The sequence below is a fragment of the Sciurus vulgaris genome (assembly GCF_902686455.1).
Source record: "Sciurus vulgaris genome assembly, chromosome: X".
NCBI lineage: Eukaryota > Metazoa > Chordata > Mammalia > Rodentia > Sciuridae > Sciurus > Sciurus vulgaris.
In genome coordinates, this window is record NC_136471.1 from 14,121,600 (window position 1) to 14,245,771 (window position 124,172).

General features: G+C 36.5%; 1 protein-coding gene across 14 annotated transcripts; it reads left to right on the top strand.

Moving 5' to 3' along the window:
- The first annotated feature begins 12,149 nt into the window (after window positions 1-12,149).
- On the top strand, window positions 12,150-113,162 carry MCF2 (MCF.2 cell line derived transforming sequence). 14 transcript variants are annotated; one of them, XM_079124803.1, is made up of 29 exons: window positions 12,150-12,942; window positions 38,566-38,634; window positions 45,093-45,207; window positions 46,304-46,394; window positions 63,932-64,051; window positions 64,832-64,948; window positions 66,637-66,786; window positions 68,879-69,012; window positions 69,347-69,461; window positions 72,614-72,733; window positions 78,676-78,867; window positions 79,997-80,188; window positions 81,337-81,508; window positions 82,939-82,986; window positions 85,701-85,738; window positions 88,483-88,571; window positions 90,818-90,884; window positions 91,578-91,693; window positions 91,788-91,857; window positions 94,160-94,252; window positions 98,188-98,280; window positions 99,107-99,232; window positions 99,912-100,133; window positions 104,110-104,202; window positions 106,062-106,140; window positions 106,670-106,736; window positions 108,222-108,331; window positions 109,855-109,967; window positions 112,086-113,160. In XM_079124803.1, exons 1-29 carry the CDS (start codon window positions 12,696-12,698, stop codon window positions 112,116-112,118), a joined length of 3,291 nt encoding a protein of 1,096 aa, XP_078980929.1. In that variant the 5' UTR covers window positions 12,150-12,695; the 3' UTR covers window positions 112,119-113,160. The 14 variants fall into 14 exon arrangements, with proteins under 14 accessions (XP_078980929.1, XP_078980935.1, XP_078980937.1 ...); XM_079124806.1 differs by lacking the exon at window positions 12,150-12,942 and adding an exon at window positions 13,194-13,268; XM_079124809.1 differs by lacking the exon at window positions 109,855-109,967 and having other exon boundaries at window positions 112,086-113,161.
- The last annotated feature ends 11,010 nt before the right edge of the window (window positions 113,163-124,172 follow it).

Genomic DNA, 124,172 nt, shown 5'->3' on the forward strand with positions numbered 1-124,172 from the left:
CTCTCTCTCTCTCTCTTTTTTTTTGTTTGATATGCCCATCCCCATTTCTCTATTCTTCCTTTCTTGGGCTTCTGTGGGATACTGAACCTCCTGAATTGATTCTTTTTTAAACATATTTTTAGTTGTAGATGGACACAATACTTTTATTTATTTATTTATTTATTTATTTATTTATTTATTTATTTATTTTTATGTGGTGCTGAGGATGGAACTCACTGCCCCTCATGTGCTAGGCAAGCACTCCACCACTGAGCCACAACCCCAGATTATGTTTGATATTTTTTCTCTTAATACCATCAGACAATCCCACTATACTTCCTGGAAACTCAATTTCCAAGTGTAAAATGACAATTTAATTCCTCCCTTCTTCCCTCAAATATCCTACACTCCTTCCTCCTCCTCCTTCTCCTCTTCCCTATCATCCAATGACTTCAATTCACAACTTTGACCAGAAAATAAAGCAGGTTTATTAAGAGCTGTTACTGACATTAACCCATGCAGAAGATTAGGGAAGAGAAGGAAGACAGACTGCGTGGAGGAAGATGTCAACGGTAAAGCGACCTTAACAGAAGCCTTGTGTAACCCTGAAAGAAGTCCTGGAGATGGGATAATTTGTCAGAGTGGCCCCTATTGAGGGCCACTCAATACCCATTGATACCCATTGTTCTTATGTCACTGGATATGGGCTGCCCTTAGAATGGGCTGTGACCTTGAACTAGGCAGCTCGTTCTAGCCAAGGCAAACCGTGAAGGGAACTGAGAGCAGAAGACTTATCTGACCCCATTCTCAAAAGATAGGAGAGTATCAGGCGTGGGGACGCACACCTGTAATTTCAGCGACTATGGAGGCCGAGGCAGGAGATGGCAAGTTCAAAGCCAGCCTCAGCAATTTAGCGAGACCCTCAGCAACTGAGTAAGACCCTGTCTCTCTCAAGAAATAAAAAGGTCTGGGGATGTGGCTCATAGTACAGCACCCCTGGGTTCAGTCCCCAGTATTGAGAGAAAAAAAGATGGGAGGTCTGAATGACACATCACAGCTTCTACCATATCAGCCTCACGGTGTGCCTTTCAGTGTTGCTCAGCAGCTGGCTCAAGCCAACTAGGGAGAGACAATTCTGCACCTCCCTTTCCAACTTGGCTTTTGGTGACATTGAGTTAGTAACTTTGAATCAATACTGCTGTGGAATTTAAACAGTTTTGTCAGTCATTTTCAGCCTTCAGAACTCTTTCTTGTTCTCCAATTATTCCTATTATCTCGTTATTGTGCAAGAGTTATAATGACTTGAATCTTTCAATGTATAGCCAATGAGCATTGTTTTCCAAATTTAATGTTTCCTGAATTGTGTCTATTTCCTCCAGGGAATTTTCCCACCTACCCAGCTGCCCATACATCAACTCTTCAACTCTTAAAGGCCCAGGCATTATTTTAGGTGATGGTGATACCACACTGAACAAGACACAAAAGGTCCCCGGGGAGAAGCTTCCTAGCTAGTGGAGGCACTCAGACAATAAGCTAGTAAATGTAGAAATAAATAAGATAATCTAAGGAAGTCGTCATTGCCATGAATGAGTGACATTCAGTGTGATGGGATGGACCATGTGGGAGCAGAGGGGTGTGTCTTTCTAGAGTGGTCTGGGAAGGTGTCTCTGTGGAGATTACATTTGAGCAGAGACCTGAATATAATGCGAGAGAAGGCCAAGCCAACCACTGTGGTGAGAGACAGCACCAGGGATTATGGGTTCTGAGAAGACAGCCAGTGTGCTAGGTCTCAGGAATACCAAGGAGGCTAGTGTGGCTGTAGCAAAGCCCACAGGGAAGCCAAAGGTAGGAGATGAGTATAGCAAGACAAGCAGGGGCCAGGAAATTTTCACTGGGTGTCTCAGTCTCCCTTTCCATTTGGTGATTTACATCAGTCACAGTTCTACCAGAGAAATAGAACCAGCAGGATATACCTATATGTAACTATCTATCCATATATATGAAATCTATTGACAGAGAGGAGACAGACACAGAGAGAGAGAGACTGAAAGCACACTGTTAGAAGCAGAGTAGGCAGGGGTCAGGGGACAGGAGGGGTTATTTCAAGAACTTACTTTACACAGAGATGGGAGCTGGCTAGGCAAGTGTATAATGGAGAGCCAGCCAGTAAGCTGGAAACTCTGAGGCAGGAGAAGATGCAGAAGTTCTTCCTCAGGAAAACTTCGGCTCTGCTATTAAGTCCTTTCAACTGATTGAATGAGGTCACCCAGGTTTTCACAGATAATCTCCTTTGCTTAAAGTCAACTGATTGTGTATGTTAAGCACAGTTTCACAAACCCCACAGCATTGTTCAGATTAGTGTTTGCCTGAATAACTTCATCCTAGCCTAGTGGACACAGAAAATTAACCAGCACAGTGACTTACCTCAACATTTACCTGGCTGTTCATATTTAAGTTAAGGCCCAGAAGGCCTAATAGGGGAGCTCATGGGAGGGACTTGCCAACCAGAAGACTTTGCTTTAGGATAAAAAAGGGGAGGAACAGAAACATAAGATGGGAGTCCCCTAAAAATGGCAGCCTTTGGAAGTCTTTTCCCATGGAGGCTCTTCAGTTTCCCTAGAGAAGTCTCTGCCATTTCTGTTCTCTTGCAACAGGTGCGGGGATGCTGTGTGTGGAAGTTGTCCTTCTTTAAGGATTTCACCCACATTAAGGTCTTTCAACCAGTGTCACTGTCTTCAAGTCCAAGTCTTCCTCCTGCCCTTCACACTACCTGGTATCTACAAATCCACAGCTTCCAGGATTCTGCAGGGCACTGTGGCTCCTTTTGGGCCATAGCCCTTTCTGTGAACCTCCTTCCCACACCTCTTGAGCTGCGGCTTTTCAACATCTCATCATGCCTTTATCCACATTTGATCTTCCAAAAATTATCCTTATGGATTTATTTATACACTTAAAAAAAGCTAGAAATAATGTGTGTTCCACCTGCCATCTCAAACCATTCAGGCTAGTTTTTGTTTGTTTGTTTGTTTTTGCATGAAATAGCCTTATTTAAATGTTGGGGAGAAGGTGGGGAAGGGTGTCTTTCTTTGCATCTGAGAGAACCATGCCACCTGGGAGGGGTCTGCTACAGTGACAGCATGTGGCTGAGAGTCAGTCGATGCCTCAGAAGGTCCAGGTTTGAGCTTACACAAGGCTTCTGGTTCTATGGCTTTTTCTGAGTACTGGTAGCAGTGGTGAAATTCTCCTTCAACTGCAAGGATATTTCAAGTCACACCAAAATATCAATATTGTATTAAATCTGAGATATGGTTATCATCTGCCCAATACTGTACTATGCTGTTCCTCCTGGGGGAGGCTCAGATGAGGCTGTACTGTCCTTCTGGCCTGAGCGTCTCTAGATAAGATGAAAAATTAGGTCCTGGATAGAATGAATTATTATGGAGGAGAAGTGATAGGACCCTAAGAAAAGAAATCTGACCTGGATGAAGAAGAGAAAAGAAGCACAAGAAATTTAAATCAGAGGAAAGGAAGTGGTCACCTTTGAGTGGGGAGGACTGGGAACTGGGCATGGGAATCTCAAGCACCCATCCTTCGCTTCTGGTTATTCCCCTGTCACAAATCCATTTTCACTACCTTTTAATTTAACACACACTCCATTCTATGTTTACTCTATCAGAGACTTCTGGAAGCAGACCAAGGGCACAAATAGACTCTGAGAGAACAGATGACTAAGAAACAGAAAAAAGATACTCAGCCCCACCAGAACCCATAATTGGCCATTTCAACTATACCAGGAGAACTTGGAAGCATTGTCCTCAAACATTTTTAAAAATTGTATGTATCTCTGGTTTAAAAATTTAATGTAGGATGTTCTCTGTGCACATCTCAGGATTAGATTTCAGATAAAAAATGACAGTGTTGGGCCTGGGGCTGGGGCTCAGAGGCAGAGTGCTTGCATAGCAGGTGTGAGGCACTGGATTTGAATCTCAGCACCACATATAAAAAAATAAAAGTCCATTGACAACTAAAAAAATTAAACAAAACAAAAATGACAATGTTCAAGCAGTGTGTAGGTTTCTTTTGGTTGTAGACTTGTTCAAAAATTTGACTGTGATGGTTGTACATCTCTGTGAATATATTAAAACCACTTAGACACTTTTAATAGAGGAATTATATGGTATATGAATTATATCTCAAAAAAGATGTTACTTCAAAAAAATGTGGTATTCTGGAATACCAGAATTCTTAAAATTTATGTTATAATTGCTAAGAGGTGAGTTTCTTTTTTAAAAATATTTTTTGCTGTAAATGGACATGATACCTTTTATTTATTTTTGTGTGGTGCTGAGGATAGAACTCAGTGCCTCACACATGCCAGGCAAGCACTCTGCCACTGAGCTACAGCCCCAGCCCAAGAGGCATATTCCTTTATGGCTTGAGAGCCTAGACTTTATGAGCACTAAGGTTCCTTTAAGACAGTGGAAATTTGAGAATTATAGAATTTTGGTTTGGCATAATATTCCTCCAGCACAATATGTTGGTGTGGTTATTTTCACTTCAAAAATGCTAGGTGGGGGCTGGGGTTGTATAGCTCAGTGGTGAAGCATTTGCCCGGCACGTGTGAGATGCTGGATTCCATCCCCAGCACCACATAAAAATAAATAAATAGAATCAAGGTATTGTACCCATCTACAATTAAAAAATATATATATTTAAAAATGCTAGGGGACTAGGGGTGTATCTCAGTGTCAGTACATGTGCTTAGCATGTGTGAGGTGTTGAGTTCAATACCCAGCACCAAACAAACAAAAAACAACCGATTACAGTTAGTCAATTTACAGTCAAGTTCTAGTTATGCTACAAACTAACAGCATGAACTTGAACAACTCTCTCAATCTCTCAAAACCTGTTTCCTCGCTTGGAAAATGTTAATAAATAAACTCAGCCTCCCTTGTAGTTTTTTTGGAAGGATCAAATGAAAGAACAGATGAAAAAGTGCTTATATGTTTTATGCACATGAAGATGGTACACTTGTTCATTTTGCTATTATTAGTATTAGTAACTATCAAATTAAGATGGTAACCTGCTAATCTTGTAAAAAAACTTTATTCTTTTAATTTGGCTTTACATGAACTAAAAAATGTCTTACAAGCCAAGTACATTTTTTATTGGTCATTATTTCCAATGAATATTTATTTTTTGAGAAATAAGCAGGGTCTCAATGAGGGACCTTAGCTTGTGTCTATTATCTATACTTCTTTTATCCTCATCTGACCTCTAACCAGTCTGGTAAAATTGTTTTTCTTAGATTAAATTGTTTTTAGGTGCCAGTCTTGAATTCCAGTTTAGCTTAGTAAATATTTTACTGGGTAGTATAGAAAAATTTAGCTGCCAATGCCCTACTTCCATTTCATTGTTTAGTCCTAAACTTTTCATGGCTAATGTGGAAAGACGCAATCCTAGCCAAATTTTAAAGAAAGAATTGGGCTGGGGTTGTGGCTCAGTGGTAGAGTGCTTGCCTAACATGTGTGAGGCACTGGGTTTGATCCTCTGCACCACATGTAAATTAAAAAAATAATAATAAATAAAGATCCATAAACAACTAAAAAAAAATTCAAGAAGGAGTTGCAAGGTTGTGATTTTAAATTCAAATCCAGACTCAATTTTACCTCAACCAGTTAACATTTACATTTCCAACATATTCTTATGGTTTGAGCAAGTGCTCAAAGCATTTCATAGAAGCAGTGTCAACATTTATGGAAGAAGCGGTTGTTTGCTTTACAAGTGTAATTGCATTGGGAATATTCTTTATTTTTGTTTTCATTTCTGGGGATGGAACCAAGGGACACTTTATCTCTGAGCTACATCTCCAGCTTTCTTTTTTCTTTTTTGAGACAGGGTCTCCCTAAATTTCCAAGGATTGCCTTGAATTTGTGATCCTCCTACCTCGGCCTCCTGAGTCACTGGGATTACAGGAATATACCCACCACACCCAACTTGCATTGGGAATAAAGTATTTTGGCATCAGAACAGAGCAAGTTTTGAAGGAGGTTTTTTTTTTTTTTAATAAACAATAGAAATCAAAACATTCATCTCTGAAACAATGTTTTTCTCAGTAAGCAAATTTTGGCCTTTAAAATAGCAACAAATAGAAAATGTTTCAAAATGTAAACAAAGGAGAATAAGGTTTCTGAGGAATTTCCTGAGAAGGGAATATCAGGGATTGATATGACCAGTTAGTTTATCAATCTCTCTGGGTATACTTAGCCTGGCATGTCAACATGGCCAAGTATGATTTTCAGGATTCATACATATATCTGGAAGGTTCCATGATGCCAAGCTGGAATTGAATGAGATTATATGCTTTGTTATTCATAATGTATTAGTTGGGACTCTTTTGGTTGCAAATGATAGACACCCCCAAGCACAAAAGAAAATGTATTGATCTATGTAACTGAAAAATCTAGGTGGTGGATATTTCTTCAGGCATGGCTGGATCCAGATGTACAAATAATGTCATTAGGAATCTTTCTCTTTCTATGTCAACTCTTCTTTCATCATATTGGTTTTAAGAATGAGGCCATCTTTGCAGCCCCAGGCTTAACACTCTCTTACCACTAACAATCCATTGAAGAGAATTTTTACCTTTTCTTGGTTTCAGAAAGCCATGGGATTATATCTCATTGATTTAAGCCTATCACAATAGCCAAGGAGACAGAATATCCTGATTTACTAGGCCTGGGCCACCCTCCCACCCTGTAGCAGGGGTTTGCTGGCAGTGTGTCCTGTGTCACATGGATTTAGAGTGGCACAGATGTTATCTAGGTGGATAAAAGTGACAGATGCCCCCTACACACATGGCAGGGAAGCTAGTATAATGTGAAACTTGCTCTTACTCTTTCATTTTATTTTTTGTTTTTATTGTTTTGCAGCACAGGGAATTGAATCTAGGGCCTCACATATGCCAGGCAAGTGCTCTACTGCTGAGCTACATTCCCAGCACCTCAGCACATTTTTTTTTTAATACTGGGGATTGAACCTAGGGGCACTCTACCACTGAGTTACGTCCCCAGCCCTTTTTATTTTTATTTTTATTTTATTTTATGGTCTGGCTAAGTTGCTGAGACTGACTTTGAACTTGTGATTCTCTTGCCTCAACCTCCTTAGTTTCTGGAAATACAGGTGTGTGCCACCATGCTTGGCTGGGATTTTTAAATATTTATAATTATCAAAGGTAAACAGTTATATATAAAATTAGATTTTTGCATGTTTTCTCCTGAGAGTTATCTGTTCTGATATTTTGACCATTTCCATTGCACTTTCTTACTCATTTATACTCTTTACATATTAAGGATCTTAATATTTTAACACTTGTTTTTCATGCTGGGAATTGAACCCAAAGCCTTGTAGATGCTATGTATGATTTCTACCACTGAGCTATTGTCCAGACCATTTTTAAACAGCCTTATTGAGATAAAATTAGAATATAATACATCTCACCCATTTAAACTATATAGTTAAATAGTTTTTGTATGTTTACAGAGTTTAGCATCCATCAGCACAATCAATTTCAGAACATTTCATTACCTTAGAAAGGAATTCTTCTCCATGTACTGTTCTCCTCAATCCCTCTGCCTCTCCATTCCCTGATAACCACTACTTTGATTTCTGTGTCTCCGTATTTGCCCCTTCTAGAAATTTCATATAAATGGAATTACATAATATGTGGTGTTTTGTATCTGTTTAATTTAGCATATTATTTTCAAGGTTCAACCATATTGTAGCATGCATAAGAATTTTTTCTTTTATAAGGCTGAATAGTAGTTCATTGTACCAATATACCACCTTTTGTTTTTTCCATTCGTTGAAGGATATTTGAGTTGTTCCTACCTTTTGGCTATTATTAATCATATTTCTTTTTTTTTTTTTTTTTGGCAGTGCTGGGAATTGAACCCAGGGCCTTGTGCTTTTGAGGCAAGCAGTCTACCAACTGAGCTATATCCCCAGCCCAATCAGATTTCTTTTTTTTTTTAATAATTTTTTTTTAGTTGTAGGTGGACACAATATCACTTGTTTTTAATGTGGTGCTGAGGATTGAACCCTGGGCCTCACATGTGCTAGGTGAGTGCTCTGTCACTGAGCCACAACCCCAGCCCTAAATCATATTTCTATGAAGACTTTTGAAGACTTTTGTACAAGTCTGTGTGGAGACATGTTTTCATTCCACTTGGTAACTTTTTGAGAAAATGCCGGGCTATTTTTCCACAGTGTTTCTATCTTTAAAACTCACATCAACTCTGAATGAGGGTTTCACTTTCTTCACATTCTTACCAATGCTTTTTATTGTTCACATGTATTTTTTCAGTACTAGGGATTGAACCTAGGGATGCTTTACCACTAAGCTACACCCCAGCCCCTTCTTTAACATTTTGAGACAGGGCCTTTTTTTTTTTCTTACTTGTTCTTTTTAGATATACATTACAGTAGAGTGTATTTTGGCATATTATACATACATGGAGTATAAATTATTCTTATTAGGATCTCATTCTTGTGGTTGAACATGATGTTGAGTTAAACCGGTCATATATTCATATATGAACACAGGAAAGTTATGTCTGATTCATTCTACTGAGACAGGGTCTTCATAAATTGCTGAGGCTGGCCTCAAACTTGTGATCCTCATGTCTCAGCCTCCTGAATAGATAGGATTACAGGCTTGTGTGTTGTTATTGTCTTTTTTAAAATTTTTTGGTACTGGGGATTGAACGCGGGGACACTTAACCACTGAGCAACACCCCTAGTCCTTTTCAAATTATTTTAAGACACGATCTCACTAAGTTCCTGAGCTGGCTTTGAACTTGCCATCCTGCCTCAGCCTACCGAGTCACTGGGATTACAGGCATGTACCACTGTGCCTGGCTTTATTATCCATGTTTTTTTGTTTTTTTGTTTTTTTGTGGTGGTGGTGCTGGGGATTGAACCCAGGGCCTTATGTATGCTAGGCAAGCACTCTACCAACTGAGCTACATCCCCAGCCCCCTATTATCCATGTTTTGATAGCAGCCATCTAGTGTGTATGAAGTGTATCTCATGATGGTACTAATGATGCTGGGTATCTTTTCATGTGCTCATTGGCAATTTGTATGTCTTGTTGCCTATCCAGATCTTTTATCCATTTAAAAATTTAAAAAACCTAGAGGTATTTTGGGGAGAGGGTACAGAGGTGCTTAACCACTGAACCACATCCTCAGTCCTGTTATTTTACATTTTGTTTTGGGATAGGATCTTGAACTTGTGATCCTCCTACCTCAGCCTCCTGAGTCACTGGGATTATACTTGTGTGCCATGGTGGCATATTTTAGAGTTTTTTATATATTTACTCTGGATATAAGATTCTTATCAGTTATATGATTTCAAAATATTTTCTCCCTTTCAGTTGATTGTATTTTCATTTTCCTGATAGTGTCCTTTGAAGTACATTTTTAAAACATGATGCTATCAGTTTATCTATTTTTTTCTTTTTTTGCCTGTACTTTTGGTGTGATATCTAAGAAACCACTGCCTATTCCAACGCCATGAAGATTCATGCCCATGTTTTCTTCTACATGTAGATATCCATTTGTGCCAGCATTGTTTTTTTAAAAGATTATCCTTTTTCCATTTAATTGTCTTGGCACTGTGGTCAGAAATAATTTATCTTAGATGGAAGGGTTTGTTTCTGGGCTTTCAATTTGATCCCATTGATCTGTATCTTCTTATGTCAGTACCACACAGATTTGATTATTGCAACTTTGTAGTAAGCTTGAAATTGGGAAGTGATTCCTGTGACTTTGTTTTTTTCCAAGATTGTTTTGATTATTCTGGATTCTTGGAATGATATTATCCTTTTGATCACCAACTATCTTTGCAAACAAAATTTCTATTTGTAATTTGACTTTATAATTTTTTCTTATACAGAAGTTTTACTTCTTCCAGTTCTTGTAAAAATGTAATTTTAGTAAACGTGAATCACATACAAGCATACATTGCACATTTGTACCCAAAAGACTTATATAACTCAGTAGGGAAGGATGGTAAAGCTAGTTCAGAGTATTCAAAAACATATTTATTGAAGACTTTTAGAAACAGATATTTAGTCTGCTGGGAAATGAATGTTGCAATTAAACTGCTAAGTGACATATAAAAGTAGGTGAATATCATACAGGGCAACAACTGTAATAGTACTATCTTTTCTACTGGAGAAAAATGATTTCCATTTCTGTTGAACAAAATTATTTCCAGCTTATCAATCCTTCTCAAGCGAAGGTATGAGTTTGCACTATTTGGGTCCTAATTAATAACAAATATTAGTTACCTAAACAAAGTTGCATTTTTCTAGAAAATTAGGTAATCCTTGGGAATATTTGTTGGACAATGCTCCAATATGTCACCAGAGGATGTGTAATATTCTTTGTCTTTTTCCAACTTTTCAAAACAGAATTTAACTTTTATTTATTTATTTATTTATTTATTTATATTTTTATTTTTAATGTGGTGCTGAGGTTCAACCCCAGTGCCTTACCCGTGCTAGGCAAGCACTCTGCCAGTGAGCTACAACCTCAGGCCACCTTTTTCCAACTTTTGAGTAATTTTTCTTAATGTTTTTCTCATGTAAAAATAGTGATGCTTTACGATATTCTGCTGACTGTAGAGGAGATGTATATTGAACCACACAGTACGCCTTTATTTCTTGGTCAACTAAACTGATGTTTTACCAATCTATTGTCATTCATTAATTCCTTTTATGTTATCAATTGTATCATGGGGCAGGGAGGTGTCCCTCTTCCAACCTTCAAAATTGGTGAAGACACCAACCTAGAAGTTTTAAATTTTATGTCAATTTAATTGATCTTTTCCTTTTTGAATTTTATATTATTTTTATATTTTGAAAAATTTTTTCATATTGTTAACTTTCTAATAACTTTCTACATTTAAATTTTTCTACTTGTTTTATTCTTCTTAAAAAAAGGTACAAAACAAAAATCGCTCACTGCAAAGATACACACAGTTAGAAGCGTGTGTCTTTCCCAGACATTTTCTATGCAATACACATGAATAGAAGATAAAAAGTGAGATTGAAATTATAAATATTGTTTAGAACCTACTTTCTTTCACTTGGCAATACAGCAGGGCATCTTTCCACATGTAGATCAATCTCATAGTTTTTTTTTTTTATTACACTAAGAAAAGGCTATCCTATCCCAAGATTACAAAAATATTCTCCTGTACTCATTTGTATCTTATTTATTTTTAACTTATTTTAGAGCAGTAGCATTAGTAAAAAGAAATTAACATCATTCTATCCACAGTAGTGGGAAAATTTAAGTGCTTCCTCTACCCTCCACACATTCAAGAGAGGGACCTGCAAACATTCTGCCTGTTGACTTAACACATTTAGACAATTTAAACTGGCTAGAGGAAGAGGTGTGTGTGTGTGTGTTTTCTCCTCCACTCAAGGTACCTTTTTTATTTGTCTGCACTCAGTTGCCCCAGGTATAAAAATCAGTGTTTCCCCGTAGACTGTTTAAAAGATCCACTAGGAATGATTGGCCTATATCAGTCCACTCTCCTGGCAGAACATTGTGGGAAGAATGAGGATTGAAGAGGAGAGTTGCATTTGTAATTCCCACAAAGGCTTCTAGCATTAGGATAAAACTGGGGTGAATCCTAGGGCTTCACCATATTGCTGCCTTAGTGTTTATGCTGACACCCCCGCCTCTCGGTCAGCTACTGCATCTTGGGTTTCCCTAGGTCCTCCGCCGTCCCTCCCTTGCAGGCACCAAGGAATTCCAGGTTCAGGGCGAGGGGAGGGCTCTGGCGCCTATCTTTTCCCACTTGGCTTCTTTAAGGGGTCGTCTCCTCTTTCCGCTTTCTGTGCCCTCTCTAAAGCGCGTCAAGAGTTCCAAGCCCACAAGGATTGGCAGTCCAGGTGTGTGTTAACACGGCGCTTCCTAGGACCCCAGCGCTAGAGAGAATCAGGGATGTGGAGGGCGCGGGGCTCCGTAACCCCCGAGCCCGAGAGCCGAGTGCGCGCGCGCGCGGTGGGGGCGGGGTTAGGGAGGGCACATCCCGGCTTTGGCTCCGGCCCTTTCAGGCTGTCCCGGGCTCCTCTCCTCTTGGCGCCAGCAAAGACAGCAGCCCTGACAGGGCCACCTGCCTGCGCCCATACTGTGCGAACCCCCGGCGCAGCGAAGCTCTGCCTTGGCCAGCGCCGGCTGGGATGCTGAGGGACCGCCAAGACTTGCACGAGTTGCCATGGGAGTGCGAGGCCGGGCCGTCTCCTCCCACCACGTGCGCTAGCTTAGCCCGGCCTTCCCTCCCCTGACAATGGGCGTCTCCGCGGGGGTTCTCCCTTTCGGCTCCTCGTGTCCCTCCTCCGCACCTCCCGCCTCAGCTCGTCCTCGGCGAAGCTAAGCGGGGGCGTGGGTGCGCTCCCACAAACAGTTGCCCTCACGGCGGCTGCGGCCCAAGCGCTGCGCGGGAGCCCCAAACTCCGAGGAAGTTCCCGGGCTCCCGGCGCGCGGCACTCTCAGGCCTCTGGCCCCTCTGCCCCTACCAGGGGGCTCCGGCAGGCCGCTGGCGGCTGAGCGGCCCGGGGGCGCAAAGGCGGCGCTCCAGGCGGAGCTGGGCAACTGCGGGCCGGGACGGCGGCGCCCGCCGGGGACTCCAGCGTGAGGATGGCGGCTGCAGGGTCCCGGCCCCACCTGATTTTGCCAGCGCAGGCGGTCAGGCACTTGCCCCAAGCTGCCGCTTCGGCGCTGTGGACTCCAGGCCTCCGGCGGAACCCGGACGGCTACACTTTCATGCAGATAGCGCAGACCGTCCCGCTGCAGGTGGACATGGCCATGGCCCTGCAGCGCGTGAGGATTGAGGAGAAGTATGGCAAGAGCTATCTCTGCCTCCTGCAAGCGGTCTTCGTCGCAGGTAAGCCTTGTGCTTCCTCGCACTCTCCGCCCGGCGGCGGCCTCGGGCTCCTCGCTCTCCCCTCCCCATCCTGCCCGCGGAGCACGCACTTTGTCTTCCCTCCACGCCCGGCACGCGCACAAGTCCCCACTGCAGTGCTTCTCCCATCTGCGAGCTCGCTGGGCCATCGTTCTCTGTCCCTCTGGCCAGCTGCCGCGCTGCAGGCGTGCAGGTCTGGTCGGGGCTGGGACACCGCCGGCGAGCCGTGAGAAAGGCCGGAGGCGATGTGGAACTGTCTTTGCGGTTGGTTCAGGTCTCGGTGCCCACTTCGCACTGGCGTGGCAGAGGTAGGAATAGACCGCGTCTTCCACCTCCGCATCCCGCACTCCAGAACCCAGCACCCCGACAGTGCCCTTCCCTTGTAATAGTCCCTGCATCTGGAAAAGCGATTAAAAAAAATAACACGTGGATGGGAAATCAAGTTAAAAAGGGGTTCAGAAACCAGTGGTACTGTAGTTGGCTGAGGAGTTGTAGGGAAACAGCTGCTGCCAAGGATTTGGGCGTTTCATCCCGACAAGTGCGTCTTTCCAGCTTGTTCAGGAGCCTGCCGGGTCCTCACTACCAAAGCACAAGCTCTTGTACGACTCACAAAACCTTTACTGCCAATGCTGCGGTTTGGTTAAGGGACATGAGTGGTGTAAGAATGAACTTGTTGCTCATGCCGTTGACCAAACTAGAATTGCCCAACTTTGAGATTGGTGTGGCAGGGAAGGGCTGGGGCTGTGAGAAGTTCATATGAAACCATTCTGATTGATGCGCGTGGACGTTTGCAAGGTGCTGCAATTGATGGGCATGCCTTCCTGCGCTCCCTTGGTAGTCTTGGCTTACCATGTGCAACGACTTGCAGTGCAACTTTGGGTATTCCAAAATTAGACTTGGTGGCAGTTTTCCCAAATCAGGTAGCCACAACTTATGTCCCAAGTGTCCCTCCTTATTCGAGGCTGTCCGTGCAAATCTTTTTAGTTAAACCATGGAAACAATTCAAGGCTTTGTCCACACATTATCTTACCTGTTTTGTTTTCAGGTAATTAATGCCATTTTCTATATGTAATAATAAATCATTAATGGGAGCTTGGTGACAGGCACGAACTCCTTCAGAGCAATTTAAATGCATTTTGCAGGCTACAAAAGAACTTCATTAACACTTTCTGTGCTGTGCAGTGGAAGGTACTTTATATCTTCTCATTTATTGCCTGCATCATTCCAAAAGCTAAAAATGATCTTCATGGGAGAAATGTATGTTTAATCACAAAAAAATGAAAAATAAGTTGGCATTTCCTTTTTTTTTTTTTTTTTAAGAGTACTGGGGATTGATCCCAAAGGCACTTTACCACTGAGCTACATCCCTAGTCCTTTTTATTTATTTATTTGAGACAAGGTCTCACTCAGTTGCTGAGGCTTACCTCGAATTTGCATTCTCCCTGCCTCAGTTTCCTGACTTGCTGGGATTACGGGCATGTGCCACTGCACCTGCCTCAAATTGACATTTCTACTGCCATTGATTTGCTGATTTTTCCCATTTCTAGAGTTGTGTGATGTTTCCTCTTCATGAACCTTTGATAGTTACTGCATGTTGGCAGGATCCTTCCTGTCACTGTCATTTCAGTGTATCACAGCACCTAAATGACTCTAGTTGCTGTGTTGTGCTTCTTCATGGGCTGGCAATACTTTCGTCTTTCAGTATTTTCAGCTGTCACCTCTACCTCCCAACAGTGTGCCCTGGCAAAGGTATTGTACCCACATGGCTAGTACTTTAGTACATAACATTACTTTTGTTTATTTTTGAGCTGTCATCTCCTTATGTTGTCCAGGCTGGTGTTGAATTCCTAGGCTTAAATGATCCTCCCTCAACCTCCTGAGTAGCTGGGAGTACAGGCATGTGCCACGTGCTTGGCTTGTACTATAGCTTTAAATGCAAAACTATAATATTGCTATAACCTTAAATTTAAATATATTTATATATAAAATATGTTTACAAAGCTTTTTATTGTAGTAAAGAATGTTCTGAAAGATCACTTCAGTTATAAGGGAATGATTGACTTTGGTAAGGGAGAGGGGAAGACTTCATGGAGAGAGGGATGCCTAGCCTGAGTCTAGTCTTGAGGGATGCATACAAATTTCCAGGTGGGCAAGGGATGGGGATGGAGTGCAGTAGGGATAGATGGGGAGAAGGATATTCCAGGCAAAGGAAATAAGATGTGCAAAGACAAACAGAAAGGGAAGAGTATAAATAGGTTTGGGGAATTGTAGGTACATTTATTTATTTTTCTTTATCCCCCACCCCCTGACCTGTAGGTGCTTTTAAAATGGTTGAAGCCAGGCATTGTGCCACTCACCTGTAGTCCCAGCTATTTGGAAGTTTGTGGCAGAAGTATCATTTGAGCCCATGAGTTTGAGACCAGCCTGGGTAACAGCAAGACTGAATCTCAAAGAAAATAAATAAATAAATAAATAAATAAATAAATACATACATACATACATACATAAATACTAACTAGCTAGCCGGATGTGGTGGTGCATGCCTGTAATCCCAGTGACTCTGGAAGGCTGAGGCAGGAGGATGGCAAGTTTGAAACCAGCCTGAGCAACTTAACAAGACACTGTCTTGAAATAATAAAGGACTGGGAGTGTTGGCCGGTGGTGAGCACCCCTGGGTAAAATCTCCAGCACCACAAAACAAAACAATAAAAACTGTATAAAATGATTGAAGTGTGAAGTATGGAAGATAGAGGAGAGAAATAAATTTGGAGAGGTAGCAGGAGCCACATCAGGCAGGGCTTGTGAGACATGTTAAAGAGTTTTCCTATATTTCCTGGGCAGGGGGAGCCAGGAGTGTGTAAGCAGGAGGATAGAGCAGGCTGCTGTAGATGGTTCTGTGGATTGTGTGCTGCAGAATTCTTTGGGGCTCCATGTATTTATTTATTTTTGGTAAACTTTTTAAAATAAGTGCATTATAATTATACATAATAGTGGGTTTATTAGATATTTATACATGCATACAATATAATAGTATAATTTGGTCATTTACATTCTCTAGTATTGCCCTTTTCCCTCCTCTTCTCCATCCCCCTTGTTCCCTTCCTCTATTCCACTGGTTTTCCTTTTCTTTTCATGAGAACCCCACCCACACACCTTTTTTTCCTTTTTTCTTTCTAGCTTCCACAGATGAGAGAAAACATGTGACCTTTGACTTACTGAGTTTGACTTACTTCGCTTAACATAATGCTCCAAGGTTCCATCTCTTTTCCTGCAAATGACATAATTCTTTATGGCTGAATAAAACTCTATTGTGTATATATACCACATTTTCTTTATTCATTCATCCACTGAAGAACACCTAGGCTGGTTCCATAATTTGTCTGCTGTGAATTGCACTGTTAGAAACATGGATATGCATGTGTCACTATAACAGGAATTTTATTCTTAGAACAAATACCAAGGAGTGGGATAGGTGGGTCATATGGTGGTTCCATTCCTAGTCCTTTGAGGAATCTCCATGCTGATTTCCATAGTGGTTGTACTAATTGACAGTTCCACCAACAGTGTAAAAGTGTTTCTTCCCATGTCTTCTCCAGCATTTATTATTATACTTACTCTTTGTATACATTTATTATTTGTACTTTTGTTGTCAAAATAAATGTATTCTGTGTATATATTTATTATTTGCATTCTTGACTGTCATTCTAACTGGAATGAGACAAAATTTTGGTGTAGTTATTTTTTGGGGGGGGTACTAGGGATTGAACTCAGGGGCACTCGACCACTGAGTCACATCCCTAGCCCTATTTTGTATTTTACTTAGAGACAGGATCTCACTTAGTTGCTTAGCACCTGACTTTTGCTGAGGCTGGCTTTGAACTCATGATCTTCCTGCCTCACCTTCCAAAGCTGCTGGGATTACAGGCATGCACCACTACCTGGCTTGGTGTAGTTTTTTTAAAAAATTTAATTTTTTTAGTTGTACATGGACACAATATCTTTGTTTTATTAATTAATTAATTAATTAATTAATTAATATGTGGTGCTGAGGATTGAACCCAGTGCTTCATATGTGCTAGGCAGGTGCTTTACACTGAACCACAACCCCAGCCCCTCAATGTAGTTTTGACTTACATTTTTAGAGGCTTCATTTATTCACAGCCGTGGATGATACCCAGGGTAGGGCTGTACAGTGTGCACAGTGGTCAGTGGACTGTGCATGATGGGACTTCATGCTTTTACAAAAATTCCTTTGGCAGTTGTGTGGAGGCTGCAGTAGAGAAGATGACCAGAGGTAGGGTGACTAGTTGGGAAGCATCGAAGTCAGCCTGGTATGAGCTGACAAAGGCATGGACTGTCAGTTCTAGGGATGGGGAGATGGAGAGAGGCCTGAGAATGGAGTTGATTTGACTTGGTGACTGGTTATGGCTTTTGAGAGACAGGGAGGAGACTAGGCTAATTCCAGGTTTCTGGTCTGGATGACTAGGTGGGGAGATACCATTACAACAAGGAATAGAAGGGGGTAAAGCAAGTTTGGGATTCAATTTATTTTATTCTTTTTTTATTTTTATTTTTTGTGGTGCTAAAGGTAGAACCCAGGGCTTTGCATGTGCTAAGCATGCACTTTGCCATTAATCTGCACCCCAGCCCTGGGGTCCAATTTTGAGTATGTGATTTCCTGTGGAACATTCACTAGTGTGGAGCTGGGAAGGTGTAAGAAGCGAATCTTATTTCTTCCTGTTGTCTATGGGGTCTGTTAAGTAACTTGTAGCACTGGAGTTCTTTCCATAAACCTACTTATGCGTGGTTATGTAGTGTATTTATCTAACTTAAACTCAGACAACTCAGAAGTCATTGTGAAAACCTGGTTGTACAAATTTGTTTCATCAGATTTTAGCTCATTTAGACATGTTTAGATCTCTAAATCACAATAGTATTTAACTATTTGGCGCATATCCAGTGTGGTATAAAAATGTATTCCAGTGATGATGGGTCATTTATCAGGCCACATTATACTGAATGCTCTATGTAACTGATTTTTCTGGGTAATTGAAGTTCAGTACTTTTAATGCCTGGTTTTCTTTCTCCTCAAAATCTCTGTTTTGGACAGAAAGCTTTCCAAAAACACTCTTTACCTTCCTGACTCCCAGACCTTTTACTAACCGTGTCCTTTTTTGATGACTCAGATTGTCCTTACAATAGTATTAGTTGTTTTAATGCACACTATACAGTACTACCCCACAGACTTCAGGGGAGGGCTCTTTGTCCCTATAGTAAATGGACAGATTGTTCTGCCTTTTCCCTAATTTTTCCACTTATCCCTTCTCATTTCTTGCTACTTTCATTTTACCTGTTCATACCAGCCAGCTGTTATTGCCTCGTGCTCCATGCTCCCTTCTCCATTGCTCCTTTTGATATGTTAGAAGCTAGGGAACAAGAGAACCAAACTTGTTGAAACTGTCTGAAAATTTTGAGTAAATGATTTGTGAGTAGCCAGGCACAATGGCTCAGACCCAGCAGCTCAGGAGGCTGAGACAGGAGGATCACGAGTTCAAAGCCAGCTGCAGCAACTTAGCAAGGCCCTAAGCAACTCTGTGAGACCCTGTCTTGAAATAAAATACAAAATAGGACTGGGGGTGTGACTCAGTGGTTGAGTGCCTCTGAGTTCAATAACTGGTTGGTAACCCCCCAAAAATAAAAACCCAAAAAACTGAGATGAGAGTGCTGACAAGTGTAAGGAACAAGAAGTGAATCAGTATGACAGGAGCAGAATGTTTGCATTTGTGTGAGTGTGTTTATGCACGAGCATGCAATAAAGCCAGTACAACAGGGTCTGCATAACATAGAGCTTGGTAAGAACTTCGACTTTTACCCTGGGTTGGATAAAGGAGCCATGGGAAAGTTTTGAGCAAAGGAGTGACTTCTGTTTCAAAGGATCCCCTGGATGCTGTGTAGAAAATAGGCTAATGGTGATATAAAGATGGAAGCAGAGAGACAATGAGGAGGCTCTTAGGATCCATGATGGCAGCTGGAGCCAGAGAGGTGGTATGGAGGTTGTGCAAAGTGATCAGATGCTGCATATATTTTGAAGATAGAGCCACAAGTATTTGCTAATGGTTTGGTAGGAGAGAGAGAGAGAGAGGAACCAAAAACAATGCTAAAGTTTTTGGATGGAGCAAACTGATGGCAGAAATTCATTAGTGGAGTTGGGGATGCCTGCAGGAGGAGCATGTTCATAAGGAAAATCATGAGGACCTGAAGTGTGATTTAGGACCTTTTAACTTGTGGTCTCTATTAGATAGATATTCATGGGGAGATGGCAAGTAGGCGATTCCATATAGGAGTCTAGCATTCAAGGAAGAGCTTTGAGCTGGAGAAATGAGCTTGGGAGTCATCAGCCTTATAGATTCATTTGGAACCTGTATCGATGAATACAGTATAGACAGAGAAGCGATCAGTCAGAAGACATAGTTGTTTGGGCCCTAGCAGTAAAGACTTATGGTTGACCAATGACTCTTCCCCAGGGCAACATTTTTTTCCCCTGGAGGGACAAGAGCACAAAGTAGAAGGTAGTGCACCAAAACAAATCATTTTTTTCTGGAACCAACTTAATCTATGCTTGGGGATGAAGATAGGGTCTATGTTTAAAACTCTCCAAACAGGGAAGCTCTGCAACTTCAATGTTAGCTAATCCTTCCTATAGAAATGAAAAATCTGTACTTTAGTCACTTGTGGTTTAAGTTCATGCTGCAGGTGAATCCCTATCTAATACTTTTCTCAGTAGAAATATTAAGCCGCCTCTACTGCTTCCCAATTGACACCTTTATTTAGTCAGATCTGTAATTTTCAATATGTGATACAATTTTCTAAAAGAACCCCACATTTTAATGAACAAACAAACAAAGGCTGATGGCAAATTGGAAAGGAGCATTTTACATTCACAGTGAAGTTTGGAGCATGTAAAATAGTTAAATTTTAGCCTTCTAAGTTACCCCATATAGCAAATATAGTAACATTTTAATATAGTGAAATTTACTTAGGGCTTTGTGCATGTGTGGCAAGCACTCTACCAACTGAGCTATATCCCAAGCCTGTGAAATTGACTTTTAGAGGCAGATTATCGTCTTTGATATTCTTTCAAATATTAATTAATGATATTGTAACCTCTGCCATGAAGAAGTTAGCTGTAGTGCTGGGGGTGTAAGTGGTAGAGCATGTGCTTAGCTTGTATGACGCCCTGGGGTGATCCCCACCACCACATACATAACAGTTAACATAACAGTAACCTGTTACCAGATAGATGCTGTGAAAGGAGCATTTTTAGCAACAATTGAAATTTATATATATTCATTCTCTCTCTGGAAAATTATGAGTCAGCAACCCTGTTGAGGGATGCATGCTCGGTTTACAGATAATTTTTTGGTATCTATCGGAAAAGCAAATGAGAGCTATTCCTACTAAGGGAGAGCAGAAAAGAGTTTTGTTAGCAAAGGGGCAAATGGGAGAAATGGAATCCCAATCTAGTTGTACCAGAGCCCTATTTTTTTTTTTTTTTTTGGTGCGTAGAATTGAATGCAAGTCTTCTTGCATGCTCAGCAATTGCTCTACCACTGAGTTACATCCCCAGTCCATGAGCCTATTTTGTAAAAATGTTTTTATTGAGATAATTCATATACTAATACAATTAACCTCTTTAAAGTTAGAACTCAATGGTTTTTAGTATTATCACAGAGTTGTGCAATCATCACCACAATCTAGGTTTCGGATATGCTCATCACCCCAAAAAGAAACCTCATACCCATTAGTAATCACTCCCCTTGTTTTTCCCACAGCCCCTTCCCCCCACTCCTGGAAGCCATTGAAATAATGTCTATATCTATAGAAGTTCCTATTCTGGACATTTCATATAAACAGAATCATGCAGTCTGTGATCTCTGACTTCTTTCACTGAGCATAGCAATTTCAAGGTTCAACTATGTAGTAGCAGGTATCAGCGCATTATTCTTTTTTATAACTGAATATTATTGCCTTATATACATACATCACATTTTATTTATTCATTCATAAATTAATGGAAATTTGGATGGTTTCTACCTTCTGACTATCACGAATAACGTTGTTGCAAATGTTCTTATAGAAGTTCTTTATTTTTGTGGTTGTAGATGGACAGAACGCCTTTATTTTATTTGTTTATTTTTATGTGGTGCTAAGGATTGAACCCAGTGCCTCATACATGCTAGGCAAGTGCTCTACCTCTGAGCTACAACCCCAGCCCCTTATACAAATTCTTGTATGGTCATGTTTTCATTTCTCTTTGGTATATATCTAGGAGTGAAAATGCTGGGTCATATTTATTTTTTGAGGAACTCCTACACCCTTCTCCAAAGCAGCTGCATCAGTTTACATTTCCATTCTCAATGTATGAGGGTTCCACTTTTTCTGCATCCTTCCCTGTGCTTGTTAATCTCTGTCTTTTTGATTCCAACCCAGGAATCCTAATGGGTGTGAAATGTTTTCTCTTTGTGGTTTTGACTTGCATTTCCCGAATGACTACTGACAGTGAGCATCTTTTCATGTGCTTATTGAGCATTTGTATATCTTATTGGGATAAATGTCTATGCAGATTCCTCCCCAAACTTAAAGTTGGGCTATTCCTCCTTTTACTGTTGTGTTGTAAGTTCCTTATTTTTTTCTTGATTTGAGAGAGATCCTTATAAAATATTTGCTTTGAAAAACATTTGCTTCTGTTTTCTGGGTTATATTTTCACTTACTTGATAGTCTCTTTAAAGTACAAATATTTTTAAATTCGATGAAATAAAATTTAACTGTTTTTTTTTTCTTTTTTTACTTTGTGTTTCTGGTGTCAAATATAAGAAAACATGACCTAATCCAAGGTCACGAAAAATTATAATTGTGTGTTTCTCTAAGAGTTTTATAGTTTTAGTTCTTACATTTAAGTCTTTATTCCATTTTGAGTTTACTATTATGTATGGTGTGAGTTGGGGTTCCAACTTCATTCTTCTGCATGGACATATCCAGGGGTCACGATATCATTTGTTGAAGAGAATATTCTTTCCCCATTAAAATATCTTGGCATCCTGACTGAAAATCAGTTGCCCCTAGATATAAAGGTTTATTTCTTGACTCTAAATTCTACTCCATTCATCCGCCATTAAGTTAGTCATTATACCTATCTTGATTACTATGGCTTTATACAAAATTTTGTACTCAAAAAGTACGAGTTTTTCGAGTTTGGTTTTTATCAAGATTGCTTTAACTAGGAAATGGGAATAGGAAAGTCAGTAGAATGAATGGGACATCACTTTCCTATGTTCATACATGAATACACGACCACATCATACACAACCACAAAAATGGGAAGTTACACTCCATGTATGTATAATATGTCAATACATACTCTACTGTCATGTATAACTAAAGAGAACAAATACAAAATTAATAAAAAAGAAATAGGTAACTAAATTGAGAACTCGGGGTGGGGGGGAAGATTGCTTTAGCTATTCCAGGTCCCTTGTATATCCTTATGGATTTTAGGATTAGCTTGTGGATTTCTGTGTGAAAATCCAGCTAGGATTTTGCTAGGAATTGCACTAATCTGTATTATCAGTTTAGGAAGTATTTGAACATGTTTTATAGTCATACAAATTAGGGTTCCTCAACTTTGGGGCATTAAATATAAGGTATTTGGAGTGCTTTAGTGGATATTTGCATTCTGTCCATCCGTGCTTATATTGGATACTTATTTATCGTTCCTTTGTCATGAATTTAGAAGGATTACAATATGTTAATTCACTCCTATTGTGAGAATTATTCTAGAGACCCTGCTTAGGGCTTAGAGGCAAGAAGGTATCAACCAGAGTTCTTCTAAGGGAAAACAAAAAACACAAACGAAAACAAAAACGGTGAAATGTGATCACTGATTTAATTGTCATTGTGTTTATGATTCAACATTTGGCAGGCGAGTCTGTAGGATGGGGGTAAGTTAACAGAGAAAATCGGAGGTGCATGTTTTGATATCACATTGATCAGGAATCTGCAAAGACTTTTCCAGGCTGGACAAGACCATTTGTCAATCAAATGTGTAATCCCCCTCCCTGTGGCAGGAAACCTCTTTTAGGAAAATAGGTTGCAGTGGCTAAACAGATGGTCTTGGATGTGCTCTGCCATGGATTTGCTGATACTTCAAGCAGGAAAACCATTTACTTATCCCTATGTTTTAACATATAGTAAAATTTCCCATATGTAGTTCTTTATAGAATGATTCAGTCCCTCTCAGAATTTGCATTACATGTTTTGGGTTTGAGTAGTGAATTCATTAGACTGTGATTGTTAGGCAGATTCCCAAGACAGTAGCAGCTCCTCCTGCTCCAGGGGGAAAACTTCTTATCTCCACTGGTGCTTTTGAATCTGGCAAGGTTGGGGGGTTGGCCCTGCATGTTCTTAATTAAACACCTGCAAGAGCTAGGGTCAAAGGATAGCAACCTGGACTACCAAGCCGATGGGCGTAGGTTTTCTGACTTGCCCCTAGTTGTGCCTCATTTTTTCTTGTGCATTTATTTTTGTGGTGCTAGGGATTGAACCCAGGGCCTTGTGCATGCAAGGAAAGCACTCTACCAACTAAGCTGTATCCCCAGCCCCTGCATTCCCCTCCTTTCCCTTGTCTCTCACTCTTTATAGTTATTCTTTTATTTATTTATTTATTTATTTATTTATTTTTGAGATGGGGTCTCCCTACATTGCTCAGGCTGGCCTTGAATTTGTGATCCTCCTGCTTAAGCCTCCCAAGTAGCTTGGATTACAGGCTTGAGCCACCATGCCTGGCAATTGGAATATTTTAGTGAACAAATGAAATCTCTGCCTTCAGGGAACTTTTTCTACTTGGTGAGAATTATAATAAAGAATATACATATATCCAGATACTTTCTATAGTAGGATCATATTCTAAATGTTTATCTAAGACTTACATTTAAGACTTTAAAAAAAAAAAACATTTTAGGGTTGGAGTTGTAGCTCAGTGGTGGAATACTTGCATAGCACATGTGAGGCACTGGGTTCAGTCCTCAACACATAAAATAAATAGGGTTGGGAATGTGACTCAGTGGTAGAGTGCTGGTCTGGCATGCATAAGGCCCTGGGTTTAATTCCCAGCACTACAAAAAATATAAATAAATAAAGGTATTAAAAAAACCCATTTCAGGGCCAGGGCTGTAGCTTAGTGGCAGAGCGCTTGCCTAGCATGTGTGAGGCACTGGGTTTGATCTTTAGCACCACATGAAAATGAACAAATGAAATAAAGGCATTCTGTTCATCAACAGCAACAACAAAAAATTAAAAAGAAAATAAAAAAAACTATTTCATTGTGAAATTTTTGGTATGTGTAAAAGATTATAGGAGGGGCTAGGGAGATAGCTCAGTCAGTAGAGTGCTTGCCTTGTAAGCATAAGGCCCTGGGTTCGATCCCCAGCACCCAAAAAAAAAAAAAAAAGATTATAGGAAAATGACATATGTAGTATAAAATCCCTTATTATTATCTTTTTCAGTATTTTTTTAAGTTGTATATGGATACAGTGCCGTTATTTATTTTTATGTGGTGCTGAGAATCAAACTCAATGCCTCACATGTTTTAGGCAAGTACTCTACCACTGAGCTATAACCCCAGCCCCCTTGATATTTTTAAGTGTTTCTTTCATAGATCATAAAAAGGAATCTTTTAGCACAGAGAAAGTATTTGCCCAATTTTGTCTTAGTGGGCTTATAGTTTCAATAAACCTACAGAGAACCTAGGGCATTTTGAAAATGATGTGTTCTATAAGCAGTTGTCCACACTGCTCCTGTCTGAATCAGCAGATGAAATTTAAACGCTACTTTTTGTCTGTCTTTGCTGTAGGCTGCATGAATTTCCTATTTAGACTACTTCCGGCCATCATGAAATTAGGTAAAATGAAATTCTCACAAGTATATTATTTAATAAATGAGTCAGTGCTTGTGTAAAATTTATTTATGGGCCTGGGGTTATGGCTCAGTGGTAGAGTGCTTGCCTAGCATGCGTGAGGCCCTGGGTTCCATCCTCAGCACCACATTAAAAAGAAAAAAAGATATTGTGTCCACCTACAACTAAAAAAAAATTTTTTAAATATTTATGGTCATAAGGAACCAATAGCTTTAAAATAATGCCAGTGTTACCGTTATTACTTTAGTTCCTTAATATTCAAATGATCTTTTACTTAATTTTAGTAAAAACTAGAAGTTTAGACTTCAAAAAAAAAAATCTAGATATCTACTTCCCACCTCCCCAAACAATTACACAAAACAAGAAGAAGATTATGTCTATAATTTTCTTCAATGGAAATAGAGTTTTTTTTGTTGTTTTTGGGGTGCTGGGGATTGAACCCACAACCAAGGGCTTCATACATGCTGACATGTGCTTAATCACTGAACTACATTTTCAGTCCTGAAAATCGAGGTTTAAAATCAAGTTTATACACACACACACACACACACACACACACACACACACACAATCACACACAATCTACATATTTGATGTGCCTATAAAATATATCATATGTAACTAACTTCATTTTTTTATTTGTACGGGGAACTGAACCCAGGGATACTTTTTCACTGAGTACATCCCCAGTTCCTTTTATTTTTTATTTTGAAACAGTGTCTCACTAAGTTCCAAGGCTGGCCTTGAACTTTTGATCTTCCTGCCTCAGCCTCCTGAGTCACTGGGGTTACAGGTATGCAACTCTGCACCTAGTTTAGTATATAACTGGAATGTATACAGTGTATAGGCTCTTCAGGATATATGTATCAGCAATATTGTAATGGTTCATTTTTAAATCACTGATGGTGTTTTGTAAAGGTCCTATGAGAAGGAGAAAACTTATAGATGCCACTAGGATTCTTTTTTCTGGTGATACTGGGGATTTAACCCAGGGGTGCTCTACCAGTGAGCTACATCCTCAGACCTTCTTAAAAATGTTTATTTTGGAACAGGGTGTTGCTAAGTTGCTGAGACTGGCCTTGAATTTGGGATCCTCCTGCCTCAGCTTCCTGAGTTGCTGGAATTATAGTCATGTGCCACTTCACCTGTCTAGAACAGAGATTTTGAAAAAATTTATAGTTGAAAGGTTGAATTGTACTTTCAAATATAACCTGGCTGGATCAGTGTCAGCTGCTGCTATCAGCCAGGACTGTTGTTTACATTCAAGGATATGGAGAGTTCTCTGGTCATCAGTCCTTTTTTTTTGTTTTATTTAGAGACAGTCTTGCTGAGTTGCTTAGGGCCTCACTAAATTGCTGAGGCTGGCTTTGAACTTGTGATCCTCCTGCCTCAGCCTCTGGAGTCACTGGAATTATAGGTATGTGCCACCATGCCCTGTTGGTCATGAATTCTTCATTTGTGCACTTGTGCTGCTTAGTTAGGTGGAAGCATTAGCTACTGAATACCCAGTCATCTGACAAGGAAAACCTTACAGAGTTGTTTTAAATAATTTTTCCTCTATTAAAAGTGAAATTGTAGCCAGGAGGATGGCAAGTTGGAGGCTAGTGTCAGCACAGTCAGTGAATCCTGTCTCAAAATAAAAAATACAGAGGTCTGGGGATGTGGCTCAGTGGTAGAGCTCCCCAGTGTTCAATCCCCAGTACCCCCCAAAAAGTGAAATTGTATAATTAGGTATCTGTACCCCGACTTTTTGATGACACTTAGGAATATTTGGGAACTGTTTTGAGTTCACAGTTGCAAGTCCCATCATGGGATTAGTCACAGCAAAGAGCAGCAGCCCTGTTTTTATTTGTCATTTTGCACTTGTCAGTTTACAAAAGAGGGTTAGTTTGCTTCCTTTGTTAACATGTTGGAAGGACCATTAATAGGAGTTGCGTGGTCTTCTGCATTCATTATAAGCTAAAGTAAGTCATTTTAATTGGATTTACCATTGCAGATGCTGTATACTTAAAAACTAGATTTTCTGATCCCCAGAAGAGATGAATAGCCACAGAGTGAGAGTTCTGGCATTTAGTCATATGTCTACATGGATATTGTGAATTCTGACATTAGTGGGTCATCTTGTCTACTTTTATAGCTTGTGCTTTAAATAGCTGCTCTCCACAGGTCTGATGTTATAATAAAAAATTTAAAAGAGACTGATGTAAATGTCTATTACTAAATAGTATATTAAGAATTATTTAGTTGGTGGTTGTGGCTATAGTGGTTTGGGACCATCATTATATCTTTAAGCTCATGCTCAGCCATGTACCTATTTATTTGCACTATGGGTTCTGAATGATGATTTGCATAAATAATGCCCCCCTCAGATGCCTTTTTCTCCATCTGTTGTTAAGGAATAATCTGGAACATTCAAAATTGTGTGATGAAGTTTTTTCTTTTTAAAATTGTGCTTTCAGAATTACCCAAGGAGATTCTCATTGACAGTCCTTTTCATGTCTATGTATAGTTTTGAATATGATGCCAATATGTTGTTTAATAAGTCCCTTTTCCACAGATCTGGCATTTAGCAAAGATTTTGTCATTTTTTAGTGAAGTATATATTTACAAAAAATGATCAAGTCACAAAAGAGCTTTAGCACCGGAGAAGAGTAAGAAAAGACTACAATGTAGGTTTTTTATTTTCATATCTGTGAGCTTTTTCACATTGCATACTGACTTTACAAGTGATTTTAAAGGTGGAGAATGAGCTTTCAGAATCTTCTATTTTACAGTACTTCATATTTCCATGTCTTTGGTCTATGTATGCACTTACATACATATAGATACCAGTGTTTACAAAGGCTATTCCTTCACTTGCAAAGCAAGCAAACAATGTGTGATCCACATAAAGGTGAGGAAGCTTGCTGTGCTACTACTCTCTTCCTAGGGAGCAGGTCAGAAAACCTTTGAATAGTATGGAATCATAAAGAAAATCATGTGCCAAGAGTATGTCCAGAAGACATATGATAAGTTAAGCTATAAAACTGTCCTTGTTTTTCATTTTTTCTATGTGATCTATTTTATCAGTTTAGTGCTACATGTCTTTTCACTATGTGCTCACAGCATCCTGGACTCAATACTATTGTAACATTTATTGCTCTGGCCTGAAACTGCCTCCAGCTTCTAGGTGAGGAGTCCAGTGAGTTCTGTTCAAGTGTTCTAACTCGTTTCCGTACCCCAGCTCTGCACAAGGCCTGGCATAAGATAGGAGCCTAACAGAGATTTGCTGAAAGAACAAATACGTGAATGATGAGAGTAGCTGATAGATACATGAAAGAAATACTTAAAGTTGTGTTGAAATGTGGATTCCTATATGTATTCCTGGACTTTCCTTCCATTTCTCATCTTCTCTACAGTTATGTTTCATGCTACTGGGGGTAAAATCATCCCTTAGTTCCTTCCTTCAAATCACAATCAAAAGGCTGAGCATCTAAGGACAGCCAACTCTTTGGATGTTCTACCCTGATTTTGAACCTATTATCATATGTTGTGTAAGCAAGTGATAAAATGAGGTTGAATGCACATTAGGTCCTAGGCAACACTTCTGTACACGTTTTGACATTACCTGTGTCTCAAATGCTATCTCAGAGCTCCTTTGATCATAGTTGCCACCTCTAACATTTTCTTTTTCATTTTAGACTGTGTTGTCACCCATGTTTAATCTTCAGCTCTTGTCAATGTAAAACTCTATTTGATATGTTTTTTTATAGTTATTACTTAAATAATTTTTAAGATGTCTTTCAAAAAGGATGGTTTGTGAAAAATGAAAAGTAAACCTGTGGGAAGTACCAAATCCAAATCCAAAAACCCATCTGTAATGATTATATTACTATACATATAGGCACTTACTAATGTCAGATTAAAAAAAAAATGCTGCTTAAGTCCTGGAGGTAGGAGATTATTAAACTGCCTTTGAAATGTGCATTCTATAGATTACAAATGTAGTGGAGCATCTTTTCAAATGTTTCTTGGCCATTCCTATTTTTTCTTCTATGAAATGACTGTTTTTGTTATTTTTTTTCACTTATCTATCAGGTCATTTGTCTGTTTCTTGTTTACTTATAATACTTAATAAATCCTTGATTTTAGTCACTATTTTTTATCAGTTACATGTGTTACAGATATCTTCATGGCTTGTTTCATCTCCTTTTTTTCAGTGCTAGAGATTGAATAGAGTCCTGTGCTCTGTCACTGAGCTGTACCTCCAACTCCTTATCACTTTTTTAAATCATGTCTTCTGGTGAAAGAAATTTCTCTTATGCTTTGTGCTTCTTATATCCTGTTTAAAAAAAATTGTGTCCTACTTGCAGTTTATACAGATAATACCATTTTCTCTGATCTGGCTCCCAAAGCTATAGGATCTGAATCCTTACCAGTGCATGACCATTACAATTGAGGCTGGGGAGTGAAGGTGTGTAGCTCAGTGGCACTTACTTAGCATGCAGGAGGCCTTGCTTACCATCTCCAACACTGTAAACAAAGAAAGAAAAATAAGCTCAGTCACCTGGAATTGACAGATACCCTAGAGGCAACTGTCATTCTGCTATTCTTAGTTGGTGTCTCCCTCATGATATTAGCCCAAGTAACAGTTTTGGCCTCTGAGGATTTCCTTGTGTTTCCTGCCAGCTCAGCTATGCATTAAAAGTGATCTAATTTTATTTTTCTCACCTTATTTTTATGTTTTCTAGCAGGAAGGTTTTCCAGGATTTTTAGTCCCCTAATTTTCATACTTTGAAGTTCAGTTTTTTAAATACTCAAATATGATAACTAATGTTAGAGTTTTTCCTTATATACAAAACCTAAGATATGGATAAGAAAGGGAAAAAATAACAGAATGAATCAAACAACATTACTCTATGTAAATTTATGATTACACAAATGGTATGCCTTTACACCATATACAGAGAAACAACATGTATCCCATTTGTTTACAATAAAAAAATAAAGATATGGATAAGAAAACCTGATTCATTACTGTATTTGCAGGTGACCTAAGGGGAAAAGATGGGAGTGGTGTTCTGAGTCTGGAGCAGTTTGTGATTGGGGAAGGTGATGCAGAATTAAAATCTTTGCCCAGTTATAAAGCTATGATCATCATTGTCAGTCACTGCATGAATCCTCATGTTGCACTAAACCTTTTACATTATACTGCTCTTTTTCTTTATTCTATAACAATTGCTAACATTTATTGAGCACTTAACCGTAACTAGGCACTGGTGCTAAATTTTATATATTACAAAGATCACTCATAATAGCCCTGTGAATTAGGTACTATCATTTTCCAAATTAAATAAATAGTTTAAACTATGTGCCCAGGTCACATAACTAGCAAGAGGTAGAGCTGGAATTCGAATTCAGGCAGTCTGTTTTTGAAGTACGCACTCATGAGCACTATGTTATTTTAGTTACTTGTTCAGAAAAACCAGAATTTAATGTGTATATATCACCCAAGAGAACAACTTGCAAATATAGCCACTGTGTTAACATATTGGTACTGTGATGTTGTGGTTGTTTTTTTTTTTTTTTTAAATGTACCACCTTTGCCATTTTCCCCTTAGTGTACATTTCTAAAACATTGAACCTAAACCTTCTATTCCTTTTTCTTTTTTTGAACTGGGAATTGAACCCTGGGGTGCTTCATCACTGAGCCCTTTATCCCCAGCCCGTTTTATTTTTAATTTTGGACAGGGTCTTGCTAAGTTGCTCAGGTTCTCACTAAATTGCTGAGGCTGGCCTAGAACTTGCAGTCTTCCTGTTTCCCAAGTTGTTGGGATTATAGGTGTGTACCACAGTGTCTGGCTTTATTTTTATTTTAAGACAGGGTCTCACTAAGTTGCTTAGGGCCTTGATAGTTGCTGAGGCTGACCTTGAATTTGTAATCCTTCTGCCTCAGCCTTGCGAACCACTGAGATTATAGGTGTATGCCATCCTGCCCAGTTCTTCGATTCATTTGTAGTTATTTTTTTTAATCTGTGATAGATGTGGCTATCCACTTAATTAACTTGTCCTTGTCAAAAATCAATTGACTCTTAAGGTACAGGCTAATTTTTGGACTCTTCAACTCTGTTTTTTTGATCTTTATGTCTACTTTTATGTTAGTACCACACCGACTTGTTAATTGTAGCTTTCCACTATTCTGAAATCAAGATTTTCTTATACTAAGTTTTGTTTTAACATGATTTTGGCTAATTTGGCTACTTCATTTCCATATGAGTTTTAGGATCCACTGTCAATTTTGGCAAGAGAAAGAGCTGACTTTGATTTTGAACCTTAGTGATGTTTTCTAATCTGTGAATGTGGAATATTTTTTTAGATCTTTTCTTTTCATAATGTTTTGTAGTTTTTTAAATATTTTTTTAATATTCATTAATATTTGTTTTTTAGATGTTGATAGGCCTTTATTTTATTCATTTATTTGTATGCGGTGCTAAAGATTGAGCCCAGTGCCTCACACATGCTAGGCAAGTGCTCTACCACTGAGCCACAGACCCAGCCCCTGTTTTGTAGTTTTTGAGTATAAGTTTTACATTTGTACTTGCACAGTGAAAACACAATTGACTTTTTTTACATTGATCTTTTCAGTATCCTTGCTGAACTTGTTAATTCATTCTTATGAGGGTGTGTGTGTGTGTGTGTGTGTGTGTGTTTGTGTATGTATGTATGTATGTATGTATGTATCAGGTCAATTACAAAGAGGTTGGAATTTATTTTCGTAATTTCCTATTTTTCCTTTTTATTATTGTATTTGGTTCTATGGCACTTAATACAGAGTTTGAATGGAAAAAAAGGAAAAACTTAATCAAATATGATGATGACATCCAGAGCTAAAATACATTCAGATTTCGGAAATGTTGATATTTGAACAAAATGGACACCTAAGAATAGTACTTATGCCAAGTTTTATTTAGAGTTTTATAACTCCTAAAAGAGCTTTCCTCTTCCCATTCCTACCCATGTTGTTTTATGCATGCTTCTGTACAACTTGAATTATAGGGAGACTTCAGTGAATTGCCCAGGTTTATACCACAAGTCAGTAGCTAACTGAGTGTGAATCCATCAGTTTCTACATCCCTGTCATTTTGTTGGCAGGGTTGCATACCTGGATGACACCTTTGTGCCAAGTCAGTTGTTTCTGGATCGGAGGTCATCCAGAAACCTGTTTTCCTGCTCTGGAGTCCCAGCTCACGAGTCACATCATCTGTGAAACCTTTTTCTTTTTCTCCCTCTCTTAGTTTAGATGTAATAATCTCACTTCTCCCATGCTCTGTATTGTACATTTCTGTTATAGCATGTACTTTAAATTGTGGTCAGTAGTTTATTTGTCATATCTTCAGTTAATATTTAAGCTTTGTGAGATGAGGAACTCTGTTCATATTTTCATGGGCCGTAGCACCTAGCAGAGAGGAGCCAAATAGGAATTCAGTAGATGTTTCCTGAATTGAATTATAGTGGATTAGAAAGAGACTCCAGTAGGTGTTAGCAAGAGAATTTAGCATGACTCCTGCTTTTATATTCCTTGTACAGAATTATGCTAGTCTTTCATAATGTATCTTTATTGCAGAACAAAGTACCACATAGTTTGTTCTACTGTAGTCTAATGGGAATTCATTTTGTGATGGTTTCAGAATTACACTTTTATTTGTTCCACCTTTTAAAGCATAACATTTGTCAAGACAGCACTTCAAATTGTTGCATGTGCTAAGTCATTACTGTTTACAGATGGTGTAGAGTATCTGTTGTTCAGAATCAAAGGGAGAAATTACTCTCTTAGAATCCCATCTGCCTTGCAGCAGGATGTAGTACTCACAAGCAAACCTAATTTTATCTGTCTTACACATCAGCAATAGGGAACTTTCAAAGAGATGATTGCTAAAAGTATCACTGTAAAGAATTTCAGGCTGTAAAAATAATGATGTTTCTCATAAAATATTATTTATAATTATTGTTGATATGGTTTGGGGTGAAACCCATCCTTGGAAGACAATGGGAGATTAGTTATAAGGTCATATTTAGTTGATAATTTGCATTAAAGCTAATTGAGTATATTCATTTGAGTACAGATTTTAGATGGCCTGTCTGAAGAGTAGGGAACCACACAGATGACATCATAAAAGCTTTTCTAAAATTCCTACTATTTTCTACTTTATGTCCAAACTGTGCCTGGCACCTGGCAGTTGTTCAGTATGAGTTTCTTAAATTAATAAGTGCATGATTGACAGCCTCTCTGAGCCCGTTCCCTGTTCTGTAGATGGGGGTTTTAATATCCACCTTGGAGGATAGATTCTAAGACCAGGGAAACTGCATTTAAAGTGCCTGTGAAGTCCTGGCAAATGCTAGGGGCTCTGCAAGTGCTATCTATCATTAATCATTTACTACATCCCCCCACCCCCAGTTCTCTTATTGGTGGTGGCAATGGGTTGATTGCCATGATCTTTCTGGTTGACATTTCCTTCATTTTTCTTTCTATTTTATTTTTTTATCCTCCATTTTTGCCTCTCATTTATTTTTAGGAAATTATGTAAGAATAGAGGCATTTGCTTGTTTAAGCAGTTCATTTGCGCTGGCTCTGTAGTTCTTGGACAAAGTGGATGCATATGCAGCATGGTTCACAACTTGGATTCTTTTATCATATATGAACAGGAACCCGAGAGAGGGGATAAATGGACATGAGAGAGTCACTGTGAAAGAAAAGTTGAATGGATGAATTATTGCTATTATACATCAGGATCTGAAGTAAAAAATGCTTTCTATAAAATGGGAAGGCTTGTACTTAATTTTTTAAATGATAATTTTCTCCACAGGAGTCATTAATAAGCTCAGTGGAATTTAAATTCCCTGAAATGGCAATCTGTACTCCAATCACACAGGCATAGACTCTTGTAGAAATTAGACCAGAAAGATCGATTCCAACCCAACTGGATTCTTAATTGTCCTCTGTAGCAACTTAACCACAGAGCCGCTTGGTCTTTGCTTGAACACTGCTAGTGATGGGGACAGGCTTCTCTATCATGACAGTCATTTCATCTGCACAGTTCTGACATTTAGAACAAAGCTCTTCTTCATACAGGGTCTTTATAGCTTTCTCTATTGCTTTCTGTTGTCTTTCTTTGAGGGGATAAACCAACCAGTCAGCCAGCAAGCCAGTCAACTAACCAATCAACCAAAGGAATACTTGGTCAAATAGGTTTGGAAAACACTGCATTACAGAACCTGTACCTAAAGTCATAATGTGTCATATTGAAGTATGTTTAATCTTCAAATATTTCAAAAACTTATTTGATTGTAAATCTTTACTTTTTCCCAGAACATCAATCCAGGAATAGCTTAGAACAATATTTGGTACATATTAGATGCTCAGTAAATATTTGTTTAAAAAAAAAAAGTGAATGAGGGCTGGGGTTGTGGCTCAGTGGTAGAGCCCTTGCCTAGCATTTGTGAAGCACTGGATTTGATCCTCAGCACCACATATAAATAAATAAATAAAATAAAGGCATCGTCCATCTACAACTAAAAAATATTTTTAAAAAGTGAATGAATACAAAATAAATTATGCATTTTGCAGTACACTGTATTATTGTGACACATATTCTGCATATCTGCAAGGGACACGATCAAAACGGTGCAACTGATTGGATGGGTATACCTTCTTTTTCTCTGTGAGCCATCCCAAATATATTAATTTCCATACATTGTATGACTTAAAAATTCTTGAGTTCTGAGCTTTTATATCCTCATTTGCACAACTACCTTTTGTATTAGAAAAGAAACATGTAGCGATTTATGGTGAACACAAAATGAGCCTGACTCTTGCTTTCTTATCATATATATAGAACAAATGAATCGACAAGTGCTTTTCTTATCTTTTGTTCTCAGTTTGTGCCTGATTGTGTTTTATTGTACAAGTACAAGGTTCTTCTGTAGATCTTTTTTTAAAAAACTTTATAACATAAAGAGTTTTATTAAGCTCATAGTTCTAGAGATTCAAGGTTATGCCTTCGCTCTGGATGAGGACCTGATGATAGCTGCTATCACAACGGGAGTGTGGCTGTGGGAGGAAGAGATCATATTGCCAAACAGGAAGCCAGAGCTTCAGGAGTCCCACAAGAATTACCTTAATCCCTTTGGTGGGAAGCTTCCTTACTGACTTAAGGAGCTCCCTCTAGGTCTCACCCCTTATTCTGCAGGGCTCTTAAATGATGATCTGCTCCACTAAAGTGTTTTAATTACAAGATTATTTATTGAGTTTTATTTGGCTTCTCAACCAGAAATATTTCAGGTTAGAAACTGGTGCAAATTAAGGAGAATACATGCCTTTTTTTTGTAATTGAACTTTCCACCGGGGCTGCTTGACAAACTTCTTATGAAACGTGCATCTGGTCAGCAAGGAACATGCTGTAAAGCGTCTTGATCCAGCTTTGGTGATCTAGACCTTTTATTTCTCATGCTCTGGAGTAAAAGAGTTTAAAGGGTCAGCAAGAGAAATGTTATAAATCATATTTGTTCTCAGTTTTGTATTTCAGGAGGAAATTCACATGGAAATACAAGAGGACCAAGTACAAAACAGGGTAGAATTCAGGGTCACAACTTTCTCAGAATCCAGTACTCTTTGCTTCTCTTTATTCTCAGCAAAACTATCACCTTGACTTCTGTGGCTGCTCAGTGATGATCCCATGTCTCCTGTGTTATTTTGTCTCCCTTCAGTTTTTCATATACATACATATGTATATATATATTCTTCCTATATATATATTTATTTTCCTTTATTTATGATGGACCTTTATTTTATTTATTTATATGTGGTGCTGAGAATAGAACCCAGTGCCTTACACGTGCTAGCTAGCTGAATGCTCTACCACTGAGCCACAACCTCAGCCCAGTAACATCTCTTTTAATCATGATTTCGTCCTTTTTCATTGGTAAGGAAATGTGTTTTATGTATTTATTTATTTTTGGTATCAGGGATTGAACCCAGGGGCATTTAACCACTGAGCCACATCCTTAGCCCTTTTTAAAAAATATTTTATTTAGTGACAGGGTTTCACTGAGTTGCCTAGGGCTTCACTAAGTTGCTGAGGCTGGCTTTGAACTCACTATCCTCCTGTCTCTGCCTCCTGAGCAGCTGGGATTATAGGCATGCACCATCACGCTGTGCTGGAAATGTTATTTTGTTGGCACAATTCTGGGAGACATTTTAAGGATAGAAAACACCATTACATTTTTATGTATCTGTGAATTTTACATGTTGTTGGACCTCATACAACGTAAGGGACCTTAGAAAGCATTTGTTCCATTGTCCTTGCTTCTGAAATGGGGATAATAAGGGGAGTGACAGGGAGTGACTTACTCAAGATTACAGAGCAACAAAGTTGCTAAACTAACACAAGGTCGTGGTCCTCCTACTCCCAGACCACAGCCTTTTATTTTATGCCCTGAGACCTCTCTCATTGCATGAATATCTGAATTGTAGAGTAAATGGATTTATTTTCCATAGCTGTGCAAGAGTCTAATGGTATGGGAGGGATTGACTTGCACATATTAGTACTTCCACATCTTCCATCTGACATAAAATTCATAAATTTGTTTTGGTACTAGGAATTGAACCTAGGGGCACTTTAACACTGAGCTATATCCCCAGCCCTTTATTTATTTTTTATTTTTTTAAAATTTCGAGGCAGGGCCTCAGTTGCTGAGGCTTGTCTCGATCTTGTGATCCTCCTGCCTCAGTCTCCCAAGCTGCTGCAATTACAGGCATGTGCCACTGTGCCTGGCATCAGTTGCTCTTTATAGGTATTTCTACTGATAAATCAGGGGAGAAATTTGGATCTCTTATAATGTAGGCATATTTTTATATCTAATGATCTTTCATTTAAACCATAGACTGTTGCCACTTTTATAGGCTTGTGAGGGCAGGGAGAATTCAAGCCCTTTTTCCATTATCTTTCCTCCATGTCTTCATGCCTATAAACATCAATGTGTGACATATTTGTGGCTGTTAAAAACATATTCTTTTATCTGAGGAAGCATGTAGCATTGATAGAATAATTGCAAATGTCAAAGTGTATGCTTTGGCGTGGGATGTGATAAGAATCTAAATATCACAAGACATTTTTAAGAATGGATTATATGCTCTGACCAATTACAGGTTTGTAATAACTTATAGCTTCTTGTCAATTAATTACTTTATGTTTCAAATTGGGGGGTAGTCCCTCTGTAACAGAGACCCTATTCCACTGCCTCATGTGACTCATTGAGAGCTCGTTTCCCTTGGGAAGGATTGACCTTGATAAACCACATCCAAATGGTATGATTTGAGGAGTACTGGGAAGGGTAATGTGTCATCAGTATGACACCACCAGAGTCTAGGACTTTGAAGACACTTTTTTATCAGAAAGCAGGTGGAAAATTTGGCTTCAGTATGAAATGTGGAACCACAGGCATTAAACTCAGAAATCCAAAATAGCCTAGTTCCATGACCTGTTTTCTTTTAAAACGTTATCCTTATTCATGAACCAGAAGCAGATAATGGACTTTGATTTTTGGCCCCTGTAGAGTTCAGTAGATTTGAACATATGGGTTAGCACATAAGATCCGGTACACTAAACTAACACTGGATAATGCATGGGCATTGTTTCATTTATAATGATAAAAAATGAGTTAACCTGTTATTGTATGTTCAACACCTGCGCGCGTGCTCTCTCTCTCTCTTTGGTTCTGGGTATTCAACTCAGGGTTACTCAACCACTGAGCCACATCCCCAGCCCATTTTGTATTTTATTTAGAGATAGGGTCTCACTGAGTTGCTTAGTGCCTTGCTTTTGCTGAGGCTGGCTTTGAACTTGAGATCCTTCTGCCTCAGCCTCTTGAACCCCTGGGATTACAGGCGTGCACCACTGCACCCAGCCTAAACACCTGCTCTTATGCGTGCTATTTCACATGTTGTTGGCATAGTACCTTGTGAGGTAGTTATTATTATTCCTGGTTTATGGATGAGGAAATTGAGACTTAGAGAGGCTTTAACTTGCCCAAGGTTGTACAGCCAGTAAGAGGAACAAGCTGAATTTGAATCGAGACCTCTTTGACTCAGAAGCCCACAAGGTAAACTGCCTCACTGTACTCTCTCAAACTCTTTCCTGACTTATAAGATGCGTAACAATATCTACACAGGGTTATTGTGAGGATCCTAAAAATGCTTTGTTGTTGCTAATCAAGCTTTGTGAAATGAAAGGTATTATCAGAAGTAGAAGACAATGTGCTACAGTGTCTCAACATGATTATCAATCCTTGAAATAAATCCGGATGTCCTGGAGTTTGCATTTTTGCCCTTGGCTTTTTGGTGAGTGAGAGCAGTTTATGTCCCGGACGTAGATTGAGATATAGGTCACTCATCCTACGCGCCCTGTGATATTTTCAAGAGCATAATTTCCTCACCTTGTAGCTAAGAGGAGGAAAGAGGAGAAGGTCGGCAGTGTGTCCGTGGATGGAGATCTGCTGGAGCCCCAGGGTTGTTTTGACCACAGTGAGAGATCATGTATATGTTTCTAGCTGTACTTTAACATGGATGTCATTTCCTCTCATTTCTTATTTATCCTAGAAACCGAACTGCTCCTCCGTGTAAAGGACATCAGTCATTTCTTAATGCAAGACATCGCCTTCCTGTCTGGTAAGCAAACTTTCATGTATTTAGTGCAGACAAATGTATGAATTGATCAGCAGAGTTAGTTTGGCACTTATAATTCTCTTCTTTCTCTCTCTCTCTCTCTCTCTCTGTTTGAAATGCATTATTTTAACAAATATTAATATATTGTACACCAGGTTACTAACCAAATGGACATTTAGAGACTAATTAGAGGTTTTAAAGATGTTTAAATGTGTGATTAGCACCAACCTTAACTACTCTTGTACATTTGACTTTCAGACAAGTCTTCAGACACTCATGAGGGGGAATGTATCTTGTAGGTGGGCACAGGCTGGGTGAGAGGGTGGAGGTTGAGGTAGCTTCTTTGAGGTGTTCCTCCAGTTACTCGAAGGTTTATTATATATGTTGGCAGGTCACCCTAATTAAGCAGCATGCACTAAACTTATTTTTAGGCTTTCATTTACATATGATGAAAATTTACTTTTCTCAAATATGAATATGCATTTTCTATAATTTTTAAAAATTGTGGTAAAGTACATGTAACATAAAATTTGCCACCTTACTTTTTTTTTTTTTTTTTTTGGTACCAGGGATTGAACTCAGGGGCACTTGACCACTGAGCCACATCCCCAGCCCTTTTTATATTTTATTTAGAGACAGGGTCTTGCTAAGTTGCTTAGGGCCTCTCTAAGTTGCTGAGGCTGGCTTTGAACTCACGATCCTCCTGTCTCAGCCTTCTGAGGTGCTGGGATTACAGGTGTGTTCCACTGTACCCAGCTCATCTTAATCATTTTTAAGAGTATAATTTAATGACATTAAATATATTCATGTTTTTGTGCAGCCATCACCACCATCCGTATCTCAAGACTCTTCATCTTGCAAAATTGAAGCTCTGTACCTGTGATAACTCCCCATTCCAGTTCTTCCTCCCCTTACCTCTTGCAACCACCATTTTCCTTTGTCTTTCTGTGAATTTGCCTGTTCTAGATACCTTGATAAGTGGAACCATGCTGTATTTATCATTTTGTGACAGGCTTATTTCACTTAGCATAATGTCTTTAAGTCTCATTCATATTGTACCGTTTATCAGAAATTCTTTCCTTTGTGTTTTTTGTTGTTGTTGTTGTTGTTTTTTTTTTTTTTTTTTGAGACAGGGTCTCTTTAAGTTGCTTAAGGTCTTGGTAAGTTGCCAAGACTGGCCTCAAACTTGTGATTCTCCACTGCAGTCTCCCAAGTCATTGGGATTTCAGGCGTGTGCCACCATTCCTGGCAGAATTTCTTTCCTTTTAAAGGCTGAATTACATTCCATTGAATGTATGTGCCATATTTTGTTTATTCATTCATCCATTGATGGATTCTTGGGTTGCTTCTGCCTTCAGCTGTTTCTAATGCTTCTAAGTAGCATTCTATATTTTTAGAGATATAATTATGGTTAACCACCCTGCCCCTTTTGCTTCTGGTCATATTCTAGGGAAAATTTTGCTTAAAAATAAACAAATTATTTTTATATATTATAGTAATTTGAATGATACCATTATACATTTAATTAATTTATTTAGCTATTAGGGATTGAACCCAGGGACGCTCTACCTCTGAGCCACATCCCCTGCCCATTTTTCTTTTTCTTTTGAGACAGAGTTGCACCAAGTTGCCGAGTCTAATCTTGAACTTGTGGAGGCTAGCCTTGAACTTGCAATTTCCTTCCTCACCCTCCCTCCCAAGTCACTGGGATTATAGGTGTGCCCCACCACACCTGGCTACATTATATTTATTATATTAAATGGATAAAAAGTTATCAGCATATGCATTGCTTTTGTGTAAATGGTACTTCCTAGGTGTTGATAGTATAAGAAGCTATCTTATTTCTCCTAAAATGATATCTACATGCTCATTTTACTAAACAAGCATTTATTTTGTAGGTGATACTAATAAGACACTTCAGTCTGGCGTCTGCTTTTTAATGATTATAATTAGTTGCAATTGTGAATTTGGGGTGATATAATTAACCTGGTTTTATACTTTATTTTACAAAGGACATAAATGGGTGATTTATAGCAGTGCATTCTTATCTGCATTTTCACTTTTTATAGTTTCAGTTACCTGTGCTCAACTATGGTCCAAAAGTATTAAATGAACATTTCTAGAAATAAGCAATTCCTAAGTTTTAAATGGTACACCATTCTGAAATCTGGTACTTGTCCCACTCTGTCCCACCTGGGGATGTGAATCATCCCTTTGTCCAGTATCTCCACATTGTATAAGTGACTAGCTTGTTAATCAGTCGGTAACCATCTTTGTTAGAAGATCAGCCATCGTAGTTTTATAGGGCTCATGTTCAAGTAACCCCTATTTTTCTTAAGAATGGTCCCAAAGTACAAGAATACTGATACTGGGGCTGGGTTGTAGTTCAGTGATAGAGTTCTTGCCTGGCATGTGGAGGCCTTAGGTTCCATCCCCAGCACTGCAAACCACCCCCAAAACAAAAAAATAATGATGATGCTAAAGGTGATTCTAGGGCATAAAACATGGGCGAACAGGTTAACTTGGGTACTGTGAGCAACCCTGCAGGGCATGTATGAAAAAACATTTTTAGTAGGTTTGGTACTTTCTGTAGTTTCAGACTCCCTGGGTCTGAGAATGCATTCCTCATGGATAAAGGCGGATTACTGTTCTTAGTAAATTTAGTGATATGTTAGGTTTACTTTTAAGATTTAGAGATTTTTACTTAAGATTGTCACAGTTTCCCAGCCTGGGGTTGTAACTCAGTGTTAGAATAATCAGCTAGCATGTGAGGCCTTGGGTTTGACCCCCAGCACTGCAAAAAATAAACAAAAGATCATCAGTGTTTTTTATTTATTTATGTATTTTTTCTTTTTGGAACTGGGGATGGAACCCAGAGCTACAACTCCCCCGCAGGGTTTTCTAAACTATCCTGAATTACAGTCACCCTCAGGGGTTGCTGCCCCCTACCCCTCTCCACACTTTTCCTTCCTTATCTGCTTTTTGTACTTGTTTTAAAAATGTTTATGGTTTGCCTCTACTTCATGTACAAACAGAGAAACAAGTTGTACCCCATTTGTTTACAATTAAAAAAATGTTTATGGTTTCTTTTGAGGAAGATGTTCCCATGGAGAAAAATAATCAAACTTCCCACTTAGAGTATAAGTATCTTTTGTTCTTTTCTCACAAATTTACCATGTAGTACAGTACTGTTAGGTGCTCAGTGGTAGTAATAATTTATAGAGTAATCAGTGATATTTTACCCATATAGGAGCCATATATTCTTTCCTTTGATGGGTGTAGTTTGAGTAAGTATTAAATGGTTCTGTCCTAAGCTAGAGTGCTCATCAGGCAAGTTTATAGTTGTATTTTATATATAGGATATATATTCAATTATATATTATTTATATAATTTTTTCTATATTATACCTTACCTGTAGAGGCCCTTTGTTAATTATTTGCTAAATCTCATGATTTAGAGTTGTACACTTTCTCCTTTGAGTTCCTTGAAAACTCTTGCGTGGATGCCATTATTCTCAATGATTATTTTAACCCTGCTCTTAAATTCTAGAATACCATATAGTAAAGATTAATATTTAATGATTTAATTTTTAAATTTATTTTTAGTTGTCAATGGACCTTTATTTTATTTATTTATATGTGGTGCTGAGAATTGAACCCAGTGCTTCACACATGCTAGCCAAGTGCTCTGCCACTGAACCACAACTCCAGTCCCATGATTTAATAATTTTGATTTGTTCAATTCAAAAGATAATTTGAGAACTATCCCTCAAGTTTCCCTTAGTAAAGATTAATAGAAATAATTTGATTTTTTTTCCCCATGTGCACTAGAGAAAAATGTGTATCTTGTTTTCATTGGGTAGAGGGTTCTATAGAACCCCTCATGTTGGTTGAGAGTTTGTTCAGGTATACAGCATCATTGCAAATGTTTTGCTGCATGTTCTATTAGTTATTGAGAGATGGGTGGTTAACCACCAAGCAACATCCCCAGCCCTTATTTATTTTTCGGGGTTATGGGGGATTGAACCCAGTTATGCTTAATCAGTGAGCCACATCCCTGGCCCTTAAAAAAAAAAAAATATATATATATATATATATATAGTTGATGGACCTTTATTTATTTATATGTGGTGCTGAGAATCGAACCCAGTGCCTCACACATACTAGGCAAGTCCTCCACCACTGAGCCACAACCCCAGCCCTTTTTTATATTTTATTTAGAAACAGTTTCACCGAGTTGCTTAGGGCCTCGCTAAATTGCTGAGGCTGGCTTTGAACTTGTGATCCTCCTGCCTCAACCTCCCAAGGCATTGGGATCACAGGTATTTGTCACCATGCCCAACTTCAGCCCTTTTTTCTATTTTTTATTTTGAGACATGGTCTTGCTAATTTGCTGATGTTGGCTTTGAACGTACAATTCTCCTGTTTTAGCCTCCTGACCCACTGGGATTAGAGGCATGTGCCACTGTGCCCAACTGAAATTTCCAACTAAAATTGTGGATTTGTCTATTTCTTCTTGCTACTCTATCAGTTTTTGCTTCATATATTTTGAAGTTCTGTTATTAGGAGTATGTTCCCTTAGTGAATTGGTCACTTTATAATTACCAAATGAAGTGCTTATTATCTAGTAATATTCTTGACTCTGAAATCTACTTTGTCTAATATTAAACAGACTCCTTTTGACTAGTATTAGCAGGGTACATCTTTTTCTATTTTTTGCTTTTAGTACATTCATTCTTTTATATTTAAAGTTTATTTCTTATAGGCAGCATATGATTGGATCTTACTTTTTTATCCAGTTTGATGATCTTTCACTTTTAATTTAATGTCTAGATCATTTGCATATAATGTGATTATTCTTATGGTTGGGTTTAAATCTACCATATTACTATTTGTTTTCTTTTTCTCCCACTAATTCTTTTTCCTCCATTTCTTTCTTTTTTTTGGATTATTTTTATCACTCCATTTTATCTCCTTTGCCATTATCATATTTTATTACACATTGAATTTTTTTTAATTTTTGAATTTTCTTTAGTTATTTATTTATATGTGGTGCTGAGAATCGAACCCAGTGCTTCACACATGCTAGGTAAGCACACTACCACTGAGCCACCACCTCAGCCCTACACATTGAATTTTTAAAAATACTTTTACATATTCACTTAGATTCAACCAAATAAAAATTACAATTATATCTATAATTTTTTTTCTATTAGCAAGCTAAATTACAAGATCACCCTGCAACTTTCTTCTTAAAATAAGTGTTCGAATTCCATTTAGCACTTAATATTTATTGATCACTCACTCTCTGTGCAGGTGTTTAAGCCAGCTGCAGTTTGGGACCTTAAACGTGTGTAAAGCTCATCTTTGTACTACATGACATTCATGCTCAGTGTACTTCATCGTCCAGGCTGAGCGGGGGTTTACAGGGCTGGGCAGAGGGACAGATGGAGAGATGGCAGTTTACCTCAAAATGAAAGCCCACTGCCAGTCCAGTTATTCTCCACAAGGAATCTCAATGACAGTTATCCCTGCTCCAGGTTCCTGTGGAAATGAACCCAGGGTAGCCCCACCTACAACTCCTGGGCCAGGGCCACTCACCTAGTCATGGTACTGCTGGAGGAGGTACTGCTGGATAGAAATGCTCCAGGTTCAGTGTAGTGGAGGGCCTGGGAGGTGGAGCCTCAGGGGATTACCTTAACCCCTTTCCCTGCTTGAACCTTGATTCTCCATGCAGGCTACGCGTTGAAGTTCTAAAAATTTTTAGTTGTAGATGGACACAATGCCTTTATTTTATGTGTTTATTTTTATGTGCTGCCAAGGATGGAACCCAGTGCCTTGCACGCACTAGGCAAGTGCTCTTCCACTGAGCTACAACCCCAGCCCTCCACATTGAATTTTAACAGAATTTGTGTTTTTTCTTTGTGTTAATAAAATCTCTATACCACTGCTGCTATTATTTCTTTTGTTGTTGTTTTCACAAATACATTGCACCATCACTTACTTCCTCTAGTTTTTTCCCCTGTATCTTTTTATGCTTACTGTGACTCTATGTAGTCAGTTTTATCAAGTACTCCAGTTGCTGTCAATCCCTCATTTGGATTTTAGGCTCTTAACAGTGGTATAGAAACAGTTATTTCACAAGCTCCCTTGATTGTCCAACTTGGTATCAGCTATTTCTTCAACCATATTTATTACACATATTTCATGAAGTTTTCTTTTGGCTATATTCATTCCTCTTTTTTTATATTTGAGTTTTCATTTAGAAGACATTGCCACTTTTTCAACTTGAAAATATGAGGAGCTTGGTGCCATTTTTGTTTATGTGGATATCAGCACCCTTAACAAATTGTGCTGACCTCAGTCTTTTAATCCCTTCCTTCCTTTAAATCTAGAATCTTCTTCTTCACACTATTGTCACATAAATTGCTAATTTGGTTGGTTTTGTTTTACTATTTTAGGTGGCCGGGGAAAGGACAATGCTTGGATCATTACATTTCCAGAAAACTGTAATTTTAGATGTATACCAGAGGAAGTAATAGCGAAAGTCCTCACTTACCTGACATCTATTGCAAGGTGGAGCATTTTATTATATTTTTTGAATTTGTTTTATATCAAATTTGAATTTTATAACAGGAAATGGCCCATTAATATAACTATTATTATTATTGTGAATAATAAGCAGACTTACCTTCCTAGTAGAAAAGAAATATCACCAAAGGGAAAACTGACAGCTACCTAAATGCTATAAAAATTATACTGAGGGTCTATGAAAATAAAACTAGGAGTCTAGAAGTATTGTCTTCACGAAGAACATAGACTGGGCTAAGAATGATGATCTTACATAAAGACTTTAATTTACTTCAAGAGTAAGGTCAGCCATTCTTCATTTCTTCCAAGAATCACAAGACTGCATCTCAAATAGACTCTGTGGTGGCATTGGGAGATACTAGGAGAAATGAATTGACAATAGAATCATTTGGAACTAGAATGCTTTACAATGAAACGTTTAAAAGTCTCCTCAGAGATCTTTTTTAAATGTTGAAGATAGCTTTTTAAAGGAGACATATTCCAGGTACTAATCCTGAAGAATAAGACAGCATAAATCTAGAAGATAACATTTGAAGAGTCTTAATGAACAGAAATCAAGTCCTAGAAGATCAAATTTGTAGTTTAACTGTTGAAGCTTAAAAGTGGTCTTTTTAGGGCAAATAAATGTTATATTATCCACTAAACTGCCTTTTCTCAAGGAAGGCTAGCAGTGGCAACATATATTTAATACTATTTTTCTGAATGAATGGATCATTCGTTCTTGATGGGCTGCCATGAAAAGTTAAGTGTAAAAGTGATGAAGAACAGCTGTCTTTGGGTTTTCCCTCCCCAAGATTTCTGTATTCCAAATCCATTTTAGTGACCTATCTTTATTACACTGTCACTTTCTGATTTAAAAGGTTGGCACAGTATTGAAAAAGAAATTTTAAATCATGAGTAGGGGAACATAGAACATAGAATTAAACTGCTTTTCTAAGATAGCACTTTGTAATAGATTTCACAATCTAAATCTGTCTTTAGTCAGACATCAAATGTAAATGAAATCATCAGAAATAAAGGTATATAGAGAAAAATTTGGGTTATTACTAAGACAAAATTATAATTTCTCCTTACCTTGTAGGCAAAATGGGTCCGATTCCCGGTTTACCATTATTTTGGATCGAAGATTGGATACATGGTCCTCTCTTAAGATATCTCTCCAAAAAATCTCTGTAAGTACCTATGCATTCTATAGTAATTTATTTTTTGTTTTACATTATACTGTCTGTTTTGGGGGGTATAGATTATTTTGATGTTGATGGAAACAATAAACAGATGAGATAATGAGGAAAAGTAGGAAGAAGATTTGCAGTGGAGACTGAGGTAAACAACTAGCTCCCTCCAATGTAAAACCTAATGGGAAAGAATGAGTAGTTAGTCATTCAGGTTATGAGTGAGCAAAGACACATGGTTCTATATGCCTTTTAGAGCAAGGCAAGTTTTTATGGAACTTCAATAGCTGTGATATATACTCATTGTATGTAGAAAAGTATAATGAAGAAAGTTTAAAACAGTAGTCAATAATCCAGCCACCCAGAAATAAGCCCTTTATAACATTTTGGTATGCATCTTTCTAGACTTGCTGTTTCCTTTCATAAGGAAGGAGGTGAGTCACCTACAACATGACGAATCTCCCATACTGGAATCTAGTCCCCAGTTCTCTAAGACCCATAGAATGAACAATTTTCCTAAAAGAAACAATATGAGGAATACAATCCTGCCCATAGTCAGAATGATCTTTTACATTATTAGACTCACTAGATATAGTGACATTGTTTGACACTGTTCTTTCATATAAGAGGAGGAGGATGAGGAACTCACAGACTCCTCCTGAGCTGACAAGATTGGGGCTGTTTTTGGAAGTTTCATGTGGTCCACTTCTATCAGACCAGAGTTGCTGGGAATCGGTTATGACCAGCCATCTGAAATTCTTTAATAGGTTTTGAGTTTCCATTACTTTTTTTTACAAAAACGACCCTCAGCAATATATGATAAAGTGGGGAGTTAAATTTATTTTTTGCTGATATATAAAAACATAAAAATTGTTACAGTGTGGTGGTGCATGCCTGTAATCCCAGCAGTGACTGGGGGAGGTGGGGCATGGAACAGGGACTGCTGAGGCAGAAGGATCACAAATTCCAAGCCAGCCCCAGCAACTAAGAGAAACCCTAAGCAACTTAGTGAGACCCTGTCTCAAACTAAAAAAGGATGGGGATGTAGCTTAGTGGTAGGATACCCCTGGATTCAATCCCCAGTGCTATAAGAAATTGTACATATTTATAGGGTACCCTATGATGTTTTGATACATGTATGCATTATATAATGTAAAAATAAGCACTTTGTAGTAGACTAGCTCCTTAAATATCTATCACTTCTTTATGGTAAAAACATTAAAAATCCTTTCTTCTAGTTTTTTGAAATACATATTATCATTATCTATAGTTACCCTACTATGCCATAGAAAGCAAAGACTTCTTAGTTCTGTCATCTGAAATTCTAATTTTGTCTCCTTGATGACTTAGGGGGCCATTTCCACTAGAGGAAGTTGATTTAGTTGCAAAGACAAGATCAAAGTATAGGTTGTTAGAGTTCTGAGTGAATATTCTTTTTTGCTGTACTATTTTATCAATTAGTATAAAAATATATTAGCACTCAATGCAAGATATAGTGGCATGTACCTATAATCCTAGCCACTTGGGAGGCTGAGACAGGATCTTGCTTGAGCCCTGGATTTCCAGACCAGCTTGGACAACATAGTGAGACCTACTCTCAAAGGGAAAATAAAATACTAGCATTTACATAGCAAAATGAATGAGATCATTATTGTTTTCATATCCAGCATGAATTATTCCTCATCTTGGGCTAATTCACAAAGTTTTTTTAAAATAAGTGTTTGCTCATAAGCAATGGGGAGAATACCAGATTCAAATAAGTTACTAAAATAAAATAGCAGAACCTTCATGTGTATATTTTTGCTTTTTAAAAGCATTCACACTTTAAGTAATGTTGATTCTTCTTTTTTTCCTGGCTAAGTATTATAGGCAGGTATCACCATAATTATCTTATAGATGATAAAATTAAATTGCTGTATGCATTTTGGAATGGTTGAATCCAAGGTCAGATAGCTAAGTAACCAAAACGACTAGAGCAAGAAATGAAATTTCATGAATTTCAGTTGATTCTGTTTCTACCTGCTGCTTTGTATCATTTTCCAAATGGCATATGGATACACAACTAAATTCAGTGACTTTTTCTCCTATGGAGAAAGTAAATATGTCCTCCATATATTATTGAGCCCTATCAATGGGGGTAAATGAAGTGAAAGTCATTTTTCTTGCTGTGTCCTTTTAGGATTGGTCCTTGAACTTGTGGAACAGTCTTTAGTTTATGCCAGTGATCAGTTCTTTTATCCTAAGTATAGCACTTGTTGCAATAAAATATTTTTTTACTGCCTATTTTTTTTCTTTTGGCCAACACTATAATTGTTTGATTTAAATTTTTATTGTCTGTTTGGCCCATGACATCAGCTTTTTGGTAAAGTTTTACTTATATTAAACAAATAGGTTGGTTGGAACAGATGTTTCATTTTGCATAAAAGAAACAAGATTATGTCAATTCTATCCATTTGAGGCCAATAGAGGGGTACCACTTATTCTTAGAGAGTGATACTCTCCTTTTTGTTTTCTTGGGGCTGCCCTCTCAGTGGGGAAGGATGAACCATTCTCAGTAAAGAACTCAGTGCTCAGGGTCTTTTTGTTCTCATAATTGCCAAATTGATGGCACAGGGGTAAGGTAGGGGTACAGGTGCTTGTGACATATAACTGAATATAGGTTATTTTGTATTGTCTTCAATCATTTTAAATGTTTCTCATACTCAAGAGCACATTAATTATACCTCAACCATCAGTACTGTTAGGCAGTGTTTGAAATAAAGGTAAGTATTGATTATGAGCTCATTTCAAGAGTGTAAGTTGGATAAGCCAATCTCAAAAAACTAAAGGACGAATGATCTCGCTGATAAGCGGATGAGGACATACGGGGGTGGGGGGGTAGGAGGGGTTAGTGTTAGGTTTAGGGTTAGGGATAAGGAGGGTGGTAAGAATGGAGGAAGGAAGTACTGTATAGAGGGAAAAGAGGGGTGGGAGGGGAGGGGGGAAGGGGAAAAAATAACAAAATGAATCAAACAACATTGCCCTATGTAAATTTATGATTTTTAATTAAAATTAAAAATTTAAAAAAAAAAAAAAAAGAGTGTAAGTTGGCCTTTGTGAAGGATTTTTGGTGAAAGTTACCATCACGTAGGCAGGTGTAACTATGGCATGTTACTTTAACTGAGTGTCTTTGAAATAATACAATTCAATTTGAAGACCTAAATTTACAGATTCCAAAATAAATTAAAAGGTAGGTTATACTTTGTAATTAATGAGAAGAGATTTTTAAACGTTATTGTTGATCGATATAATAATTGTACTTATTAATGGGGCACAATGTGATGTTTTAATTTATATAATGATCAAATCAGGGTAACTAGCATATCTAGCACCTTAAATATGATTTCTTTGTGGTGAGAAATTGAAAATATTGTCATCTAACTATTTGGGTGAAAGGTTAATATGGGAGAGAATCCTATCCATCATAGAAAGTTTACATGTTCTGTTCTTTTTAGATAATTATCAGGAGAGAATTTCACAAACTGTAACCTTTCCCAGTATTGAATCCCAGGATAGAATTTAATAAAAAGTAAAACAATGTAGCATTCTTATTTAAATCATAGACCAGTGTAGGACAAGAGTAAAAGCTATCAGTTAATACTACCTTCACAAAGATTCTTAGCATTCCACCTTAAAAATCCAACTGCGTAGAGGAGAAAGCCAGTCCCATCAGACTGCTCCTAGGAGGAGAGATAGATTTTTTTCTTCCTCCACTCTTAGGACATGCCTGATCTTCTTGAGCAGTCCAGCACAAGCTAATCCACAAGGTTCAATCAGGCTAAGTAATTGGGGGAATGTGTCAACTCTGAATTACAATGAGCAGCAGGGAAGGATCTGTCAGCTGACTAATCAGGGATAGTGGATTTTTTTGCAGCGCTGCCACGGTGGTAATGGAAGCAGCTACGGTAGCTTTGTTTGATAGAGATTTTTGGCTGCCGTTTTTAAATACTACCCAAGAAGCAGCTCATATTTCATCAGTGTTGCATTGACAATTGGAAAAGAAGAGTGTAATTGTGTATAGGCGAGATGGCAGAAGCAAATCCCCCGAGAGGCAAGATGAGGTTCAGAAGGAATGCGGTAAGGACTCTGCCTGCAGTCCTGGAAAGCCTATTCCCAAGTTCAAGTGCAGGGATGCTGCAGCATGGTGCTATAGCACAAACTGCTGAGTGGGGCTTTTAAGGACAGATGGAGAGAGAATGGTGTCTTGTATTTGCATGGATTGCATTGATGTGATCACTGTGATACTGGCATAGGGTAATTTAAGGAAGCGGAGGAGGTAGAATACGATTCCAAAATGTCATCAAGTTTATAAGGGAGCATGTTAGTCATGTTATTTGTTTGAATGTATTAGCAATGTTGATTCATTTGGCAGCATAGCTTTAAATCACGGGTTAAAATAATAGCTAACAAAAGGATTCCTCCTGTCTTTGCCCATCGTCTAGTAGAGTATGATATCATAGATAGGGTTGGAGGTGATTTCATCAGCACTTAAAAAGGCAGACCTTGGGTGTTATTGTACAAGTGAAAAAATGTAAAATTCTATAATTATTTGAAATCTTCATGGTTTCAATTCTTCTCCATACTTAACCTTTAAAGATACAAAATTCTAGCCTATTGACAACTTTTTCTTTTAAGGAAAAAGTGACTCTTTTTTCAGGATAGGCTAAAATTTGGAAATCTCTCAGATGATGTTTCAAATACTCTTCTACCTAATTTTTTCCCTCACTAATTCATTCATATACTAAATTACCTGGAAAATTTCTAACATGATCTTGAGACATATATTTTGGAGAAATGTTGCAATAACACTAGTCAATTTAATAGCAAACTGTTCATCAACAAGGCTTTAAATGCCACTCTTTTTCTTTCAAAACTTGAGATAATGTGATTGATGTTATGGTTTAAAATATAAACCTGATTACTGAAAAAAATCAAGACAGCACACACAAAAAGAAGATAAAAACTGGCCCCAGGAAAAAAAAGTGACATTTTGAATCAAAAGTAAGATAGGGACAGCAAGAATTTCATTGTTGTTATATGATAGTGAGCATCAATGGGTGAGTAAATGATTTTTCTCATACAGTTCTTAGTACGGAATGCTGTTTTTAAAATTAGGATATGACTCTTCATTTTGATAAAATTATGTATTCAGCTGTACACACGATTTTGTCTTAAGAGAATAATGGTGTTAGACATTTAACAAACAATTTGCAGTGCATACGAAATGCCTGTGTATGTGTTTTTCAGTATTGTATGGAACTGATATTAGTACTTTTGCTATCAAAGGTAACTGACTTAAGCTTTCAGAAAGTTCCTAATTCCTTTATGTACATAGATGTTTATGTACTCAGTGCCAAACTTAGTTTCAAATATACACAAACATGTTAATATACATACATATAAATACAGCACACAGGTACTCATGGAATAGATATGTCTAGCACTGTGCCATACCTACCATGGGTTTCAATGGTTAATATGGAATGGCTACTGGACTGAAGGAACTCCCAGTCTAGTAGAGAATGGGGAGGGGAGGGATATGTTCATAAATAGTTATTTCAGAAGAACTTCTCGTTGGTGGGGAAGACCTTAAGCAAGAGGTGATATTTGTTTGGATCTTAAGTAAGATCATATGTTTCTGTTACCTTTCCTTGATTCTTATCTATGTTTTTTCCTCAAAAATGAATTGAGTGGCCCCTAGGAACAGGTATCCTGAAATGAAACTGATTGAATAATTCCAAAGTCTGGAACTCTAGTGGCAGGCAAATTTATTTTGCCTACGTGAATAGAACTTGACCAGGGTGAAAAATTTGAACCCCAATTTGTGACAGAATGGTTTGACCTTGAAGGATCTTTGGAGTTGGGCTGATCCAGGGTACCATGATAGGCCTAGAAGGATGGTGCAGTGAAATTAAAAATCCAGAGGAAGGATTGAACTGGTTGCTTGGTTGAAATTGCAGTTACAGTGGCTGAGTGAGAGGGAGGGGATAAAAAGATATAGATATGTGATGACAAGAACAAACCACAAGGAAGGAATATTGCTTGGGGCTGGCCTGCTCCCGAGATCACTTGGCAAATTGCTTGGCAACATGAGGGTAACTCATTATTTCTGTAGTCTCTGATGGTGAGGGTGTTGGAGAATAGTGTAGAAGTGGTTCAAGCCATTGAAAACTATTCTCTATGGTTTGAGGTCATGAGATGTGCCCCAGCATGTTCTGCAGAGATGGTTTAGACCTTATCAAGGTCAATCACATGTCAGCAGCTCAGCAATCTATTCTGTCATGATATTAGATTATAATAGTTTCCATGCAGTGGGTTCCATGACACTAAATTGTTGCCCATATCTTGTTTTGAATGTTATTATTGGTCTTATTTTGTAGAGTCAAGCTCAAGTGATTCCTAAATGAAAAACGTTCAGTCTGAGTGTGCAGTGTATGAAGTGTTGAGTGACTGGGAAGAGCTTGACTTCAGATCCATATAGGCCTTAGTGCCACTGCTTACCAATTGTGCTTTAGTTTGCTTATCTGTAAAAGGGGTATAATACCTACTTCACTGTAGTGTTATGAAGGCTAAATAGAATAGTGTGTATAACAAGCCCTGCAGGTATGTAATGGTTTTCAGTCAAGGGACCCTCTTAGTATTACTGCCTGTCTTTGCCATGAAGGTTAAAAAGACCAAGATATGGGAATATAAACTGCACTGTAAGTAAACAAAATTTTATGTTGTATGGAGCATTTTAAATATTTTAAAAGAAATAACTAGAATAATTGTAAATGTATAGGGTGGGTGAATTGCCTCACTTGGATATCACACAAAAGAATATTAAACAAGGTTAGTTTCTGGACTTCAATAGTGAAATGATGTATAGAGTTTATGCCTATTGTGCTTGTTATTGCTGTTATTATTGCTGAAAGACCATGTAGCTGGGCAGTCAGGGTAGGTGTAAGTAAAAGGAGAGAAATCTGTTCTCTAGGAGGGAAAGGTGGTAGGAAGCTTGTTTTGTGCCTGTTACCTTGAAGAACCAGTGAGAGCTGCTGCAGAGGCCTGGGGTGGGGCCTTGCACAATGATTGGACACATGGCTCTGAGCCTTATGACGATGAGCAACATTTTCCTCTTTAGTGATGTGCCTTCAGTCACATGTTGGAACTCTGAAAAATGCATACGAGAAGCTAAAACCAATGCCGTTTCCTCTCTCATGCAGTCTTTTTTTTTTTTTTTTTTTTTTTAATAAAAGGCAACAAAATAAAACAAAGCTGACCCTTGACCACATCCCTCTGTTTTTTTGACAAGTTCTCAAAAAATGATTTATGGTCTTAGAATCTGGAGTTTGATTTTGGAGAAAATAGAAAGTGTGCCTTTTCATGTTTATATAACCATACAGATTAGAAATTCTTGAAGCAGCATACCAAAACATTTAGAAATGGGAAAGCTCAATTGTCTTGATCTCCATTTGCTGTGATAATGTGCATCTGATACCATATGCTGTTTGATTGTTTATGTAAATACTAGCTTTAAAATGAATTATCTTGAAATTTTTAGTTATATGAATATCTGTATATAAAGAAAATGCTTTAGACATACAGGAAATAATCTTTTGTTTTTTATGTTACTAGAGATTGAACCCAGAGGTGTTCTACCATTGAACTATATCCCCAGCCTCTTTTTTAAATTTTTTGATACAAGGTCTTGCTGACTTTTCCAGGCTGGCCTAAAACATATGATCCTTTTGCTTCAACCTTCTGAGTAGGCATACTAATTCTAAATCCATGTATCCTGTCAGGTTTAAATTTTTCAAAAATGCTCTATCCCATCCAAATCTCATAGAGGGGCATGAGTGTATTATTCATATATTTGCCAGTGTTCATATGTGTGAAGTGTTTTTGTTGAGGGGTTGCGAATGTGCAGCACATACTATACAACTTTTTTCTATATATTTTAATTTTGAGACAAGGACTTGCTAAGTTACTCAGGGCCTTGCTAAGTTTTAAGCAAACTTTCGACTTGTTTCCCATCTTTAAAAATAGAGGTTTAACATAGAGATAGGGATTTCTGGATTTTCTTGAGAAAGCAAAGATTGGGCCATGCTGGACATGCTTTCCCACATGACATTTAGCTGGAGCTGACTATTGAGCTTCCCAACTTATGGATGTTCTCAAGTACATCACAGTCCTGAACATTTCCTGTTGTTTCTCACCGTATAGGAAGAGTGCCAGTTGCTATTTACCATCTCCTTTAGGTCGTGCTTTAATTAAATCCTGTCTACATCACATTTACATTATCTCAATAACACATGGTAGGCATTTGAGTTTGTCTTTGTTTTAGTTTCAGGTTTAGAGTCTCAGCTTTGAATCTGATTGTTGTATTATCCCCTTATGGTTCTCCAAATTCCTGTTAATCAAGAGTCTGGTTCTATAGTCAGGTAAACCTGAGTTTAATGCTGCCTCTTATAAGCTAGAGGGTCTTAAAAATTTTTTCTTTTTGTAAATTTTTTTTGGTACAGGAGATTGAACTCAGGGGTGTTCAACCACTGAGCCATACCCTCAGCCCCTTTTTTGACTTGCTTTTATTTTGAGACAGGGTCTCACTGGGTTGCTTATGGTATTACTAAGTTGCTGAGGCTGACTTTGAGCTCTTGATCCTCCCATCTCAGCCTCCAGAACTGCTGGAATTACAGGCGTGCATCCCCATGCCCAGCCTGGAAAAATTTCTTAACCTCACAAAACCTCAGTGTATTGATTTCCTATTGTTACTGTAACTGATTGCTACAGACTTGGTGGCTTAACAAATTTGTTATGGTTGTGGAGGTCAGAAATCCAAGGTTTATCTCAGTGGGCTAAAACCAGGAAGTCAATTGGGCAGTGTTCCTTCTAGTGGTTCTAGAGTAGAGTCCATTTCCATGACTTTTTCAGCTTCTACAGACTCTCCACGTTCCTTGGGTTGTGGCCCTGCAATCATTCTGACCTCTGCCTCTGTCATCACATCTTCTTCTCTGACACTCCTGCCTCCTTCCCTTTATTTTTCTTTTTTCTGTGGTGTTGGGAATGAAACCTAGGGGCTTGAGCATGCTAGGCAGGTGCTCTATCACTGAACCACATCCCCAGCCCCTCCCTCTTTTTCTAGTAAAGGTCCTTTTGATTACAATGGTCCCACTTTCATAAATCAGGTTAATCTTCCCATGAACCTACCATATACAATACTTGGTACAATATTGTAATAATGTTCCTTATGAGCACAATTCTTGGAATAAGCATTTGATAAATAGCGACACTGCCACCCTTGTGCTGCTATCCAATCTCCTTTCCCTACTTTAAGGCTTTGAAAGTCCTGAATGAAGAGTTGGGGGCGATATGTGTGTGTGTATGAGAGAGAGAGATTTGAGTGTATTTGTTTAGGATGTGGGTGTATATGTGTGTGTGTGTGTGTGTGTGTGTGTGTGTGAGAGAGAGAGAGAGAGAGAAGCTATGAAAAGTAGCCAAACATGTACTGTTGTAGATTCACTTTTCATGACAGTTTGGCAAATACCTGTAGAAATCTGAGATTGATAATTAATTGGACTTAATTAATGGGACTGAGATTGAAAAATCGAGTTTATCTGATTCATGTATGGGAAGGAAGGCTAGAAACAGTATACCTGGTCTAAATTGTATGATTATATGATTTAGTTTTCTAAAACAACTGGTATATCAAATGAATTGTACACCACTCAATTATTCAGTAGCTGTATAGCTATGGCCCCCCAAAAGCTAATAAACTTTAGAGTAGCTATCCAATTAGCAGAATATCTAGGAAGAGAATTCTTAAATAATCCTAAAATAAAGCATTGTCAATTTAATTATACAGGCAATAAATGAGGTTTTCATCCTTTGACAGTGTAGTTTCTTTAAAAATGCTAATTTTGTGGATTTTTTTGTGATAAGTGAATCACTAAACATTTTGAAGGACTTAAGCAAAGAGAATAGATGATAAAATAATAAGGTTTTACTGAAGAATGGTCTATTTAGAATGTAGAATTATCTTTAGAAGCAATTTATATAGCTGTCAATGTTGGGGATGAGCCACTTTATCAAACACAGCACTAACTAATTTAATACACATCCACCACAAAATCCCTGACTTATGAGCAGCTAAAAACTCCCTATCCCTTGCTAAACTCACTTCTTACCTGATCCTGTGGCCAATGATTTTGCTTTGTTTTCTTTTTTTTATTATTTATTTTAATTAAAAAATCATAAATTTACATAGGGTAATATTGTTTGATTCATTCTGTTATTTTTCCCCTTCCCCCCACCCCTCCCACCCCTCTTTTCCCTCTATACAGTCCTTCCTTCCTCCATTCTTACCACCCTCCTTATTGCTAACCCTAAACCTAACCCTAACCCTAACGCTAACCCCGCCTACACCCCCTTATATGTCCTCATCCGCTTGCTTTGTTTTCTTTATGCCTTGTTCCTCGCTGTGGGACCAGTTGTGCCTGGATCTGAGTGCTGGGTCAGCCTTGCTTTCCTAGTTATGGCAGGGTAGAGACCAGGGCCCTACCTCAGGCAGAAAATTGCTGCATGGACTTCTTTCTTCCCATAGTATCCTCTTACTCCCTCCTGCCCCGCATACAATTTTGGATGTGGGTAAACATCAATTCTAGGACCTTGCTTCCAGAGAATTCCTAAACCACAATACCAGAGAATATGTAATTAACGCAAGTCAGCGAGAAAAACACAATGAAACCAGATCAATCTAGAATCCCTGAAAGCAAATAAAAATATTTTTGCTTTACATATTGGCAAAAGTAGGACACTTTCAATTGTGTTTAAAAGTAAAAAAAAAATTAAGCTGGTTCAAGGTAGATATAATTGTAAGTATACCAGTAATTTACTTACCAACTTAACTTACCCAAAACAAATGGGCTAGAAATTAAATGAGCACTTGAGTTCTCAGAAGTCCCTGTCAGGTTCTTCTACTAAACAAGCTTTTATTCATATATATAAAGTCTTCTGCCTGAGCTTGCTTGACCTTAGGTCCATGAATCCAAGGTAAATTTAAAAAAATCTTATTAATGTTTTATAGTTTGTGAAGTACCTTAGTAAAATCATTATTGTAATTCCTGCAATAACATAAAATATATACATAATTGAGGGTAGGATATTCATTATCATTAGTGTGCTCTCTTATCACTGTTACTATATATATTGATTTGAAATAAGATCTTTCCAGCAGCAGGGGTCCTGGCTACCAGTAGCTCTGGAATGATGTCTTCTAAGTTTCCTTACCTCAGTGCTATTTTTAAAAATCCTGGGCAGTATGCTTCTGCTTACATCAGATTTTCATACTAATGCACTACAAATCATTGTGTGATGAAAGGGTGGGGTCATGTAGGAAGATAACAGTCTTGTTTGGAGCCAGTGTAAGAATAATAAGAGGAGTGGTTTCTCAAAGGGAGAAGCTTGACTCCCTGGGGGAATTGTGGGTTGAACTACCATCCTGATTTGTGTTAATTTATACTATTGTTTAAATTATTGGTATTTTCATGTGCTTATAACTATTCAGTTCTCTTACCCTCATTTTAGTTCTCATTGCCACTTAATTGTTTATTGGTTTTTTTATACCCTTATTTTGTTCATTTTTATGTGGTGTTGGGATCAAACCCAGTGCTTCACACATGCTAGGCAAGTGCTCTACCACTGAGCCACAGCCCACACCACATGTTTATAGTTTTTATCACCATCACAAATTGAGTTTTTAAAATCCCCAATTGTGGACAACATTTCTCAAAGAGTTTAGGTCTTATGCTTTAGTGAAAATTATTCTTTTTTAATAGACAATTTTTGAGAGTAGTTTTTAGGTTCCCAACAAAATGGAGCAGGAAGTACAGAGAGTTCTCATAGACTTCTTGTCCCCCAATATCTTATTAGTTTTTGTTTTATGGCTTTGTTCAATTGCTATTATTATAGTATGCCTGAAATATGAGTGCATTTGAAACATTTTTGATAGAGTTTGCTTTATTATGCTTTTATCTTCCCTCATGAGGCTGATGACTTCTGACTCTACACTCCCAGCTTAGACGTCTTTCCCCACTTACTTGTGTGTAACAGCTGTCTGATGGTCACCATCTGGATGTCCTGCAACCCTTCTACCCCAACACGCCTACAAAGGGGAACCAGAATTTTGCTTCCCTCCTTCAAGCCTGCTTCTCTTCTTTTCCCCATCTCAGGGAAGATGGTATCATTCACACTATTACTGAAGCCCCAGATTTTCAGATTGATCTGATTGAGTCCCTCCTTTCTCATCAAACACAATCAATAGTTATGTCTTACTAATTGTACCTTCTACATTCTGCCCTTTTTTTTTTTTTTTTTTTTTTTTTTTTTTTTTTTACCATTTTTGCTCTGGTTCAGAATCCCTGGCTTAGATTTTATTTTACCAACCCTCCTAGTACATCTGTCTATGTCTGTTCCTTTCTAAATCCAGTTCTTTTCCAAAACCAAAGTATTTTTTTTGGAGGGGGGTACCAGGGATTGAACTCAGGGGCACTCGACCACTGAGCCACATCCCCAGCCCTATTTCATATTTTATTTAGAGACAGGGTCTCACTGAGTTGCTTAGGACCTCACTAAGTTGCTGAGGCTGACTCTGATCTTGAGATCCTTTTGCCTCAGTCTCCCAAACCACTGGGATTACAAGCATGTGCCACCACTCCTGGCTCCAAAGTAATATTTGTAAAATGCAAACCTGAGGGATTGTGGATGTAGCTCACTGGTAGAGCACTTGCCTAGGGCCCTGGAGTACCATGTACTCCATCCCCAGTACCATGATAAACGTTAAAAATTTGCAAATCTGATTATGTTGTTCTGTTGCTCAAAACCTCTTAGAGACTTCCTTTACCTCTAGGAAAGACTTCAAGATCCTTCTTTATGTGGTTCTTGGCTGTCTTTTCAACACTATTGCCTTGTGTCTCTCAGCATCACTTTCCTCTAGCTTTTTTGACTGTGATCTCTTCAAGAGTTGGGAAGTTTAGCTATTAAGAGCACAAACTTAGGTGCAATTTAAGATTTCACCAGCTGTGGCAATTTATATTTAAATTCTCTGAGTCATATTTTTTGTAAAAGGGGAAGGAGATTTGACTCCATTATAGGATTATTGTGAAGAGGAATTATAGTAATGTTGACAAATTACTTGCCATAAAATGGGCATTTACTACCAAGTAATTTATTATTAATATTGGATCATACTATTTTCATTCCTCCCTAATTTTTCCATATTTTTAATTGGTACATTACAGCTATACCTAATGATGGGATTTGTTGTTACATATTCATTAGCGCACATATTATAACATTATAATTTGGAAAATGTCATTCCCTAGTATTTCCCCCTTCTCTCCTCCCTCTCCCTGGTCCCTTTTCCTGACTATTGATCTCCCTTTGATTTTCATCATTTCATACTGTTTCTATAATAGCTGTTCTAATGTAATTGCCATCAACAGTGTATAAGAGTTCCCTTTTCTCCACATCTTTGCCACAATTTTTTAAAATTTATTTTTATTTTTATTTTTTTTATTGTAAACAAATGGGATACATGTTGTTTCTCTATTTGTACATGGAGTCAAGGCATACCATTTGTGTAATCATAAATTTAGATTTTTTATTATTGTCTTTTAGATAATAGTCATTCTAGCTAGAGTAAAACAATATCCCTTTCTTTTCCTTTTTCCTCTCTAGCTTCCATGTATGAGAGAAAACATACCATCCTGGATCTTCTGAGTTTGGCTTATTTCTCTTAACAACATTCTCATGTTCCATTCATTTTCCTGAAAATGACATGCTTTCATTCTTTATGGCTGAATAAAGCTTCATTGTGTATATATAGCATATTTTCTTTATCCATTCATCTGTTGAATGAACTATGCTGTTTCCATAGTTTGGGTATTAGGAATTGTGTTGCTATAAACATGGGTATACATGTATTGCTATAGAATGATGATTGTAATTCTTTTTGAGAAGCACCAAGGAATGGTACAGCTGGGTCATATTGGTGGTTCCATGCCTAATCTTTTGAGAAATCTCCATACTGTTTTCCATAGTGGTTCTGCTAGTTTTATACTCTCCCTGACAGTGTGAATCCACATCCTCTCTGGAATTTATTATTGTTTGTATTCTTGATTGCTGCCACTGACTAGACATTTCTTAAAAGAAGATTAAAAAATGGCCAACAGATATGTGAAAAAAAATTCAACAAAACTAATCATCAGGAAAATGCATTCAAAACCATAATAAGACATTGTTTTACTCTAGCTAGAATGACTATTATCTAAAAGACCATAATAACAAATGGTGACGAAGATGTGGAGAAAGGGGAACTCTTTTTTTTTTATTGTAAACAAATGGGATACATGTTGTTTCTCTGTTTGTACATGGAGTCAAGACATACCATTTGTGTAATCATAAATTTACATAGGGCAATGTTGTTTGATTCATTCTGTTATTTTTTTCCCTTTCCCCCACCCCTCCCACCCCTCTTTTCCCTCTGTACAGTCCTTCCTTCCTCCATTCTTACCACCCTCCTTATCCCTAACCCTAAACCTAAACCTAACCCTAACGCTAACGCTAAGCCCTCCCACCATTATATGTCATCATCCGCTTATCAGCGAGATCATTCGTCCTTTAGTTTTTTGAGATTGGCTTATCTCACTTAGCATGATATTCTCCAATTTCATCCATTTGCCTGCAAATGCCATAATTTTATCATTCTTTATGGTGGAGTAATATTCCATTGTATATATATGCCACAGTTTCTTTATCCATTCATCAATTGAGGGACATTTAGGTTGGTTCTACAATCTGGCTATGGTGAATTGAACAGCAATGAACATTGATGTGGCTGTATCTCTGTAGTATGCTGATTTTAAGTCCTTTGGGTATAGGCCAAGGAGTGGGATGACTGGGTCAAATGGTGGTTCCATTCCAAGCTTTCTGAGGAATCTGCATACTGCTTTCCAGAGTGGCTGCACTAATTTGCAACCTCACCAGCAATGTATGAGTGCACCTTTTTCCCCACATCCTCGCCAACACCTATTGTTGCTTGTGTTCTTGATAATCGCCATTCTAATTGGGGTGAGATGAAACCTTAGGGTAGTTTTGATTTGCGTTTCTCTTATTACTAGAGATGTTGAACATTTTTTCATATATCTGTTGATTGCTTGTACATCTTCTTCTGTGAAGTGTTTGTCCATTTCCTTAGCCCATTTGTTGATTGGGTTATTTGTATTCTTGGTGTAGAGTTTTTTGAGTTCTTTATAGATTCTAGAAATTAGTGCTCTATCTGAAGTATGAGTGGCAAAGATATTCTCCCACTCTGTAGGCTCTTTCTTCGCATTGCTGATAGTTTCCTTTGCTGAGAGAAAGCTTTTTAGTTTGAATCTATCCCAGTTATTGATTCTTGCTTTTATTTCTTGTGCTATGGGAGTCCTGTTAAGGAAGTCTGATCCTAAGCCAACAAGTTGAAGATTTGGACCTACTTTTTCTTCTATAAGATGCAGGGTCTCTGGTCTGATTCCGAGGTCCTTCATCCATTTTGAGTTGAGTTTGTGCAGGATGAGAGATACAGGTTTAATTTCATTCTGTTGCATATGGTTTTCCAGTTTTCCCAGCACCATTTGTTGAAGAGGCTATCTTTTCTCCATTGCATATTTTTGGCACCTTTGTCTACTATGAGAAAATTGTATTTATTTGGGTTTGTGTCCATGTCCTCTATTCTGTACCATTGATCTACCTGTCTATTTTGGTACCAATACCATGCCGTTTTTGTTACTATTGCTTTGTAATAGAGTTGAAGATCTGGTATTGCGATACCCCCTGCTTCGCTCTTTCTACTGAGGATTGCTTTAGCTATTCTGGGTTTCTTATTCTTCCAGATGAATTTCATAATTGCTTGCTCTGTTTCTGTAAGGTACATCATTGGGATTTTAATTGGAATTGCATTGAATCTGTATAGCACTTTTGGTAGTATGGCCATTTTGACAATATTTATTCTGCCTATCCAAGAACATGGGAGATTTTTCCATCTTCTAAGGTTTCTTTAATTTCTTTCTTTAGTGTTCTGTAGTTCTCATTGTAGAGGTCTTTCACCTCTTTTGTGAGATTGATTCCCAAGTATTTTCTTTTTTTCGAGGCTATTGTGAATGGGGTAGTTTTCCTAATTTCTCTTTCTGAAGATTCATCACTTATGTATAAAAATGCATTGGATTTATGAGCATTGATCTTGTAACCTGCTACTTTACTGAATTCACTTATGAGTTCCAAAAGTTTTCTGGTGGAATTTCCAGGTTCCTCTAAATATATAATCATGTCATCAGCGAGCAGGGATAGTTGCAGTTCTTCTTTTCCAATTCATTTGCCTTTAATTTCGTTGGTTTATCTAATTGCTCTGGCTAGTGTTTCAAGGATGATGTTGAATAGAAGTGGTGAAAGAGGGCATGAGAAAGGGGAACTCTTATACACTGTTGTTGTGGAATAAGATAGAACAGCCATTATAGAAAACAGTATGAACGTACCTCAAAAAACTGAAAACAAAACTATCATGTGACCCAGCAATCCCACTTCTGGGTGTATAGCCAAATGAATTGAAAAGATTATATCAAAGAGATAACCTACATGCCAATGTTTATTGTGGCACTATCAAAATTGGCCAAAATGTGGAATCAATTAAGGTATCTATCAGTGGATGAATTAAAAAAGAAAATGTGGCATATATATACACAGTGGAATATTATTCAGTCATAAAAAGGGATGAAATCCTCTTCATTTGTTGGCAATGTGGATAGAACTGGAGGACATCATATTAAGTGAATTAAGCGAAGGACAGAAAGATCAATACTATATGTTGTCATACAGTGTTGAATGAAGACAATTCTGGAAATGAAAAAAGTTGATCGTACAGAAGGAGAGTAGAACAGAAGTCATTGGAGGATAGGAAGAGGAGGGGAAATGGGGGGATAGAGGGAGGTGGGATAATTAGTACCATAGAACAGCTGTAGAAGGGGAAGTAGTTTGACAGTTCCTAACATACAGAAATGATAATATTTGAGGAGATAGAACTACTAATTACTAATTACATATGTTATATATGTATCAAATTATATACTGTACCCCGTAAATGAGTGTGAATTTTCTGTTGGTTAAAAAGCAAAAAGTAAACAATAAAAACAAAACTTAACTTGAAGTGAAGTGTTAGAGTATAATACTTTGTAACTTGGGACCTATTTATTGAGTGTGAGAAAATTCCACACCAGGAACATTAAGGATCTGACCTAATAACCTTACATTATTTTTATTTCTATTTTCATGTTTTTGGATTTTATCAGCATCCATTTTTTTTTTTTAAGAATTGGCCTTTTACTGACTTTTGACTTTAAACTTTATTTCCTTCAGTTACATGTTTTCTGACATGTGCTCAGTCAAATGCTTGTTTTCCCAATTTTCTCTCATTTTGTTCCTTCTTTCCACAGGCTTCTTTTCCTGGGAACTTGCATTTAGTTTTGGTTTTACGTCCTACCAGTTTTCTTCAACGAACTTTCACGGACATCGGATTTCGATTTAGTCAGGAGGATTTCATGCTCAAATTACCAGTAAGAGTATATTTTTTAAATGTTTTGTCCCTTTAATTCTCATGAAGACTTTGTCCCATGCTATTTGTTGTTACACGTGCTTTACATAGCATTTAAGATAAAAAATGTCTTCCAAAAATACAAATTTGAAATGTCCCAAAGCCTTCCACTTCTACTGTTAAGAAATAGATTAAGCAATTTATAAAAAAAACAATTTCTTTTGAAAAATAAATGTTATATGTTTTGTGTGTGTGTGTATGTGTATCTGTGTATGTGTGTGCATAATCAGGAACTCTTATTTTTAGTAAAAATGAGTATGTTTTATGTATTTGAACTCCCATGAACTCACATCCTGAGCTAGTTCAGAGTATCATGTTCTTTGTTTTGAAAGATGTTTTTATATGTTTTATTAGGAATACAGTGCTCATAAATTTTGATACTTTTGGAAAGATCAGTCCCTCCTGATAAATTGTAGCTTACAATATATAGTTCTTTTACTTCGTTGTGAGCATAGCATTCTTTCACAAGCTGAGCCATTAACAATGAAAACTTAGATGAAAGAGAATTAGGTGTTTGGGTTGTTATGGAGGTTAATTGTGCTGTAGAGAAACGTTTTATAAATAAAAACTTATTACCTAATGAGGTAATGCAAACGTGTGGGGTACATGTACAAGACAGAACTGTTAGAACCATATATACAAGATGACTTTCTGCTAAATGTATGCTAAAGTTCATTTTACAGTTTAATGGAGGGATGCCATGAAGGACAGTTAACAGTATCTTTTTTGCTTATTTATATAGGTTGTTATGCTGAGCTCAGTTAGTGATTTGCTGGCATACATTGATGACAAGCAGTTAACCCCTGAGTTAGGCGGCACCTTGCAGTACTGCCACAGTGAATGGATCATCTTCAGAAATGTATGTTGCTTTTGCCCTTACCGTAGAACATATAGTTCATATTAGTCTTTAAATCTAGTTCTAGAAATTTTTCCTATTTGGGAAAAACAGATTTTTCGGGGCTCCTACTTTTCAAATACATTTAAAATTCAACATCTTGATTTTTCTTCCGTAGGCAATATCTAGAAATGAAGAGTCACTAGGGATGGCATTTGAAGAAGTCTAGAGAATAAGGAAATCTTATTCTGCCCAACCCTTCCTGTGGCCACGTAGTAACTGGAAGAAGCAAAGGGTTTGGGTTCAGATCTTGTCACTGCTGATTTTTAGCTGTATGAACTTGGGCAATATACACAACATGTCTGAATCTTCTTTTTCCTTGCTATAAAATGGGAATAGTAATACCTTACCTCATAGGAGTCTGGTGAAGATTAAATGACATAACTAATGCAAAATGATTAGCTCAGTGCATAGCATATGACAAACCCTCAACAACTCAAGTAAGATTATTAATCTCATAATCCTAGTGATGCTTCTGAGGCAATTATAGTTGTTAGAAGAGTCCTTCTGTTTTAGAAATTTACAAATAAGTGAGGGCCCTATGCTTCCAGGTGGGAATCCATGTTGAAATATCTTAACTTGAAATTCCAGAGATATGGAAAATTTTCTGAAGAAAATAATGATGGTTTATTAAATCAGGGCTTCATTTTCCTCATCTTTCTTCTTTATCCAACAGTTCATTTAATAATTCATTCAACAATTCATTCATTCATATGAAGGTGTATTGTCAAAATAACAATATCTAGCCTTTAGTAACCTACAAAACCAAACTAAAGGAGCAGATACCTTGAGCTGCATGGTAAATAGACGATTCATGTAACCTGTACATTTTGTCCATCTCTCTTGTAAGTAATGGATTTTGTAAAAAAAAATTAACAATACAAACTTACTTGCCGTTTTAGGGCAATCGAGCCTTTGGTATGGCAATTTCAGATCTTCAACAGTACTTGCAATGCATTGTTGTGACATCTTGTTCCCCCTTTCCTAAGACCATTACTGGGGCTGGGAATATAGCTCAGTTGGTAGAGTGCTTGCCTTGTATGCACAAGGCCCTGGGTTCAATCCCCAGCACCACCACCAAAAAAAAAAAAAAAAAAAAAAAAAAAAAGACGATCCTAAGACCATTACCTTGTTTGGAATGCTAATGCTTTTCATAAGTGGTAATAAACAAATATAAAGTGACTTTGCTGTTCTTATCTCTTCAGAAGTAAACTTATGGCACTTTTACCCTTTGCAGTTTGTAGAATAAGGAAAGCACTGTGATTTTTCAAGGACATAAAGCACGTTATTCAGTACATGGCATCTTTAAGAAATAATATTTGGGGGTGGTGCTGGGAATTGAGCCCAGGGCCTCATGCATGCTAGACAAGTGCTCTACCACTGAGCTATGTCCTTAGCTCCCAAGAAATAATTTTCATCAATGTCTAAGAGAAAAGTCTATATATTTAGAAAAAAGACATTCAAGAAGAAACCTAACTTTGCTTTTAGTTTCTTAGAGCCTTAGATGCAAAGTTAGAGTTGATTGCCAACGGTAATGCCAGAGTTCATAACATGTATGTTTGATGTTATGCCCAAATAAACATAAATGCAATTACTGGTCCAGGTTTTGCTATGCTGACAGTTTCCATAAAAGTATCACTGGCTCTTTGCAGGCTATAGAAAATTTTGCCCTCACAGTGAAAGAAATGGCTCAGATGTTACAATCCTTTGGAACTGAACTTGCTGAGACAGAACTACCAGATGATATTCCTTCAATAGAAGAAATCTTGGCAATTCGTGCTGAAAGGTATCATTTATTGAAGGTATGTCTGATAGAGTGGACAAACAAAAGTTTTACATGGTCTTTTTCCAGAAAGGTGTTTGACACATCAACTTCACACTGGTTGTTACATATTTGTATATAATATTTAAAGGTATAAAAATATTACTCTACAAGAGAAGAATGTACTGGATAGGTTGAATTTTAAGTGTCTCTTTTGCAAATGATACAGTGTCTTGAGAAATTGTTTATTTGAAAATAGAATATATTATATATGTGCCACAATAAGAAATCTACAGTTATTTGTTAACCTCATATTCTTTAATACCTTTATTTTATTTATTTGTGTGGTGCTGAGGTTCAAACCCAGTGCCTCACTTATTTGAGCCTAGAGCTCTACCACTGAGCTATAGCCCCAAACCTCATATTCTTTATATTACCGAAAGGCCCTCTCATTTGGAAAGCAAGTGTGAGAATCAACAGTTGACAGGTGTTCTGTTTTAACCTCCACCACAGGTACAGTGTGAAATGGGAGAAGGCGCACTTGATGAGGAGCCAGAAAACCTGATTTCTTGTCCCATCTCTGCCATGATCTAGTGTTGTAACCAAGGCCAACGTTGCTCAGTAGATTAAAAGCTCTCTTCTCCACGGAGTGCTAGTGCTTAATGTTTTCTTTGGTAAACCAGGAATGGCAAATGGATTTTGTTTTCCTACTCAGTTCTGATTAGAGTGTTGGATTGTGAAAGATTCTGAGGCATGGTTTTGACAATGAGCAAGTACTTTGATGGTCACTTTCCTCAAAAAGTTCAAGAACATTCTCAACAAATACCAGGCATTCAGATATCACTTGTCTCTTTCATATATTAATAGGCATGCTGGATGCACTGTCAGATTTGAACTTTGTGTACAGGTTACATGTTTCAGTTAAAAAGAGAGAAACTGAATGTTTGAACCATTATCTAAAAGCAAAACTTTGTTCAAGGAAAGAAAATTGTATTTAATAAACTGTGTGATGTTGGGCAGTTTGCTTAACCTCCTGAGTTTCAGTTTCTCTATATGTGTAATGACGTTGATGATGATCATGCATATCTTTTGTATAGTTGTGTGAAGGTGAAATGAGGTAAAGTATGTGATGTATATACAACAGTGCTTGGCACACAGCTCATGCTTCATAAGTATTAGCATTTTTGTTTCTTTGTAATGTTGGGGATGGAACCCAGGGCCTCATACATACTGGATAAGTGCTCTACCACTGAGCCATACCCTCAGCCCCTTAGGCTCCAGTTTTTACTTACAATTTAAGGGGCCCTTGAACCTCATGAAGAAAGTCTTAGATTACTCTTTGAAGTCTGAAAAGAGTCTATGTACTTAGCTCAGTCTCCAGTCATAACACCTTCTAAACAGAGATATAGACTTCGTGGCATTATTTAACCCCAAATGTGAAGTGAAATAAGACTTATAGTGGGGAGTCATTGCTAACAATTAAGGATTAGTGCCAGGTGCAGTGGAGTATGCCTGTAATCCCAGCAGCTCGGTAGGCTAAGGCATGAGGATCACAGTTCAAAGCCAGCCTCAGCAAATTAGCAAGGCCCTAAGCAACTCAGTGAGACTCTGTCTAAATAAAATACAAAATAGGGCTGGGAATGTGGTTCAGTGGTCAAGTGCCCCTGGGTTCAATCCCTGGTAAACCCTCCCCCCAGCAAAAAGGATTAGTAAGAAAGGTACAGTGATTCTTTCTGAATATGCATTAAATATCTGTAACTGTATGCTTTCTAGTTTGATAGTCTTTATATAATACTGCTTTATTTGAACATATTAAAATATTACCAGAGTGGAATGGAATAGATTAGAACTTGCTATCAGAAGAGGAGGAGGCTACAAAGAACACATGGTACTTCTCCCTGTAACAGTTTTATAGAATAGTGATTGCAACATCCATCTCTAAGGCAAGGGCTTCTTGGACCTTCAAAGATTTTGGATTGTGGTATTGAAATACTCCTTGATTTTTCAGATAGAAAAATCATTCTAGAGCTGTTGTTTCCATTCTGCATGCCATGAATGTATATTGCCTTCTGTTCAGGTCAGTCAGGTTGGATCACTAATCAGCCGATAAATCCTATTGTGCCTTTGTACAGAATGATATTACAGCTGTAACCAAAGAAGGAAAGATTCTGCTAACAAATCTGGAAGTCCCTAACACTGGAGAAGCTGTCAGTTCGAGTATTGAACGTCATCAGCAAATAAATGGTGACTGGCAAACTATTAATAAGTGAGTATCTTTTTTTGCTTCAGAGTTAACTCATTTTATATTTTCAAGAAGGAATTATGCATTTTGCTGCACTCCATTAGGTGTGAAAAATTTCTGGAGCTCTGAACATCTGAGAACTTCTTGCCAAGGTTATCCCACAGAGCTTAGCTTGCTTGCAGAACTAAGTTCTGTGAACATTTTCTGTGTCTGAACCTAGTGCCACAGACTGTGACTTTGCCTATAATTCTTAATGTCCAGACCAGGTTTATTGATGTAGCTGCAGTACAGGTGGTTGTTTTTTTTTTTTTTTTTTTTTTTTTTTTTTTAAGGAATTCTTTTACTTTTCTTTGTTAAGATTGCTGGCTCAAGTTCATGATATGGAAACAGCTTTTGATGGATTTTGGGAAAAACACCAGTTAAAAATGGAACAGTATCTGCAGTTGTGGAAGTTTGAGCAAGATTTTCAAGAGGTCAGTTAAAACATTTCTTTATACATTTCTTTTCATTATGCCAGGGGTTCTTCTTGAACATCAGAATCCAGTCTTGTTAGATGCCCATATATAACTATAGAGGGACTAGGAGGCACGTACAAGTGAACCTGGACTTAGAATGCAGAAATCTCTACTAAACTTCTCAGGCTTCTCTTCTTCCACTTACCCATTTCCTATGGGAAGGTACTTAAGTGCCAAGGTGTATGATGGGGACAAAGTTTCTCTTTTCCTTCAGGTTTGTTATTCAAAGTTGTTTTAGATATAAAGTGTTTGTAGGCTGTGGGATAGCATTCTAAGGAAATAATACCCACTTCCTTCTTGGTATTTTTATACCATATACCTGTGCTGAGCTTATGATTTAACAAAGTTTTTTTTTTTTTTTTCTGATCCAGGACTTTATTTCTATGAAAAGCCTGACAGATGAAATTAAATCATATTTAGTTCCATATTATTTAAAAGACTGAAAGTATATTCCAGTTTGACCCACCTGGACAGTCCATCACATGTGGTCAATACCTATGCTTTTGTTTCTTTTATTTTTGTGGCAGCCCTGTCAAAGCTTCTCACAGGCAAAGTACTTGACCAGGCTTATCAAGGAAAACTGTATTTCTTCTCTCTCCTTCGTGTCTCCATCTTGTTTTCTGCCTGTGAATGGCTTACTTGCCTGGTATTCATTTGTTCTCTAAGAATTGTTTTGGAAGAGCACAGCATTCTGAACTTAGGGCTCAGTTCCTTTCAAGCCAGTACCAACAAAATAGTACTTTCCAACTATGCATCTACTCATATGTGTTGTGCATCCAATCTAAATTCTTGTCCTGTGGTTTTCTTCTGTTTCTTCAAGTCATTGCTGTCTCTATTCAGTATTCTTTTTTACATTGTGCTCTTACTGACTGTATCTCATAGTTACATGCAGAAACTTTTTTTTTTTTTATGTTTAGAAGGTTACTTTTTAAAAAAAAAACTTATTTGGGGCTGGGGAAGTAGCTCAGTATTTAAATGCCCCTGGGTTCAATCCCCAGTAACAGACGAACAAAACCAAAAATAGAGAAAAATCATTTGGAAATTTCAACTGATAGAAAAGTTACAAACATAAGAAAAGTAGAAATACACATTCATCTTCTCCCCAGATTAACTTATTCATAATATTTTGCCAAACTTACTTTTTTTTTCTTCTCCCTTGCTCATATGTATATACAGATAATTTTTTTCTGACCATTGAGAATAATTTTCATACATTGTGGACTTTCCACCCTAAATATTTCATTTGTTTTCTTATAATAATAATAATTATTATTATTATTATTTTTTTTTTTTTTTGCAGTGCTGGGGATTGAACCTAGGGCCTTGTGCTTGTGAGGCAAGCACTCTACCAACTGAGCTATCTCCCCAGCCCATAATTATTCTTATATATCCACAGTACAGTTATGAAATTCAGTACATTTAACAACAATGCAGTACTTTTATATTATCTACCATCAATATTCCAATTCTGTCTGTTGACCCAATAATGGCCTTTATAGCATTTCTTTTTCTTTCCATACAAGGTCTAATCTAGGGTCCAGTATTGAGTTGTCATATCTCTTTAGTCTCCTTGAATCTATAACATTTCCACAGCCTTTCTTTGTCTTTTATGATATTAGTATTTTGAAGAATATAGTCCATTTTAAAAATAAAGGTTTCGTCATTTTGAGTTTGACATCTTCTCATGAGTAGCTTCAGTCTATGTATGACCAACTAGATGACTACCTAAGTGATGTGCTCTATTCAGGGTGTCACACCTGCCTCTCATTGTTGATGTTCATTTTGATTAACCAGAAGATGTTATTGAATTTCTCCACTCTATAGTTACCTCCTGTCCCATAACTATTAGAAAATATGTGGAGAGGAAATTTAAGGCAATACAATTATCTTGCTCCTCACCAAAATTTCCCATATATTTAGCTTCAATGGATATTTCTTTCCTGAACTACTCTTTACTATGGTGATTTCACAGTGATGATTTTTCCAACACTTTTCTATCTACAGTAGGAACTGTGCTGAAGCAAGAGCTTTTCCTTTATTTCATTTATTCATTTATTAGATTCCTATATTTTTCATGATTTATAATTTATTACTATTCTTTCTTCTTTTATTCTTTTTTTGTGAATTAAACCGAGGGTATCACATATGCTATGCAAATGCTTTACTATGAGCTAAATCCCCACCCCTTTTCATTTTTGTAAAAAATTTTGAGTCTGAGTCTGTAAGTTGCTGAGGCTGGCTCTAATTACAATCTTCCTGCCTCAGCCTCCTAAGTGACTGGGCTTACAGGCGTACATCACTGTGCCTTGCTTCCTTTACTGTTTTTCTACTTTGTTATTGAAACTGGCTACTCTATTCTTGTGATGTTCTCCAATATTTTTTAGAAAATCATTTCTTACTTTCTGACATGAAGAGAGATATTTTAAGTTTATCTTGTACCTATTATGCCTAAGCCCTGGAAGTAACCATTTTCTTAGAAACTTTCTTTTTTTGAGAAATATTATTAAAGATTAAGATGTAGTTGCCAGGTGTGCTCATTGATATGGGAGGGGCTTTGTTTGCAGGATTATTCACCATAAAGCTGGAAAATTTGCATGTATATGCATATTTGCATATATACATGTTTGCATAAATGCAAATACAGATCTATATATCTATATGTATGAATGTATACATAGTGATCTTGCATAAATCATGGGTATACATGGATACCTAGAAAGTTAAATTTTAACAGATCACATCTATTTGTGTGTATAAAATAGCTGAGCTTATTTCCATATGTGTAATTTTTCCATATTGACATTCTTATTTAATAGTATTTACTATAAAACTTGATCATAGAGACAGAATGCCAGCTGGGTGCAGTGATGCAGACCCATAATCACAGTGACTTGAGAGGCTGAGGCAGGAGGATCACAAGTTTGAGGCTTTCCCTTCCTTTTTGAGACCCTGTCTCAAAAGAAAAAAAGATAAAGAGCTGTGGAATGTAGTTCAGTGGTAGAACATCCTGGATTCAATCCCTAGTACCCTCCAGTAAATAAATATAAATAAATTCAGAATGATTAATTATTTGTATGTTTTTAAAAAATCTCTTTATTTCCAATGTTTAGCTTGTCACGGAAGTTGAACTTCTGTTAAATCAGCAAGCTGAACTGGATGATGTAACAGGGAATATAGTTCAAGTAAAACAAAAAATTAAGAAATTGGAAAACTTAGATGAAAAGTCTCAGGTAAGATTACTTTTTAAATATTCACTATGTTTATGGACTATAAAAGCTTTTTGTTTTGGTGGAACTAAGTAATATAAACCCTATTATGCTTACACTCTTCTACCAGCATTCTGTATTAATTAGCACAATGATATTGATCTAAATTCTGTTTTGTTCACTGTGACTCCAGACACATTGAAGGTATGACATATAGTTGTAAAGGGAGGCCTCTGAGATAATGACTTGCACTGTTTCAAGCCCAGTAGTTGGAACAAGAGCATAAATCATTTTGGAAACACTAGAAAAATGTCATCAAGGATGGTATTGGGTTCCTAGAGATGATGGAAACATACAAAAACATAATTCCTTAAATGCTCACTATATGATATATGCAGTTGAACCAAATGGAGACTCATACAACTGGTCTACTGAGTCTTACTAGCTGTGTGACCTTGGGTAAATTGGTTTCTAAATCTTAACATCCTTCCGAAAGGATGTTAAGATTTCCCTTTCCTTTTCTTTCTCTTCCCTCTTCCCCTTCCCTTCCCTTTTCCCTTTCTCCTTCCTTCCCTTCCCCTCCCCTTCCCCTTTCCCTTCCCCTTTCCCTTCCCCCTCCCTTCCCCTCTCCTTTCCTCTCCCTTTTCCTTTCTCTTCCCTTCCCTTTCCTTTCCCTTCCATTCCCTTCTAGTGAGCCCTCTTCTGCTTTCAGGTCATATATTTTATTTGTTTCACATATGAGAGAAAACTTGAGATACTCATCTTTCTGTGTTTGACTTATTTTGCTTACCATGATGTTCTCGAGTTCCATCCATTTTCCTGCAAATGATAAGATTTCATTCTTCTTAATGACTTAATAATACTCCATTGTGTATATATACCATATTTTTATCCATTTCTCTCTTGTTGAGCACCTAGGCTGATTCTATAGTTTGGTTATTATGAATAGTGCATCAATAAACAGGCATGCAGGTGTCTCTTTAGTACATTGACTTCATTTCCTTCAAATAAATACCCCGGAGTGGTATACCTGGTTCATATACTAGTTCTATTTTTGAAGAGCCTCCATGCTGTTTTCCATAGTACAAATTTACATTCCCATCAATAGTGTATAAATGTCCCTTATTCCCACATTCTCACAAACATTTGTTATTTTTTTATAACAGGTGTTTTTCTTTGGGTTGATATGGAATCTCAGTGTAGTTTTGATTTGCAGTTCTCTGATGGCTAAAGATGGTGAGCATTTTTGAATATATTTTTTGACCATCTATAATTCTTCTTTTGAGAAGTGTCTGTTCAGATCATTTGTCCATTTTTTAATAACTTTATTTTGTTTATTTTTTATGTGGTGCTGAGGATCAAACTCAGCACATTACATAAGCTAGGCAGGTGCTCTGCCACTAAGCTGCAGCCACAGCCCACTCATTTGTCCATTTTTTGATTAGACTATTTATTATTTTGTTAAGTTTCTTGAGTTCCTTTTATACTCTGCATATGAATCTTCCATCAGATGAATAAGTGGCGAAGATATTCTCCCACTCTGTAGGTTGTCTTTTTATGCTTTTGATCATTTCCTTTGGTGCAAAGTGCAAAGAAGCTTTTAAATTTGATGTTATCCCATTTGTCAGTTCTTGCTTTGGTTTCCTGAGCTATTAGATTCCTAGTCAGGAAATTTTGGAGTGTTTCCCCTATGTTTTCTTATACTGGTAGTTTTAAAGTTTTAGGTGTTACATTAAGGTCTTTCATCTAATTTGAGTTGATTTTTGTAGATGGTGAGAAATAAAGGTCTAATTTCAGTTTTCTACTCATAGATAAACAGTTTTTTCACTACCATTTTTCGAAGAAGCTGCCTTTTCTCTAATATAAGTTTTTTGCACCTTTGTTGAGAATTAGTTGGTTGTAGATGCATTTTTTTTGTGGGTCCTCTATTCTATTCCATTTGTCTGCGTGTCTGTTTTTATGACAGGGCCATGCTGCTTTTGTTACTATAGCTGTATAGTATGTTTTGAAATCAGGAATTAGATGACTTCAGCATTGTTCTTTTTGCTCAGGATTGGTTTGGCTATTCAGGGTCTTTAGTACTTCCATTTGAATATTAGGATTATTTTTTCTAGTTCTGTGAAAAATATAATTGGTATTTTAATGGAGATTGCATTGAATTTGTAGACTGCTTTTTGTACTATGGGCATTTTAACAATATTAATTCTCCCAATCCATGAACTTGGGAGATCATTCCGTATCCTAGTGTTTTCTTCAGTTTTATTCTTGTGTTTTATGTTTTTCATTGTAAACGTCTTTTACATCCTTTATTTGGTTTATTTCTAACTTTTTTTTTAAAGCTATCATGAATAGAATTGCTTTTCTGATTGTCAGCACATTCCTTTCTGGGGAATAGAAAAATCTGCTGTTTTTTGTATGTTAATTTTGTGTCCTGCTGCTTTGTGTAATTTGTTCATCAGTTCTAAAAGAGTCTTTTGGTGGAATCTTTAGGGTTTTCTAAGTATAGGAATTATATCATTTACAAATAGAATTAACTTGACTTTTTCCGTTTCTGTTTATATTCCTTTTATTTCTTTCTCTTGCATGATTGCTTTGGCTAAAATTTCAAGTACTGTATGAATGAGAGCAGTGAGTAGACACATTTGTCTTGTTCTTGATCTTAGAGGAAATGTGTTAGTTTTTCTCATTCAGTATGATGTTGGCTATGGGCTCGTATATAGCCTTTATTATGTTGAAGTATGGTCCTTCTATACCTAAGTTATTTTTATAATGAAGAGTTGTTGAATTTTATCAGACTTTCTGCATCTGTTGAGGTGATTGTGGGTTTTTTTGTCTATTTATGTGCTTTAAGTTTATTAATTTTCATGTATTGAACCATTTTTACTACACTGGAATGGAACCAACCTGATTATGGTGTATGATTTTTTTAAATGTGTTGTTGAATTCAATTTGCAAGTATTTTATTGAGGATTTTTGCATCATATACCTTAAGGATATTGGTCTATACTTTTGGTTTTTGTTATGTTCTTATCAGATTTTGGTAGCAGGGTAATACTGGTTTCATAGAATGAGTTTGGATGTGTTCCTTTCCTTTTTATTTTATGGAATAGTTTGAGGAGCATTGGTAATAGTTCTTTAATAAACGTCTGGCAAAATTTGACAGGGAATCCATCTGGTCTCGGGCTTTCTTTGGAGACTTCTTATTATTGCTTCATTCTCAATGATTCTTACTCATTCTTAAAGCTTTTTATATCCTCTTGGTTCATTTTTGATAGGTCATATGTATTTAGAACTCTGTCCATTTCTTCTAGACTTTTCAGCTTATTGGAATATGATTTTTCAAAATATTCCCTAATGACTTTCTGAATTTCAATGGTGTCTATTGTAACATCCCCCTTTTTGTCTCTAATTTTTATTTATTTGGGTCTTCTCCCTTGGTTAATTTGGCTAAGGGGTTCTCAGTCTTGTTTATCTTTTCAGAGAACCAGCTGTTTGTTTTATTGATCCTTTTATATTGTTCTTTTAGTCTCTATTTCATTTATTTCTGTCCTGATCTTTATTTTTCTTTTTTCTGCTTATTTTGGTTTCATCATATTTTACTACATGATCATTGCAGATTTTATGCTCTATTTTTTTTTTTTTACAAAAAAATGTAGGATGAAATCATTATATAAAGCTTTTTTTAAAAAAATGTGATGGTATTATCATTTATCACTAAATGTCTTTGGTGCAAGATTAGGATGCATAGAATACTCATGAATATATGTGAATGCAGTGGTGATGATTATGTGGTGAAATACAGTAATTTGTTCTTTATTTCCTAAGATCTTGAGATGATATATCATTAAATTATTTATTTGTGATTTGTTTTTTTATTTTTTATTAAATTTTTTTGTGGTGCTGGGGATTGAACCCAGGGCCTTATGCTTGGGAAGCAAGCACTCTACCAGCTGAGCTACATCCCCAGCCCCTGTGATTTGTTTTTTTAAATATAGGCACTCATAGTTATAACTTCCCTCTTAGAACTGCCTTTGATGGTATATTATGTTTCCATTTTCATTTGGCTTTGGGGATTTTTAAATTTCACCCCTGACTTCTTCACCCACTCTTCCTTCAGAGTATATTGTTAATTTTCCATGTGTTTGTGAAATTTCTAGTTTCCCTTGCTGTTGATTTCTGGTGTCATCCCATTATGATCCAATAAGATGCAATAAATTAGTTCAGTTTTTTGAATTTGTGAAGACTTGTTTTATGGTCTAATGTGTGAACTAGTTTTGGAAAAATGTCCTGATGAAAAGAATGTATACTCTGAAACTGTTGAATAAAATATTTTGTAGATTTCTGTTAAGTTCATTTGATTTGTAATATAACATAACTGATATTTCCTTGTTATTTATCTGGATAATCTATCTGTTGGTGAGAAGTAGGTATTGACTTCAACTTGCTCTTCTCGTATTGGGACCTACTTCTCCCTTTATGTTCGGTAGAGTTTGCTTTATAAATTGGCAGCTCCAATGTTTGGTTCATATATATTTATTTATTTATTTATTTTTTTATGCTTCTAGGTTTCATACTTTATTTTATGAAGGTTCATATATATTTATAATCATCATATCTTATTGATGAATTGTTCCCTTTGTTAATGTGTAGTGGCCTTTGTCTTTTCTAATTGATTTTGGCTTCTAGATTGTTTTATCAAATATGAGTCACTATTCCTACTTGCTTTTTGATTCCCTTTACATGGAATATCATTTTCCATCCTTTCACCTTCAGTGTGTGCATATCTTTGCCAGTGAGGTGCATATCTTTGCAGGCAGTGGACTGTTGGGTCTTGTTTTTAATACGATCATCCATCCATGTGTATTTTCATTGGAGAATTAAGATATTTGCTTTCAGGGTTATTACTGAAAGGTGTGGTGTGGTGTGTAGTTGTTACAATTATGTTTTTTTTCTGTTTGTTTTAAATATTCTATGTTCTCTCTTACTCATCTAGAGTTTGATGGTTATCTATTAATAATGTTTGATTCTTTCCTAATTCTCATTGGCTTATCTGAAGATTTATTTTTTCCCTTATCTCAAAACCTATGCTGTCCTGATTGTGTTTATTGTTCTTCTTCTTTTAGATGTAGAAAGTTTTTTGTTTTGGGGGTTTTGTTTTGTGGTGCTAGGGATTGAATCCAGGGCTTCATGCCTGCTAGACAAGACACTTGGAAATACTTGTCTCCCTCCAGGTCTTCTAACAGAATCCACCAGCTATGTTGGGTGGGGGGCAGGTTAGTGGATCACAGTTGCAGCTGTTATAATTCCTTTCAGGTCTCCCCAGAAGGTTGGGCAGAAAAGCAGGCTGTGCTCTACCTTTCCCACTGAACAAGTTAAGGGAATGTTTACCACACCTGAGGTAGATTCTCTCTGGAGGCTTTTAGATTGTGCCCTGGATATGGTGAATGTGGGCACAGCACTGAGCCCTTCTTACCTTATTGGATTTTGGTGAGTGTGGTGCTGTACAGGTATATATTTGCTCTGGAGGCTTTTATGTTGTATGCCCTGAGGTGAGGCAAATGTCCATGCCCCTGTAGATCCCCAGAATGCCTCCAAGGATGGGGGAACAACTGGACCACCAAGTTCTGTCTTAGAAGGGAAGGTGTGGGAACCAAGCATTTTGTATTTCAGTTGCTGTGTTTGTGTTCTAAATTGTACATATAAGGAGAAGTAAATCTCGTCTATATTCTCAGTGGGATGGGGTGGTTAATTTTCAGCGTCTGTAACCAGAAATGCATAAGCTTCTGCTCTAACTAATTATTATAACTGAGGTTTTTTTTTTTTTTTTTTTGCAACCTGCAGAATTGTGGCATCAAATCATCTTTTTGGCCATGGAGCTCCCCTGCTCAATTTGCTTCTAAATTATTTTTTCCCTCTATATGAACAGAGTTCATGCAGTCATTATTTTCTTTCTTTCTTAAAATCAGGATCTGTTAACAAAGGCCCGATTTGTGATATTACATGGACACAGGCTTGCAGCAAATCACCATTATGCACTTGATTTAATCTGCCAGAGATGCAATGAGCTACGTTACCTTTCTGATATTTTGGTTAATGAGATCAAGGCAAAACGGATTCAGCTCAGCAGGACCTTCAAAATGCATAAACTCCTACAGCAGGTAGTATGATGGGAAATGATTCATTTCTGAAAAAGAGTGTAAGTTTATTCTTGGGTCCTCCTGTCCTGACATACTTTGCCCTTATGCCCTTATGGCATACTTTTTATCTTCTCAGAGGTTGTAGAGTCCGAGTCTGGTATAGCTTTGAATTTCAATTTGCAGAGGATGTTAAGGACTGAATTTGATTATGGTTTTTCAGTCTATCTACCTATACAATATTCATAGCAGATTTGGTAACAGTATAAAGTTTGCCCTCTGTTCTAAATATCAAGATTGAAGATTGTGGTGGTGATGCCTTCCTTTCTGTTTTGAGTATACCTCTGAAGACTACTGGTGACAGTTTATGCTCAGAACACTTTTTTTTTTTTTTTTTTTTTTGCGGTGCTAGGGATTGAACTCAGGGCCTTGTGCTTGCAAGGCAAGCACTCTACCAACTGAGCTATCTCCCCAGCCCCTCAGAACACTTTTAAAAGCCTGGGGAGTATTTCGCTGAAGCTTGAAATTCCTTCCAAATTTCATAGTACAGCACTAAAACAATTAAAGAGTGACTAGAAAAATTTCCTCCATTACTTGTGGGTCTGAGCCCTTTTATGATTAGGTAATGAATCAAAATTCACCATACAAATCTGGTCTTGGCAATTGAATCTAAAGTAGGAGTATCACTTACAGACATCACATCTTGATCTGCACATCTCCTTTTCTGGTAAGGAAACCTTTATTCTTGTCCTTCACAATCAATAAGCATTTATATTACACTTTATATTTTGCTAGAAGTTTCATATTTCAGTTATTGACTTTGGGAAAATAGTGTGCAACTAAAGTGTTAGTGTTGAGAAAATGACCAGACCCCCTGCTGCAGAATAAATTACTTGTTATGAAATAAATGCAATGCTTCCCAAGCTTGGTTGTGCATAAGAAGTACCTAGAGCTCTGTAAAAGTATAAATGTCTGCCTTATACCCCAGAGCCGCTGAATTAGAATTTCTGGGGGCAGAACCCAGATATCTTTATTTTTGAACAGTTCTGAAGGCAATTCTGATTCACAACAGTGAGGGCTGATGATCACTCTAAATGGCAAACCTGTTTGCTCTTTATTCATTCATATATGCTTTCTTGATTTTTCTCACCAGGCTCGTCAGTGCTGTGATGAAGGGGAATGTCTTCTAGCTAATCAGGAAATAGATAAGTTCCAGTCTAAAGAAGATGCCCAGAAAGCCCTTCAAGACATTGAAAATTTTCTTGAAATGGCTATACCTTTCATAAATTATGATCCTGAAACCCTGCAATATGAATTTGATGTAATGTTATCTCCTGAACTCAAGGTAGGAGGTGGTTTTGTTTTTTATTTTTTGAAAGAAACAAATGAGAAAACCATAATTATAATACCATAAGAGTTTTACTACCTTACAAATAACATTGTTGAGTTGCATGAATGCAGTCCCCTTAAAGGATATGGGTGATAGTAGTGCCATTATCAAGCATCAAAAAATCCAAAGGCATTTGCTTGCTATATAATGAAGACTATTTCTTTTGCGAGTTCCAACTCCATTATTCTTAAACTTTTAAAATATACTGGGAACTCTCATAGATAGGGCCCAAGCAGATCTAGAATATTGGGTCCATGTCATGAGTACTCTACCTCAAACATCTTTCCTTTGTGCCGTAATGGCCACCCACAGGTTCTCTATGGATACAGATCTGGCTTTCCTCCTCTGTTTGAAAATGAAGGGATAAAGAAAGGATCTGGGTGTTCTTGGAGAAGGGGAAGCAAATAGAAGTTGGTATGAGCAAAGGGGAGAGCTATAGGTTAGTTTGGTACTGTTCCCTTGGAGATGGCATGAAGAACATACCCATGTTGTAGACAAGAGCATTTGTGATACTATTTGCTATTGCTGGAGCAATATCTAAATCCATGCCTAGCTGCAGATCCTTGGGATTGCCCTAGAAGATCAGACACATGCTGTGGCAATAACCAAGAGATGCTCTGGAAGCAACCAAGCTTAACTCTAGCTGCTTCAAAGCATCAAGGAGGGGCAGAAGGATATGTTTTCTGTTGGTGGCTCTGAGGAGCCAGGAACACATGGAGAACTATAAAGAACAGATTAAGATGTAACGAAGCACTATGACAATGTTGTTCATTTGTTTTTATAACTTAGTGTCTTTCTCGTGATAAATAAGATAGAGTATTATGCTTTCTTTTCTAGCCATTATAACTTCTAACCAATGAGAACAAATCACTCTCTGTGCAGTGACCATTTTCATGACTGCTTGATAGATTCTTCCTTGTGTTGTTTTGAGATCTTGGTTTTATAACCATGTGAAGAAAATACATCATTCTGCTTTCTGTTCTTTTCCTAAATTTCTTCTAGTTGTATTTTAAACTCTGTGGTTGAGTCTGAGAAATGTAATAGGTTTTTTTTTATGATCCCATTTCATAATATATTTCATAGAATTCTTATGCAACCTACAGGTACAAATGCAGACTGTACAACTCAAGCTTGAAAATATTAGAACTATATTTGAGAATCAGCAGGCTGGTTTCAGGAACCTGGGAGATAAGCATGTGAGGCCAATTCAATTTGTGGTACCTGCCTCCGAAAATTTGATCAGATCTAGAGCACCATTTTTTCCAACTAAACATGGTAAAATTTCTTATATTCGCCTTATCTATTTCTGCTTGTCTTGTTATTACTTTGTTACTCTTGATGCTGAATTCTTTCTTCAGTCCTGATATACTGAAATTTTATTTTAGAATCTTTGACCAAATTCAAATGATACTGCAAAGGGCAGGAGTCAGATTGAGACTATAGTACAATCATGAAATGTAGTAACCAAATAATGCAGAACAAATAATGATGGCCATCTCAGGACTGATTATTTCTACCTTTAGAAATGAGTTATGAAAAGGTACTGGCATCAAGCTCACACATTACTATGTAAAACTATTATTTGGTTCTCATATGCTCCTGATATGTGAGTGGCTTAGATAATAGAATGGATTTTCTTTTCTAAATAGGTGCTGGTAAACAGATTAATTTTGTTGATTTCCTGTTATAGAGTGCATTTTCAAGTTTTAATCTTTGTAGCCTATTTTAACTATATAACGTCCACTTCCTTTCTGAGTTCTGTGGGAGAAAAATTTATCCTTATAATGGTTTTGAACTAGTGTGAAAATAAGATGGACCAATTGCCCCAAGGACTTCCTTGAGATGCCTGTAGGGTCTCTTACAAGATAGTTATTTAGTCTTTGTAGACCTTAAGTTAGTGAAATGGGTGAACATGGGAATAAAATCAGTCTCTCTGATGTAAGTAGAATCAGAGACTTCACTAGTGTAGGGAAATTGCTTTGAAATTCAGAGAAGACTTGAGGCAGGGACACTGTGTGTAAAAATATAGGTCATCCTCAGCAGTGGATCAGATTAAAAAGAGGTGATGAAAGCAGGTAAACTAGTGAAGACAATGAAAGTTAAATAGATATAGTTATGAAATATATAAATATATTTAAAAAAATAAAAAAACAAAATAAAGCTATAAGCAGTGCCTTAAGTGAATCATGTTGACTACATTAGATGTGCTAGAAATCTCAAACATACTGGGGAAAAAAGTTAAAAAATCAGCAAAAACGGGGGGGTATAAAATCCAACAACTGTGAGACTACCTATGAGAATAGGTTGATATTCCTGAGCAGAGTACATATTGTTAGGGATTTCTGACTCCATTGGCTGTGTGACCTTGGGAGGTTCACTTAATACTTTTTAGCTTCAGTTCCTTGGTCTGTAAAATAAGGACCATAATAACCTCCTGACTTCAAAGGGTTATTGTGAAGACAAAGTGAAAAACATTGCAGACTATAAGAAGTACTTAGTTAATGGGACTATATCCCTTCCCTCTAGTTAAGACTTCTTGCTTAATTGTCCTCTGAAGTGGTGCATCTTAGGTTGAAGAACACAGTTGTGAATAGACTGTCCAGGACCCACTGAAGTCATTAATCATTCAAGAAAATTTTGTTTTGTATTGTCTCATTTTTCTTTCTCATATTCTTATTTAATGGCGTTATACTTTCTTTCTGCAGTGGGAATTGGATACTCTTTCTTTCAAGCATGTAAACTTTTTTCAAAAGGTACCCATCTTTATTATATTACTTATCATCAGTACATTTTCTGAGTTTGTGTACATGTGAAAAACCAGTTTGGCATCAAAATTCAGCAGCAGTTCATTCTTGAGTTCTGCCCACAAGGAACTTTTTTCTTTCCATTTTTTTTCCACAATGACTACCCATTATTCTCAGTATTGAACTTACCTTTGAAAATGACTATGTAAAAAGTAACTTATGCTCCTAAACTCAGTCTCTAATAAAATGACCACTCAAAAGAGAAAAAATATAGCAATGTTAAAGTGAATCAGGCTTCCATTCTTTTGAAAAACTCTCCTGCCATCCACAACTATTTGTTGGGAGTAGGTTGGGTTTGCTTTAGTTTAAGACTGCCTACTGTATTTTTGAGAAAGAAGGCAGCATAATGAATAAATGGCATGGACAGATAAATGATTTTACCCCTATTGACCATGGTTTGTAAATGAAATCAAAGCATTATTTATGCTGCAAACCTTATTCTTTTTACCCCACTGCTCTGTGAGTAATGAGGATTATAAGCATCTATTCCAGGCAGTTCTTTAAGACTTTTACTTGATAAGCCAGTTATATAAGATTCAATCAAATCAAAATGTGTTTATTTTTCATAAAAATGAGTCAAACTGTTTTTTTCTTTGTTTTTGTTCATTTTTTTTTTCTCTGTATTGAACTGTGTACCTAGCACAGTGCGTGGCAACTAGCAGGACGTAATAAATATTTGTTGAATTATCATTGAGGACAGAGAGGAGTCATGGAAGGACATTTTCACTGAGGGATAAAGCGTTAAATGTGGTTTGAGCTCTTAAGTCCGTATCTGTAGCCCAGATCTTTGTTGTAAGCTTTAGATTTGTGCTTACAATTTGCTTCCTTGAATTTCCCATAGGAAACTCAGATTCAGTAATACCCCAAATGAATGCCTCTCTCCTGCAGACCTTTTCTTCCTCAGCAAATGGCACTGTATTCCTCGAGTTGTCCAAGCTTGGGACCTCAGTTCTTCTTCTTACTCCTGCCTCACCTCTAATTGACCAAAAAATTCTACATTTTGTGGATTTTTATCGCCTGAGTACTGCTCCTATCCATCTACGTCTTTTCCATCCCCATTGCTTTCCTTACTGCCACTTTCCTAGTTGAAGCTAACATCATCTGTGGCTTGACAGTCTCTCTGTCTCCCCATTCCCTGTGCATGCTTTTCCTTCCTTTTCTTACACACTGTTCTCTTGGGAACACTCTTGGCTCCCTCTCCCTTGCTAGTTCCTACTTCTCCCTCAAATTTCCTATCTCTAGGCTACTTCCTTCAGGTAAGCTTTTCCTCCTCATCTCCTTCCTCCCCTGTGTTCATGCTGTGATAACAGGTTTCCCAGTTTCTTCAGCTTTATTATAATTGCCTGTTTTCTGACTTACTTGCTAGACTGTAAGCTCTTTAAGGGCATGGACTGTCTGCACTTCATCTTTGTATATCCCCAAAACACAGAGCTTAGCATATCATATAGGCACTCAATCATTTTGTATATTTTTATATTGTTGAAAGAATGACTATATCTACCTTGCTTTTCACTAAAGATGTTTCTTATAAGTTAGTCGTGTATATATTCCTTTTGCCTCTCTTAATGTACTTAAAAAGAATTAGTTCAGATCTCTGTATATCAAGTTTCTTTAAAGTGGGGCACATTGGTATTTATTGAGAAACTGATTTTACATGGTAATTTTCACTGATTTTACTATATATCCATATATGATATATAATGATCATAATACATAAAAAATCATATGCACTTATAGATATATATTTTAATAAATGAAAGTAAAGTGTACAATCTAGAGATCACATTACATCCTTTTCCTGAGTGTGCCTGATACTGGTTCCCACTGAGAAGCAAAGGATGAAAAGTATTTGTTCCATGCAGAGAAGGGGACCCACATAGCCTTTCGGCAGCCCTGATAACTTAGTCCACTCTTTGGACAGTGCCCTTGGCTTTTTAGGAACATCTGACTCCTTGCTTAATAATACAGGGGCTCACCCTTTATAAAATGAAATTATTTAAAATAAAAAATTAAAGTTTTGGATTTTGATGAAGATTTTCTTTATTCAGAGCCTTTTAACATGTTTTGGAAATGTTAATTAGATAGTGGTTAGAAACATGTACTCTGATAGTAGACTGTATGGATTTAAACACCACCTCTATTTCTTGAATAACATACTGACTTTAGTTCCTTATCTATAAAATGGGGATAGGATACATCCATAGGGCTTACATCAGTACCTGGTATATATAGTAAGTATCAAATAAGTGTTAGATGCTCTAATTACTAGGATAACTAGAATTTTTAAGAGATTTTTGATCTACCTAATCAATGAGCTACAATCTGATGAAATGTTTATATGTCAGAATGAACATGAAACCTGCAAATATTTACAAATCTACAAATAGTTACGAGCACTAATACCTAACTTTGTGCTCAGCAAGTAAGAGAATGTTTGATGAGCGAGGAAATGGGTGAGTACTTAGCAAAATCATGCTCAATAAGAAATTGAAATTGTATGTTACGTCTAACCAATAACTGTCTTCTATAGTGTGATTAAAAATACTAATATAAACATGTTGGACTATGAAATCTCTAATTATTTAATAAATTTATATTTGCTTGCATTAAAAAAATTGACTTTAATCCTGGTTTGAAATTCTTCTTTCACATTTTTGTACCAGGGAAGAAGACTTGGAGACAAAATCAGAGCAACTTAAAAGTAAATATCATTAATTCAAAACTGACTTTATTGCTGTAGTTATGGAGTTGGTATGGGGCTTAAGCCATATTTTTCATTCACTGAATCAGTGTTGTGCATTTGAAAGCCTAATTCATCTGAAAGAAAAAAAGCTACAGTTGCATTGTGTCTAATTGCAGTACTGGCATAGCTGCAGATGTATGAATAGTTTCTCAAGTCCTGGCTCAAGTGCAGAATCACTTCTGTAGAGTACTATATTAAGTTCTAGCTTCTCTCTACCCCTGCTACCTCCATAAACCTAAATAACATCATACCTTTCTACAGAGGGAACTTCCTTTCATGAAGGATTCCAGTCCCTCCAGTATGAATGAAGGACAGGGGTCAGGTTCTAATGGACCATGTAGAGGCTAATTGTGGACTCAGAAAAAGAAATTCATTCATTTCTTGATAAATACAGTATTTCTCCACCTCTTATCCTCAGTTTTACTTTCTATAGTTTTAGTTACCCATGTTTAACTCTGCTCTAAAAATATTAAATGGAAAGTCTAAGAGTGGGGGAAAGAGAGAAAAAGGGAGATTCAGGATGGGGGTGGTGCACATCCATATAACTCTTAAAACAATATATAAAATTGTTCCATTTTATTAGGTTATTGTTAATCTTTTAACTGTGCCTAATTTATAAATTAAATTTTATCCTAGGCACATATGTATAGGGAAAAAAAAAAACATAGGGTTCAATATTATGCACTTTCAGGCATCCACTGGGGGTTCTGCTACCTCTATGGATAAGTAGGGAGAACGTACCCTCTATGGATAAGTAGGGAGAACTACGGTAGAATATTCCTCCCTTCTCAGTTCTCTATGACAGGCTGGTATCTGCATAAAGTAGCTTCATGATAGCTGCAAGACCCTACATTTTATTTGTGTGTTCTTGATGGTAAATAAAGATAAGAACATATCACTAAGAGGCTGTACTGTATAGCAAAGAGGTACAAATTGTAGAACTAGACTGCCTGGCTTTTATCCCCACTTTCATCACTTACTGGTGGTATAACTTTAGGTAAATTCTCTGGATTTCAGAGTCACCTTATTTATAAAATGTGAATAGTAATACATGACATGAAATTAGTGTAAAGATAAAATATTTGTGAAGCACTTGAACAATGTATGACATATGATAATATTCTAAGTAATTATTATAATATTAGCAGGCTAGTGAATGGCCTATACTGATGGATACAATGCCTGGTCAGCATGTTGTATAGTTACAACCTCTAGTTTCTAGAAGGACATGAAGTGAATGCTAAATTCCATAGTCTTCCATGTTTTCCATTCTAGTGTCAACCCATGACACCTTAAATTCCTCTTCATAGCTTTATTCAGTTCCATATCCCCAGGGGAAAATCATGAGGCAGTGGCTCTGTGCATTTTCTTGGTGGAGCATCCAGCTAAACACAGTTCCAAATTGCATTCTTTTGATTCAAGTAATTTTAAACAATCCTTATGTTTTTAAAAATATAAATTCGTATTTCAAATATTTCCACACCTGTATTCAGAAATCTGTTATGCATACCTACCTGATAAGTATAGTATGCAGTGTTTTTATTGTTAAGTATAATATTAAAATGATGATAATGGTGGGTACATTTGCCAGATGCAACAAATCAAAGCACATTCTGCAGGATGGAGTATGATAAAAGTGATAACGCATAGACTTTGACAGTTGAGCTTGACTGTTTCATCACTTTAAGTATGTGACTTTGATCACGTTACTAAACCTCTCTGAGCCTCATTTTTCCCATCATTAAAATGGAAAAAAGAATGTCTTAACATTCTAAATTGCTGTGAGAATTGATAATGATGTATGTCAAGCGCTTAGGATTGTACCTGCATAATATGAAGTTGTTATGTTTGTTCTTGTCCACGAGTATTTGCCATGTGTAAGCCACATTATTTTGAAATATTATTTAGTTGACAAATATAGTGCTTCGTTTTAGGTTCTAAATGTCACGAAGTAATGTTACTTTTACTTAGAGGTCAGGTTTTTGGCAAGCTCAACTGTCCAATATAGCTGGGATCCCAGGAATATATTTCAAATGTTTCTGAAGGGTAGTAACCATCACAAATTTCATGTAGTTGACTCAGTAGACTAGTCCAAGTTCTTTAGAGTCTGCAAAAGAAGGCAACAATTTAGGATCAGGGAAGCCATTTGTAGCAATGACTAACATGTGACAGAGGGGAGAGACAAAAATGTACAAGTTACAGACATTTTTAGAAAGAATAGATAGTTCTGTATCTCAATAGCCCTGGATGCATCCTTATATTTTATTACATTTAAGTTTTTGATGATACCACTGAGTCATTAATAAAAGGATCATTTATGTTGTATGTCCTTGATTAATTTAAAACTCAAGGAGGCATATAATATTTTCTAGAAGGATTTTCATAAAAAATCCAAGGCTAACAAGCTGTTTTTCAATAAATGGACTTTAATTATCTGGAAAATAAACTTTTATGAATTAGCTTTATTTCCCAAAAGTGCCAAATAAGTGAAAATATAAAAAATAAATTAGTATCTTAAATCTTATCTTTCCAAGTAACTCAAATCATTCATTTTACTAGTATATATCAAAACTATTTTTTTAAAAAATCAGTTATTTTTCAATTTATCTATAGTTAGGACCTGGAATAAGCCTAATTTGAGCTATGTATCCTTGAAGAACTGTACATAGATACTAATATAACTCTAATTTTCATAATTTCAGATTGAAGTGGTACATGATTGTCAGGAGAAAAGAAGTTCTGGTCAACCCTCCAGTTTGAACAATGACAAGAGCTTGGATGTTTTAAAGAAGTATCCTTTATTTATTAACATAAACTCACATATACATTTCCCTGTAGGATCTCTGGTTTAGTGTTTGAAAGGCCAATGTGCTTAGAATTTTGAGCGCATTCATAGCACATGGTGTCTGCTATGATCCCAGAGACTCAGAAGCTGAGGCAGGAGGATGGCAAGTTCAAGGTCAACTTTGGTAACTTAGCGAGACCCTCAGAAGCTGAGAAAAATCCTATCTCAAAATAAAAAAAGGTTGGGGATGTGGCTCAGTGGTTAAGTACCCCTGGGTTCAATCCCTGCTACCAAAAAAAAAATTTTTAAGTTCACAGAAAGGAGTTCTTCTTGGATGTCATAAAAAGAGTGCTAGCTGAAGTGTCAGAGTCTTGAATTTAGGCTTGACCAACTTATAGTCTGTTTATGTTACTTGAGGAAAATTATTTTGAATTTTTCTGAATTTTCATTTCTCCTTTTTTTCTCCAGATGGGAAAGAAAAATGAAAGGTTTTTTTCTTTTTAGTTTGTTTTTTCAGCTTTAGTGAGGTATAATTAACAACTATCATCGTATATATTTCAGGAATATAATGTGATACTTTGAACAAGTATATTTTATGAGGTGATTATCATAATTGAATTAGTTAACACATCTTTCACCTGACAAATTTGCTTTTTTGTTGGTGAGGTCACTAAGTATCTAAGATCTACTTTCTTTTTTTTTTGATACATCATTACAATCATTTAGCACAATGACCTTGCTTTATGAATATTACCCCAACCAGGTGGTACTTATAAAAAGCCAGGTAGGAAAGTTGAGGAACAGTTAGATAAAATGCCCCTAGTCACACCACTAGTAAATGGCAGACCCATGGTTTGAGGCCAGGAAGTCTGATTTAGGAGTTCATATTCTTTATCATTTTTTTTGGTACCTGGGATTAAACTCAGGGATGCTTTGCCACTGAGTTCTTTTTATTTTTTATTTTGAGACAGGGTCTCACAAAGTTAAAATTGAGGATAGCCTCAAATTTATCATTCTTCTATCTCAACCTCCCAAGTTGCTGGTATCACTGGGATGACAGGCATGCGCCACTGTGCCCAGCCTCTTTCTCACTTCTTAAAGTCACATATATCCATATCTTTATTGAGATTAACTGACATTATAAACTGAACATTCTTAAAACATATGCTTTGGTTAAGTTTTTAAAAACCATTTTAGGTGTGAAGTTCAATAGTGTTCACTGTATCAGCTGTGTAACAGCTAAGATCTACTTTCTAAGCAAATTTCCAGTATATGATAGCAGTATTACACACTAGAGTCAGCATGTTTGATCCCCAGAACTGATTCAACTTATGAGTTAAAGTTTAAACCCTTTGGTCAACATCATTTTTTCTTTTTCAAAAGAAGTAAAAATGAACGAAATGACAAAGGATTGTATAGATGTGGTTTGAAAGATGTTAACAATACATTGTTTGGCTAACTTTTTCAATATTGTATTAATATTCTAGACTTGAGTATTTACCTTTTAAATTTCATGTCACAGAATTATAAGTAGCCAGTATTTGCAGCAAGTTGTATGTGAACTTTTAAATGTTACATGCATTAGGATGTTAAAAGACAAAAAGAAAGTAAAAAAAGACCAAAGGGTAGTTAAATTAAATGGATTACTTATATTGGTGAAAGGAAAATTAATTTAAAATGTGTTAATTGGAAATCACATTAACATAAAAATGTATTTTATTTTACAGAGACAGTAGACAAATTATTACAGAAATTTTAGTATCATCTACACTTGGGAAGACTAGTATAATGAATCTATTGCAAGTCTTAGAAAAATTCAGAATATTACCTGCAACAGGGAAAAACAATGCTGAAAATGCTATTATCTTTTTTTGTATGTGTGAGAGAGGATACTCGTAACTCAAAAAGTATGCTGCCCAAAAGTGAATAAATAAATAAACATCAGACATTTAGGAATAGATTTTGTGAATTTTTAGTAAATTGATTCTTAATCCTAGTGAATTGGAAATAATTTTGTGAGTCAATAATAACCCTTGAGCACTCCTGTTTCTTTTGAATATATTTTAAATAGCCCTGTGGGTGGTACTTACTCTTACAACCAAAATTAGTTTTATATTTTGATGCTAAAACCAGAACCTTTGGTAGTTTCAATGACTTAACTATTTTTCCTTTCAATGACTTATAATAACTGAAACAGTGTTATACAATTCTAAATAACAGAGTAACTGGTAAATATGGTCTTTTCATTTTAGCCACGTCCTAAATGAGCTGATACAGACTGAAAGGGTTTACGTTCGAGAGCTCTTTACTGTTTTGTTGGTAAGTGACTCAAAGTATTTTTCCCATTTTCCTGAATGGTCCCTTGATACATTCATTGCAAAGTGTTTGAGGCAATTTTATATTTCTGTCTCCTTCCTCAATTGTCACGTGGCAGCAATGGGTACGGCACCCATTGTTTGAGGCTGCATGATTAAATGTGTATATTTATGTTCTCTTAGTAGTGGGAATGGTTGATTCAGAATTTATTGTAGAACAGAAATGCCTTTCTCTTAGGGATGCTGTGGATTGTTATAATTAATCCCAAGGTGCTGTTTAGAAATCGTGATAAAAAGAACTGAGAACAGGCTAAAAATAGTCATTTAACATAAATGTCACAATATTTATTTGGTCAGAAAAAAACCTAAACACTTATTGCCAATTTAAGAACTTGATTACCTGTGCTATACTTTTTAATACTTGATTTCTATTTTGTTTTCAACATTACAAGCTACCTTGGAAGGCCAAAGAGCATTTTATTCTGCCCATCCAGTGGAAAACCTTGACTTTCCTATCTTGCCTTCTAAAGAAAAATGTTATGGATAACTTTGGGAACTAGGATAGATGAATGTTAACTTTCAAACAGTTTTTACCCACAAATCCCCTATATATTCTACTATACTTAGACCTTTGATGACCCAGTCAGATGTTAATGTAAATATTGTAAAGATGCCTAAATATATTTATTTTGTGTAGGGCTATAGAGCGGAGATGGATAATCCAGAGATGTTTGATCTTATGCCACCTGTCCTGAGAAATAAAAAGGATGTTCTTTTTGGAAATATGGCAGAAATATATGAATTCCATAACAAGTATGTAATTGCTGAATTGAATATTTTTTATGATTTTTAAAAGGGCTATTGACCAGTTTATTATATTTCACATTTTTCTCTGAAAATTTCACAGCATTTTCATGAGTAGCCTGGAAAATTGCTCTGATGCTCCAGAAAGAGTGGGACCTTGCTTCCTGGAAAGGGTTAGTCTCATTATTTTTTTAATTATACAAATACAGGCCACCAAAATAATTATTCATTTATAAGAATATATTCAGAGACAAGATAGGTTTTTAAAATATCTTTATGGTTTTGGAGAAGTGACATCAATTCTAGTAAGTACTTAATGCAAAACCAAGTTTTGTTGTAGAAACTGATGTAATGGGGTAGAAACTGATGTAATAGGGTATCCAGAGCATGTGTTGTATATTTGGCTACAATGGCTCAGCTCTTAGGAATGGTGATCCTAGAGATCCAGGGATCATTCTGGCTGTGAAAATGTGAGAGTTGGGATTATCTTGGCAAACCCACTCTAGGCTTGGTTATTTTTAACCTAAGAGATGCCTTGGTATTTCCCTACAATTCGTGTAAAATCTTATAAATGAGCCTAGTCTGGCATTCAGCCACAAAGGCATTTATCACAGGAGCTTCACAAAACAGAAAGCTGTCTTTTCTTTTAATTTAACAAAGTCATTCAGGGAGACTCATTATTCCATGTCCCAAGAGTATGCTTAGTAAAATTGACTTCCTAGTTAGTGATTGTGCTCTCTTCCATTAGAGTTTTCTCTCAGAAATAGTTTTTTTGTTTACCCGGTTTTGCTTTTCTAATTCCTCCTCTTCCTGAAAGATCAGTTCTGCTTTGGTTTGGGAGTCATTTTGATAGATATGATTGTTGAAACTCAAAATGAATATTTTGTCCCAGAAAGTGTTTATAAAATGAGAAGAGAATAAGGCTAAGAAAGGACTGCATATCACTGTCTTTCTATACTATATGTCACTGTCTTTCTATACTATACTATACTTTCTATACAACATGTTTCTCAACATGTAACTTGAAACACATTTCAACTGTGGACAGATTCTTTCCCCACTTCCTCTAGCAAGAACAATGTGTCTTCCCTTTGGACTATACTACACAGAGACTGCTAATCAGTGGAAATTTTACATTTACTGTGTATCTTTATGCAAGCATATATATAATCTCTCACCAATTTGATGAGAAAATCTTTGAGACAGGGTTCGTATCCTATGTATGTATCTCTCAGGAGGTTAGTAGGGTCCTTGACAGCTAGTAATGGTTTAATAAATGCTTATTGATGGTAGTGTTTATTCATTAAACAACTATCTACTGAACATCTACTTTGTACCAAGTGCTGTGCTAGGAAATGTGGACACCAAGTCAAAGATTATTCAGGTACAAAAACAGGGAAACTATTAAAATTGCATACAGCATGAGTTGTCCTATATTAGAGATGCACAAAGGGTCCTATGAGAGTCCAAAAGAGGGACATTATATTAGTCAGCTTTTCATTGCTGGGACAAAATACCTGAGAAGAACAACTTAAAGAGGGAAAGATTGATTTTGGTCATGATTTTACAGGTTTCAGTTCATGGTCAGCTGGCTCCATTACTTTGGGCCTGAGGCAAGTAGAATATCATGGCAGAAAGGTGTGGTGGTGGGGTTTCAGAGGACATGACAAGAATACATTTCCAGGGCATGCACCCAGTGATGTAATTCCTTCAACTATATTCCACCCCCTAATGTTTCCACCATTTCCCACTAATACCAAATTATTAATCCATCAATGGATTAATCCAGTGATGAGTTCAGATCCCCCATGATCCATTCACTTCCCAAAAGCCCCACCTCTGAACTTTGCTGCACTGGAGAATAAGCCTTCAACACGAGCCTTGTGGGTATTCCAGATCTTCCAAACCATAACAGACATCTTATGTAGTAGCCTTGGAGTACAGACAAATGGCTTTGTAGAAGAGATGACTCATGAGTCTGGTAGATGAGGATTAGGGAGAGAAAATTGCACAGGCCTAGACGGGTTATGCTGCAGTGGTGATGCCCCAGTGATGAAGCAAGGACTGCAGGCTGACTTGAAGGTGGGCTCCAAGTTCACTCACTAGGGAACCGAGAGATGAATAGCATAGAAAGAGCACATTTACTTGATTATGAAAAGATATTATTAGTTCAGACATTAGCATAGAAAGAGCACATTTACTTGGTTATTAAAAGATATTTTTTATTAGTTCAGACAGTGAAGGCTTTTTTCCCCTAATTCTCAAGCTTGGCAAGTGGAAGTTTAGAAATTACTTAGATAATCATGTGTCCCACCACCAGGTCTAATGGATATGCTGCTTCTGGAATATGAAGGGGGCTCCTTTAGGTCAGAGTCCCTGTAATGCCTTGCTAACTCACTTTTGCTCAGTCTTTCTTGATAAGAAAAGTTCATATTTGCAAATTGTTAATATGTTTGAATTTGTTCTCTGTCACAGAAGGATGATTTTCAGATATATGCAAAATACTGTCAGAATAAACCCAGATCAGAGACAATTTGGAAAAAGTACTCAGAATGTGCCTTTTTCCAGGTATGATAATTATTTAAGCATTGGATATGTTTTTTTTTTTTTTCTGGGAAATACTGAGATATTTCTTCTTTATAAACTCATTTTCTACTTTGAGTCAATTATGTATACATATAAGTTAAAGAACAATTCTCCCTCTCCAAAACACATGCATGCATGCACACATTTTCTGTTCCCTAGAAGCAACTACTTCCAGTGCTTTTAACTACTTCTATTGATATTTACCTCTTTATCTCCAAATAGCTTGCTCATCTTTCTCCTTCCTATCATATAAGACGAGGATTTAGCTCTCTTTCACTGCCACATGAATATATATATATATATATTTATTTATTTCCCCCCCAAATTTCCAATATAGTTATATTGTAATTTGGGTTAGATTTATATACTGCATGTAATTGTTGAGACTGTTATTTCTCCACTTAAATGGTCCATTTGATATAATATGGCTGCTTTTCCTTCCCTTTTGTTTTTCTTACAGTTGTCTCACTTAATTTTCTAGATTCTTGTCCTGATTCTACTGACACTTCTTTCAGTTTTAGGAGTTATAAAAATGTACTCTTGCAATATTTATATACATTGATTTTCTTTAAATTTTATTTTCTTGAAGAAGTGTCTCCTAGGGTTTTCTGGTCAACTCACCTTGACTCATTAGGCCTGATGCATAACTTTCATCTCAGGATCTTGGTGAATATAATTTTTCAGACACCTCTCACTTGTCTCTTGAGTAGGCTCTCTTGCTTCCTAGGTGCCATGTCCTTGTCATTCTTCTATTTCCTTGTTTGATGGAACATATGTTCCAGTAATTTGTTGAGAAAGTGTGCAATGTACATAAATATTTTTAAGAATTTTTTTGTCTCCAAATGCCTTTTTTCTGCCATAACTTTTATTGCTAGTGTGATTGGGTATAAAGTTCTAGGTAAGAAATAATTATCCACAGAAATTTAAATAAATTGCTAAAATTAACATCAGATTTTTTTGTTCTATTGCAGGAGACCCAATTTTTGTCCTCTGGGAGTTTATGAAAACTTATTTTGGAAAACTTATTATTATTGGAATAATCTGGAATTTCTTATTATTATTGGAATAATCTGGAATTTCTGTTGTACAGATGTTAGATTTAGATATCTTGAACTGGTCTTCTGCTATCTTTCCTTTGTTTTCTAGCTCTCTGTCTTCGTGCTGTACTTTCTGACTTTCTGGAATATATCTTTCTCTCTTACTATTGAGGGTTTTATTTCTGCCATTATGTTTTTAGTTTTGAAAACAACAACTTTTTGTTTTCTTGGTTCCTTATAATACAATCCTGTTTTAGTTTCATAAATTCAATATTTTCCTTATTGATATGAAGATAATAAATCTTACCTTTTTTTTTAAACTGGGGATTGAACACAGGGGTACTCTACCACTGAGCTACATCCCCAGCCCTTTTTATTTTTTAACTTGAGACAGGGTCTCACTAAGTTGCCCAGGCCACTTGAACTCAAACTTGTGATTCTTCTGCCTCAGCCTCCAGAATCACTAGGATTACTGGTTTCTGCCACAAGATTTTACCTCAAAGAATAGTTTCTTCTGTCTGCATAGATCCTATTATCTTCAAATTGCTTCTATTTTTTTCTTTTTCTTCATTTAGTTCCTGCCACTCATCTTAGAGGTTTTCCTCGAATGTCTGATTATAGTTGTCTGTTCACTTACTTTAGGAGTGAGCATTAAAAAGCTCATTGGAATGTTCCTGTGCATTTGTGGATTTATTGACCATGATCTGCATTGTTGTGTGATTTGTCTCAAGTTGTTTCCTTAGGGGGGATTCCTCAGCACCTTTATCTTTAGGTCCTTTTCTGGTCAGTTGTTTAGAGTTCCCAAACTGCTACCCAATGTGTATGGATCTGCCTGCCAATGTTGTGGATGCCATGTTGGGGGCAAACACTATGAGTCTCTAACTTGGCAAATAGATATTCAGGCACTCTCCTTGCCTTCAGTATGGTATTCTGCCCTCAAATTGACCTTGTATCCCTTAGTCCAGAGGCCCTCTGCTTTATCCTTTCTAATCTATTATCTGTTATTCTTCTAGGGGAAGAGAAGGGCAGCTACCCAGTTGTTCATAGTAGTATATTAATCTAAGAGATTTTGATTTTCACATTTGTTTTAACTTTTCATGCCCATTTAAATTTTTTGGAAAGTTTTATTGAAATATAATTAAAATACCATAAAATTCACCCGTTAAGTATATAGTTCAGTGGTTTTGCTATATTTACAAGGTTGTACAACCATGATTATAGTCAATATAAGAACATTTTTACTGTTAGAAAGAAAACACCTTGTACCTTTTAGCAAGTCACCTCCTATTCCTCCCAATCCCTACAGCCCTAGGCAACCCCTAATCTACTTTCTGTCTCTTATAGATTTGCATGTTCTAGGCATTTCATATAAATGGAATCCTGTAATATATGATCTTTTGTGTTTGGCTTCTTTCACTTAGCATGTTAGCAAGCGTCATCCATGTTGTACCATTTTTCAGTTCTTCGTTCCTTTTTATGGCAGAATAAATTTTATTGAATAATTGTATTACATTATATTTACCCAGTCATCAGTTGCTGGACATTTGGGGTGTGTCCACCTTTTGATTAGTATGAATGATGCTGCTAGGAAAATTTTTATACTAGTTTTTGTGTAAATATGTGTTTTCATTTCTCTTGACTCTATACCTGGGAGTAAAATTGCTGGGTAATACATAATGACTCTATGTTGACCTTTTTGAGGACATACTGGACTGTTTTTCAAACTGGCTGCACTGTTTCACAATCCCACCAACAATGTATTGAGGGTATTGAATGCTCCACATTCTTACAAACACTCTTTTTGTTTCTAATTATTCCTTATATGGACTTTGAACAACCATTCTTTTTTCAACCCCAGATTATCTTCTGTTTTCAGAATTATTTCATGTCTGTAATCCTGAGTTTTTGTAAAGGGTGTGTGTGTGGGGGGTGGGGAATCGTCTGTAACAAATTGATCTGTTCCTCAGCTTTTTCCTCTGCCAACTTGAGATTCATTTTTGTTAAGCATGCTCAGTTGTTTACCACTTGTGGTTTTCATTTCCCCAAATTTGCCAGTACTTTCTATTTTCTCGCGTTTGGGCTTTTGTCTTGTGAAAAATATCTTTTCCATCATTTTAGTGGGTTTCATGATGAGGAAATCCAAATTCATGTACCAGCCCACCATCTTTAACCATAAATTAATAATTATTCTTTGAATTAGATCGAATGTTATATTTTATCCATATTCAGTGGAGGGTCTTGGGTCTTATTTAGTTCCTTTTGTGTTTTGAATTTCCTGTATGCTTATTTCTTCCTCACCATCCCCATCTTGCCCTAATTATGGGCCCTCCACTATTCCCAGGACCCAATGTCATGACCCTTATATTTATAGTGGCAGTGAGCCAATTACTGAATGAAATATAGCACCAGTTGATGAGGACTGTATTTTTCTTGTGATCTTAAAAAATATCTGTTCTCATACCCAGCCTGATTTATATTTAGCACAACCTATTTATTTTCTGGGCCTTGGCCTGTGGAGCTGAATCTTTGTTAATTTTCTTGGATATGTTGAAGAACTTTTTCATCATGCTTCTCTATTGTCATTCCTTGCTTTTTCACCTTTTTGAACATTACACATCAATATGAATTCACATATGAAACCTTTTTAGTCTTTGAAATGTTAGAATTTTCTACCTCCCAAGTCCTTGAAATACCGTTTACTGAAGTTTTTCAGTTATAGTGTCTTAAAATTTCTATACCACATGTAACAGTAATTTTTCTGATAAATGTTCTTTGAGATGTAAGCAACATTCATCCATTGGGTCTAATCAAAGAACACTTGGCATTTTTACAGGTAAATGTGTTAATTTAAATTTATTGATAATTATCTTTTAATGGCAGGAATGTCAGAGAAAATTAAAACACAGACTTGGTCTGGATTCCTATTTGCTCAAGCCAGTACAACGAATCACTAAATATCAGTTACTGTTAAAGGTAATTACATGAAATGTTTCTTTCTTTTTTTACTCACATTTTTTTGGGTCAGATGTGACAAAGGCATTAAAAAGGAAGTTGCTGACTAGGAAGTGCTAGAAATAGGTAGGCTCACTGAGTGGTAAGCAGGAGTTGGCAGTAGAGTTAGTTTAGTGTGCTCTTTCATGATGGCAGTGCAAAGGAAAGGCATAGACAACAGGCTGAGAATATCTGGAGGATTAGCTATTTAAATCTCCATACAAGGTACATTGATTTATGTACAATGTTTTAGTAAAGAACTTTTAATATTGTTAAGCAGATCTAAATGAATATTTCTTTGAGACTGTATTTCATATTGGGTTTCTCAATGAACAGTGCAAAGGTTGCTCCCCTAGTGTAATGTGAAAAGATTTACTTAAATATTGTGTTAAGGATGAACACAACAAAGTTTGCTTTAAAGTGTGTTTTCATAATGTTTTGTTCTGTGTGCACCATGAATGCTTCATGGATAAAACAAGTTATTGTGTGTAGAGAATTTAAAACTCCACATGTATAATTGCTTTAAAAAATAATCTCTAATGTGACTAAATAGCTATTGTTCTTCAGCTCCAAAAGCATTGAATGCCCTTTGTTGTATACAATTCAGTCATCATTCTACTTCTTTCCCAATTTTAACATTGTTATTAAATATATAAATGTGACAAAGAGCATATGAAAGAAATAATTCAAAAAGTGACACTATTTTTGATTCCTGCTTGAGTGCGTGTTAGCCAAAAATATATTCATTTTCTGCAGCTATGTTAATAGGTGCCTAATATTAAGTTTAATTCCTGATTTCTAATTATAGGAGCTATTAAAATATAGCAAAGACTGTGAAGGATCTACTCAATTAAAGGAGGCACTTGACACAATGCTGGATTTACTAAAGTCAGTTAATGACTCCATGCATCAGATTGCAATAAATGGCTATATTGTAAGTCAACTTTAATACTTGGAATTTTAAGGGAATAAGCTTGTCACCCTCACTTTCTTACCCTTCTGAAATCACCTGAAAAAGAACATATAAGAGGTAGATAAATAGAGATCAAAATATTAGCATCATTACTGATTATGCTTCATTACAGATCAGCAGACAAATGGATTTGCAACATTCTCCTTCCCTTCAACAGCTTGTTCCCAAGGCCAGACCTAGGGAGATCTCGATTAAAGAAATGTTTGGGTCAGCAAAAGAGACATATTGTCCCAGAACTGCTGCCTGCACTAGCCTGGGACAGATAGGGAATAAAAGGAGGACATCTTTGAATCTTGCAGCCTTTTAATAGATTAGCTCCACCCAGTGGGGAAACTTGTACTGGTATATGTCATGTATCTATCGGGATTTAGGAATCGGCGGGAGCTACCCTATCATCTCACATGCAGTTGATATGAAGCCAGGGAAAAGGAAATTTCTTTTGGCCTCCACCCCACAGTAATTTTATACAGATGTGCTACGTGGCCCATTTTAATTTAAAAAGTTATAATGAATGCAGTTTAAAAAACATACAAATTATGCTTTGGGGTTTTAGTAGGTCAAGCTAAACACTAAAATGCTGATGTCAGAGATTTGAATGTAGCTTTGCCTTCTACTAATGGGATTTGGTTTTCTATTCTAGGGAAACTTAAATGAGCTTGGCAAGATGATAATGCAAGGTGGATTCAGTGTTTGGATAGGACACAAGAAAGGTGCTACAAAAATGAAGGATTTTGCTAGGTTCAAACCAATGCAGCGACACCTTTTCTTGTATGAAAAAGCTGTTGTTTTCTGCAAAAGGCGCATTGAATCCGGAGATGGCTCTGACAGATACCCGTCGTATAGTTTTAAGCACTGTTTGAAAGTAAGACAATTTGAATTGTGTAATGTAATAGCATTCTATATATATGCTCCATTTTGTACACTTTTTCGGTTCAGGTGGGTGGGTTTTATACTTCAGTCACATGTTTCTTTGTGTAAAAGGAATCTTCAGTAGAAGTGTTATTGAAGTCGGGTAAAGCAGAACTTCTTTGCTCAAAATGAGAATGAGGGAGTACAAAACTTCGATTCCTTCTTTTCTCCCCCTCAGCTACAATCCCAGCTATTCTCCAAGGGGCTCCCTAGGAATCTGCAGAGCACAAGTTGAAATGACAGGGAGAGATCCATGTTCCACCATGAGCACTCTCTTGATCTTGTTAGCAAGGGGCCTTTATGTTGCAGGAGAGACGAGGAGGAAAGGATTTCTCTCTTTTCCTCAGTGTAGTTTAAAAATGGAGGACTTTCATACTCAGCATGCCTTGCTTTCTGTATCCTTCCTCCATTCCCTTGCAACATGCTTTCTGAGTGTCCAAAGCTACCTGTGGCTGAATCCATTCCATTCTTGTCCTGTCCTATCCATTGAAATTATATTATTCTTTCCTATGAACCAAACTGCCATTCTGTCGAAATATTAATGTGGTATTAAAATGGGAGCAATAAATTACTTGAGGAAGTCACTGACAACCCAGTAATACTTCCAGCTGCTTTTGCCATCAGAACCAGAGGAATCTACAATTCACATCAGGCTGTAATTGGTTTTGATTTCTTTATGCCTAATATTTTATCTTTCAAGTTCTAAATTCTAAAAGCAACATGACATCTGTTACAGAAAAGTTGCAAAATACAGAAAACTATTACTCTTGATTCTCCAGTCACTATCATTTAGTCATTTTTCGTGAGCATGTTTTATCATAGTTGTCATTACCAGTTTATTTGAGAACCAGTGGGATTTTCAGCATTTTTAAAGAGGACAGGCAGTGTCCTGTGGTAGGCCTTTAGAAGTGATGTAAGGGGACTACCAGATAAGCAGACCCTGCTTTTGATTCTCCCCATAGGATCAGCTGTCTCTCGATGTTCCAAACAAGATCCTGTCCAGGGTCAGGTTGCTGAGCCCTTCCCACTATTTTCCCTTCTTTACTTCTGAACCCATAGCAGCTTCACAGCTTCTTTAGAATTCCAGTTGTTATCACAAATGCCCAGTTGCTACTGTGATGCTCACAGTCTAGGTCTAAAACCCCAAATCTCTAAGGGTCTTTTATGACTCTAATAAACATTGAGAACCAAGGAATCAGAATCTGTTTCCAACAGGGTTTAGCTCTTTTGTTGTGTGTGTACCTATTCCTTGGGAAGGTACTTTGCTTTCCTACCTAGACATGTTTTACCCAAATCGTTTTGATTTACTTTATTGGTGAGGTGACCTAGTTACTACCTAATGTAGCATTTCTGATTTGTATTGATTTTCTGTTTTACATTTAGTTGTTTTTTTTGGTACTGGGGATTAAACCCAGGGTACTTAACCACCTTGCCACATCCTCAGCCCTTTTTATTTTTTATTCTGAGAAAGGGTCTCACTAAGTTGCTGAGGCTGACCTCAAACTTGTGATCCTCCTTTTTCAGCCTCCCAAGTTCCTGGGATTACAGGCATGTGCTATGATGCCTGGCTTTTTACTTTTAGTTTGACACAATGATGGGCATGCCACCAAAATGTTTCTCAAGTACATTAAAATAAGCAGGGACTGATATGAGCTAATGACGTCAGGAGAATTGAAAATACAATAGTTACCACGGAAACAGCATTGGATAGATGCAGGAAACATTTTGAAGGAAGGTAGACATATGAACTGGGTGATTTACTAGATACAAGAAATAAATAATACTTGACATTTGAAGGAAGAAAATCTGTTGGATATTTCTTTGGTTCCCCAACAATTTCTCATATCCTTGATGCTGCAAGGTTTTAAACCAGGATTCCTGGGAAATTGGTGATACTGTAGACTGAGAAATTAGGGAACTTTTTAAAAGGTCTTGTGCTTACTTCCTCTTGCTCACATACTATGAGATTCCACCATTAAGCAATTGCTAGTATTATTAGACAGTATGTTAGTAAACCATCAGGATCATTGAGTTCAAAATCTTACCCTTGGTGGGCTTGTCCAGTGCAGATACTCTACTGCTGAGCACCTTCCCTCTCACTTTAAATGAACTCTTGTCTTGACTGCATCATACCAACCTGGAGTCTTGTGACCTGTTCATGTCTTTCTAATGAACCTGTGCTATATTTTAAGCCAGCCACTTAGATACAAAGACAAACTCTATGCAAGGTCACACTTAATCAGAGGGAGAGATTTGAGTTCTTCAGATTCCTCAGTTCACATGTTTACTATTATCACCAATTCTTTTAATTTAAAAAACATGTACATAGTACTTATGTGTTGGACAACTCCAAAATTCATTTAATCATTAAAGATGTACTCTATGTTAGCAATGACAAATAAGAGAACTATTGCAATTCAAATAAGGGAAGGAGTAGGGAATAAATTCATATTTTTATTGGTGCATTATAATTTAATAGTGGAATTAATATGTGCATATAACATAAGAATTCGTATTTTAAATAGTCTGTTTTGTAATCAACATTTAATGTACATTATAATCCTTAAATGAGCTCTTTGAAGTAGGTGTTCTTCCCATTAAGGAAGTGGAATTTCAGAAAAGTTCAGCAACTGGCACCAGGAAACTCTAGCGAGTGGTAGAGATGGAGTTCCAACCCAACCCTCTCTGACTTCAAAACCTGTTTGCTTTCTTATCATATTATTAAGGCAAAAGCATGTGATGAAACAAAATTAATTTTAAAAAAGATTGTGAGATTATTACTATTTTTTATTCTTTCTAGATATACATGACAGTAGGGTGTATTTTGACCCATTATACATGCATAGAATAAGTATAATTTGTTCCAATTGGGATCCCATTATTGTTTTTGTACATGATCTGGAGTTATACAGTAGAGTGAGATTATTATTCATCTTACATCTTAATAATTGAGCAAAAGTAGATTACAGTGGTATAGTAAGAACATAAATATGTTTCGGAACATTTTAAAAGTAACTTCCACCTACATTCAGGGTGGAGGTTAGGGGCTCTTTCATTAAGGATGCATTTCATTTCTAAGCATAATTGCTTTCCTTTTCCTTGATATGGGAGTCTCACTAGCACTACCTTTAATACTTATCAGTTTTAATTAGGGCCATTTGGGGGGTTCATAAGTGGAACACTGTGAGATAGTCTTTCAGGTAATTAGGTAGGAACTGAAAGAAAAGAGGAAAGGGAGAAAAGACCTGAAAGAGAATGTGCATACAAGGGAGTGAAATTGCCCCAAATGTAATTAACCAAGGTATTAGCAGCAAATGAAGAAAGAAAGTTGTGCAAAGTACAGACATTTGGAGGAGAAGAAAAGCTGTGGTAAGGAAGAGATACTGTGTACACAAGTTTTACTGGCTATAGGAAGATATCACTGTCTGATGATAAGAGATTTTGGTTTCTATAGATCTGAAGGATTGGTGGAAATAGAGGGATCTTTGTGTGCCTAACTGGTTCTTTCCAGAATTATAAATTGGCTGTTTATAACTTGTAGGGATTCTATAGAGATAAGTAATAAATTAATAAGATCAACTAATCTGACATAATAATTCCAAAAACTAAATAAATTTCCTTAATTTCACGTGACTTTTCTAATGTTTGATTATTCTTTGCTGATGATAATTTGCTTGAATAGCACACGAATAATTTATAACAGAATTGAATCTTAGAGGGGCTGTGTGAATGTTCAGATTTATAACATTTGTGCCAAACACTGGAATGGAGCAGACAAAAGTTCCATGAAAACAAATACTTGTGCCTATGACTGTTTTTATTTTGCCCAAATAAAACATTCAGTTTGATTTAGAATATGATGGGGTATGTTTAATGTAATTTCATATTCAAAATAAATGCTCATGAAATTTTTGACTTATTTTTTCTAGATGGATGAAGTTGGAATCACAGAATATGTCAAAGGTGACAACCGCAAGTTTGAAATCTGGTATGGTGGGAAGGAAGAAGTTTATATTATACAGGTTGGTCATTTTAAAATTATTCTAGAAAACTAATCTACATTAAGATATAAAATCCGAATGGTGGCACAGGCCTGTAATCCCAGCAATATAGGAGGCTGAAGCAGGAGGATCACAAATTCAAGGTCAGCCTTTGCAACATAGTGAGACCCTGTGAGACAGAGAGAGAGAGAGACAGAGAGAAAGAAGGAGGGAGGGGGAACGGAAAGTGAGAAAGAAAGGAAGGAAGGAAGAAAGGAGTCTGAGTGGTACAGCAAATAATTTTGGTCACATTTCAAAAGATCCCACTCTTCACTTAACTGTTATTATTGAGTATTCTTTGTGGTATATTTAAACATTTTTTTGCAGTAGTACATGTTTTCTTTAACATATATATATATATATATATATGTTTTTAGTTGTTGATGGACTTTTATTTTATTCATTTATTTATATGCAGTGCTGAGAATCCAACCCAGTGCCTCACACATGCTAGGGAAATGCTCTACCACTGAGCCACAACCCCAGCCCACATGTTTTCTTTAAATTGAGGTAAACCTGTGGCTTTAAGTTTTCACCACTACATAACGAGACTTATCAGCTGTAGCTGGCAGTTTGGCATGTGCTTCCCTGCCCCATCAAGTTTCTAGTTACAGATTGCAATAGTTCCAAGTTCCTCTTGTCAGGATTTGAAGTGTACATGATTACAAGATGCAAGAGTTCAGATTTGCTTCCTGCTTCTAAAGAATATGGTTAAAACCCTAGCCAGATGTGATATAAGGTACATCTTGCTTCATGGAAGGGGATAGAAAGCTTATCCTTTAAAGATTTTGTTATCAAATATTCAATAAATCTTTGTATCCTGAATTGTGACTGGTCCCTATGCTGTTATCTGTTGCAAATGCTCACTGATTTTTGTTTTAATTCTGTACTGTTTGCAGTTCATAAAAATATAGTTCATAAAATGCTTAAAGATATAGTACTTGGCCAGGCACAGTGGCACATATCTGTAATCCCAGTGACTCGGGAAGTTAATACAGGAGGATGACAAGGTTGAGGCCAGCCTCAGAAATTGAGACCCTGTCTCAAAATTAAATAAAAATAAAAAGGGCTGGCAATGTGGCCCAGAGGTTAAGCACCCCTGGGTTTAATCCCTAGTACATATATGTGTGTGTGTGTGTGTGTGTGTGTATATATATATAAAATTTATATATATGGCATCAGTTGATGAACGTATCTTGTAAGTAATGGGAGGATATGTAGGGAAGCTTTCATATTATGAAGATCATTCTCCAAATAATTTTAATTTTGAAAGTATTAGAGTTTTATTTTGCCAAAACTAAACATAAATAATCTTTCTAAAAGAACCTCCCTCCCTGTTGGGTATGGTTCCACACGCCTATAATCTCAGTGGCTCTGGAGGCTGAGGCAGGAGGATGGTGAATTCAAAGCCAGTTTCCATAACTTAGCAAGGCCCTAAGGAACTTGGTGAGACCCTGTCTCTAAATAAAGTCTAAAAAGAGCTGGGGATGTGGTTAATTGATTAAGTGCCCTGGGGTTCAATCCCTGGTATCCCCCCCCCCAAAAAAAAAGAACCTCCCTACAAAAAGAAAATAAGTGAATGACACTTTGCATTCTATCCAATTGTTATTATTCTGTTATTATCTAAGGGCAATTTTATAATGGTTTTAACTGCATTATTTCATCTATCTGATGGCTAATGCTTTACTCCTTCCTTAGAAGTTTTAAGAATCAAAATGCTACAATTTGAATATGGTATTTTAAGGAGTATATCATGTTTGATATACTTAATTTGCATTTGTTTTATTATGAAAGCATTCTTTTTAAAAGGAACTATACTCTCCACCCTTTTTAATCTTTAGGCTCCGAATGTAGATGTGAAGATGTCATGGCTAAAAGAAATAAGAAATATTTTGTTGAAGCAACAGGAGCTTATGACAGGTAAATTCAAAATGTGTTCTTTTTTTCCATTCTCTTTGTATTTGAAGTTTTTTGCAAACATATATTCTTTAGAACAATCATAGTAACAGCTAATTGACTCAGATTTTGTGAAACTTTTTGCAGAGAATGGGACTGATATTTACTTTATTCTGTTTAAAATGAAATGGTTTGTTAAACAACAAAATGAACCTCTGCTTGAGATGCAGTTTAAAAGCAGCACAGAGATCTGACTGTGTTAATTCCTAGTCTTTCCCAGGAGAAGATTCTTTTTAGCACCTCAAGTAATCAGTGCCTGGTAAAGTTGGGATAGGGAGCAGGTTCTTGTTAGAAATGTGAACTCCTTGAATAAAATGTTACATGGTTTGTATCTTTCCAAATTCTAACTTCAAACTGGCCTTTACTCTGGTTATTTCCGGTACTTGAAAGATTTATGTGCGTGTGTGTGTGTGTGTGTTTATAAAAGTTGTTGGCCTTAAATAGGAAGTGTGACTTCTGAATGATACTTACATAGGCTTTGTTTTATGTATAGTTAAGAAGCGGAAGCAACAGGATCAAGTAACAGAACAGGATCCACTTTCTCCTCAGCAGAATGATGAGTAAGTGATAATTCTTTAAGAACTATCACTCCTGCAATCTTGTATTTCCCACAGGTAATGTGAAGCAATGCAATTAAAGTGTCTCAGAGAGAACCAACCCATCATTTTAGCAATAACTTATCAAATTCCACAAACATGTCATTTTCTCAGTCCTAGCCTTGTGTTGGAGTCTGACAGTCCCTAACAGTTATTTCTCAGGCTAGTTTTGGAACACAATTAAAATGCTCTGTTCTCAGTATATCATAATAATTGGAGAAAGAGTTGTAAGAATATGGGAGCCGATGAAGGACTGGCTCATAGCTTTGTGTTCTCATTCATTTATCTCTCTCTCTCTCTCTCTCTCTCTCTCTCTCTCTCTCTCTCTCTCTCTCTCTCTCTCTCTCTTCTTTTTTTGGTACCAGGGATGGAACCCAGGGGTGCTTAACCACTGGGCCACATTCCCCAACCCCCCCCCCCCCCCTTTTTTTTGTATTTTGAGACAGGGTCTCGCTAATTTGCTTAGGGCCTTGCAAAATTGTTGAGGTTGACTTTGAACTTTCTATCATCCTGTCTCAGCCTCCTGAACTGCTGGGATTGCCCCTGCACCCAGTTGGCTTTGTAATCTCTTAAATGGAGGCCACTTGTTGCTGATTTGTCCTTTCTTTGTATACAGTTCAAAGGTATGGATCCTGGCAAGGAACCAAACCTAGATGCAGCCAGGAAGTCTTTAAGAAAAGTGGCATTCTTATATGACAGCACACTGCTACTGATTTAGAGATATGGTCTGTGTGTTCTGCTTCTAGGAATTCCAAAAGGTAGACTGTCCACAGAACATTTGCATATGTATTGTAAGAATTCCCACACTGATTCTAAAACCCTGGCGTAGAGATTCACCATGCAGTATCTACATGATGTTGGGATCATTGTGAATGACTTATTAGAAATTCTTTTTCCTTTGTTGAACATCATCTTTTAGAAGTAGCTAAAATCAGAGGCAACATGTGATGTTTCATCTGAGGCTTTAGGACAACATATGAAAGTCTTTATCTTCCAGGGTTTACAATACTCAGTCTTTTAATCAGGTATTAGAGAAGTAAAGACTTTAGATTTCATGCAGTAGTTGACTTAATAGTAGCTGTTATAAATGCAACAATACAAATCAATTTAAGTTTTCATCTTCATTTATACATACCTTACCTGATTCACTGAGGTTAGAAGCTCACAGAGCAACAGGGATTATACACAATGTACCTGCCTTGGATCTAGACAGGATTGGTTTTTGCTTTTCATAACAGAGAACCTGTTGGATTGGATCCTATGATTTGGGCTTTTGCATATTGTGAACTATTATCACACAGACCTCAAAAGGGGAGAGTATCTGCTCTTTGAATGAATTCTAGAAGCTTGGTATATACTTGGTATTGGTGGAAGAAATACTATTTTTAATTTCTTATTATTTCTTAGGCTCTGTGAAAACTCACTTATTTTTATACATTATTATTTCAGAAAGCAACAGGGAGCTTTTCTAAGTGTCCAGGAAACTGAATCAGAACACCCCCGTGCTATGGTGGAGGCCAGTGAGGCAGTGGTGTCTGCTCAGGCAGAAGCAAGTGCAGGTATGTGTCATGGTCATCCCCAGATGAGATTCATGGCTTGCAAGTTTTTTTTTTGTTTTTTTAATCTCCCATCATTAATTTGGAAAATCTGTCTGTTATTTTTGTCTGAAGAAAATAAAGCCAACTCATTTTCATCAGGCTCTCCTGTCTTGCATATGCAAAACACTCTGGTGGGCACTACAGAGCAGTGTGGTCCCTGGACCAGGAGCATTAGCATCACCTGGGAACTTATTATACGGAAGGCACATTTCTTTGGCTCTCTCGGCCTCAGACATTGTGTGTCAGACACTACAGGTGTGAGGCTTAGCCACTGAAATTTTGAGCAGCTCTCTGTATGATTTGGATCCATGCTCAAGTTTGGGAACCCCTCCATCAGAGGATGCAGTGATGAATGAAATGCATCTGCTGGCTTCAGTGCATCCTTCACTTACTATGGTTTGATGAATAGGGAAGGATCATTTACAGTTGGAATATTTATTGTCCTTTGTTATATGAAAGTGATTTTAAACAGTTTATTTAGTTCAACAAATGTCATATGACCTGTGTGCCAGGAATTGTGCAAAAGTTTGGGCCTAAAGTGTAATTAAAATGCACTCAGCTGCCATTCCTACAAAGCTGGGAGGGTAGAAAGATACTTAAAAATGATTGGAATATGGGGCAAGTGTAGGACTTACAAGGTGCTATAGAGGCACATAGCAATATTACCTAAACAACTTGGACACCAGTACAGAGATGCCAAGTAGGGTGCCTGACTCAGTACTTCAGTATGATGGTCTTTAGTCTGGCAGGGCTTTACACTAGTTGAGAAGGAACAAGTAATCATAACCTTGTTTAGTTTTTATTTAAAAGTCACTTCCCTCAGGTTATGTCATGGCCCTGGAGCAGTAAAGAGAGAGCTTAGTATCGATAGGTAAGAAAACCAAGTCAGGGAAGTTTGACATGACTTCCAATATCACATGAATACCATAGTTGAATACAGCCAAGATTAGATTCTGTTAATTTAAGAGTTAGATTACTTAATCTAAATTAATTCAGTTTTCTTAAGCACTTCCTACATCCAGGCTCCTATGAGACATGCAGTGTGTAACACACGGTCTCTGTCTAGTGAGAGAGACAAGCCAACCCAAAATAATAATACCAGGAAGAACCTAATAGGTACTATTTGAGTGGAACCAATAAAAAAATGGTATATAAAGAATTTTTAGAATAGTTGATTTTCTAAGAAAGGGTAACTATTCCCTAAAATGCTATTTAACTTATTACTTTTAACAGCCCCTCAATCAACCTCACCTTGCAACCATTAAAAATTACTTCTAAAAATTAAAGAAGTATATGACTGGCCCCTTTCTGAAAGGTCAAAAATTGTAAAATAGTGTGGTCTAATCTATAATTCTAACACAGAGCAAGATACTAATCTTGGTCCATTGAAGGTTAAAACCTTAAATATCTCAGCTAGCTTACTTCTCACCTTGCAGTGAACCAGCACCTATAAGTAACTACTACACTCCACATTTTTCTTATAGTTTGGACTGAGATGTCACAATCTGCAGCAATCTCTGAAGAGCCCGAGGAATGGTCAAGCAACTATTTCTACTCTACTTATGATGACCATGAAGAAGAAGATAGGCCCCTAATGGTTAGTAATGGCATATTCAATTAAAATTCTTGAGGTAGTTTCACTGATGAAATAGATGGAGCACGTAGGGACAATCTTTTGTCAGCATCCTTAAAGTCATTAGGTACTTTCCATAGACAGAGAATTTGAAGCAAATCTTATGAACATTTAGTAAGTTCTCTCTTTATGTAGAATTTGTTTGAGCTCCTACTGAAGTTGAATAGTCAGTCTTTCCAGATCTCTAAAAATTTACCAATTTTATCTTTTTTTAAAAAGGTATTTTCATTATTTTTCTCCCTTTGTGTATAGAATTCTCTTTAAGTTTTTATTTTGAAATAATTATTAATTCATAGGAAGTTAACAAAATAGTATTGAAGTCCTGTTTATTCTTTACCTGGGCTTCCCAATGATAATATCTTACATAACTATACTGTAATGTCATCTGGAAATGGACATTGGTACTATCCCCAGACTTTGTTTAGATATCACCGTTTTCCATGCACCTATTTATGTGTGTATATATAGTTGTGTATAATTTTTATCCACCACTGGGTTTTCCATTTATGCATGTGAGATAGAATTAGAGAATAAAGGAGCTTCAGGGAAACTTTAGAAATCAGTTTATAATCCAGATCAGAAAATGTAGGAAATAAAAATTACATGTTAAAAACTAATAACATTTGGGGAATATATTTTAGTGGGTTCTCAAAAAAGGTGCAAAAGATACCAGACCTCAGCATGCTAGAGCAAGAGTGTACCCCATAAAGTTAAAGGGTATTGCTTTGAGGTAGAAGTGTTTCATAGAATAAATGGTTTCCAAGTTGTTAGGATTCTACCAAGTAAGTAGAGGGGCATTAGAACTGACTGCTTAGGGTGAATTCCTGCTTCTCTGAAGTCACTAGCTTGAAGGGTAGAAATGATGCTTTGCAGTGGACTGCTCCTTGGTGCCCTTCAGAGGAATCAACTCATTTTTGGAAGGCTGATTGTTGTCAGATATTAATGGCATTGGTAATCATAAAGCTGCACAGCATTGACTCTGAAATGCTTTCTTTTAAAAAATTAATAGATGTTTTTTCTTCTAATAATTTGATGACCATAATACATATTTGGTAGCTTACATTTACTAAATGACTTCTTAATTACTTCTACCAGTATCAGTGTGACCAAGTTTTATTACCTCTAATTTACAGAGGAGGGAACTGAGGCTCAGAGCTAGAAAAAGATTTGCTAGTTAATTGTCTAGGCCAGTAGTTCTCAAATCATGAATGAAGGAATCATTTACATTTTAGAAAATAGACCTCTCCAAAGAACTCTTACTTATGGAGGTTATATCTATTGATATTTACCTTACGACAAATTAAAACTGAGAAATAAGATTTATTTTAAATTAACAAACCAATTTTAAATTTGTATAAACAACATTTTTATTTGAGTCACATTGTTGGCAACAAAACCATTAGCGAGAAGAGTGTCATTTTACTTTTGTAAATCACTGTAACATCTGGCCTAGTGAAAGAGCCGGCTTCTTATATCTGCTCTTGCATTTAACCTGTTGTACTAGGTAGCTTTTAGAAAATGCCACTGTGAGAGGCTGAGAGTGAAAAAAAGGCAAATCCTTTCTTAATGCATGCTTGACCTTTCAGACCCTGAAAAAGGGTCTCAGGAACCCCACGGTGGTCTGCCTCCTAACTTTGAGAACCACTGGTTTAGACTAATTATACAAAGAAGACTAATTTACATAATTAAACTGCCTAAGAATGAAATGGATCAAGGTAGTTGTTCAGATGTGAGAGGCATCTTCCTTTAGAGGAAGCCAGTCTGTGTTTAATTTTGCTATAGATCTATGAAGGGATTGTCAAGAACTGTCATAATTAGCCATTTTTTCCAGTTATGGTGTCAAAAAATAAAGTAAATATGCAAAAATGATTAATGCTTTAATCCCAGTGGATGAGAATACAGACAAACCTATTGGTTTTCCTCTCTTCTTCTAATAATATTCTGAGTTATGCTAAGGAAAACATGGGAAAGAGCAATATAGTGCATTCTATACATCTCCACAGAGAAGTGGGGATGAGCTGTTCTGGCTTTGCTTTATCAAGTCAAATAACTGAGAAATAATGGGTTCCACTTCCCTTGTAGAGACCCGTGTCAGAGATGGCTCTCCTATTTTGATGAAGCTGCTATGTCCAATGGCAAGTAGTTCTTTCCTGCCTGCTCCTCAGCCTATTTGGAAAAAGTACTGCTCAAAAGACATTCAGCCCAAATGATGTGGATGTTGTTTTCAGGTTGATTCCTTTGGACATGCAAATAATTAACAGCACATAATTATTTCCTTTCTTTCATTTATAACATTTTAATTAGGGTACTCTTTATTTTTAAAATCATGCATTTCAATATGTAAGATATTGTGCTGCAAAATTTCTCATCTCAGAATACTTTTGGACTTTAAAATAATTTCTTCTCTATCTACTTTGTAACCAAATGCAATCAGTGTGCCTTGGATTATTTAGCTTATTATGAACTAAGTTAAAATTATGGCTGCAAAATGATTACGGTCAAGTGAAGCACAACATTATGATTTAACATGCTTTTATTGGACCTAGAGCTTTTGTGCCTCTTACTTTAACCTGTGCAAAATGATAAGAGTTCATAAATCCTTTGGGGGAGGTATTAGTTAATTCTGTTCAGGGCTATTGCCTTTTGTATGTGCCAAGATAAAATTTTCATGAGGGTAGTTTACAAATAATTGTATTTAAAATTTAATATTTTCATGCTTTGTTTTCTTTTCTGGGTTTATGCTTCTAATTCATGTAACAAATCAGTTGTGCTCTATTATTTTCTGTACATTTCATGCTGTAATTCTTTTTCCAAATAAAAATGAATTCTTCAGGTTATATAAACTCATGTTCTGTTTTTTTTTTTCCTATCACAAACTGCTCCACTTTGTTCCTACAAAGCTGCTGCATCTACCACATTTACCATTGAAATAAAGAGTAAATTCTTTATGTCATAGAGAGCAGGCAGTTCTTCAAGAAGTTTTACAATCGAGTTTATAATATAATTTTTCAAAACACCTTTACAGTCTGCAGGCAAATATAAAGCCCTAGCAGACTGCAGGAAGAGAGGTTCAGAAGACCTCCTGATTGGAAATGGAGATGTCATTCAGCTTCTCCATTAGAATGCTGAGGGTCAGTGGTCGGTGTGTCTATATTGCCTGTGATGACTTCTGGTTGGTGCACATGGGCAGCTGATCAAAAGGTCTGCTTTGTCTGTATTTTTGTTATATGGTCCACAACAGCAGAGATACCAGACTTTCAGTGCTTCAGCCATGCCTATATAGCTTACTGAAAGGAATGTTAACCTTTGGTGAGAAAAGATGCTTTGAAAGAATCAAATGAGTCTGCATGCTCTTTTGTGGTTTACTTTTGACTCAGATGATTTAGCTGATATATCTGGCCATTGTAATGGCTACAGATCACATTGCATTTGGTTAAGTCATTCAAAATCATATATCTAATAAATATCCATGAAGTGTCAGGGACCATGCTTTCCTGCTTTACAATGTAGCCACAATTTGTTTTTTGGTTCAAATATTGATTTTTGAACTTTGTCATACTATCCTTATGCATTTGACTTTGTATAGTATCCACTATAAAGATGGTTCTGCCAAATATACTGTTTAACTGTGAGAGAATCCAAAGCAGGAAGAAATAAAACAATTCTGTCTCCATGGTGTCAATAACTTGAACTGAAATGCTGCACTGGACTGTGTTCCCTAACCCTAAAGGTGGAGGAGTATATGCAAAAGGGTAGAAATTAATGATGGATAATTAAAGTAATAAACATTTTTCTCTAGTCACCTAATTCCTTTCTAAATTACTCAAAGAACTCAAGCATAGTGTCATGGTAGTCTTTTTGAACACATGTAATAGCTTTGAGAAAATTGGAACTGCAATGCAATCTGATTGTTTTTATCTCCTCACCATTGTTGGCAACTGATTCATTTATTATTTAGGTTGGTGAAAAAGCTAAGCAGAAATCAAGGAGACCAGATTCCAGGGGACAGTTCACAGATTTTAATGTACGAATACAGGTTTTAGAATGCCAGAATTACAAGTATAACACGAACACACAGTACAATGTTTGTTTGAAGCTAAAATTTCTAAATCTTTGCCAAATATGACACTGGCATAGAGTAAGAACCTCTCTGCACTTAGAAATATAGCTGCCAATTTATTGTTTTAACTAGTATTTAAGTTTTTCCTTCAATAGATTTATATTTGTGAATAGTTTTTTATTTAAAAACATTACATTTTTCTCTACAACATTGATAGGCCTGGGAGAGATTTCAGATACTGTGGTGTCTTAAGAGATCCTTCAGAATTAACTGCTGAGGTTAAGCTTTACCAGTGTATACTTTTACTTTGACCTGGGAGCATGTTGTTTCTTTGTGGTACATTTTTGCTACATGAATGTGAACACATACATACACAGTATACCTGTGCCTGCAACCAAGACTTATGTGTGAAGGTAGTAGGAAGTAATGAGAAGCGAACTGGTGTTTGTTTCTATTAACCCAAACTACAGGACAAAAAATTTTGATATACAAATCAGTATTTCTTTTTTTATTCCTCCCTTCTCCTGGTACCCTTAGAGACCAGTGTGCTTACAGATTGTATTGTAAGTGAGACTTACCTATCCATAAAAAACACAACAAAAAAGAAAACAAGATTATTGTTTTTTGGTTTTTTTTTGGGTGCTGGGGATTGAACCAAGGGCCTTGTGCTTGCAAGGCAAGCACTCTACCGACTAAGCTATCTCCCCAGCCCCCAAGATTATTGTTTTATATATACATAATTCTGAAATGTTAGTTTTGGCTTTGTGTTTGAATTGTAGGTAATGGTACACCATTTCAAGTGACTCTAATAGACTATGGGTAATTTATATGGTCTCAAATTTCATTAATGACATGAAACCCAATTTAAGGATGATAAAGCTCAATGTAAATATTGGGTCACATGGAAACCCTAAGTACTCTAATATGGGTCACCTCTGAAAGGTTCCTGGCACTAATTGTTGGGTTATTTAGATAACTGTTGAATTAATTAATTAGATAATTAGTAACCTGAAGAGTCTGTGATGTTAAAAATCAGAACTGATTGATAGATATTTAAAATCTATATCCAACAACCACAAAATACACCATTACTTTTAAGACTGCAAGGAGTATTCACCAAGATAGATCATAATATATTGTTTCATTAAAAATTCCTATAAATTTAAAAATATGGGAATCACATAAAGTCGCAAGGTATTATATTAGAAATCAATACCTTCAAGTATTTGAATATTAAACAATAGGCATCTAAACAACACACAGGATAGAGAAGAAAGCACAAGGGAAACTAGAATCATTCCAAATTGAATGAAAAAGAAAACGTAACATACCAAAGTTGTGGCTGCAGCTAAAAAGAGGAGGGAAATGGAAGGGAATGCGTAACTCTAAATACCTGCATTAGACACTTAAAAATCAGAGTGATTCACCACATTAACATGATGATAGGGAAATTACATATAATCAACTCAATAGATGCAGAAAAGCAATTGACAAACCCCATACTCTTTTTCATTATGAAAATTCACAGCAAACTAGAAATAAGGGGAAATTCATCAATTTGATAGAGTACACTTAGAAAAAAAAAAGAACTCATACCTAACATCTTAATAGGAAAATACTGGAAGTTTCCCCCATAATTGGAAATGAGACAAAGATATTTATTCTGACATTCACATTATACTGGAATTCCTAGCCAATGCCATAAGTAAATGAAGAGGCAAAATTGCCATGATTAGCAGATTATGTGTATTATAAAGCTGTAAGTAATCTCCATGTAAGAAATCCCGACTAGAACTAATAAGTGAATTTACAAGGTATAGTATGTAAAATTATTACACAAAAATAAATTGTAATTCTGTATCCTAGCAACAAAGAATTGAACAAATGCAATTTCAAAAAGCATTAATGTTAGAGGTGTAAAACAAATAGGAATGCATCTAACAACAGGTGTGCAAGGCTTCTCTACAGACAACTACAGACATTTGCTAAGATATATTTAAGATGACCTTAAGAAAAATGGAGACAAATACCAAGTCTGTAGATTAGAAATTTCAATGTTAAGCAACCTGTCTTTCACAAATTGACTTTATAGACTCAATGCAAATCAAAATCAAGATCCATGTATAACTAATTAGAATAAATAAAAAAACTCAAAATCTCAGTAAGCTCTTGAAAAAATTTAAGATGTGTTTATTTTAAACTGTATACGAACAGGCAAATGACCAAATACAGAATAATTGTGAAAAATTGGAGGACTTAAATACCTGATTTTGAAACTTAATATATACTACAATAATCAATACAATTTGGCATTAATATGTTTACAAAATAGAGATTTCAGAAATGGACATGTGTATATGTAATTTTAAAATGTTATTTTATATGGAAAGATTAAATTTGATATTGTGTACAACATGATTCAAAGTTTGTAGAATGACTGAATCTGGCTAATTTATATAAACATTACCTCAACTATTTTATTTTTATGGTAAGAATGCTTAACATCCACTCTCATTGTTTCTCAAGCATACAATGTATTGCTATTAACTAGAGTCATCATGCTGTACAAAAGCTCCCTTGAATGCATTCCTCCTATCTAAATGAAATTTTATATTCTTTGACCAACACCAGCCCAGTCCCACAGCTGCTCCAGCTTCTGGTAACCAGGCACAGAAGTTAAATTCCACGTGATCTCATGCATATGTGGGACCTAAAAAATTAATTTGTAATCAAGTTCCAAGTCAACTGATGGGGAAAGAAGGGTGCTTTTACAAATGGTCCTGAACAACTGGGTCTTCATAGGGAAGATGAAATGCACCCGTTTCCTATACCTCACTCCATACACAAATTTAATTTGAGTTGAATGATAGATGTAAACATAAAGACCAGAATCATAAAGCATCCTAAGGGAGACAGGACAATATGTTTATAAATTTTGGGTAGTTAATAATGTCTTATATGAGACAAAAAGCACCAGCCATAAAAGAAGAGTATCAGACAAATGCAAGGAAACATTACATGTGTTGCATTGAGCACTTTACAACTTTAAAAATCTGTGCCTATTAGAATAGGATAAATTGTACGACAGTACCATTTTGAACACTTTCAAAAGCCAATCGATTTTAATGACTCAACTGTCCCCCAGTTTATCTTGTTCCATGTTAACACATTGAGGAGTTAAGTTCGAAAATAAATATGACCAGCATTCTAAGTACTTTGTGCTTACTTGAAATAGTTAATGAGAGAGACAGAAAAACACAACTCAATTGAAATTTGTGCTCAAGGAACTTTTTAACATTTATATGTCAGTCTTTAAAAACCAATTTTAAAAACCAATGAAGTCATGAAATAACACTATAATGTATTTACTAGGAAATAATGACCTTTTTTGTGTCTCCAAGATGCTCATGTCTCTGAGAATCAAAAGTGAAAACACTAGCTTCCATATAGTATTGACATATGTATTCAACATTAAGACCTAGTATAGGGGCTGGGGTTGCAGCTCAGTGGTAGAGCGCTTGCCTAGCATGTGTGAGGTACTGGCTTCCATCTTTGGCACCACATAAAAATAAATAAATTAATTAAATAAGTTCCATTGACAACTGAAAAATATTAAAGAAAAAAGACCTAGTATAGTTTTCCCCATAATGTGTCATCATTTTAAATGTAGAGCCAGATGTCCTCATACTTAATTCAGGACAAAGTTAATTACATGAATTTTTAGCTAACTAATGAAGGACACATAAAATTACATATTTGATTAGTTTTAATTGGAAGTGACTCCATTACTGTAACCCCAGTAGGCTTAGGGCATATTAGCATCCTTTGAAAAGTATGTGGCAAAACAATAACTTTGATCTACTTTGGGCCTGTGCATATTTTTCTGGTGATGTAGGGCTAATCTATACATTTGTTAACATACATACACTTTGGTGGGGGGGGGGAATCACATTTTCTAGTTTTATTTTCTATGAGTGCACATTTTCGATATCCATTTTTTTTTTTTGCATTGCTGTTGAGGGAGTTGAAATGTAATCTAAAAGTATTGATAGCAGCACTTAAAAGCATTTATTTCTCTCTTCTCAGTATGACGTGCTGCTACATAAAAGGACAAAGTCTCTATTGGTCCCTATTCTCAGAAGCTTCTGAGTAAAGATATTATTAAAATACACAATACTTTAAGCCAGGCGTGGTGGCACATGCCTGTAATCCCAGTGGGTTGGGAGGTGGAGTAAGGCGGATGGCAAGTTCTAGCAGAGCCTCAGCATTTTAGCGAGGCTGTAAGCAATGTAGCAAGACCCTGCCTCAAAATTAAAAAGGGTGGTGAATGTGGTAGAGTGTCCCTGGGTTCAATCCTTAGTACAAACAACAACAATAACAACAAAAGAACCCCACAACAACAATACTTTAAAATAATGTGTTTTTATAATTAATGTTGACATGATAAATAAATACTTTGTGACAGTTTGGTTGAATTCTCTAATATCCCAGGCCTTGACATTACATTGTATAGAGCAAAATAGTATATTGTAGTGCATAAAAAAACATTGTAGTGTTTGTCAATCGGTAGATTAGACAATAACATTGGATGATACATGCAACTGTCAGTAGCATTTAGTTAAAAAATAGAGTATTTCATTTGATTTCATTCAAATCAAATGTAAATGTCTCTCTGCTATGTATGCAGTTAACATATTTCATTCATACTAACTTTATGCACAAAACATAATTCATATAATACTTATGGAATGTGATCATAGATGTGAATTCTGATTATTTTGCTGCCAGAGAAGCTTTTTTATAAAATAAGATGCCTTGATAAATAATTATCAAACTAAATAATGACTTTCACATTAAATAATCAACCAGTAGATACTGCCTGGAATTTGTGATGGACCTTTTGAATTCTCACATTGAGTCTTAGAAGTTATAGCACAGACAACATTTTTGGCCCTAAAATTTACTTGAATATGAATATTTTATTTTGTAGATGCTGCTCTAACACAAGGAAACTAAGTTCCCCTTGAATCAAAGAGGGAATAGACTTTTTGAAACTAAGATTTCCTATAGGAGGTGTGAGCTAGATTATATTTCCTAAATGTATTAGAGATAAACAGTACCATGGTCAGGTCTATCATTCACTGCCCATGATATTCCCAGAACTTTTGAGAGTAAGACTTTATCCTTCATAGCTGTACCCCTCTTGCCAAGAAGCCATCTTACGCCTTTCAGTTCCCCCAGGTGAAAGAGCAGTGCTATTTGTTTCCAATTAAAGTTTTTCATGTCCTCTAGTAAGATTCCATCTGAAAATCTGAATTCAAATCTTTAGAACATTTACAAATGAAATGTTTAACCTGTATTCTTTTGGTAACTTTTCAGTACAAAACAATGAAACTTGGGAGAGGAAACATAATCAGAGATTTTAAACTCTTTTGTGATAGTTATTTTTATTAATTCTGTTAACTATGACTATAATGTACCCAAAAGATACATTCTGAAGGAAATCCTGTGCATTGATACTTGGGGTCTTTAGAGCTGTTGTAAGATTCTAAAAAGATCCAAAGCTAAAAATTCCTGTAGTTTTGGTGTGTTAGAAGTTTACATTTTATTCATGAAATTTAGATACATTTCACAGCATTGTTAAATATATTTTTTAAATTTTTTAAAATTTATTTTTATTGTAAACAAATGGGATACATGTTGTTTCTGTTTGTACATGGAGTAACAGCATACCATTTGCATATTCATAAATTTACATAGAGTAATGATGTTTGATTCATTCCATTATTTTTTCCTTCCCCTCCACCCCTCCCACCTCTCTTTTTCCTCTATACAGTCCCTCCTTCCTCCATTCTTGTCCCACTCCCACCCCGATTAGGTGTCATCATCCGCTTATCAGTGAGAACATTCCTCTTTTGGATTTTTGAGATTGGCTTATCTCACTTAACATGATATTCTCCAATTTCATCCATTTGCCTGCAAATGCCATAATTTTATCATTCTTTATGGCTGAGTAATATTCCATTGTATATATATACCACAGTTTCTTTATCCATTCATCAATTGAAGGACATCTAGGTTGGTTCCATAGTCTGGCTATTGTGAATTGAGCCACTATGAACATTGATGTGGCTGTATCTCTGTAGTATGCTGATTTTAATTCCTTTGGGTATAGGCCAAGGAGTGAGATAACTGGGTCAAATGGTGGGTCCATTCCAAGTTTTTTGAGGAATCTCCATATTGCTTTCTAGAGTGGCTGCACTAATTTGCAACCCCACCAGCAATGTATGAGTGTGCCTTTTTCCCCACATCCATGCCAACACCTATTATTGCTTGTGTTCTTGATAATCACCATTGTAATTGCAGTTAGATGAAATCTTAGGGTAGTTTTAATTTGCATTTCTCTAATTACCAGAGATGATGAGCACTTTTTCATACATGTTGATCGCCTGTATATCTTCTGTGAAGTGTCTGCCCAGTTCCTTAGCCCATTTATTGATTGGGTTTTTTTTGTATTTTGGGTGTAAAGTTTTTTACAAAAAGTTGGTTCTTTGAAAAAAAAATTTAAAAAATCTGAGAGACCCTTAGGCAAGCTAACCAAAAGACAGAGGGAAAAAAACTCAAATTTCTAAAATTTGTATTATAAAAGAAAATATCACCACAGACACCACTGAAAGATAGAAGATAATCAGAAACTAGTTTGAAAACTTATACTCCAATAAAATAGAAAATTTTGAAGACATTGACAGATTTCTAGAGACATATAATCTACCCATATTGAACCAGCCAGACAGAAAATTTAAACAGATCAATTTCAAGTAATGAAATTGAAGATGCTGCCAAAAGCCTACCAACTAATTTAAATATTCATAGTTGCAATAGACATGTTCTTGTAACAAAGGTCTACTTTGTTACACCACCTGCAATTCCCCTCAGTGCTTGATAAGGATTCCGCTGAGTAATGAAGGTGTTTGCAAAGTCTCATCATATTGGGAATTCAGTTGCGGACTTTCCTTCCTTGCTTGCTTAATATGTGTAGGTTTACTATTAATATTTTATGTGTTTTCCCTGAAAACAGGGGTCTTAACAGAACCAGGGTTAAAACATAAAAACCAGACTTCTAATGGAACAGTGATTTCAGATTTAGTCATTTGTAATGAAACTTTGAGTAACCAGGAATGTTATGAGAAAATACAAAAATAGATTCTAGCTGCCGATCCCCTGTTGACTACTCTCAGATGACCTGAAGTATGTAGGCAAATAACTCCAACCCCATCAGGAGTGATTAACAGGAACAGAAGAAATGAAGACAATAGAGTTCCTACAGTTAAAACACCTTATGACAATGCTTATTTAATTAATGGAAAGCCATGACATCCTTACAGAGGGACGCCTCTTAAGCCCCTGGATTTAGACCCTCCTTTATCTCCCACGGGATATTTAGATGTAAAATCAGGACATGTTATAATCTGGTTTGAAAGTGTACATACAAGAGTGCAAGATATTCCATTTCTTAAAGATTAGGATTTACTAAATGCTGTAAATATTATTGGCCACCTATCCCCGGGAGAAAAAGTTCCTCAATGTTAAGTTCACACAGTAGAAGATGATGTCATATTATTGTTAGCTTCAACTGTCTAGCACTTATTACCCACAGCAGTAGCCACACAACTGACATTTACTCAACCCTGCTGAACTTGCTTTAACCTTTATGACTAGTTAAGCAATATTAATATGTTTTATTGTTTAGTTGTAGGTTATCACGAGTAAGCAATTACTAAAAATAATTAGAATACTTCCTTGTCTAGTTTAGTAATGATCATACAAAATATTTTCGTTTTCCTCCTTGTGACCTTTTCCTGTTCTGAAAAAACATGTGTAACTGCCTACCTTTTAATGTATAAAAAGCTGGCTGGGAGAAAAGAAATTTAGAACTTAGCATCCATTCCTTGAGTTTGTGTTGCTTTGTTCTCCACCTCGCTGACGCCTACTCCATCACCTGTGACCACTACGACCCCTGCTAGGGCTGGACCCCGGCACTACTTTTCAGTGTCTTGAATTTTCTTGAAAAACTATGCTAGTACAGGTTTTCTTAAATTATACCGTATGTCTTTTTGGGGTTTTAAAAAGTAATACATGAATTGGCAGTTTTCTTTTAAATATGTAAACGCTGCGATCACTGTTATGAAGCACATGGCCAGTTGTTGCAGTTACTGTTCAATGTATGCTTCGAATAATTATGTTCTAGACCACTGACGACAACAGTTTGAGATTTCTGTCTTTTGAATCATGTTTTGCTTGGTGGACTATCAAATTGGCATATTATAGGTGCATGTTTTCCTGTGATTTGTTTTGTGATAAAAAATAAACACTGTAAGTATATGTAATATAACATTTATCTTTCATATGGGTTTATGTATTATATCAAGGTCACAGATGATGCCAGTAGTATCATTTGTTGTAACAATCTGTATTATAAATCAATTGTATTTTATTTAAAGATACCTACAAATGATAAATCTTCTCATGTTCACTGCTGGAATTCTCGATGGTGGATTTAGAAGTTACTCATGGAGATGTTTATATGTTTCATAATTCACTTAACACTTCTGCAACAATAAAATGAAGTCAAAATACATTTCTTTTATGTACTGATCCTGTGATTAGGAAACCAAAGTAGGAGAAACAATATTTGAACAATGGAGCCCCTCTGCACAAAATGTTTTAATTTCATGGTATTAAACTAGAGATTTTAATCATTTTAAAATGATAGTGTTCTGTAGATCCAAGTGTATAGTTATAGTCTTGAATGTTTTAAACACTGTACAATGAATGCCATATTTGTATGTATTTACAAATGTAACTGCACTTTGTTAATTTTATTAGACTATAAATGTGTATTACTATAAAACATAGCAGCAATTTCCCTTTGTCTTCAAAATTTAATTATATCATAAATGTACTTACAATGTAAATGTAGTTGTATTAATTCCACATTAAAAATATCTAGCCTTAAATTCTTCATGTATTTTTTTCATTTTTAGTTGAAAATCCCTTTCCTCTCATTTATTAGTGATAAACTCCTAAAGGGACCATAAGTATTTATGTATTTTCAGTTAAATGTTTACCTTCAGCCTTGCTTCATGATTGTGTGTGTGTGTGTGTGTGTGCATTTGTGTGTGTGTCTGTGTGACTGTGTGTGTGTGAGAGAGAGAGAGAAAGAGAGGGGAGAGGGGGAGGGACAGAGACATATCTGGCCAGAGCCAGAGTAAAATGATTTGCTCAAAAGCTTCTTTACTTAAATCTATAAGATAATAATAAAAGCAGTTTCAGAAATTAAGTAGCCATGTCTACGAGTAGATATTTCCACATGGTGCAAAAGTCTGTTTCCATATAATAGAGTCCAAGGAACCCTGGAAGGCACCTAAATATTTGCAATTGCTTTCTAAATTATCACTTTCTTTTGCAAAGGGTCCTTTGATTGACAGTACCAGACCGAATAGTCTCCTTCATAGCCCATTTGGCAGCTAGAACATAGGCCTTAATATTGGGGGGGGGTGAGATGCAAACATTGGTTTGAAGAATCTTGGTTTGACTGAATCTTCCATTTTTTAACATCTGATACTGTTTTGATGTCTTAATGAGCAGTCCATCAATTTTGAGCTCTTTTGAGGAAGCACCATCAGTAAACTACTAAATCAGTAAGCCAATACATCTCTAGAGAACTCCCTGAAAATTAAAATATGTGTTCAAGTTTTTATTACTGTAACATTTGACTGAGTAGCAAATGCTATTGTTGATATTTCCAAAATTATGTGTAAATCTTGCAATAGAGAATACATAGTTGTTATAAAAGCACCCATTGTCTGGGCTACAATATTTTCTTAAGATGAGAGAAAATTTCAATTATGTTTTGTAAAGTTTGTGAGAGAAGAAATACTCCACTTGAAGAAAAAAATAGGTCTGTTTTTGTTTTGGATTTAGTCAGAAATTAGCATCACAGATTTTCTCTGAGAAAAATGCTTATTATAAAATAGGTACTGTGATATCCAGGAACCTTCTTCTAACAAGAGGAAGCAGACTACAGTGCTTAGTAAGCCAAGCCTCGG

What these genes read in the sequence shown, in the direction of transcription:
- MCF2 (XM_079124803.1), top strand. Translation starts at nt 12,696, where the DNA reads ATGGCGGCTGCAGGGTCCCGGCCCCACCTGATTTTGCCAGCGCAGGCG. An exon ending in ATGTAAACTTTTTTCAAAAG is followed by an intron (nt 82,987 to 85,700) that starts GTACCCATCTTT and finishes TTTTTGTACCAG; the next exon opens with GGAAGAAGACTTGGAGACAA. An exon ending in GTTTTAAGCACTGTTTGAAA is followed by an intron (nt 100,134 to 104,109) that starts GTAAGACAATTT and finishes TATTTTTTCTAG; the next exon opens with ATGGATGAAGTTGGAATCAC.